This window comes from Macaca thibetana, chromosome 4 (genome assembly GCF_024542745.1).
Source record: "Macaca thibetana thibetana isolate TM-01 chromosome 4, ASM2454274v1, whole genome shotgun sequence".
NCBI lineage: Eukaryota > Metazoa > Chordata > Mammalia > Primates > Cercopithecidae > Macaca > Macaca thibetana.
In genome coordinates this window covers 132,498,046-132,602,540 of record NC_065581.1, presented here as the reverse complement: position 1 = coordinate 132,602,540, position 104,495 = coordinate 132,498,046, and the positions used below count along the sequence as shown (strand labels likewise).

The window sequence follows — 104,495 nt, the reverse complement described above, 5'->3', positions numbered from 1 at the left end:
TTACTGAGAAATCACATAAGCACCACAAAGTACATTATATATTTGAGATAAAGGACATATATCGACACCAAACCTGCGTTTTCACAGAGACGTATCCAAAGATCATGGCTTCAGTAACTTTCTTACAGTGAAGAAGATGCCAGGTCAAAGAAAGTCCATGTCAGTTCACATCACTACACGTCACCACTGCATGTTAGAGAAAGCCCAAAATAGGCATGCTACCTGCCTACTGATGGCTGGTTGAGGGGCCATGATCACATGCCTGGGTCCACCACTGCATCACGGCTGAATGCAACCACATTTTGTATGTTAGCACATCATCTGGTTTACCCACAATTTCCATGCAGCAGGCCTGGCCATACTCACCATATTCATCAACGGCAGAATGGACAAATGAATAATGCTTTATCTGTTGAACCAGGCAAGATGCAACCAGAAAACAGAAACCATCCCAATTATTTTAAGAAAATTTAATATAAAGATCTGACCCAACAGGTATTTGATGAATGAAGGGCAAAAAATGAACACTGGGGTAACTCTGAGATGGTAACTACGGGAAGCAGCTACCAGTCCTAGTGTGTGAACAGACGGAAGAAGAGAGTGTTAGAAGCTGGAAGGTGGCTGGAGGAGCCTGTGGAGCTGAGGCTCAGGAGTGGGAGAAGAGGTTGCTCTCCAGCTGGTGCTGATGAATCAGATCCTTAGAGGGCCCCCATGGAGCTGGACCTCAGTACTGGCTGGTGCTGGTATTTTTGAAGAATGGCAATAATGCTGGTTCTGAGAGTGTGGGGGAAAAAACCTAGAAACAACAGCTGCTAGAACAAACTGCTGCTGCCAGGTACAATACCGTGGTTGGGAAGACACCGATAGGGCAGCTAACAGGACAAGTCCCTTTCCTCTTCCAATGTAAGTGTCCCTCTGGTGTCTCCTACTAGCAAAACTTAGCAGGGAGCAGCCAACGAAAGAGAAGTATTTGCTTAGTCACAGAATCACAAAAAAAAAGAATATGGGAGGGTGGGTTTGGAGCTGAGAGATAATAACTTAGTAATCTGTATATCCGTATAACTGTGCACCATGAAGCAGTGAAAACAGTGCACCATAAAGCAGTGAAAGTGGATGAAATAGAGCAATGCTCTTTTACATGGACTAAGCTCAGGATGTTGAGTATAAAAATAAGAAACATGCAAAATGTGAATAATTTACCATATATAGAATACACATTTGAAAAAGATGCAGAATTGTACTAAGTAGGATTGTGTATGTATATAGAAATCATGGGAATAATCTGTCACTATCTTAGGAGAGGGAGTTCCTCAGGGGTAAGGGGATGGGAACAAGAAGAGACATGCTGGGGCTGGGACACAGAGGCTTCTGCTCTATCCATATTGTCTTATTGCATAAGCTGGGCTGTGGGTCCGTGGGTGATTGCTATGCAAAATGATCTGTGTGTCAGAAACATCTGCAGAAATAAAATGTTTAAATAACTTGGAATATGCATTTTTTCTTTTTTTGAGAAAGAGTGTCACTCTGTTGCCCAACCTGGAGTGTAGTGGCAGGATCTAAGCTCATTGCAACCTCTGCCTCCCGGGTTCAAGAGATCCACCCACCTCAGCCTCCCAAGCAGTTGGGACTACAGGTTCCCACCACCACACCCAGCTCATTTTTGTACTTTTAATAGAGATAGGGTTTCACCATGTTGGCCAGGCTGGTCTTGAACTCCTGACCTCAAGTAATCCACCCACCTCAGCCTTCCAAAGTGCTGGGATTACAGGTGTGAGCCACCACGCCCGGCTGAGTTTTATTTTATATGATTGTTAGTTGCATAAATATCTTCTTTCAAGAAGTGTCTGTTCATGCCCTTTGCCCACTTTTTAATGGGTTTGTTCATTTTTTTTTTCTTGTGGAATAAAATGTTCCTTGTAGATTCCAGATATTGGACATTTGTCAGACGGATAGATTGAAAAACAATTTTTTTTTTTTTTTTTTTTGAGATGGAGTCTAGCTTTGTTGCCAGGCTGGAGTACAGTGACACAATCTCAGCTCACTGCCACCTCCGCCTGCTGGGTTCAAGCTATTCTCCTGCTTCAGCCTCTCGAGTAACTGGGATTACAGGCGTGCGCCACCACACCCAGATAATTTTTTTTTTTTTTTTGTAGAAACAGGGTTTCACTATGTTACCCAGGATGGTCTCGATCTCCTGACCTCGTGATTCACCTGCCTCGGCCTCCCCAAGTGCTGGGATTACAGGCATGAGCCACTGCGCCCAGTCTGATTGCAAAATTTTTGTTTAAGTTCCTTGTAGATTCTGGATATTGAACCTTTGTCAGAAGGCTAGATTGCAAAAATTTTCTTCCATTCCACGGTTTGTCTGTTCACTCTGATGACAGCTTCTTTGCTGTGAAGAAGCTCTTCAGTTTAATTAGATTCCATTTGCCAATTTTTGCTTTTGTTGCAATTGCTTTTGGTGTTTTTGTCGTGAAATCTTTGTTCATGCCTATGTTCTGAATGGTATCGTCTAGATTTTCTTCTAGGGTTTTTATAGTTTTGGGTTTTACATCTAAGTTGTCAATCCATCTTCAGTTAATTTTTGTATAAGGTATAAGGAAAGGGTCCAGTTTCCATTGTCTGCATGTGGCTAGCCAGTTTTCCCAGAACCATTTATTAAATAAGGAATCCTTTCCCCATTGCTTCTTTTTGTCCAGTTTGTCGAAGATCAGATGGTTGTAGATGTGCAGTATTTTTTTAATTCACTTCTGAAATGCAAAATGCAAAGTAACAAGGAAGCAAAGGTTTATAACATAACTGATCAAAGCTTTTAGCAGGGTTGTTCAATCCATATTGAAACAAAATAAGATGTCACAGAATTCTTGAAGACAGGGAAATTGAAATTAGTCAGTTCACTCTCGTCATTTTTCTCCTTTGACTTAGCTTCACGTGGTCTAGAAATTCTCAAAGAAATTGTTTTTTTGTTTTGTTTTGTTTTTTTGATACAAGATTGCTTTTTTGTCCAGGCTGGAGTGCAGTGGTGCGATCACAGCTCACTGCAATTTTGACCTCAGAGGCTCAAGTGATCCTCCCACCTCAGCCTCCCAAGTAGCTGAGAACACAGCCACACACCACCACACCTGGCTGGCTTTTTGTATTTTTGGTACAGACAGGGTTTTACCATGTTGCTCAGGCTGGTCTTGAACTCCTGAGCTCAAGCAATCCTCCTGCCTCAGTTTCCCAAAGTATCAGGATTACAGGCATGCTTTCTTTCCCATTCCAAGTACTTTATTTGCATACTCAAGAAATCCTCTTCACAGTTGTCCCTGTTTCTTTATCCAAATGTCTTCTCAGGAATGCCTTCATTGGAAGTAACTGTGTGTGGCCCAGTGTAAGTGTGTGAGTGTGGGTGTGGGTGTAATAGCCATATTGACCTAAGCAGGCATCCAGTCTCAGATGTCTTTTAGAACATTATCACCTATGGACTCTCTTGGAATGATGGTCAGAATGGAGTTATAAATGTAAAAAGAATTTGGGAAAGAGGCTAAAACAGAAAGAATGCTGCCAGAAATCACCTGTACAGAGCAATGAGCTGACACTATGAAGATAGGTCAAAATGCAAAGAAAGTAGGAAGTAGGAGCAGTGCAATTGCAAAGCAGGTTGTGAGCATATCACAAAAATTATGGAAATAGATCATATCAAAGGGAGCAATGTCACAGAGTGGCAAAGGGAACAAAGAGAATGCATTGACCACTGTCTCAGTACTTAGTGCTTGGGATGTAGTAGGTGATCAATGCTTCCTGAATGAATGAAAGAAGGCTAAGTAGTGAGCCCTGAGAGAAGGCGGCTGCTGAGCCTGTGACTTTGTAATACAGGAGGCTGTAACCAGGAAGTTGTAAGAGAACATTTCAGGAAAAAAATCTAATGAAAGAAAATAGCAGAAAATAAGAGCTTTGTTTATTATTTGCAGAACCACAAGGGACTCAAGAACTAACATGAAATTTTAAAATGGGATGAAAGATAGTTATCAAAGAAGTATTAAGGCTAAATGAAACTATGCTTGGGTTGTCTGATAAAATAAAATGTATGTGAGAAACCACTGCGGAGATGGGCTAAAATGTGCAATTTTGCAGTAGAGCATTAAGTGCTCTTTAATTTCCTTGGCACTTGGTGCTTTTGTTTTTTGTTTTTGTTTTTGTTTTTAACAAACTGAGGTACAGCTGACAGCTCCAAGCTTGGATCAGAACTGCCCCTTTCTGTGAAAGGAGCTCCTTGCTTGTATCTTACTCAAACCAGTTGGTTTAAGGTCAACTGTTGATTTTCAATCAACATCTAAACTTCTACAAGTGAAACATCATTGCCCAAGAGCCAAAATACATGCTGCAAAACCACTGCACAACATCTATCTTCCTCAAGCAAAACTTGGCAAATCTTAAATGTCCCATACTTCATGAAAAGAAAAAAAAGCCAGGAGTGGTGGCTCATGCCTGTCATCCCAGCACATCGGGAGGCCAAGGTGGGTGGATCACCTGAGGTCAGAAGATCGAGAACAGCCTAGCCAACATGACAAAACCCCATCTCTACTAAAAATACAAAAATTAGCTAGGCATGGTGATGGGTGCCTGTAATTCCAGCTACTTGGGAGGCTGAGGCAGGAGAATCACCTGAACCCAGGAGGCGGAGGTTGCAGTGAGCTGAACCCCCGCCATTGCACTCCAGCCTGGGTGACAGAGTGAGATTCTGTCTCAAAAAAAAGGAAAAGAAAAAAAAGAAAAGAAAAAAGAACATAAAACTTTTATGATTATACGATTTGGGCTATATACACAAATGCACATTCATTACAGCTTTAAAACTACCATCTTTGATGTCCCAGTGCTGAACATAGGGAATATGTATGCTCTTCTCAAAATTAAATACAAAATGTGGCTTAACTTCCATATCCCTTCTCTTAATAGTAACCACTAGATTATAAAAGGAATCTTATTTTCTAGTGTATTTTAGTAGAATATTAAAATCAAATCCATATGTGGGTTTATGACAATATGTAAAAACAAAAAATAAATGCTTCAATTGTGATCTTTTAATGTAAAAGTATTGAACTTAAAAATACTTTGGGACATAAAAATCAGAAAATAAATCTGAAAATTCAAAATCATTTATTTAATCTTAAGAGTATCTGAATTAAATGACCAATAACAAATATACTATTATACTTCAAGTAGCATGGAATATATGTATTTTGTAAAAAGTCAACCGAATGCTGAAAATAGTGTAACTTTTAACTGTCATGGTCTTTGTGTTATGAGATTTCTGCCTGCTAAATTATGCCATAGCCTTAAGGGAAGACAGTTGGGGCTATGAGTGCCCTGGGTCAGGTCTCCTTTGATATGAACTTGGAATAGCCGTCAATTCTTCTAGCACTCAAAGCTACATTCACTGTAGAAATAAATGTCAACATTGCCTCTTGATTGGAAAGTAAATCTCCTGATAAACATTAGCACAGAAAACTAGGTGAATTCAAATTGTCTTTAATGTCAAACAGAATTCAGTCATAAACCTCTAAATTCCCATCATTACTATTCTCTTCAAGGGCACAGCTATGTTTGCCATGGCCCTGAAACTCCTCACTCTTCACCCTCCCATACATACAAACCCACACAAAGTCTCAAGCAAATGAGGCTGGAACTGCGGTCTGATCTTCATTTATCTAACCCAAACACCCAGGCTCTTTCCATTGTTCCACACTGCAACATTTCAGAGTAGCCAAAAAAATGGACAACATTATCATAAAACTTAAAAAACAATTATTGATGAGAAAAAATATTTAGAACTCACTGGTCTATACTACTGAAATAGCACTTCAAAATTTCTTAGTAAACTTGGGAAGCTGATAAGCACATTTAGCCAAGTATATGATGCGGAAACTGAATGATAGACATGCCCTATACCAATACAATATTTTGCAAAGCTATGATCATTAGTAATAAGAATATTAGCAGGTAAGTTATTGCTGAATTGCTGGTCCCACTTGAGCTGTAAAATGAGTCCTTTGTGTACCACCTCCCAAAGAGGGATACTGTTAGTATAGGCCCAGATGATCCATTCTTGTTTACCAAACGCCCATCTTTCAGCACCTAAGGAAAAGGTGGGAAAAGTACAGTCAGCTTTCTTAACATACAAGTTAAAAGCAAAGTAATCATTTTGAAACCATCCTAGATATAATATATAGTCAAGTCATTCCTGATTGAGGAGGATGCAGCAAGTAAACCAGGCAGGGGACAGCCACTTACTATATAATGAAGACTAGAGCAATTCGAGAGGGCCCAAGATTTTAGTTTCAACAATCAAATGTAACCATTAATGGAAAGTCAAAATCAGCAGCAGCAATTCATTGAGTTCAATTATGTGCAAGACAATCAGGAACCAGAGAGGTATACATCACATCCTTCCCTCAAGAAGTTTAAGAGCTAATGGTGAAATGGAGTGGATTCTAAACATAAAGAGAGAAATCAGTTTATCAGTTTATCAGAGAAGACAACAGGTAAGTGCTTAGGAGGTCTGAGAAGGAAAAACTGAACTGGTCTATTTCACAGAGTGGGACATAAGCTACCAGAAACCCAAGCAGTTAGGAATCTCTTTCTAGGGCTGTATGGTGAAGACATTGTGGGGAGTGGACATTGAATCAGCAAAGGCTCATTCTGAGACAGAAGTGTGTGTGACAGGTCAAGGCAATGTGAGTTCTCATTCTAGGTTGGTTAGAACCGGTGGTGTGCTAGAGCTAGTGGTGCACAGGCTCATGAGAACAGATTGTTAAAGTTTCAAGAAATTTGACAGCTGGCTTTTAAACACAGCTACTTTCCCCTCCTCCCCCGCTTTTTTGAGATGGAGTCTTGCTCTGTCACCCAGGCTGGAGTGCAGCGGCACGATCTTGGCTCACTGCAAGCTCCACCTCCTGAGTTCAAGTGATTCTCCTGCCTCAGCCTCCCCGGTAGCTGGGATTACAGGGGCGTGCCACCAAGTCCAGCTAATTTTTGTATTTTTAGTAGAGACAGGTCTTCACCATGTTAACCAGGTTGGTCTCCAACTCCTGGCCTCAAATGATCCTCCCAACTCGGCCTCCCAAAGTGCTGGGATTACAGGCATGAGTTATCAAGCTCTGCCAACAGATCCATTCTTGAAGCTGATCATGGTGGGAATATTAACACAATGAAAATTGGCAAATTCCATAAATCAGGGCTTTTTGTTTTCTACCTCAGGGAAGGAATTGTTAAAAGTTACATCACACCACTAGCTAGAGCTGAAGATTAGTGAAGAAGAGAAGAAGGAATATGGTCAGAGGAAGGTGGAGATCAGACTGTGAAAGGCATGAATGACTAGATCTAGCCTGAAGCCACAGTGGAGTCTTCGTAAGAGAAGAATGTGTACAAAGCAATTGAACAAGAGTAGAAGGAAACATGAATAGACAGTCAATAAACAGAAAAGAATAAAAGAAAATGAACCTGTTAGTTGCAGAAATGGAGTTGGAATGGAGAAGAAATTGAAAATTGGGAAATTGGTTGGAGTGGAGAAGAAATTGAAAATTGGGAAAATAGATGCTTTATAACTGGAAGAAGAAAATGACTAAATATCCTAGAAGATAACGATTGTGCTTTACTGTTCACAAAGTGCCGTCACATGCATTATCATATTTGATCCTCACCAAACCAGTCAGGAAAATATTCTCTTCTATGAGTAGGAAATTCAGGGGTTAAGTGACTTTCCCAAGGTTATCTAACTAGTTAGTTACAGAGAACAGACTCTGCCAGTGCTTCTGATAATACACCAGAGTTGCCTAAGGTGCTAAAGCAAGATGTTTCCACATTTGTGGGCATGGTCAGTAACACCACCCTTTTTACATAAAACTAAAGTGGTGGTGGGGGTTGAGGATATGCAATAAGTGTGTTGAAATCTCTGCCATAGTGATCCTCTAAGATAATGTGTAAATATTTACGGACAGAGTGTGCATCTATCAACAGAACTGAGAAACTACTCAAGAAGCCATAGTGAGCATAACTGATGTAAAACACTTGCCATCTTCAATATTATGACTGCTCTCTCTAGAAACAACATATTCACAGAAGGGCCATGCCCTTCAAGGTCTCTAGAGAAAAGAAGCACTAAAAAACCCAAGAATGGGTTATTGGACTTTCTGGCTCTTTTTGAGAAAAGTAGGCACCTTAATCCTACATGGTCTTTAGATCACCATCCCTAAAGAGGAGAAACACATTGCCTCAGGCTTCCGTGGCTTCTTGGAAATCTTTTCCAAAAATGCCCAACTCCTTTTGTTTTAATTCTGCGCTCACAAAACAAACGGATCTATCATTTGTACTTTCGAGGGTATTTGCCAATGAAGAGTCTCCTTGACATACAGTTCGTTGTTCCCAGCTAAGGGAACCTATTTTTTTAAATAACAAGTTGGTGTTCTAGCTTATCTATCTTGCAAGTTTGATTAGTATCTGTTCCTTAGAACCTGATGAACTTCAGTGAAAGTCATGCCACAGAGAATCTACACTTGTAAAATAAAGACTTGCCTCACCCTCACCATGATGCTCCCTCCAAGGGACTGCAATTCCAAAGACCCTCCCTGCCAGCTGTCACATGCCTCTTTCATCTCTTTTTTGGTGTAATACAATCTATATCTCATTTCTTTCTTCTGCAAATGGGCTGGAGCAGGTGAGACGAGATCCAAATGATGATCATAGGTGCCCAGTTTAAATGGTAGGTTCTATGCCCCCCTTCCCTCCTTTCTTCCATTCAAGAAAGAGCCAGAGATGGGATACAACATGACAAGTTCACAGAATCATTAAAAGTTGAGACCTACTGATACCACACTTACCCTGATGTAATAATTACACATTGCATGTCTGTATCAAAATATCTCCTGTAACACATAAATATATACACCTACTGTGTACCCAAAAAACTAAAAACAAGGCTGGGCATGCCTGTAATTCCAGAACTTTGGGAGGTTGAGGTGGCAGATCACTCGAGGTAAGGAGTTTGAGACCAGCCTGGCCAATGTGGTGAAATCCCATCTCCACTAAAAATACAAAAATTAGCTGGGCGTGGTGGCATGCACCTGTAGTCCCAGCTACTTATGAGACTGAGGCAGGAGAATCGCTTGAACCCGGGAGGCAGAGGCTGCAGTGAGCCGAGAATGCACCACTGCACTCCAGCCTGGGCGACACAGCGAGACTCCATCTCAAATAATAATAATAATAATTAAAAATAATAAAATTACATTTTTTTAAGAGTTGAGATGTACAAATACTATGGAGTTAAGCACTTAAATGTGTATTCTCTTGTATCATTCTCTAACTCTTCTTAACTTCCTGAAGCCATTTGGGATGAAATTTTTAAAAGAAAGGAAGTAGCTATGGAATACATTATTTACGTTCTCCAACTCCTCATGCACTATCACCATCCACCTTCAAACACTTATGTGGTTCAGAGTAAGAGTGAAATCATATTTCTGGCTTTGGATCTTTAAAACCTAGTTTGGAAAACTCTAGCATTTTTTGTCCTTCTCCCATGGATGAAGTAGTTTCATCAGGTGAATGTTCAGTCCTACTTTGGGACAGTTCCTCGAAGAGAAAGAGTTCTGTGAGTACAAGACATGGAAAAAGTGTCAAAGTAGTACCAGAAAATTAGATTGTGTGCTCAGTTTACATGTTCAGGCTTACAGGATATAATGCATCAATATTGCTAGACCCTATGTCCTCCTAAGTTTACCTTGGTGACCCTGATTTCCCTCTCTCATTCCCTTTAAGTGACCTCAGGTAGATGTTTATGTCAGTCCAGCCACCTTTTAGCTACTGGATTTTAGCCCAAGACTCCTTGCTGTAGATCTAATCATGATTTTCTGTAGTTGGTACTTTAGCTTTTATTCCAGCCTCAATTTCCTCATGAGATTCTACCTAAACAGGTTCTATGGCAGCAAAGGATTCCTGGTCTTTGGATTTTACAGCCTTAAGGCTATACCATATGTTAAATTGTTGGTTTCACAGAATTAAGTATTTTTGTAAGTATGATATATTCCACTCTGATAACACAGCAGATACAGATACATGACCATAAGCAATCTGCAATTTTAAAGACTTCGTTACTTGATGCCTTGATGGAATTAACTTGGACCCTATTTTATAGACCATGCAATGATTTCACCCTAGTTACTGAAACCCAGCCACTGTTTACCACAATTCAGAGAAAACATTAATATTCGAACCACTGGAGTTTGTGTATATATGCATGTATGTGAGTGTGTGCAAGTGTTGTACATTAACAGATATAAGTCTGCAGAGTCATAATTCTTATTTGAAGCCAGCTTAATTTGTGAATTAATTAGCTACAGTCACTATAATTTGTGAACAAATGCTGGATGCAGTGGTGCATGCCTTTAAGTCTTAGCTACTCAGGAGGCTGAGGCAGGAGGACTGCTTGAGCCCAGGAGTTTGAGGCTTCAGTGAGCTATGATCATGCCACTGCAGTCTAACCTGAGTGACAGAGGAAGACCCTGTTTCAAAATAAAAATGTGAAACAAATATTTGATTTTCTGTTTGTCTTCACATGTAACAAAAGGAAATTAAAAATCTATAAATGAACATTCTTCAGTGAATGGTATCTCAAACTCACAGTTCTAGGTATGTTCTTTATTATGTTCTTCCAATGAAGTGTCATCATTTTATAATTAGTTGTTATAAATTGAAAAAAATGATCACAGTATTTTCCCCTCCTTGACCCATGTCCTTTCGCCACGTGATTTTATAGCTCTTCCCATTGAGAGGTCTGAGTCCTTTATTTCCCTACCGCTTGAATCAACTTTGCTCATGTAACTTCCTGCATTGATGCAACATTTGCAAACACGGTGCAAGCAGAGACTTGCAAAGAACTTGCCCATTGTGGTTTTTTTCTCTTGATGCTTCTGGACTCATTAAGCTAACATGTGAACAAGCTCAGGTTTGCTGAAAGATGAGAGACCACAGGGAGAGATGGCCTTAATAATCCCAGCTGTCCAAGACAAGGTAATCACAAACTGATCAGTGCTAGTCAACCCACTAGCCCACTAGCCAATGGCAGACATAACGAGCCCAGCCAGCATCAACTGAGCCTATCTCAGACCAGAAAAACAGCCTAGCTACACCAAGTTCAAATTGCCAACTCACAGAATCAGGGCTAAAGAAATGGTTTTGAGGAAATTTGTTACACAGCAGAAGTTAACCAGCAGAGTGGCTATAGCTTGTTTTACTTGACTTCAGAGAACATATAAAATGAAAATACTCTTATAAAAGTCCTCTTACTTCAAATTTTCCAGGTGACAGATGAATTTCGGTAAGTAGCACTTCAGGAAAAACATACTTTGTTCCAAATGTGCCACTGAGGGAGAACATTTCAAATCTTGTAGAAGCAGTTTCTACTGGCTGTCCACAAGTTGTCAAATTAGTAGTTTTGCACTTCAGCATTGTGCAAACCTATGTGGAACAAACGCAGATAAAACACAATGCCTTACATTGAAGTTACTTGTACCAGAAATGTTACCTTAGTTTTTAACCACGCGAAGCAAACATTATCTTTCTCTGAAAAGGGATTTGGATCATGTTTCTTATAATTAACTACTTTATTAAAAATGGCAAGTGATTTGAGAATCAACCTACTTCCTAGATAAGAAGTGGATTAAGAGAAAGAAGTCAGTTTAGAATTAAACTATTAATTTGGTATGTCAGATGATGGCACTGAGCTCAATGAAGTGGAGGTCTTTGGGCAACAATAGTACTGAAGCTGAAAGGATATTAAATTTTTTCCACCCCTGAATCTCACCTCTCTTTTTAATCCTTTTCTTTAGAAGAAGGCAGTGGGCACGGAGTATAATAGGAAAATACAAATTCAGAGCCAACATTCTATAAAACGTTTTCATCTTTAAAATTTGTCATTTGAAAGCAATACAAGTCCAGATGTGGTGGTTCACACATGTTATCCCAGCACTTTGGGAGGCCAAGGCAGTCGGATCACCAGAGGTGAGGAGTTCGAGACCAGCCTGGCCAACATGGTGAAACCCCGTCTCTACTAAAAATAGATACAGGTATGGTGGCATATGCCTATAGTCCCAGCTACTCAGGAGGCTGAGGCAAGAGAATCGCTTGAACCTGGAAGGCAGAGGTTGCAGTAAGCCGAGATCATGCTACTACACTCCAGCGTGGTGACAGAGTGAGACTCTGTCTCAAAAAAAAAAAAAAAAGAAAGAAAGAAAGCTGTACAAAAACTAGGATATCTGATTAGAAGAGAAACTAAGATAAAAGTAATATCCCTATTTACTGTTAGTTGTGCAAGTGAAAATAAAACTGTTCATAATTTAGATATGTTGGCAAGCCCAGTTAAGGAAGTCTTCCTCATGTACACCACAATAGGCTGGTTTATTTGTCAAATAGAAAGTCATCAAGGTTTGGTTAATAATTTTTCAAATATGCTAAAAGCAAGCAATAAGATTATACTTAATTCCCATTGCAAATATTTTATCCTAGTGTATGTATGTGTATAAATGCACCTGTGTGTGTGTGTGTGTGTGTGTGTGTGTGTGGTCATCAATGCATGGAGTCAAGCCAAGGAAAAGCACCTGGTTTTCTGGAACAAATATAAAAAGTTGACCTGGAATTTACCTTTCACTTGAACTCCCTTTCATTTGAACTGAGATTACCTGCCAGTACTCTCTTCTCCTTCGGCCATGCAATCCTGTGAAAGCTCCTAGAACGTACACTTCATTCGCTTCTTTTTGTAACATTCTGTAGCTTAAATGACAGCAAAGCTCCTTTTGACAGACTGTAAGATTTCCTGCATTTTCAAAAAGTTCTGTGAAGTTGAACCCGTCCCGGGAAATAAATCCCCTAAAAGTGCTTTTCTGTACTGGAAATGGTTTGATGGTGGTGGCATAGGCACTCCAATTCACAGCTGTTGGGGGGGCAAGCGAGGATAGGGGGTGTGAATCCACGTCCGAAAGGAGGAGTTTTCCCGACTCTGTCTTCATGTCATAATGATACACTTTGGAACCGTTTGGTGTGTAAATACCACTTCCTGTGAATGAAAGACAGGTCTTCTAAAAACAACACACACAAAAAAACCAACACTGCCAATTTCCCCATCAGAACTGAGCATGTGGTCACGCCACCATATTAGTCACAATGAGAGAGCATGCGTACTTCTAATCACACTGAACACCTAACTACTTCTATTCTCTATTGGAAGAGATTAAAACAAACATTCCTTGGTCTCATCTCAATTAAACCTTAAATATAATCGCATTATTTATTAGCATTATGGAAAATTAAACCAACTACAAAAATCTTTGTAGTCAGGAGTTCCTGAAAGGTGGGGAAAGGGAATAAAAATTCTCCCCTGTTCCTCATTGTGGTGGTTTTCAAATATATCCAAAAATTCCTTAACACTCTTCTTTCCGGTGGGAGGATCTAATTCCTTTCCCCTTGAGTGTGGGCTGGACTTAGTGACTCACTTCCATTGAACAGAACATGGCAGAAGTGATGGTGGGTAACTAGTCATAAACAGCAATGTGGCTTCCTCCCTTTTCTCTCTTGTCCCCTCTCTTTAATTGCTCTAGGGGAAGACAGCAGCCATGTCATGAGGATATGCCATGCAGCCCCATGAGGAGGCAAAGGGAAAGATGCAGAGGCTTCCATGGCCACTGAGGAAAGTAGAAGCTGGGTAGCGTTTGGCAAATTACTTGCACTCTCTGTATCTCAATTTTCTCATCTGCAAAATTGGGATGACACTAACTATCTCATGTAATTATTATATAATTAAATGAATAATACACATAAAGGTCTTAGTATAACCGTAGGTTATAATCAACTGCTAGCTTTTTTTTTCTATTGTGAAACGATGACAAACACAGTAAGGAGTTCAGACAAAGAAGCAAAAAATTAATACAGGTCATATCTGAGGCATTCATTTCTCTGCACTTAAAAATAGAAGATGAAACCTAACCTGGTCATGAATTACCTGTCATATTTAGGCTGACACGATGTATATTGGCCGCAAGAAGATTAACTCCCATTCCCATTGCCCAAGCTGAATGGAATTCAATAGCTGTCAAAAGGGGCAAAACATTCATCCAGGCTGTGGGAAACAGTATGGTGTCCACATGGAAATCTTTCACCAGGGTAACAGCGGGATCATAGAAGAGTATATCAAAGCACGTGAAAATGCCAAACCTTCCAAATGTGGTGTTGAAAGTCACCAACTCCGGCTTTTCAGGGACATCAAACTGAGGCTCAGAGTACAGGTGGTACTACAACAAATGGATAGGAGAAAACTAGTAAAGCCTTGTTTGTTGAAGAGATGACTCATAAAAACCCTCCAAGTTGGTAATAAATTTGGCTATGGTCAACTGCAGGGAATCTCCTAGGAAGTGGATAAATCTGGCAATTGGAAGGAAATTTCTAAGGAAAACTGTGGAGGAATATGTAACATATGTCTATAGCATCTCTCTCATCTCCTCTCTCTCCTTTCTCTCTCTGTCCGTCTCTCTCAGTTAAGAGCAAAATACCGCCCCATAAACCCCAAAGTATATAAGCTTCTTTTTGTTTTATGTTATTTTGTTTTGTTTTTCTGAGATGGAGTTTCGCTCTATCACCCAGGATGGAGTACTGTGGCATGATTTCGGCTCACTGCAACCTCCATCTCCTGGGTTCAAACGATTCTCCTGCATCAGCCTCCCGAGTAGCTGGGGTTACAGGCATATGCCACCATGCCCAGTTAATTTTTTTGTATTTTTAATGGAGACGGGGTTTCACCGTGTCAGCCAGGATGATCTTGATCTCCTGACCTCATGATCTGCCCACCTGGGCCTCCTAAAGTGCTGGGATTACAGGCATGAGCCACCACGCCGGCCCTATAAGCTTCTTAAAGGTTAAAAAACATGCATTATGCTTCTTTGAATCCTTGGTACCTAGAAATGTAATATTAATAGATGCATAATAAATATCTATGAGTCAGGTTAAAGATGCCATCTCTCTCTTTAGTGTCCCATCCAAACTAATCTCAGTGACTCTTACCCACCTTTCAAAATTACCATAGAAAAGAAATGTACTTAATTCCCCTGATTCCTTCCAGGTAAACTAAAAAAAAATTTAGTCTAATATAATAATTGGGGTCAACAGTTAATAAAATGGTCTGCAATCTAGGAAATGCTGAGGGTTCAGAAAGAGACTATTAAAACCTCTCTAAATTTATTTTATATCTAAAAAATAGAAAAGAAATTGAACTTTACTATTATTTTAAGAATTGACAGGCCAGGCGAGGTGGCTCATGCCTGTAATCCCAGCACTTTGGGAGGCCAAGGCAGGCAGATCACTTGAGGCCAGGAGCTCAAGATCAGCCTGGCCAACATGGTGAAACCCCGTCTCTACTAAAAAATCCAAAACTTAGCCGGGTGTGGTGGTGTGCACCTGTAATCCCAGCTACTCAGGAGGCTGAGGCAGGAGAATTGGTTGAATCTGGGAGTCAGAGGCTGCAGTGAGCTGAGATTGTGCCCCGCACTCCAGCCCGAGTGACAGAGCCGGACTCTGCCTCAAAAAAAAAAAAAAAAGAATTGATTGAAAAAGATATTCTCATTAGATTCACATATGTCAGAGGTCATAGGTTACAAACGGTCCCTGAGGTATCCTCATGGAAGAGTGAGAGCCTCTCAACTTAGACAGGTGACTGCAGGTTCCTTGCTAGTTTGTCCACATTCAGTGCACTGTGCCATCCTGCACGTTACAGAATGGAAGAACAGCTTCAAATGATTACTGCAAAGAAACTGCATTGAAAGATAATACAAACAATGCAAACAATCTCCCAAGCAAGAAAATGGAAGTAGTGACATTTCTATTTTTACTATGAGACACATTTTAAGAAGAAAGTGAAGTGCAGTGATATATATGAAAAGAAATTGTCAAAATCCACAAAATGATGAAGAAAGCATTTTGAAATTGTTGTGCTTTATAAATACACACACAAGAATACATATATTGAGGACTTATGTTAACAATTTTTTCCAGTGGGGGTCCATGATCAAAATAATTTGAAAACCATTGGTTTAACATCGCTCCTCTTAATTAATATTTATATTTTAACTGAGACTGCCAGGAGATAATTTCTCCACTCCAAAGATTCTGAGGCTACAATTTAAGATGCTTAGAAAGCATCTGGGAGTGGAGAAGGGACATTCACACTGCCTGTACATCACACATATCCATTCAAAAGGCCAGCCTTCTCTCCCTACCTAGTTTAGTATCAAATTATGACTTAAAGGTTATTTGATTCTTTTTTTCAATTCAGAGTTTAAAGTAAACATTTATGGTTTGAGCTTAAATCTATTAAATGGTAATTAAATTAGCTGGTGTAGAAAATATGGTATTTTATGATTTGATAGCAAATTAACTTATATGAAGTTGAGTCATACAATTTTGAAACATCTTTATACCATTTCAATATTAAATAGTATTTAGATTATGGTTGTGCTCGGTGGTTTATGCCTCTAATCTCAGCATTTTGGGAGGCCAAGGTGGCAGGACTGCTTGAGGTGAGGAGTTCAAGGACAGCCTGGGCAATGTCTTTATCTCAGCACATGCCTTTAATCTCAGCTACTTGGGAGACTGAGGCAGGAGGATCGCTAGAGCCCAGGAGTTTGAGGTTAACAGTGAGCCGTGATGGCTCCACTGGACTCCAGCCTGGGCAACAGTGAGACCCTGTCTCTTAAAAAAAAAATAAAAGTATTGAAATAGTGCCCAGATTATAGTCACCTTAGTTTTTGTTTTATATTAAAATTATTTGTTTTATATGTGCAAAAAGTTTATCTCAATCCTGGACCATTATGACACTTTTTTTTTTTCTTTTTTTAAAAGGAGTCTCGCTCTGTCGCCCAGGCTGGAGTGCAGTGGCCAGATCTCAGCTCACTGCAAGCTCCGCCTCCTGGGTTCACGCCATTCTCCTGCCTCAGCCTCCCAAGTAGCTGGGACTACAGGCGCCCGCCACCTCGCCAGGCTAATTTTTCGTATTTTTTAGTAGAGACGGGGTTTCACCGTGTTAGCCAGGATGGTCTCGATCTCGTGACCTCGTGATCCACCCATCTCGGCCTCCCAAAGTGCTAGGATTACAGGCTTGAGCCACTGCGCCCGGCCGACACTTTTTTTTTTTTTTTTTTTTTTAACAGCTCTCTGTCTACATGATTTTCCAGAGTAGCTTTTTCCAAAGTGTCATTTTCTTTTTTCTTTTTTTTTTTGAAAATCTCCCTCTGTCACCCAGGCTGGAGTACAGTGATACAATCTCGGCTCACTGCAGCCTCTGCCTCCTGGGTTCAAGCAAGTTTCCTGCTTTAGCTTCCCACATAACTGGGACTATAGGCATGTGCCATCATGCTCAGCTAATTTTTGTATTTTTTAGTAGAAACGGGGTTTCACTATGTTGACCAGGCTGGTCTCAAATTCCTGGCCTCAAGAGATCCATCTACCTCAAGCCTCCCAAAGTGCTGGGCTTACAGGCATAAGCCACCACGCCTGGCCCAAAGTGTAATTTTCTTTATTGCCCACTTTCTAAAACAAAACAAACAAAACAAAAACCCTTTAGTAATATTGTATCATACAGGGAATGAAAGTCAAACTCCTAAACCCAGCATTGACCATTCATGACACACTCCGTTTCACACATCCGCCCCTCTCTCTTACCTTATGGTAACGTGCCACGAGTTTTCCTTCTGGATTATACACCACATTGGTATTGTATTGAAAGTAGCCATTGGGAGGACATGTGGAGTGACGGGAATTACATGGCTTTTTGTCCCCCAAATTTGCCAAGACATAGATAGAGTTGTTCTTGGCCAAGCAGCTGAGTCTTGCTTGCACTGGTGTGTGACCAAATCTAAATCAAATTATAATTAAGACATTTCAATTTCTAAAAAATATTTTAGTCACTTCATACAGAGACAATAGCAACTGTAACCACTTAAGTGGAACTTAAGTCAATACAAAAACTACGCATAAAAATATCCTACTTTAAAAGCCACAGATGATGACTTACACTTGATGAATACTTCCCACACCATATCTGTCGCTCCAGAAATTCATTACTCAGTCTCCTGCCTCATCAAGGGTCTCCTCGCTACTGAAACATCCCATCAGCATGAAATATCCTCTAGTACCTCCCATCTTTAAAAAATAAAATTAAAACCTCTTTTGACCATTCCAAACATGCCCTTCCAAATATTGCTTTAATCCTCAGCTCTCCCTTAAAGCAAAACTCCTCAAAAGATCAGTCCCTCTTGCCGTTGCCAGTTCCTCCTCTCCCATTCTCTTTTAGAGCACTCCAACTTTTATCTCTATCACCCAAACTGTTACTAATGCCAGCAGTGACCCCCACATTTTACCTGATCTCATCTTGACTTTTCAACAGCAGTTGGCACAGTTAATTACACCTCCTTGCGGAAACACCTCACTTTATTGGACCCACCCTCTCATTTTCTTATTTATTGGTTGCCCTTCTTCGACTCTTCTGCTGGTTCCTCCTTTTCTCCTGAATCTAAACACTGGAATTTCCTAAGGCTCAAGCCTCATACCTATACTCTTCGCTAACTCACTTCCACAGGGGAACTCATCACGGTGTTTGAAACCATCTATATGCTGACGTCTGATCTTCTATCTCCAGATATAATTTTGTCTTTTCATGCCAGACTTGTCTGTGCAACTGCCAGGTTGACATCTCCAGGATGACAGTAGGACTTAGATTTTTAATATATATTAGAAGGTTTCTAGATAACCGTTTCCCAGGAAAATTAGCTTTGTGAGCCTAGGAAAACACAGTTTCAAAGCATAAGATCTTATGATTCACTTGAAAATACATGGTGAAATCTTTCTGCCTAGGAAGCAACTCTGGGATGGAGAGACTCTATGACACTGAAAGGGTGTCCCCTCAGCAGAGGCCTTGGAATGTATTCCTAACACAATCCACTGTCTACTTCAGAAATTAAGTTGCTACTTGTATCTATGAGATCCTCTTCCCTTAGTTTTTCTTGCAGTAATACCCTATTTACATATTTTCTCAAAATTTAATAAAGATTTTTAATCACAAACGATTATTAAATAGTATCTAAGTTTTTAAAATCTGACAAATATTGAGATAAATTCAAGAGCAATCATTTTGCTTTGTGAACATCCACGTTTTAGAGAGTTACTTTTGCACAAAAGACTAAGATAGTTAAAATACCTGTGGGAGTCTTGACAAGGAATCCAGTTCACCTGAGGGTCTGGGATATCCTCCAGATAAGGGAAAATAGTTTCCCTGGTAAATTCCCATCCATAAAGTGCATCTTCTGGAGTCACAATGATTCGAGCACCCTGTTCACAACAAGTGAAATAAAAATGATTTTTCCATGTACAACACGGACAATTCAACCCTCTCATCTTCCACCAGTTTCCGTGCCCCTCGCATACATTATGATTAGCAGAAATAAGAGAATACCTGCTCGGCTGCCTGCTTGATCGCTCTCTCAAGAATGTCTATATTCTTGTTCATGAGATTCAAGGCATCCTCCTGAGAAACAGGTGTTTTTGTTCTATTTGGCAAAATGACAGCATGTTCATACACTGCAGCTATAAAACTGTCCTCAGTACCAACCTGCAGGGTTATTAGGGCAAAAACTGCCACAAAGGTTGGAAAAGAGGAAGTGACCATGGCTAAGGTTTAGTGATTTCTGAAAGTAAAAATAACATTCACATAGTATTTATAGAGGGAAGAATGTTTGCATAACATGTGGCTGCCAGTTACTGGCCTTTTACTCTATCATCTTTTTTTTTTTTTTTTTTTTTTTTTTTTTTTTTTTTTTTTTTTTTTTTTTTTGAGGCAGAGTTTGCTCTGTCGCCTAGGCTGGAGTGTAGTGGAGCAATCTCAGCTCACTGTAACCTCCGCCTCCCAGGTTCAAGTGATTGTCCTTCCTCAGTCTCCCAAGCAGCTAGGACTGTAGGCACACACCACCACACCCAGCTAATTTTTGTATTTTTAGTAGAGACGGGGCTTCACCATTTTGGCCAGGTTGGTCTCGAACTCCTGACCTCGTGGTCCATCCATCTCGGCCTCCCAAAGTGCTGGGATTATAGGCGTGAGCCACCGCACCTGGCCTAATTTATAATCTTAAAGAACACAATATGTCTGACCACTTTTAAAGAAGAAAAATTGCAGTTCATTTAAGACAATCAGAAAGTATTACAGGGATTGAACAGCACGTACTATTAAGATTTAATATTGAATTTCCAAAAGACACCCGAATTCAAATATAGAACAATTCCAGCTTTTATTAGTAGAAACTCATAACTAAATTAACTCTCATGTAAAAAAATCACATCACAACAAATATCTCGTTTATTAAATTTAAAAATTGACAACAATTTTTTTGGTTCTGTTGAGTCACTAACATCGTGTTTATTTTTAGATGAGGGGGAAAAAATTAAATACTTACTACTAAGAAAATGTATCACAGAACAATATTGAGAACAAAATTTACCCAAATCTATACTCTGACTTACTTATTGCTGTTAAGGACTGAAAACATGCGCTCCAGAAAAGCAGGATTTTGTGTCTGGTTTGTTCATTGCTGTATAGTTAGTGCCTATAGCACCAATACCCCCAGGCACCTAGGCCAGAGGAGGACTCTCTGCTCAGGGGCCCCAGACCTCAGGAGACTCTGCTTCTTTCCTTCTTTCTCTCTTTCACCCTTCCCTCCCCCTCCTCCCCCTACTCCTCCTCCTCCTCTTCCTCCTTCTTCTTCCTCCCTCCCCACCCACTGCTTTGAAGGAAGATACAACGGAAGGGGAAGTGTCCAGGACTGATGATAAAGATCATCTGAGTTGTAATAAAGAGAAGATGTAACTTTCATTTTTGTTAGCAGCAAATAATAACAATGAGTTTAAAAACAATGCTAACAGGTCAGATGCGGTGGCTCACGCCTGTAATCCCAGCACTTTGGGAGGCCGAGGCAGGCAGATCACCTGAGGTCAGGAGTTCAAGACCAGCCTGGCCAACATAGTGAAACCCTGTCTCTACTGAAAACACAGAAAGTAGCTGGACGTGGTGGTGGGTGCCTGTAATCCCAGCTACTTGGGAGGCTGAGGCAGGAGAATTGCTGGAACCCGGGAGGCAGAAGTTGCAGTGAGCTGAGATCACACTATTGCACTCCAGAAAAAAACCTTAACAACAAATACAGGATGTGATCTTGGATGCCTTCTTAGGACATCAGTATTCTCCCTTCCCCAGGCCCAATCCTACCAGATAAAGGGTTTGTTTTGTGTTTATCCAGTCCTTTGGTAAAAGTTACAGAAATGCTTTTAGACAGCATAGAAGAGTCGGTACAAATAAAGTTTATTCTGTGCTTTACTTCATACTGAGGTAAATTCTTTGTTAAGAATGGGGCCTAGGGGCTATAAATAAGATCTGCTCATATTTTCTGCTTTGAATAGAAGTTTCTATTAAAGGAATAACTTTTCTTATCTCTATAGAGCAGAAAACTAAAAATAATTTTAGGAAAAATGGTCAAGCCCTTTTGTGGAAAATGCAAAGGGATAGATATTTTTATGAATTTTTAGCAGATTGTATAACAGACTTAGTATACAACCATACTACATAGTGTATATATAATTAGTAAATTAGCATAGGTGATTGGTATATAATAGATTATGAGTGCCATTAGAGTTTAGAAATCATGTAACCCAAATGCCCACTTATTACAGGATAGCAATCTGAGGCATAGAGAGCTAGAGTGACAGAGCAGGATGTGCCGCTTCTCATTCCTGATTCCAGAGTCTTTCCTTTATACCCAAAACAGCACACGTGTCTATGCTCTGTTTTAATGTCTGCAACTGAGTGTCTGAACACTCGTGTCTTTGGGGTTATTTTTTTGGCGTTTTTTTTGTTTGTTTGTTTTGAGACAGAGTCTTGCTCTGTTGCTCAGGCTGGAGTGCAGTGGTATGATCATGATTCACTTCAGCCTCCACCTCCTGGACTCAAGTGAGTCCACCTCAGCCTTCTTAGCAGCTGGAACGCCAGGTATGCACCGACATGTCAGGTTAATTTTTGTTATTTTTTGTAGAGAGGGAGTTTTACCATGTTGCCCAGGCTTGTTTCAAACTCCTGGGCTCAAGCAATCCACCCACTTTGGCTTCCGTGGCTTCCGAAAGTGGTGAGATTATAGGTGTGAGCCACCGAAGCCAGCCACTCATGTCTTTTAAAGAACCCAATTCAAAATGATCACCTTAGGAAGACGATAGGCAAATGTGCTAAGTGCTAAAGAAATTTCTGATGCAGTGGATGCCTAATAAAAACAACAAAGCTCTTCCATCTCCATAAGTACAATTTTGGCCATGACCTACCTTCATTGATCTAGTATCACCAATTAGTAATAGTTCCTTATCTCTTTTGCTTGGAAGTAGTCAGGTAAGCTGATGAGGAGGAGTTAACAGTTTTAAAATTTTGGCAGTAGAAGTGGGGACAATCATATCTGTTATTGTGTTCCCAAATCTGGATGTTTTTCTCTATCCTTGGCTGTAAAAGATAGAAATGATGTTGATTAGAGTTTTGTTTTTTTGTTTATTTGTTTGTTTGGCTAACAGGGAAAGGGAAAATCACTTCTGATATAAAATCAAGATGACCAAATTTCCTCCTTTGTTTTTTTATTTGCAGCATCTAAAAATTGTCTCATAGAAACTGAGAATCTGAGTAACAAAGGTAATTGCAAAAAAGAATCAGAAGTTAGTAAATTAAGGAGCAATTTAAATATAGGAAAATCCCTGAAATGTAAAGAAAACATTTGCCATAGAGGTCATTGATGTTGTTTTAAATCTTCAGAAGTAAAAAACCAAATTCAGGACATACAATTTCAAGAGTTGACTTTTCATAAAGATGATTGATCAGATAAGGCTTAACATTTTTAGTTTAACTGAGTTATAAATTAAAGTAAGGTTATTTTTGCCACAGGGAACATTGATTAATTGTAATTTACTGCTAAAAGAGCCTGCTTCATAATTTGTCATTTTGTGATTAACGAACTTAGCTAAAAGGGTAAAAAGTTAAAATCAATTAAAAATTATTTGGTCAATGAGTCACTATAAAAAACAGTAACTGGGTGGGCGCAGTGGCTCATGGCTGTAATCCCAGCACTTTGGGAGGCCGAGGCGGGTGAATCATTTGAGGTCAGGAGTTTTGAGTCCAGCCTGTCTGACATGGTGAAACCCAGTCTCTACTAAAAATATAAAAACTAGCTGGGCATGGTGGCAGATACCTGTGATCCCAGCTACTCGGGAGGCTGAGGCGGGAGAATTGCTTGAACCCAGGAGGCGGAGGTGGCAGTGAGCTGAGATCACGCCATTGCACTCCAGCCTGGGTGACAGAGTGAGACTGTCTCAAAAATAAAGAACAAACAAACAAATGAAAAACAGTAATAGCTCAAATATTTGTTTCTAATTGTGAATCTGATCATCTGTTAGAATAATATTCAATTGGGCTAGGTTTTAAGTCTGTAATTTTAAAAACCTCATTTTTTCCCCACTTTCTCAAGAGTAAGTATAGAGGTGTAGTTTCCGCTTTGCACCACTTCTTTGGACCTCTATTTCTCATCTAAACATTTAGGTAATCATACCTGCTCTATCTCCTAAAGATGCATGAAAGTCCTCTGTAAGACTATGATGCAGATCACAATAATTAACAAAAGTGAGTGACTATTTAGTAATATAATATCCTGACTGCTTAATATTATTTCATTGTTAGACCCACAGAACTACTGTTGTTCAATTAAAATTCTAGTCTATTTGGATGACCCTGCTGAAGAACTGCTGGAATGAAATGGGGTTGACAGGGTACCTGCATCAACTCCTGATTCATGCTAAACCCAGTGTGGTAGAAGAACCGCAGTGGGGTAGCACAGGCGAAACAAGAAAACCAAGGAACTCAACCCCAGGAAGGAGAGGAGCTGCTCCAGGCTCTGACACTGGCTGCTGGACTTCCTGTTCTATCCCTTCTCCTGGATGCAAAATGACGAGTGAACTGAGAAACAAAGAGTGGGAAATAGCATGTATCATTATCAATGACATTCTCATAGGCAGCAAGGGTGATGTGTCAAAATAAGAATAAGAAGCAATAAGAGACAGAAAAGCCAGGCTCCAATGTTAAAACTGTTTTTCTTAATATCGTATACCAAAAAAGTACAATACTGTATCCAAAAAAAGTACTTAATGGCAAAGAAAAAAGTTTCCGTCCCTACACCATTAGAGTATTGCATATGGCTTTAGCGAGACTGAGTCAGCCCCTGTAAAAGGAAAGGTTGGCTTGAAGAGAACTAGCTTGCATTTCAGCCATCTTTGGGGGCCAGGTCTCATTCAGATGAGGTAATCCTCCAGCTTTAGAGTTGGGTGGGTGTTCAGTGCTTCAGATAGCTAACGAACACTGCTGAAATCAAGAGAAAATCTGAGAGGGTAATGATATATCACAGCCTTGGATTCTCTGAAAGCACTACTAGATGGAAATGCTTGTGCCACATGAAATTGCCAATCATCACTGCTTTCGACCTAGCAAAAGTAATTGCACATGGTTCAACCAACATGTCTGTTTTCCTCTCTCAGAAACTCAGGGCTGAAGTTGCAGAAGTCCCTTTGAGTTAGTAACATCCTCCCCTACCTTCCGACAGCTCCTGCTTCCTTAAAATAAAATATTAACAATATTAATATCATAGTTCTACCCACTATGCCAGTCTATTAACTCTGCCAAAAGTTTCTTGCATTCACTAGCAGGTCCTTTTAAAAAAATCAAAAATTCTCTTGATTGAATTAAAAGCTTTTGGTAAAGTCGGGATGACTGTCACCACGGAAATACATCCACAGGATTTATGTAGGCAGTTGGAGAGACATGCGTTTGAAAGGGTATGGTACGAAAATAACATGGAAATCTCAGACATGAAAAAAAAAAGATAGATTTAAAATAGAAAAGTTTATATTTTATTGAGCAATATGAGAATGTCACAGCAATTCACCAATAATGCCCCTTGTTTATTTTCAAGTGAACAAGGAAGCAAAGAAAAATAATGTTTGCAACCCAAGATAACTACTTACAGCTTTAGTCAAGGGAGAGCCTTCCACTCCTGTGGACCTCGGCTGCTTTCCTTTCCAAGGCCCCTGCTCCTCCAGTCACCCCTAGTGACTTCCTGTTTTGGTTTCACTTTCTGGGTGGGCTATACCCTCTGAGATGACAGAGAGGAGTCCCAGCAGTTGCTGGTTCAAGGATGCTGCATCTTCAGTCAGACGCCAGGAGAAGGAGTGTCTATTTTATTCTAGCCTGGCAATTCTGATTCCTGAGCTTTTCTTTCAAGGAGCTATATGGGCCAGATGACACAGGCCAAGAGCAATGACACAATTTCTACTGAACGAAGCTCAGCAGAAGAACCACAGCTATAGAATCAGGAGATTCTCTAGCCTATAAAGCCTAAGTTGACTCTTATATTCATGGCATAGTCTTTCTCTTTAGCACATTATTCTTGTACTGTAACGCAGATCCCACTCTAGACTGTCCTTCAAATTAGAGAGAACTAAATTGTGTATTATCCTGCATCTAGTTATGGTGAGTTTTTTTCTCACTGTAAGTTATAAGGGTCATGGTGGCATCTGATAATAATTAACATGGACATGGACTCTGGGGCCAGAATGGCTGGGATTGAGCCACTACCTAACTATGTGAGTATGAGCAAGTTTTGTGCCCTCTCTGTGCCTCAGTTTCCCCTATCTGCAAAATGGTGATATGTGCTGAATAATTTTTGCTGTTATTACTATTGCTTCATTCCTAGAAGATGGAGGCCCAATTACAAGGGCCATGCCCAAGGCAGCTTTGACCCAGATGTGGCTGACATACCTGCCTGCCCTTGGTTACTGTCTTGTTAAAAGAATGTCAATGCATCTACTACTTTATTTTTGCATTGTTCTGTCTGTCTCCACAAAGTCTTTCAAGTTTCCTCTCTTCCAGATCAACCTGATCTGAATGATTTTTCCTAAAATTATGAACTTAAATTCTGTTTCTACTTGCTAATCTTGATGGCATTCCCTCCAATCGTACCGTAGATTCTCTTTCCGATCAAAAGCTTTCACTCCACCTATTTCATGCACCATTGTATTTTTTAAAAAACACGCTCAACAACCTGCTATGTAACTGGATTACTCACACGTTGCTGTTGGGAATGTAGGGTGGTACAGCCACTCTAGAAAACAGCTTAGCAGCTCCCTGAAAAGTGAATCATGGCTCCACTCCTTTCCCGCGCTGGGTGGCAGCCAGGCAGGGAGGCAGGGCAAGATCATAGCACCTCCTTTACCCTCCTTATCCTTCCTCTGGGGATGCCTGACAGGACAGGAATTTAGAGGCCCCAGTAGGGGAAGAAATTCTTTACGAGTTATTTCTTCAGTTTCTTATAAGCTAAACCATTAACCACAGTGACTACCTGCAAAAACAGAATAATGGAAGTCTGGCATTTGTCTGCATTTTTTAAACACCCCAAAATGTGAGTCTTATGCCATTGTTCTACTGAATGGAGTTTGTTTATATGGAAAGATCAATTCATGAAAAATATCAAATTGGAAATTCTCACTCTTCTGAATCATCTCACCAAAGTTTTCAGTGCTGTGTTATAAGAAATTCCTACAGCTATATGAAAGAAGAAGCTGTGGGCAGATCTTAAGATAATTTAAGATATTAAAGATAAATTTAATAAATTTGTTATTAAGATAAATTCTTAATTCTCACAGTTATGTGAATGAAGAAGCTGTGGGCAGATCCTTCTTTCCCATGCAGTTCTTTCCAATTAATAGTGTTGCTTTACTACAATAATACTGTTTTTTCAGAAGATGCAGTAGCAAGCATACAATTCAATGCCGTAGTTCTCTTACTGCATATGATTGCCTACTTCCTAATTCACATCCCTGTCTCCCTCACTAAACCATGTTCCAGAACTACAGGCTGGACCTACCTCACTAACAACCAAGACACGAACAACCAAGCCATTCGCATTTTTATCAGATAAGTAAAATAAAGAGACAAAAGCCAACCAATAAATATGATGATAGAACAGAAAACAGTAGAAGAAAAAGCATAGCTAAAAGTTTTGAAAATATACGGAAAAGAAAAGGTATTAGTACTATTCTCAAACGAAAAATTTATCTACACTGGTTTTAATTATCTTAAAAGAAAAAAAAGAAACCTACCTGTATTTATGCAGCAACTGATTTCATGGCTGTCATTTTTTAAATTTACAATAAGGTTAATTGACTGGTTTGGTACTCAATTTTTGTCTTGACTGATAAACACTTACAAATGATATACTGCTTTTTGTGTCTGGCATGCTATTGTTGACCTTTTGTCAACATGAAATACACTCTGAATTGTTTTAATACTGATGATAAAATTGCACTGAACTACAAGTCAAAATTTGTTATGACATCATGTTTTCCTAGATGGTCCCTTGTAATACTCAACTATAAGTAAGCTGGGATTAGAAGTCCGGCTGTAGGTTTTCTAAAAGAAACTAGTGCAAATATTTAGGAGTTGCAAGCTGCTCTTAACAAAGACTGGCTGTGCGGACTTTAGTTTCCTTTGTTAATACTTTAAATAACATTTTAGCTTCTCCATGTAAATATGTTGTGTCTGAGCCTCCCCCTCCTGTGGGTTTGTTTCATAAAACAGGGTCATGTGACAGTGATACCAAAGAAAAGGTGAGTATCATGGGACTACCCTGTGGATAATTTCCTTCTGATATGAATGTGTAGAGATATTTCTCAATTATTAATTGCACTTAATGAAAATTAATTGGCTATGTAAGAATTTATCACCCACGTCTTTTCCAGCTAGGTTAGAGAGGGTATCTGTGACATATTTAAATCTTGATCATTAAAAAATAAGTAAATAGGTTGTTTTTTTTTTTCTTTTTTGAGACAGAGTCTTGCTCTGTCGCCCAGGCTGGAGTGTAGTGGCGTGATCTCCGGCTCACTGGAACCTCCTTCTCCCAGGTTCAAGTGATTCTCTAGCCTCAGCCTCCTGAGTAGCTGGGATTATAGGTGTGCGCCACCATGCCAGGCTAATTTTTGTATTTTTTGTAGAGACGGAGTTTCACCATGTTTGCCAGGCTGTTCCTGAACTCCTGACCTCGGGTGATCCGCCCACCTCGGCCTCCCAAAGTGCTGGGATTACAGGCATGAGCCACCATGCCTAGTCAGATATTTAACTAAGGTATGATATTTAATATTTATTGTCAAAATCAAGTTTCTTGTCTAAAATAAATTAGTTGAAAACAAACAAACTAATCATGCAGTTATCATGCAACCCAGTAGTTGTATTGCTGGGCATTTATTCCAGGGAAATGAAGTCTTTTTTTTTTGAGACAGAACCTCTTGCTATCACCCAGGCTGGAGTGCAGTGGCGTGATCTCGGCTCACTGCAACCTCCCCCTCCTGGCTTCACGCCATGCTCCTGCCTCAGCCTCCCAAGTAGCTGGGACTACAGGTACCCTCTACCACGCCTGGCTAATGTTTGCATTTTTAGTAGAGACAGGGCTTCGTCGTGGTAGCCAGGATGGTCTTGATCTCCTGACCTCATGATCTGCCCACCTCAGCCTCCCAAAGTGCTGGGATTACAGGCGTGAGCCACCACGCCCGGTGAGAAATGAAGTCTTATGCTTGGTACCCCACCCTCTACCCTAGCCCCTGGCAAAAAAACCAAAAAACCTGTTTCTAAATGTTCATAGCAGCTTTATTTGTAACAAATAAAGTAGTATTCCATTGTGTCATATAGCCACCCAATGGAATACCACTCAGCAACTTAAAGAACTGAACTATTGATACATGCAACAATGCCAATAGAATCAAGGGCATTATGCTGACTGAAAAAAGTCAATCCAAAAAGTTCCATACAATACGATTTAATTTATACGTTTCTTAAAAGGACCAGATGATAGAAATAGAGAATCGATTAGTGGCTGCCAGAAGTGAAGATGGGAGGGAAGTGGATGTGGCTACCAAAAGGCAACACGAAGAATATGGCGATGGGAATGTTCTGTATCCTGGTTGTGCTATTGTACTATAGTTCTGCAAGATGTTACCATTGGGGAAACTGGGGAAAGAATACTCATGATATTTTTCTATTATTTCTTACAACTGCACGTGAATTAACAATTATCTCAAAATTGTTAAAGTTTAATTTTTAAAAACGATCTGTAATTTGTATTTATCCTTTATAGTTTTCTTTTGGATTGATTTACGTATCATATTATAATGTATAGTTTGCAATATGATCTTAACATAAAAGATACCTTTTATTACTAACATATTCCACATTTGGTTATATAAAATATTCTCATTATTAAAAAGGTTCTTTTAAGCTACTCAGTCTCATTACATTTAGAAGACTATAAATATATAAAAATATAAACACATACACAGAGATTTCCCTTGATAGTTTTGACCTACCTTTTGGTTTCCTTGTTCAAAGTGTTCTTTCCTCTGTCTTTTCTCATATTTTAAAACTTTTCTGTCACTTATCTTTTTTTTTTTTCTTTTTTTAAGACGGAGTCTTGCTCTGTCACCAGGCTGGAGTGCAGTGGCCTGATCTCGGTTCACTGCAACCTCTGCCTCCTGGGTTCAAGCAATTCTCCTGCCTCAGCCTCCCAAGTAGCTGGGACAACAGGCGTGCACCACCATGCCCAGCTAACTTTTGTATTTTTAGTAGAGATGGGGTTTCACCAGGATGGTCTCGATATCTTGACCTCGTGATCCATCCACCTTGCTCTCCCAAATTGCTGGGATTACAGGCGTGAGCCACTGCTCCCAGCCCACTTATCTTAATACTTGCAAAATTTCAAAATGAGAAAGGGGTAAATTTGGTTTTGTATGTAGCATCTTTAAATACAATGCTATCCAAAGGAAGTATTGAGAGCAGTGTATTGGGAATGGGAATGAAGGAAGTTCTCTCCCCAGAGAGCCGGTGCAGGGGGCCAGGGTCACATTCTGTCCTGGCACTGCTCTGGGAAAGGAACTGCAGGCCATTTGTCCTCCTCACATTGGATCACACTCTGTAGGTTCAAGAGTGAAAGGCTTGAGGGGACAGGGAAATGAAGAGATCACAAGACAGATGTACATCCAGTCTTGACACTCAATGCCAGGCAGTCTTCCAAAGCCATCCTCTCCAACCCTTGGTATTGTCCTCCTTTTCCATATTTTTGGTTTTGGTGGTATGCAATGACAAACCATGGCGGCTTGAACTTTTGCCACTTCAGGATCCATTTTGCTCCTCTTCTTCCCCAATTCACTAGCAGTCACCACCATCCACCCACACCCTCAAGCCAAAACCTAGGAGTCCTCCTAGATTTTTCTCTCCTCCCTCCACATCAGCACATTCTGTTGGTTCCACTCCCAGATAGAGCCTTTTCTCTCCATCACCAACTCCCTGGTCCAAACCATTATTGTCTCTCTCAAATCTTCCGAGTTTCCCCCTCCATTCCCATTTACCATCCCTATCCCCACCCACTCACTGTCCACATGCAGACAGAATCAGATTCTGGCATCACCTCCAGTTTACTAGACTCCAGCCAGCAGACCAAGCCTCATCTTTGACCATGTCAAGCCCTTGTGCACATACTACGGACTGTCCTCTGTCAGAATGAATGAATGGTGGCTACATTCTACTCCTTCAGATCGCAATTCAAAGGTTGCACTTCCACGGACTTTTTCAAATTAGGCACCCACATCTAAACAACTCTAGCCAACTGCTCTATCACATCACCATGTTTTTTTTTTTCCTTCTTAGCATTTCTGTAAGATAACTGGAGAGTCTGATATTTACTTGTTGTTTGTCTCTTTCACCAGTATAAGGTACATAAAAGCAGAAATTGTGTTTATCTTGATCACAGCCAAATCCCTAGCATCTGGCACAGTGTCAGTCCAGAGAAGACATTGAAAAGATATTTTTGAATGAATACATAAAACCATTTCTTCTTTTAAAACATTACTGTAAATGTGGCTACTACACCATGAAAATAGGTCAAGAAGCATGAGAGTTACACAATAGACATTTATTCACTTTAACAACATCATGGATTTCACACGAAGTTGGAGGAAGCCCTTCCCTAACAAAACAAGCATTTGCATTAGGGGAAGGAGGCTGACCTGCTCTAGGGATGAAATACATCTACCAAGAATATGGATAAAAACAAAAACAAAACAGATGGCAGAACCAAAAAACAGAGACATTAAAGGAAATGAACAACGTTATACCAAGTAATGTTTATAAATCCAGATCATAAGTGAACATAAGTTACAAAAATGGAAGCTGTAAGTATTGTTATTCTTGTACTTTTCACACAAACAGACTTTTTAGAAACGTTTAAAGCCAGGGAGTGCTAGAGAGTTTCTGTATGGCAGGCAAGAATTCTTCCTTTTGAACAAGACCGAAAAACCTCAGGACAAAGAGAAAGTATATCTTTTAAAAACTGATTTCATAGTAATGTTTCTATATATTTTGAAGCACCTTTATATATTTAGAGCATATCAAATTAGTTCATTTATTTCCCTGTTCATAAAAAAGTACATTCACAGAATTAGTGTACTCAGAATAAAAAATAAACAGAGGAAATGAGAACTAACTCAAGTTAATAACAACATCTTCAAGGACAAGTTTGGTCACTTAACAACTAAGTTTTGTTTTGTTTTGTTTTGCTTGTTTTTAATTACCTCTTTCATACTTAATATTTCAAATATAGCTAGTTCAGCAGGACTGCTTTTCAGTATCACAGTAAGTACAACCCAATACAAGATCATCCAAAAACACGTTGACACTTCCAAGACACTGGCATGGGGTCCACGGAGTTTTGTGCGTAAAATTTTAGAAACCCTTCCTACAGTGATGTTTAAGGCCAGAAGCATTTATTTCTCAACTTTGTATCAATCCAGGATCCATCAGACTAGGTTTCATTAGGCAAGAGAGTAGTTCGTTCCTCCTCCGTGCCGAGGATGTTTTGAGATTTAGACCTACATTGAAGGAAAGAGATGAATATCAATATTTCTCATCTTAAACACAAATAAACAAACAAACATAAAACCAGTACCTGTATCTCCATCCAACTATCTTTTTAAAAAAGTATCTACTGCCTGGACGCAGTGGCTCACGCCTGTAATCCTAGCATTTTGGGAGGCCGAGGTGGGCAGATCACTTGAGGTCAGGAGTTTGAGACCAGCCTGGCCAACATGGTGAAATCCTGTCTCTACTAAAAATACAAAAATTAACAGGGCATAGTGGCCCACGCCTGTAATCTCAGCTACGTGGGAGGCTGAGGCAGGAGAATTGCTTGAACCCAGGAGGCAGAGGTTGCAGTGAGCTGAGATTGTGCCACTGCATACCAGTCTGGGTGACAGAGCAAGTCACCATCTCAAAAAATAAAAATTAAAAGAGTATCTACACAACTGATGAGCCTCAGAGTGCCTAGAAATCCACAGACTGGAAGAATAAATGTAAAATGTTATTTATTTTCCACTTGCACTGGCTAACTTTTAAAGAGAGAAAAAAGCCCCCAGATTGACCATACCTTCTTCTCCTTGAATACTCCAGTAGATAAAACAAGCCCATGGCTAATCCCTTAAACACAATTAAAAGTACTGATTAATGTGAATTTTCCAAGTCAAGTTTTTCCACAAATATAAGGAAAATGAAAATAAAAGACTCATTACTCACACTTATCAGAGCCCATAGACCTTGTATAGCTGCTGCCCATTCAAAACCAATTTTCTCATACAGAAATCCACCCAGCGTTGGTCCTAAAAAAGCACTAACAACAGAAAGAAGAAAAAGTATTCAATAGTGCAAAAAATAAATAATTACTTCATAAAAAGCTACATGATCCTTCAGTTGTGAGTATTCATAAAATTGGAAGATAAGTACCAAAGAAAAAACTAATTCCTGGACACAGCATTCAGTAAAAGAAAATAATTCTACCTGATAATGACATTCAAAATTTTTTAACAATTGTGAAATTATTACTGCTTCTGAAAAGTAGATGGCTTACATCAAAATAAAAAAGATGAAACAGGTTTAAAAAATTCTTTATATTATTCTATTCTCAGTATTTGCAACTAATATAACTCAATTCAAAACAATATATTACATTGGTTAGCATAGTTACCCTTCTGGTAGAAGGTAAAAATAAGCAAATGAATAATAAATGAATAAACTGTAAAAATCAGAGACATGTTTCTATTAAAGGAACTTATAAATATCACTTAAATAAGATAAAGTATATGAAACCATTTTGACTAAGTATTAAACTGTTGGTATAGGCATTGATTGTCAAGTGAGAGGGTATGGATTAGAACTCTGGCTTTCCCCTAGAGGAACTGTTTGTCTTTGAGAAACTCATCTGATCTCTCAGTGTTTCAATTTCTTCATCAACTAAAATAGGGATAGTATTAATATTTTCCATCTTGCAAGTATGAATGAAATTAAAGGATGCTGGGCACAGTGGCTCATGCCTATAATCCCAGCACTTTGGGAGGCCAAAGCAGGCAGATCACCTGAGGTCAGGAGTTCAAGACCAGCCTGGCCAACATGTTGAAACCCTGTCTCTACTAAAAATACAAAAATTAGCCAGATGTGGTGGCTGGCACCTGTAATCTGAGCTACTCAGGATGCTGAGTCAGAAGAATCTCTTGAACCCGGGAGGCGGAGGTTGCAGTGAGCCAAGATCGCACCATTGCACTCCAGCCTGGGTGACGAGAGTGAAACGCCATCTCAAAAAAAAAAAAAAAGAAAGAATTTAAATGACTACTCACCCGATTGACCACATTGCACTGAAAAGACCTGATACAAGTCCCAATGTACTTAATCCCTCTTCAAACCCATTTTCACTGCAAAAAGAGACATGAGTGTATCCATTATTAAAAGGAAAACCTGTGTGAAAGAAAAATTGTATGATAGATCAATTAAGATAAACCAAGGATAATCTGGAAAAAACCAACAGCAAGAACACTCCACTTCTGAGATAAAAAGCAAATCTAATTTAAAAGAATTTTCATAGTTACATTTACTCCATGGTTTTCTAGAAATAATTTTTCTACATATATATGATATTAAGAAGCATGGCTTGTTTGCATTAAATACTTATAAAAATATACAATTAAGAAATTCTTAAAATGAGATGAAGATGGAAAGAGAACAAAGACAACTTTAAAAAAACAGAGATAGCTCCTTATTCCCATGAGAACTATTGAACTGACCCAGCACAGCCATAGTACTTAGTGTTCATCATCACACCTATTAAACAAAAGAATGATGACCAGGTGACACATGCTGGTCACTCTAGGCTCTCTCATGGACCTCCTCCATGAAAGAGGAACAATGCTGAGACCTATCTCTTTTGCTTTAGCTTTTCAAAATTACATACATACTGAGGCATACATCAAGCCAGATATCTGTCCACAACCCATTTTAGCTACTAATGTACTATTATCATTTCTATTAGTGTATTATTACTATTTATATCATGATATCATATGCTACAGAATCATGAAGATTTGACATTGGGGCAAAAATATCCAACATGCTGCAAAATTGAGAAATTCAAGAAAGCCTGTGATACTCACTACTTATTCACAATACAGCTCTTCAAGCAATGGAAGTAACTTACTGTGCACAACTGAGAATTTCCGGGAAAGTTGGAATTATACTCATTCCGGCAGAGATGCCATTTACAACTAGTATCAGCACCAGCAGCCAAAGCTGACTGCAAAAGGGTTTTGGAGAAAAAAAATACAAAAAGAAAAACATTAGCATTTTAAGAAACACAAAGCTTAATGCTAAGGAAGTGAGGATCCCAGATACGTTATTTTCACTGATTATGTGCCTAGTCTCATTTCCATTCCCATCTAACCCATTTCATTCAGTTGGAGTGCCTTTTAGCTCCTTACAGTATTTGTTGGGGCTGGGGGAAATTCATCCTGATATCTCCATCTTTTTGGTCCTTTGGTTATATATATCACATGTCTGGAGCCAACCTGGCTTCTTCTCACCAAACAAAATCCCTTCAAAATTAGTGAAAATGTCAGTACTAATACTGTTCTTTCAATCACTTGGCTTTGAACTTCAATTAATTTAAAAATGGCATAGAAGGAAAGAGGTAAAAGAAGAGTCAGGAAACACATTTGTTCCATATGAGGAGACTATGCCAGTTACTTAATATATGTTACCAGATTTAATCCTTGTGATGTAAGTACTATTATCAGCTCCTTTTTGTAGATGAGAAAACTGAGGCTCTTGGAAGTTAAGTGGTTTGCTTACTAGTACATGGCAAAGCCAAAACCTAAACTCAAGTCTGAAGGACTCTGAAACCCCTTCCTTTCCATATTACTATGTTTTATCCCAGAAGTACCTGAAAAGGTCTAAGAAGTTCAGTTTATTTTAGTAACTAAATTACATTAAGCAATTTAGTTGTAATTACATTAAGCAAGGTTTAATAGGCAGCTACTACATGCTAAGGATGATACAGACACAAAAACAGATTTGGTCCCTGCCTCAAGGAAAAAGAATAGAAAAAAACAAAAAATATATTCTAAGAACTATCAAGTAAAGGTAAGTAGCAACAAATTCTATTTTAAAAATAAAGTATAAACAAGTAGGTACAATTGAAATACAGGAGAATATGCATTTTTGTCATTTGAGACAGATTTCATGCATTTTTTTTCTGCTTCTCCCACTGCTAGCTTCTAGTAGGGTAAAATATTGTCAGCCTAACAATTCAATAGAGTACTACAGTTAATTATTTAAATATTAATGTTCCAAATACTAACCTATACCAGTGTTAAAACAAAATTTTTTGAAATAATTCCTAATGTTATTTAGCCAAACATACAGAAGAAAAAAAACTACCTTTTAATATGCAAGACTGGGACAGGCCCTAAGAGTATGTAGCACCCAGCCGTGATTAAGTTGCCAAACACCAGAAGCCATTTCCTTAGAGGCTGGTAAGGAGAAAGAGAGTCAAAATGAGTCTTAGAGGCAAAGACCCTCCATAATCAAACAATATAAAACAATAGTAAAAAACACAAATCATGATATTCAAAAACCCAAATACAATGAAGAAAACAAAACTTTACATTTATTTATTATTTATTTTTTAATTTTTTAATTTTATTTTTTATGTTTTTGAGACGGAGTCTTGCTTTGTCGCCCAGGCTGGAGTGCAGTGGCAGCGCAATCTCGGCTCATTGCAAGCTCTGCCTCCCGGGTACACAACATTCTCCTGCCTCAGCCTCCCAGGTAGCTGGGACTACAGGTACCCGCTACCACACCGGGTTAATTTCTTTTGTATTTTTTTAGTAGAGACGGGGTTTTACCATGTTAGCCCGGATGGTCTCGATCTCCTGACCTTGTGATCTGCCTGCCTTGGCCTCCCAAAGTGCTGGGATTACAGGAGTGAGAAAATAAAGAGATGAGAAACTCGCAAGCAAGGACAATATATAACAAGACAGAAAGTGAACAAAGGACAAAGATTTCTTAGCAGGGGAGTGTATTGCAGATCAGATTTTGCACATGATGAACTATTACAAATATAACAACAAAAAAACTAACTATAAAATGCAATGACCAGCCAGGCGCGGTGGCTCACACCTATAATCCCAACAGTCTGGGAGGCCGATGTCGGAAGATTGCTTGAGCTCACAAGTTTGAGACCAGCCTAGCCAACATGGTAAAACCCAGTCTCTACTAAAAAGGCACAAAAATTAGCCAGGTGTGGTGGTAGACATCTGTAATCCCAGCTACTCAGGAGGCTGAGGCAGGAGAATTGCTTGAACCTGGGAGGCGGAGGTTGCAGTGAGCCAAGATCATACCACTGTACTCCATCCTGGGCAACAGAGCAAGATTCTGTCAAAAAAAAAAAAAAAAAAAAAAAAAAAAACCAGTGACTACAAAAAAACCCCTACCAGGTATTAATAGTTACAATACCTAGAAAAATCACATCATTAAAAAATTACCTGCTAGAGACTGAATGCTTATATCCCCCCCAAATTTATACATTAAATCTTAACATCCAATGTGCTGGTATCTGGAGGTGAGCCTTTGGGAGGTGATTAGGTAATGAAGGTGCAGCCTTCATGAAGAGGATTAGTATCCCTATACAAGAGGCCACAGAGAGCTCCCTTGCCTGTTCCATCGTGGTGAGGTTACAGTGAAAGAAGACAATCTGTGCGCCAGGCAACAGGCCCTCATCAGACATCAGATCTACCAGTGCCTTAATCTTGGACATTTTGGTCTCCACAATTGTGAGAAACAAATTTCTATTGTTTATAAATCCTCTCAGTTTGTGGTATTTTGTTACAGTATCCTGAATGGACTAAGATCGTATCCACTAAAATTATCCCTTATAAACTACTTGAATCAGGACAAAAATTACAGGGGTGCCATATCCGCTCAGTTAAGTAAGATTATGTCTGAAAACCAAGCTCCAAACACTGTTTAAGATACTTGCTTTTGGACATCTGGGTTACTAAGTATTCCACAAGTAAATCAGTTCTTGATAAATAAATATGCAAATGAAATGAAGGGAAATGCAAAATATAAGCCCTAAAACCACAGAAGTTTAAGATTTGACTAGCAGTACTAATTCTGTGCTCTCATCATCTGTACCGAATGGTTTAAACCTGGTTGAAAGAGAACAGAAGGGTATTTTTTTTTTTTTAAACAGAAAGGCTATGAGATAACCAGTCCATATTTATGTGGTCAATTTTTTCACTCACACAGAAAATCTAAATTATCTCCTCCTAAAGAAGAAATCTCTCAATTTGATCAAGTCTGTAATAGCCTCTAGGACTTTGCCCTATTTATTAAGATCAATCCTTTTTTTTTTTTTTTTTTTACATCAAGAGTTTTTTTCTTTAGAGAGTCTAATCCAGGAGCCGGATGTGGTGGCACATGCATATAATCCCAGCTACCTAGGAGGCTGATGCAGGAGGATCACTTGAGACCAAGAGTTCAAGGCTGCAGTAAGCTATGATCGCGCCACTGCCCTCCAGTCTGGATGACAATGTTGGGGGAAGAAATTAGAAAAAGAAAGTCTAATCCAATTTTTTTTTTTTTTAAGCGTAAGACTCTTCCTCCCAGGTGAAGCAATTTAAAGTGAATTGGTTTAGTGTGATAGCTGACCCTTAGGGTGATAGAAGATACTGCAACCTCTCCCTAGTCCAATTGAATATATCAAGTCTAACCAGTGGACTCCTAGAGTTCCAAAGGAACAATTGGAAAACCACTGCTCTAAACATGCAAAAGTGACTCAAATATAAATTAAGTGTACGTACTGGCATTTTATCACTTAGGAGACCAAACAGTGGTGAAGAGATGGCATAGGACAGTGCCAGACCCAGGAATACTAGTCCCACATATCCAGCTGGTAAATTAAACTGTAAAAGAAATCCTATATTAAAGTCACATAATTAAGTCATTTTTAAGTAAACATCCCTCTTTTCCTTCTACCATTTCTTTAGCTCTTATTATTACCATGAGTCTATTAATAATATTCTGCACTGTCCTAATTTTCATCTTACCTTTGAAAATGCACTACTTTTTCTCTATGGGAGGACAACCTAACCAGAAGTCAGAAGAGAAGATTTTTTGCTTTGTAGCCTTTGGCATTAAACATACTTTGCTTCCATAACTCAGAGTACTTTTATATGTAAATTAATGTTTTGCAAACTTCAATGTGCATAAAAATTACCTGGAGAATTTGCTAAAAGAGATTCTTGGATTCCAACCATAGGGTTTCTGATTCAGAAAAAGAGGAAAATAAATTTCTAAAGATTTCTTAGGTTGGAGTTGGGTAATGGGATGGGCCGCAGCACTTCAACCTGAAAAGGGGGCAGCAGTGGTGAGGCACCACCAATAGCCCTGAGGGAGTCAATGTCTGATGTAAAACTGGGTGTGGTGGCGCATGCCTGTAATCCCAGCGTTTAGGGAGATTGAGGCAGGTGGATCACTTCAGGTCAGGAGTTTGAGACAAGCCTGGCCAACATGATGAAACCCCATCTCTACTGAAAAATACAAAAATTAGCCTGCTGTGGTGGCGCATGCCTGTAATCCCAGCTACTCAGGAGGCTGAGGCAGGAGAATCGCTTGAACTTGGGAGGCAGAGGCTACCGTGAGCCGAGATCATGCCACTATACTCCAGCTTGGGTGACACAGCGAGACTGTCTCAAAAGCGAAAAAAAGTTCTGATATAGTCCATCATCAGCCAGAAACAAGAAGGGCCTATACTACCTCCCATACCACAAATGGGTCGATTATAGTTATCTTCGAGGAAACCTCCTGTCTTCCTCATCTTTTTAAAATAAATTACATTTTCTTGAGAAACAACAACAAAAAAGATTTCTTATAAGATATACACAAACAACTTGGATTTCCCAGAGATTAGTTATAGATTTTTTTTCATTGTTTAGACACAACTTCTTAAAAGCACAGAAAAACAGCTGAGAAATACAGGTTGTTGACGATCTAAATGGACTGTGTCAGTATAATCACAAAACATTTTTCTTATGGGCGTCACACGTATCCGTGTGAAGAGACCACCAAACAGGCTTTGTGTCAGCAATAAAGCTTTTTAATTACCTGGGTGCAGACAGACGAGTCTGAAAAAGGAGTCAGCAAAGTGAGATGGGGTGGGGCGGTTTGATAGGATTTGGGTAGCTAGTAGAAAATTACAGTTAAAAGTGGTTATCTCTTACGGGCAGGGGCGGAGGTCACAAGGTGCAGGGTGGGGAGATCATAAAACTCATTGCCCAGGGGAGGAATGTCACAAGGTCGATTGACCAGTTGGGGAGGGGCAGGAACAAATCACAATGGTAAAATGTCATCTTTTGTGGTTCTTCAGTTGCTCCAGGTCATCTGGATGTATACGTGCAGGTCACAGGGGTTATGATGGCTTAGCTTGGGCTCAGAGGCCTGACATTGGGTAACTTACGGTACTCACTGGCTAAAGGCAATATTATATTACTGTCTAAATCTTGGACCAGGCACTAAAATAACAGTCTCCAAGTTTACCTGTGAAGTTCCCCAAACTGTCTTCAGTGATTTCAAGGGGTAGTGTAAAATTATAAGAAAAATTAATTTTAATCTTTACATTCTATGATCAGTAAATGTTCAGAAAGCATTTGAAATGACCATATTAGCAACTTTATTGATATTAGAAAGTATATTGAAACTTAAGTTTCTGTGCTATTTTAAATCTAGTACCTCAAAGTCATTATGGGCCAAAGTTAGTCATTTTTGCCTTTTATCAACACATATTAATTGTTCAGTGTAATTAACTACCACACCTTGTAATGGACTTCACTGTGTCAGTAATAATATTTTTTCAAAAATATCTAAGAACAAATTTCGATGACTTCAAACTTTTAGAATTCAACATTTTATTTTTTAGTTCTAGGGATACTTGGTTCCTTTCTCAAATCCCAGAATAATACAGTCCATAGTCATCTGATTATATAAAGTAGCCTAAAAAGTCAGTAGACCCAGGGGGGATCTGTTACAGAAGAAGCACATCTTACATCAAATGAGCTACTGTGTACCGCTAATGTCTCACTGCAATTCAAACAAAAAGAGGAAAAGTATCCTTGTTAAGCAGCATGGATGATGCCCAAGCTAGACCTACAATGACATGAGCAAGGTCTTAGAAAGAAGGAAACCAATGTTTGGGCCACTTAGTGAAAGACTTCTTACTGAATCAGATCCCTAGTTCACAGGCACAGCAGAGATGGACAGGCTACCTCGGTGTGTAGTGCCCATTCTGCCTCCTTCTCCCAGCCACACAAGGGTCTTTCCACAGAGCAGGGCCCAAGAACAAGCAGTTACGTCCACCTGCTACAACGCAGCACTCTTCAGCAATCAGGCAACTTACCTTCTCCAAAACAAAGAGAGACAGAGTAGGATCAAGGAAGCCAAAACATGAGCTGAGTGAGTTGATGACGAAGGCTATAAGGCCAACTTTGGGTAAAGCAATCAGTTTCCAGAATGAGTGTTCACCTGGATCAGACTCTTTGGGGAAAAAAGAAAAAAGAAAAAAAAAATCAAAGCAATTAAAATCTCTTAATTTTAACTCATTTGGAAAACTGGTAAGACCATCTTTATCTGGTAATCAACACAACTCACCCTCTGAGTTTGCCTAAAATTGTATACAATCTACACTTGCATATAAATTATTCAAACCTAGAGGCCACATTCAATTTATCAAAAACAATTTCCCAAATTAGAAAGAATCAACTGGAATGAGAGTGTGAGGGAAAGAAGGAGTCTTAGATTACAGGTTGTAACTATTATACTCATCCTGGCCAGAGATAATATCAGGTTTAGACATTGTATTAATCTGTTCTCACACTGCTAATAAAGACATACCTGAGAGTGGGTAATTTATAAAGGAAAGTGGTTTAAGAAACTCAAAGTTCCACATGGCTGGGGAAGCCTCACAATCATGGTGGAAGACGAAGGAAGAGTAAAGGGACACCTTACATGGCTGCAGGCAAGGGAGCTTGTGCAGGGGAACTCCCATCTATAAAAATATCAGATCTTGTGAGACTTATTCACCACCATGAGAACAATATGGGGGAAACCACCCCCATGATTTAATTACCTCCACCTGGCCCCACCTTTGACATGTGGGGATTATTACAATTCAAGGCGAGATTCGGGTGGGGATATAGCAAACTCATATCAGACATGAAAGCTTTTTTTTTTTTAAGAGATGGAGTGTATTGCTCTGTCACCCAGGCTGGAGTGCAATGGTGTTATTATAGTTCACTGCAGCCTCCAACTCCTGCACTCAAGTGATCCTCCTGCCTCAGCTTCCCAAGTAGCTGGGACTACAGATGTGCACTACCTCACCCAGCTAATTTAAAAATTTTTTAGAGATGGGGTCTCCCTACATTGCCCAGACTGGTCGCAAATTTTTGGCCTAAAGCGATCCTCCCACCTCAGCCTCCCACTTATGGATGTGGAAACTCTTTGATGGCCATGACAGCCTTCATTTATCCCCATTTCTCCCACAATATCCTGCACAGTTCATTAGTCTATAAATACTTGTTGAATCACGATCAAATATGGAGCAAAGTGCAAAAACATCATGAAGTGTGGTTCAACTATTTTAAGTGTTATCCTTAGATTTTTTCAGGATATAAGAGATAAAGTGAAACCTTGGTGTTAGTTTTTGTTTTTGTTTTTTGTTTTTTTGTTTATGTGTGTGTGTGTGTGTGTGCTTTTTTTTTTTGAGACAGAGTCTCACTCTGTCACCCAGGCTGGAGCGCAGTGACGCGATCTCGGCTCACTGCAACCTCCGCCTCCTGAATTCAAGCAATTCTCCTGAGCCTCAGCCTCCTGAGTAGCTGAGATTACAGGTGCACGCAACATGCCTGGCTAATTTTTGTATTTTTAGTAGAGACGGGATTTCACCATGTTGGTCAGGCTGGTCTCGAACTCCTGACCTCCGGACCCATCCACCTTGGCCTTCCAAAGTGCTGAGATTACAGGCATGAGCCACCGTGCCTGGCTGGTGTTAGTTTCTTAATTATGAACCAAGTATTCAATGGTGAAATAAATCTGAGCACATCCTTGATGCTCCTACAGAAACTACAGGATGTAGTTGGACTTAGAAAGAGGAGAAACACCACTGTGTGGCTCAGTGAGGTATTGCAGGCAGGGAGACAAGTTGGTGTGATTTTTGAATTGTATATACTAAGGATATTTAGTCACTTTTAAACTAAAATGATAAAAGATTCCAATTTTAATTGGTTACATTTATTGTGAAAGTAAGAAGTATTATGTATTTATGGTAAAAAATAAATCATTATTGCATAATAGTCCCTGTTCCTAAAATCCAGGGTGAGAAAAGGAGTTGTCATAGTGAGAATATATTAAAACATCCATGAAAATGAAACATAATTAGTATAATTAAGTGTTGAAGACCAAGTAATGAAAACTTGGGGTACTTGCTTGAAGGGACATGACTCCCTGGCTGACAAAACCTGCCACAGGAAGTTACTGTTAGAGATGGGGAATAGGGTTGTCCTCAAGTGTGAGGGGGCAGGAAAAATGCTGAGCACTATGGCACTACCTACACCAGATCTAGTCCAGTGATCGAGAAGGTTTAGAAAAACTCCCCAGAAAAGGGCTGGGCACAGTGGTTCACGCCTGTAATCCCAGCACTTCGGGGGGCCAAAGTGGGTATATCATGAGGTCAAGAGTTCGAGACCAGCCTGGCCAACATGGTGAAACCCTGTCTCTACTAAAAATATAAAAATTAGCCAGGTGTGGTGGCACAGGCCTGTAATCCCAGCTACTCTGGAAGCTGAGGCAGGAGAATTGCTTGAACCTGGGAAGCAAAGGTTGCAATGAGCCAAGATTGCGCCACTGTATTCCAGCCTGAGCAACAGAGCAAGACTGTCTCACAAAAAAAAAAAAAAAAAAAAAAAGAAAGAAACCCCTCCGCCCCCCAAAAAGGTAATAAAATCAAGTTTTGCAGGATAAGTAAGAGTTAGGTAGAGTGGAAGAAAGATATTCCAGATCATATGGCTCTTCTACTTAAATCTAACAATAGGCCAGGCACAGTGGCTCACACCTATAATCCCAGCACTTTGAGAAACCAAGATGGGAGGATCACTTGAAGTCAGGAGATCGAGACTAGACTGGCCAACATGGTGAAACCCCGTCTCTACTAAAAATACAAAAATTACCCTGGTGTGGTGGCATGTACCTGTACTCCCAGCTACTTGAGAGGCTGAAGCATGAGATTTGCTTGATCACAGGAGGCAGAGCTTGAAGTGAGCCAAGATTACACCACTACACTCCAGCCAGGGTGACAGACTCCGTTTCAAAAAAAAAAAAAAAAAAATCTAACAATAGCTCCCAATGGCTTTCAGGATAAAGTTCACATTTCATGGATTTAAGTATTTTTTATTTTAAAAAATAAGTAAAAATTGTCTCTATTTATGGTATAAAACATTATATTTTGATATATGTATACATTGTGGAATAACTAAATGAAGCTAATTAACATGCTTTGCCTCACATACTTTTTTTTAATGGTAAGAACACTTAAAATCTACTATTGACAATTTTCAAGTGTACAATATGTTGTTATTAACTATAGTTGCCATGATGTACAATAGATCTCTTAAACTTACTAGACCTTAAAGATTTTAATAAGATAAATGACACATCCATGACTCTATTTTAGAAGTATTTTTTTTTTTAGAGCAGTATAGGAGAGGGGACCTGGTGAGCAGATATAATGAATGACTCTTAGCCACCCAATGCTAAAGCCACATCGTCTATGGGTCTAAAAGGTGGTAAAGAAATGGGCAGAACTTATAAAATAAAAAATTCTGCCGATATCAGTAATTTTTAAAATTTATTTGATTTTCTAGCATCATCTATCTATAAACTCTTCTAAAACAATAACTTTTTTTTTTTTTTTTTTTTTGAGACAGAGTCTCACTCTCCTGCCCAGGCTGGAGTGCAGTGCCGTGATCTTGGCTCACTGCAACTTCTGCCTCCTGGGTTCAAGCAATTCTCCTGTCTCAGCCTCCTGAGTAGCTGGGATTACAGGCATGTACCACCATGCCTGGCTAATTTTTGTATTTTTAGTAGAGACGGGGTTTCACCAGGTTGGCCAGGCTGGTCTCGAACTCCTGACCTCAGGTGATCTACCCGCCTCAGCCTCCCAACGTGCTGGGATTACAGGCATGAGCCACTGTACCTGAGCAAATAATAACAATCTTTAAAAGTAGTATTAATTGGGAATACTTAAATCTACATTTACAGCCTTAATATTATCAATCCTAGAGATTTTTTTTAAATACCAGTTTATAATTTTTTCGGGGGGGCGGACACAGTCTCGCTCTGTCACCCAGGCTGGAATGCAATGGCACAATCTTGGCTCACTGCAACCTCCACCTCCTGGGTTCAAGCGATTCTCATGCCTTAGCCTCCCAAGTAGCTTGGACTACAGGTGTGCACCACCACGCCCAGCTAATTTTTGTACTTGTAATAGACACAGGGTTTCACCATGTTGGCCAGGCTGGTCTCGAACTCCTCTCCTGGCCTCAAGTGATCTACCAGCCTTGGCATCCCAAAGCGCTGTGATTACAGGCATGAGCCACTGTGTCCGGCCCAGTTTATAATTTTTTAAAAACACTATTAAAAGAGAACACCTGAATCTACATCCCTGTATCTGAGCTACTCTGTGAAGACAGCTGCAAGGACCACTGGGAAAGAAGGATGGGCATTATTCTCTTAGTTTATAGCCTTCTAGGAACACTGGGCTATGTGTGGCCCACAGAAACTTCTGGCTTTGATATTTAGTTTAGTCCAAGAAAATCTCTCATAGACACAGCATATGGTAATGGTTTATGATCAGAAGTTAAATATTTGCTAGCTCTAAAGGTTGGAAAGAATTTTTAATTTACAGAAATTCATATAAACTAATTGCCTGCATTACTGAAAAAATAATCAGTTATTTTTAAAAGCTACTTTTGATTATATAAAATAAAACAATATCTGGTAAACTGGTCTCTTACAAAGGTATAAACATATATTTAAGGTTCTTAAAATGAGTCATAAGTGTGGACTTACCATAATTGGGTAAAATATACATATTCAGTGGTACCATCAGCAAAACGATGCATCCCAGAACAATAAAGGGCACTTCATAGCCAAAGGACTGATATAAAAAGCCACCTACAGGAGGACCTAGTATTAGCCCCAGTCCAGAAAACGTCTCAAGACTTCCCTTAAAATGAGAAAAAGAAAAAATCAGTTTAAATATTTCATTTGAAGAATTAACAAGGTACTATCTAAAAAAACGAAATTCTGTCTTCTTCATAATTTACATACACACACTCCCAAGATGGACTCAAAATTTAAATGCACATATTGAAATCATAAAACTATTAGAAAAATTAAATATGGGAGTATTTAAAAAATTGTTATCATAGGGAAGGTATTGTAATTGTGACATAAAACACCAGAATATAAAAAAGATTGACAAATCTGATTACGTGAAAATATGAAAACTATGCATCAAAAAAAATCAAAAGATAAATGAAGAACAGAGAAAAAAATGGCAAAGAACTAATTCCCCAAATACATCATGAGAGCTACAATGAGGAAAAGAAAAATGGGCAAATGCTATAAATAAACCGTTGACACATAGAGTGGAATACAAAGATATTTTGGAAGTTCACCCTCACTTTTTAAAAGAAATGAAATGAGCAAATTTAAACCACAAGATACCAATTTTCACCTATTTCCTATCGAATGCTCTATGCTAGCAAGTGAACACCAGTAGGCAATTTGGCAATTTGGCAAATTAAGGCACATATCTCATGACGCAGAATTCCACTTGTAAGAAACTAACTTATAAGTATAGACATGTAGATGTGACATGGTATGTATATAAGCTTATGCACTATAGCAGAGTTTTGCAATAGCAAAAGATGAAAATAATCTAAATATTGATCAACGATGTAAGTAAACCAGGTTATATCCACACAGTGAAATACTATACAGCCAGTAAGAAAAGTAAAGAGTAAGAAAGTTCCTTATATGTAGGTACAGGAAGATCTCCAAGATGATTTCATTGTTGGTGTAACCAGTGAGGTGCTGAATGGTACATATGGTATGCTACCATTTGTGTAAAGAAAAAAGAGGGATAATGCAATAGTCCTGTCCAAGTAAAAAAATAAAAAGAAAAAAGGGGGAGGGAAATCATGCTCTCTCGCTTGCGCTCTCTCTCTCTCTTTCTCAGTGTGTGTGTGTGTGTGTGTCAGTGTGTACATACATATATGTGGAATTTCTCTGGAAGAAACCTACAATATCTGTTGCCTTCCCTAAGGGGATGGAGGGCTGGGCACCTGCACAACTGGTGTGTATACAAAGGCTGAGTAACAGTTATATGTAGAATATATTTACTATATTCTATGTTCCCTTCTGTAACTTTTGAATTTTGTACAATATAAAATTATTTTGTTTAAAGTTAAACAAAACAATGCTATGGAAAAAAAGGGTTTACCACTATAGATATTGCAACATTTTAAATCAATCTAGTTTTTAGGGACCTTAAACAGAGATCTGTGGCTTGCAACCTTATATCTTCAGACCTTACAGAGTACACAAAAGTATTCTATTAATAACTTTCAACACTTCAAAAAGAAACTGAAATTCTTTCATCACAATAAGGCCATCCAGATCAATTACCATGTTAGTGTGTTAGCTGTTGGCTGCAATTTTATACAGAAACTTGGTATAGCAACACTGGTGTCTCTTGCTGATCAGAAGATCCAATGGACAATTATCATTATCGTAGGAATTTATTAGGTAGCGCTTTCCAGAGTGTTCCACAGAATACCAGCTCTTTTAAGAGATCAACAAGTCTTGTTTGTTTGAAAAAATAGTTCCAGCCAGGCGTGGTGGCTCACACTCATAATCCCAGCCACCTTGGAAGGCCAAAGTGGTAGGATTGCTTAAGCCCAGGAATTGAAGACCAGCCTGGGCAACTCAGCAAGAACCTGTCTCAGAAAAAGAAATAAAAAGATAGAAAGAAAGAAAGAAAGAGAGAGAGAAAGAAAGAGAGAAAGAAAGAAAGAAGAAAGAAAGAGAAAGAAAGAAAGAGAGAAAGAAAGAAAGAAAAAGAAAGAAAAGAAAGAAAGAAAGAAAGAAAAAAAGAAAGAAAGAAAGAAAGAAAGAAAGAAAGAAAGAAAGAAAGAAAGAAAGAAAGAAAGAAAGAAAGAAAGAAAGAAAGAAAGAAAGAAAGAAAGAAAGAGGGAGGGAGGGAGGGAGGCAGGGAGGGAGGGAGGGAAGGAAGGAAGGAAGGAAGGAAGGAAGGAAGGAAGGAAGGAAGGAAGGAAGGAAGGAAGGAAAGAAAGAAAAGATAGAAAAAAGTGGTTCCATAGTTAAAGTGCGTTGTAGAACATCTAATAAAGTAATCCTACTCCAGGATTTTCAAGGTCTGAAGACATTAATGTGAACTAGGCATCTCTAAGTTAGAGGCAGCAGACAGCACTCTCCAAACCTGCTTAGCCATAAACCCTTATCTTATAGGGCATATCAACAGACTAGTGTTCTTCTGAGCCCTTTCTCAGAAAAATATATTTTTTTTCCTCCCTTTCCAGAGAAATATATTTTCTGGAAATGTAAATTGTATACCTGCCAAATGGCAACAGAATCTAACATAAACCTATCCAGCTATATACATAAATGCTTAACAAAAAGTGGGAATAAGTATTTACACAGCAAAGCGTTTACCTGATAGTAAAACTTTTCAAACTACAGTATTAAATGAGTAAATAAGGGAGTCCTTGTTACTAAGCTGATTAGATTCTGAAGTCTAAGAGAACAATTAAACGCTATAAGGGCGCCATACAGACTCTGATATGAGTCTTTCAGAAGCGCATGGGCCCAGAGAGAGAGAGCTATAATAGAAAAGACTTCTTGGGGGTCAGAGAGGCAGCTGCCTATGGATGGGATGGGAATCTGATATGTCACTAATACCAGTTCTATAAGCATCTAAGCAGTATACAAAAACACATGTCAATATGATGCCACCAGGATTTGGATTTTTACGTCAAAATGCAAAAGCATCCTCAGATAGACAGTGCAGAAGCACTTAAGGACTTTGAGATGATTTCTAAGATCCCGTGCATAAATCTGGGGAAAGCGGAGGAAGGACTTTAGTATGAATTGATTATTTTGCCACTAGGGATAACTCTTTTTCTAAGGCAGAGGAATGCTTCAGGCAGCTCAATCACAATCTAGGCTACAGGTAGACAGCAAAAAAAACTACCAAGGAAATTTTTTTTTTAAGTGGTAAAAAGAATGACTGATTTGGACCACATTTACCTGTCAAACTGCCCATTCAGGGAATTCTAAAACCAGGAAGAGCACCCAAGTAACACCAGTGTTACATTTATTGACAGGCTTGCTGCTAGTCGAACTCGGGGTGAAAGGCAACAATAATACAGAGAGTACAGAAATGCAAGTATAGAAGAATGGATCCCAGCTTTAACTTGGAAGGGCAAAGATTTTGGCCTACGCTCAAAGGAAAGTGGGAAATACTTATAAAATACATACCAATACTGTAGCCACGTTATTTGGAAAAGCCTTTGCCAGGATAGAAGAAGATGCAGTCACTGCTGCAGCAAAGCTAACTGCATCCATTACTCTCACTAGAAAACACATAGCAATAAATACTGGTCCATCTGGAACTCGGTCCAATACACTAAAAAGGAATAAGACAATTCTCAAATGCCAAGCTAGTTTTCATTTCTTTCCTTTTTAACTGTACTCACTAAAAAGAGTAGTACCTCACCCATAGTTATTAGAATAAATCACTTTAGAATATAATTTTTTAAAAAAGAGTTGCTTTGCTGTCTTTTCAGTAGGAGAAAATTACCCTTTTTCTTTTTTTGGTAACAATTTGAGTCATAACAACAGCTTAGTTGCCCTGTTCTGCGATATAACTGGTCCCCCAGATGATAGTACCAAATAAACCTTTCTAGAATATGTAGAATCGGTGTGGTGACTTATGCTTGTAATTTCAGCACTTTGGGTGGTCGAGGCAGGCATATGCCCCGAGGTCAGGAGCTGGAGACCAGCCTGGACAACATGGCGAAATCCCGTCTCTACTAAAAAATACAAAAATTAACTGGGCATGGTGGCAAGCACCTGTAATCCCAGCTTCTTGGAAGGTTGAGGCAGGACAGTCGTTTGAACCTGGGAGGCGGAGGTTGCAGTGAGCCGAGATCGCACTACTGCACTCCAGCCTGGGAAACAGGGCAAGACACCGTCTCAAAAAAAAAAAAAGAAAGAAAGAAAGAAAAAGAAGAATAACATGTAGAATCACTCTGACAAGACCCATATAGAAGAAAGAACTCAGTTTCAGATCTCTCCCATGGTAGGACTCAAACCAAAAAAAAAAAAAAAAAAAAAGGAATAAAGAAAGAAAAAAAAAGACCCTTCCAAAAATTTTTTAACCCCATTTCATTTAACAGTTTTCTTGGCCGGGCGCGGTGGCTCAAGCCTGTAATCCCAGCACTTTGGGAGGCCGAGACGGGCGGATCACGAGTTCAGGAGATCCAGACCATGCTGGCTAACACGGTGAAACCCTGTCTCTACTAAAATACAAAAAAAATTAGCCGGGCGAGGCGGCGGGCGCCTGTACTCCCAGCTACTCGGGAGGCTGAGGCAGGAGAATGGCGTGAACCTGGGAGGCGGGGCTTGCAGTGAGCTGAGATCCGGCCACTGCACTCCAGCCTGGGCAACACAGCCAGACTCCGTCTCAAAAAAAAAAAAAAAAAAAAAGTTTTCTTGAGTTTACTTCATTATAATCTTACTATACTGTTATTCCTCTGTGTTCCCATGTACTTATATAAGCTCTTCCATATTATTTGGCATTACGCTGCTGGTTTAAGAACTCTAAGCTTAAGAACTTTCACATCTGTTTTGTCACTGGCACTCATTTTTCCTTTTTCGGGAAGTAGCAATGGGGGAAACCATTCTATTCCATGCTCTGAACTGAGCATGTGACCTGGCCTGGTCAAGCAGAACATTCTTTCCCCCTGGCTACAGCCATCAGCAAAGGTCAGGTCAGTGGGGCTTCATTCTGTGACTCTAATAGGAACTACTAGGCAACTGGCACTTTCTACTGAAACTGCTAGGGGTCACCTTGCCACCTAAAGGGGAGAGCTTGTTCAAATCACAAGAGGAAAAAGGTCTCATGACATCGTTTCAAATCTGTATTCTGATATTTTTTGAGTTGACACTTTATTAAAGAAATTCACTTTTTTACTAAAGCTAGCACGTTTCCGTAACTCAGAAAAGTGAGTTAAGTTTCTGTCACTCACAATCACACTAAAGGAGTCCTAATGAATAAGTTCAGTAGCAAGCATCAAGGAGATCCCCCAGAGGCCTGTTTCCTTAAAATCAATGCCATTTATCCCTGTTCTCTACTTACTCAACTTCTGCCATTAGTCACATGCTATGCATTTGACAGACAATAATGGAACCATTGACTTAAAGAACCTTTAACAATAGATTACGAAATCTGTTCAAGCTCCCAAATATAATCAGAAAATGACTTACCCAAAGAGAATTGTAACTCCTCCTGAGACAAACATTCCTGCTACAAACATAAATTTTGCTCCAATATGTACAAGCTATAATAAATGTCAAAGAAGAGTGGTAAATTTATGACTTCTGAAAGTCTATACTGATAGAAACAAATCCACTGTATTGGAAAATATAGGATGGGGGAAGACATGTACAGTTAATATATTATAATTCTTTAATATAGTGACAGTACTCATTGCTTAAAAACATGGAAAGAGTTAAAAATCAATCAAATCTGAGGAGGGAACTGTCAACAGTGGCACAATTTATAAAATTATAACCATGGTTATTTCAGTATCGATGCAAATTCTAGACTAGTAAACTAAAATAATTCATCATATAATTTTTAAAAATTAAGATGTGCATATGAACTTTATACTTACATAGTTTCCAAATACCAAGCATGCCAGCAACTCGAACAAAGCAAAACATCCAAAGATCATACCGATAATCGTATTGCTGGTTCCCTTCTTTTCAGCCTTTAAGTAATAGAAATGGAAACAAAGTTTCAAAGAAAAATTAGCATCAATATGGAAAAATGGGAATAATAGATCAGAGCATCATCATCTTGTGAACTTTATCTGCATATCAGTTTCAAAAAGATTATTCTTTTAAAATAAATGGGGTGGGGAAGGAAGGGAAACTAGTAATAGTTTAGATAGTAAACCATAGTCTCTTACATGAAAATAATTCACTCACCATGCCTATAAAGAATTGTTAGCTTTAGCTGGCAAAAGTCAGAATTAGAGTGTATAAACAAACACAAAAAATGCCTTGGTTAAGGAAATTTGGGCTCTATTGCATAGTCACAGGACCGAGGAAACAGCTGATTTAGACACACTTCCTTTTGGGTATCACATTTAATTATAGGAAACAAACAAAAAACGCTGGCCAGTCTTCAAACTCAAGAATAGGAAGTTCCATGAGTTGGCACATGGGTCAGACCAAGGCCCAATCAGTCTAGGTCTCTGTTTCTGACAGTAATACCAATTACCTGACAGTTTGGAGAAGACAGTTTTCCTTCCTGTCATCAACAACACAGGTGAGAGATGCTCCCCTGACATTCTACGTTCTCCTGAAACAGCCAAGGTAGTTTATCATCCATCAATTACAGTTACTAATGTTTATAGCCTATTCTATCAGTGAGCTCCTAAGATTTGCTACAGGTAATATTTATCCTAAATCTACTTCTTTCGAACTTCAAATGCTACCACTGTGATACACAACTACATTCACATATAAAAATAGAAAGTTTAAAAAACTTTGTCAAGTCCTGGAACTACGGCAGATCCTTAAATCAGATTCTAGCTATAGAAATTTAAGGAATCAAAATACGAGTTTAATTTCTTTAAGATAGGACTGGCCACTTAGCATACTACAAAGGGAAAGCCTGAACTGTCATATATTGACCATCTTGTATATATAAGGCATTGTACCAGCAGTGAATATTTATGGTCGGAAGAGTCCAGTTTAGATCCATCCTTTAGGCAGAGCTTTGGATTTTCGCAAATAACTTCATAATTAATACAGAAATGCACACGTGCACACACACTTTTGCACTCTTCAACATCCATTCTCTACAACCATGATTGCCTTTCTTTACCTTTTCTCTCTAAGTACAATTTACGATAAAAATTTTCTCCATCCCTTCCCATGTAAAGATACTATCAACATTCAATCTTTGTCTTTTTCAAGGATGTTTTTTTCCATGTCAGACTGTGCCTCTTTAAATAAACCATACATTTCTCATAGCGTCATACCACAGGAAGCCAGAGAAGTGAACTCTGTTGTTCTAAGCTAAATTTTAGGAAGGGCCTCTCTCTTACTCTAGGAAAAGTCCTCAGAAATGTCCCTAAGCACTTGGTGGTGCGTGAAGGCAGAGAGGATGGGCCCACAGCTCCACAGTAATGGCTTGGGAAAGATTTAAGCCCCTAATTCTTGGGCTTCATAACTAGCCATTCCCTTTCCATGTACTAATAACCACAGTAAATAACGGTGTGGATACGAGAGAGTTCATTAAAATACCTTTAATGGCACTGTAACAAATGGTTATGCTGTACATCGACTGGAACATGAGGTCTACATTTCTACTACACATGGGTCAGGTTCCTCAAAAAGAAAATGTTGTGAAAGGAGTCAATTAAGGCATAAGAAAAATATTCATGCCGGGCACAGTGGCTCACACCTGTAATCCCAGCACTTTGGGAGGCCGAGGTGGGAGGATCACTTGAGGTCAGGAGTTCGAGACCCGCCTGGCCAGCATGGTGAAACCCCGTCTCTACTAAAAATACAAAAATTAGCCAGGTGTGGTGGCACATGTCTGTAATCCCAGCTACTCAGGAGACTGAGGAAGAAGAATTGCTTGAACCCAGGAGTCAGAGGTTGCAGTGAGCCGAGATTGTGCCACTGCACTCCAGCCTGGGTGACAGAGCAAGACTCTGTCTCAAAAAAAAAAAAGAAAAAAGAAAAAGAAAAGAAAAGAAAGCAAAAGAAAGAAAGAAAGAAAGAAAGAAAGGAAGGAAGGAAGGAAGGAAGACAGACAGACAGAAAGAAAGAAAGAAAGAAAGAAAGAAAGAAAGAAAGAAAGAAAGAAAGAAAGAAAGAAAGAAAGAAAAGAAAGACAAACATTCATTAGTCAAGTTACATTATCAATGCATAATAGTTCCAATAAGTACTTAATTTAGAATCTAGCAGAAAACATATAAATACATATAGCAATTAATACTTACTAGACCCCCATTATGAGCCAGGATCTCTATTAAGTGCCATTTTGCATGGTATCTAACAACAATTAAATAAGGGATGTATTTTTAGCTGGCCTCATTTATAGATGAGGAGAGGGATTTGCAAAGGTTACAAGGTCGTAAGCCATTACAGTTTCCATCGTGTGCATGTTCCCATATTCACTGTGGAAATGGAATGCTGACACAGGATGTGCTAGAACCACATGCTACGGCAGCAGCCAAATGCCATTTTTGGAACACGGATCCTGCTTCACATTAGGAAAGCAAAAACAGCTGTTAAAAGCAATTTCTAGGCCGGGCACAGGGGCTCATGCCTGTAATTCCAGCACTTTAGGAGGCCAAGGCAGGCCGATCACCTGAGGTCAGGAGTTCAAGACCAGCCTGGCCAATATGATGAAACCCCATCTCTACTAAAAATTACAAAACAACTAGCTGGGTGTGGTGACATGCACCTGTAATCCCAGCTACTTGGGAGACTGAGGTGGGAGAATCACTTGAACCCAGGAGGCGGAGGTTGCAGTGAGCCGAGATCATGCCACTGCACTCCAGCCTGGGCATGACGGAGCGAGGCTGTCTCAATAAATAAATAATTAATAAATAAGCAATTTCTGGTTCTCTGACCGAGGATGAGGGTGGCAAGAAAAATGATGAACAGAAGTAGGAATCCCACACCAGAATTTAAGAAAGGCACTGTTTTTCCTTTGCCCAGTTAGTTTAGCTAATAAGAAAGATGGCAGAACATGCAGGAGGAAGGGTGAGGCTTCACCAATGCATTTGTTGACCATAAGATTTTAATCAGAAATGAAAAGTCAAAGCCTGCTCTTGATATTTACAGCTTTTAAAATTAGAATGTTCTCTCTCCTGCCTCTGTCTCCTTTCTTTCTGCCTTCCCTCTGCGAGGCGAGACAAAGTAGCAAATATAAGAAGTCACATTTTGCTCACTTCTGCTTGCCAGCACAATGTCACAAAACCCCTGACTCTGTGACAACATGCAGCTCTTGGGAGGGATGAGTTGAAGACAGAGCAGGATAGAGCACATGGCCCCCCACATCTCTTGCCTGAGCTTTTACATTCCTTAAATGATAAATGCCCCAGCCTTGCCTTTTCATACACATAAGATAACATCTAACAGGGTTGTGATTATGCTTTTATAAACTATTACCAAAGGTACATTCGTAATCTATAACCAGATATACTCTTACACCTAAACTTTGATGTGACCTTGCGCGTACTGAATCTCCACCACCTGTATATGAAGTGGGAACTGAAATACTCAGCCTGTAGTCCTCAGTAAGACTCCTGAATAAAATGAACTTTAATTCTTTAAAAGCTTGACTTTTTTCTTTAGTCAACATTTTCTATAAGCAAAACACTCAGTCAAAAGCTTAAAAAGCACACACCCATAGCCTGGTTTTCCTTTGTCCCTATTCACTTAGAGGAAACTAACGTTAGTTGCACTCACTGAGTTCCAACTGAGCTAGGAAATGCCCTTCCCACTGGTTGATTCACTTACTCCAATTCTTCTCCATCTCAATTCCACAGGCTCTTATTATTTAAAAAAAAATTTTTTTTGAGACAGAGCCACACTCTGTCACCAGGCTGGAGTGCAGTGGCGCGATCTTGGCTCACTGCAACCTCGGCCTCTTGGGTTCAAGCGATTCTCCTGCCTCAGTCTCCTGAGTAGCTGGAACTACAGGCACGTGCCACCACGCCTGGCTAATTTTTGTATTTTTAGTACAGACAGGGTTTCATCATGTTGGCCAGGCTGGTCTCGAACTCCTGACCTCAGGTGATCCTCCCGTCGGCCTCCCAAAGTGCTGGGATTACAGGTGGGAGCCACTGTGCCTAGCATTATTATTATTATTTACAAATCCCAAGTCTGGCCAGACTGCTTTGTCTTGCTCAAACACCTCTGATGACTGCCCACTGACTAAGTCCTTGACAAGTGCCCTTCTTTCTATCTCCGGCCTGCCTCCTCAGAACCACTGTCTCCTATTAGACCTCACTTCACCCCAGGCTCAAGCCACATCAAGATGCTGTCTGCTGTTCCCCAGAAACATGCCATTCACTCTGCAATTCCTGTGACTATACCTAGAACACCTCCATCTCTGTTCACTATAAGAATTAACATTTCTTAGGACCCACCTTAGACCAGGTGCAGTGGCTCACACCTGTAATCCCAGCATTTTGAGAGGCCGTGGTGGGCAGATCGCTTGAGCTCAGGAGTTCAAGGTCAGCCTGGGCAACATGGTGAAACCCCAACTCTACTAAAAATAGAAAAAAAATAGCTAGGCGTGGTGGCACTGCCTGTGCCCCAGCTCCTCAGGGGGCTGAGGCAAAAGGATCTCTTGAGCCTGGAAGGTTGAGGCAGCAGTGAACCCTGATCATGCCACTGCACTTCCAGCCTCAGTGACAGAGTGAAACCCTGCCTCAAAAAAAAAAAAAAAAAAAAAAAAAGGCCCATCTTAAATTTATCCTGAGAGTTCCTTTCAGTACCGCCCTTTCTTCTCCTATCCCCACTCCATGTATGACACAATTAACCATTCTTCTTTCGAGGATCTTATAACATTAGTATGGATAGAGGGAAGCCAGAAGAAAATGATAATGTAAAAACAGAAAAAAAAAAAAACAAAAAAACAGTCTTATAACATTCTGGAAATCCTTTTCTTAAGGGATATCCAAATCATTGGAACCTTTTCTTTCCCCCATATTTTTTCACTCCCAATGGGTGGACAAGAGAGAACCATTTCCCTGATTTTTTTATTCTACCCTAACACATCCCATGCTTTGCCTGCTCTAGAGAAGGAACTCATTAAACCTCTACTTAATAGAATTGAATTGGGCAAGTCACAGCTTCTGAGACTGTTTCTTCATTTGCAACATGCTGAGATTCTCAAGATTCTGTATGCAGTTGTTGCAGGGATCAAATGGATAAATAAGGGGTAATGTGTACTAAAAGCCAGAGAGCACTGTATGAGTACATGGCAATATTGTTCCTTTAGCAGAGAAGCCACTTTATCTTCTTTTGTATCACACAGAACGAAGGACTACATGTTTTAAAGGCAGCTGGAGGACTATGAAGCCACCACTGCACTGTGAACCAAGGATCTGGCAAAAAGAACAAAATAAAACACATGGATATGTTGTCTACACTCCAAGCCAGTCATATTCATTTCATACTATATCCTATTGACATCTAGAATCCAGTTGGACTTTCTAGGGATTATAATCTTTGAATCTGTGTCAATAAATCCTAACGCCATATAAAAGGCTATGCCTAGAAGGAACAAGCCCTATTAATCAGAATTCCTCCCTTACATAAACATTGCTGCTAGAGTCCACAAGAAATTCAAGTTAAAAGAGGGAATATGGAGTGGGGCAGGGGCTGGGCATGGTGGCTCACACCTGTTACCCCAGCACTTTGGGAGGCCAAGGTGAGCAGATCACCTGAGGTCAGGAGATCGAGGCCAGCCTGCCCAACATGGCAAAACCCCACCTCTACTAAAACTACAAAAATTACCCAGACGTGGTGGTAGGCGCCGGTAATTCCAACCACTCGGGAGGCTGAGGCAGAAGAATCACTTGAACCAGGGAGGCAGAGGTTGCAGTGAGCTGAGATCGCAACATTGCACTCCAGCCTGGGCAACAAGAGCGAAACTGTCTCAAAAGAAAAAAAAAAAAGGAAGCGGGGACAGGAATCAAAACGTCCTAATTCTAAAATGTGGATAAAACCTCAAGAAAATAGTTACTGTCTTAACACAGACCTATTGCAGTGATATTTGAATCTCAGTTATTCAGTGCACTCCTTTTTTTTCAGTTGCAGAAACCAAATAAAGATTAATCAGACTACAGGGTAAGCAAAGTAATTCTCAGAAGATCAACTACTTTTAGGTGAATTACCTCCCAAGAAGATGTTCTTTCTGACTGGATTTTTTTTCCTGGTATCAAGCATTCTATAAGAAGTATTCTGTTGGCTGGAGTTCTATACACCATCTGTCCTATATGTAGATTTTTACATTTTATATACTATAAAATAAAATAATTCAAACGGCTTAAAAAAAAAAAAAAAAGAAAAACAGCTCCTAAGTGAAGGGGTAGCCTGCCCCTCCACACCTGAGGGCGTTTCTCATTAGGTGGAAGGAGAGACTTGAGAAAAGAAATGAGACACAGAGACAAAGTATAGAGAAAGAAGAAGAGGGCCCAGGGGACCGGCGCTCAGCATACAGAGGACCCGCGCCGGCACCGGTCGCTGAGTTCCCTCAGTATTTATAGATAATTATCTTTACCATCTTAGAAAAAGGGAAGTGGCAGGATAATAGGATCATCATAGGGAGAAGGTCAGCAGTATGACATATGAATAAAGATCTCTGTGACATGAATAAGTTTAAGGAAAAGTGCTGTGCTTTGATATGCATATGCAAACATGTCCATAAACCTTTTTAGTGCATAAAGAGCAGCATTGCCGCTAGCACATCCCACCTTCAGCCCTAAGGCGGTTTTCTCCTATCTCAGTAAACAGAACAATCGGTTTTACACCGATGTTCCATTGCCCAGGGACAGGCAGGAGACAGATGCTTTTCTCTATCTCAACTGCCAAGAGACCTTCTTTCCCCTTATACTAGTCCTCCTCAGCACAGACCCTTCACGGGTGTCAGGCTGGGGGACAATCAGGTCTTTTCCTTCCCATGAGGCCATATTTCAGACTATCACATGGGGAGAAACCTTGGACAATACCTAGCTTTCCTAGGCAGAGGTCCCTGCGACTTTTGGCAGTGTACGTGTCCCTGGGTAGTTGAGATTAAGAGAATGGTGATGACTTTTCACAAGTATACTGCCTTCAGGCGCTTGTTTAACAAAGCACACCCTGCACAGCCCAAAATCCAGTAAACCTTGAGTCACCACAGCACATGTCTCTTGCAAGGACAAGGTTGGGGGTAGGGTCACAGATTAACAGCATCTCAAATACAGAACAAAATGGAGTCTCTTATGTCTACTTCTTTCTATATAGATACAGTAACAGTCTGATCTCTCTTTCTTTTCCCCACACTAAGGATTTAAAAATGTCTTACCTCCTTGGGGAAAAAGGGTCCAAGTATAGAATAGCACATCATGGAACCTAAGTTCATCGAAGCTGCCGATATCAGTACAAAAACCTGTTCTCTCGAAAGCCACCTGGGAGTCTCTCCTGCACTTCCTGCAGGATCATCACCTTGAATGCAAACATGCAGCAATTAGGTATATAATTGAGACTACTCATCAAAGTACACAAATGTGATTTCTGTGCACATGTGTTGCACTCTGAAGATATTATTTGCTGAGCTTAGGGCTATTTTGAATATAGCACATTTGATCAAACGGAACACGATCCTTGTACATTACTGCAGTTTTGAAAACATACTGCTTTTATTTACATACTATTCTTTACTAGAATTTAAATGCAGAAATCATCAAGCTATCTGATCTGTTTCGCCTTCACTTTAAAGTCTGTTTCTCTGGTCTTTAATAACCCTTCAAGAAAGATGAGGTGGCAGGGTGATCTCCAAAGGGTGATGCTCTCTGAAGCATAATGTCCTTATTTTCTCAAGTTACTTGAATCATATGCTACATGAACTCAATGTTTCAAGCATGTAATGTTAACTTATTAAGATTTCTGGCCCGGCGCAGTGGCTCACGCCTGTAATCCCAGCACTTTGGGAGGCCGAGGCAGGCGGATCATGAGGTCAGGAGATAGAGACCATCCTGGCTAACACGGTGAAACCGCGTCTGTACTAAAAATACAAAAAAATTAGCTGGGCACGTGGTGGCGGGCGCCTGTACTCCCAGCTACTCGGGAAGCTGAGACAGGAGTATGGCGGGAACCGGGAGGCCGAGCTTGCAGTGGGCGGAGATCGCGCTACTGCACTCCAGCCTGGGCGACAGAGGGAGACTCTGTATCAACAAACAAACAAACAAACAAAAAACCCACAAAGATTTCTAAGGCAATATTGAAGTCAAATGAAGTGTAAGTAGGAGAAAACAAGCGAAATCATTCAGCTGGTGAATTAATATTTACAATGGTATGCTTCTGGATAGACAAGTCCCAAAATTCACAAATCAATACTTTTCTTACCCTAATTACTAGTCTTTTGCATCAGCTAATTTAACACTTATTTCCAGGGCTAAATTGTCATTTAAAAACACTAAATCAATTACTCAGAGTTCCAAATATCCAAGCAAATCCATCAGCCATTTATAAATTAAACTGTTTTTAGGAAAAACTTAAGAAAAATATATTTGCTTTGCTCTATTTGTCAGAGGTTGCCATTGCAGTCCAGAAGGAAAAAAAAAAAAAATCTGTGCAATATGAGGAAGTCTTATGAATCTTTGTACATTGTTTGTAGTAGATGAGAAAGGGAAATGAAAGTTAAAAACAAAGGCAACAACACTGGGTACTTGAAAGGTAACGTTTTACATTTGCCTAATGGCATACTTATTTGAATGCATTAAACACACAGTACTTAAAAGCAGAGGCATAGGTTAGAAAGTCATTAGATACCGTGACACACATCCAGTCCTGGAACTTTGCCACGTCCAGAGAGAAAAGAAACGCTGGCCCGAACCCCACGATCAGGCCCCCGCCTTTTCCAATCTCTCGGAAAAGAATCAAGCTAAAAGCAATTCAGTCGTTGCTAAAGAGACAGGCCCGAAGCCGCCGCTGGGCTCCGGGCTCCCGGCCACGCAATTCATGGTCACCTCCTGGTGCGCGTGGGCCCTCCAGGTCACCCGGCGCGTCCATCCCCGGTGCGTGGACTCCTGCGCCCCACCTCCCAGGTTCAAGCCACGTCCTTGGACTCGACCTCCAAGGAGCCACTGGCACTCCGGCGGGCGACTGCTGCTCAGCTGGAACCTGGCATTCCCGACTCCCTGTGGGCAGCGATCCGCCCAGCCCGGAGCTCCGCAAAGCCTTCCAGGACTCTGAGTCCCCGGGAGGCGGCCGGGGGCGGGGCAGGGGTGGAGCAAGGCTCCTTCTTTTTTTTTTTTTTTTTTTTTTTTTTTTTGCCCCCCCCATTATCTTAATACACCACCTCAGCTGCTATATCATGGTGTCCTTTTTCATTCTGTGAGAGAGAGAGAGTGAAAAAAGATGAGTCTATATTCCATACAGTTGTACCCCCCTCTATCTTAAAATAAGTTCAATTTATTCCTACTAAAGGAAAGAAAGGAAGCTTATGTAGAAATAGAAAATGTAGGGAGTACGTCAACTGAAAGACACAAAAGTGAATTAGAAAATTAGGTTTATACAGGCCCTTTGAAAGAGTGAATTATTTTTCACAGTGGGTAAATGCGGTAGTGTTCGTAATTATTGAAGCCAGACACTATTGAACTGGAAATGAATTAACCAATATGAAGCACCTGTAGTCGAAAAATATTTGCAAGAATACTAACGAAGCATGGTGAAGTGGCTAGGAGTGCGACCTCTGGAGGCAGGTGCCAGGGTTTCAAGTCAGAGCACTTACTGGTTGTGTGTAACTTTGGATGACAAGGTCAGTTTCTCTATCTGTACAACTGAGATTCTAATGTTTACCTTGTAGGGTGGCTGTGAGCATTGGCGATAAAGTGTGTTAGTAGCTAGCACATGAACATGATGGCTACTACCTTACTCTCACACTCACAGTTTTCTTGCACAAAAAATAGGTTTCACTTATTTTCACCTTTTTTACTATTTGGGAAGTGTTAAATCTTGAGGACTAGGACTAGCTGGGCGCAGTGGCTCATGCCTGTAATCCCAGCACTTTGGGAGGCCTAGGTGGGCAGATCACCTGAGGTCAGTAGTTCTAGACCAGCCTGGTCAACATGGTGAAACTCCGTCTGTACTAAAACTACAAAAAAACCAGTAGCTGGGTGTGGTGGCGGGCACCTGTAATCCCAGCTACTCAGGAGGATGAGGCAGGAGAATCGTTTGAGGCAGAGGTTACAGTGAGGCAAGATCCCAAAGAATTGTGTGAGGGCGGCTTTATCAAGTGAGAATCTGCCTCAGATCCACTGTACAAGGTTGATTCCAATACATGGGATGGTGGATAGTAAATTTGTAATTACTGGGCCACTTCACTCCAGCCTGGGTGAAAAAGTGAAACTCCTTCTTAAATAAATAAATAAATAAAAGTTTAAGGACTGGGAAATTCTTGATATGAAGCCAAACCAAAAGACTGAATTAGCACTTTGTGCCAGGCATTATCAATTTAAAGATGAATGAGCCCCATCCAGACTCTGCCCTCAAGTAGCACACCTTCTAGCAGATGAAATTCACACTAATAATCTACTATAATGCAATCAGTTGTATACAGACATATTGCAAGAACCATTTACTTTGGCAAATGGGTCCTGGATGACTTTCTGAGGAAGTGATGTTACCTTGGTTCTTGAAGGTTATGTAAAAATTCCCCAGTGGGCGAGTTGTGAAGGAGAACCTGGAGAACCACTCTGAACAGAAAGTTCCACTCTAGGCCGGGCGCGGTGACTCACACCTGTAATCCCAGCATTTTGGGAGGCCCAGGTGGGCGGATCACGAGGTCAGGAGATCGAGACCATCCTGGCCAACATGGTGAAACCCCATCTCCACTAAAATACAAAAAATTAGCCAGCGTGGTGGTCCACGCCTGTAGTCCCAGGTACTCAGGAGGCTGAGGCAGTGGAATCGCTTGAACCCAGGAGGTGGAGGTTGCAGTGAGCCGAGATCACACCACTGCACTCCAGCCTGGCAACAGAGCAAGACCCTGTCTAAAAGAAAAGAAAAGAAAAAAGAAAAGAAAAGAAAAAAGAAAAGAAAAGAGAAAAGAAAAGTTTCACTCTAGCAAAGGTTCCCTAAAGTAGCCTTATGTAATCTTTATGATCTAACCCCTGACAGCTTCTCCAATCTCATTTAACTCTATGCTTTCTCTTCAATCTAACATCTGTAGAGGAAAATTTTCTTGAACGATTTATTTGATGATTACATTTCCTCTTTTATTTTCTTTCTGGACTGTGCTTTATGTGGATGTTGGGTCACCCAAACTGGTCCTCTTACTTATTTCTCTTTTTCTTCTCTCTTTTTTTTTTTTTTTTTTTTTTTTTTTTTAGACAGGGTCTCACTCTGTTGCCCAAGCTACCACTACCATGACACTATCATGGCTCACTGCAGCCTCAACCTCCTGGGCTCAACTGATCCTCCCACTTCAGCCTCCTGAGTAGGTGGGACTATAGGCATGTGCCGCCACGCCTGTCTAGTTATTATTTTTTCTTTTTTTCCCCTCCATCTTATAGGAAGTATCCCTAATTATATCTTGCCATCTGAATTTTTGCCAACCGAATCTTGCCAACTGTATCTTGCCAACTGAATGTTTCATTTCTGTTGCCATCTATTTCCTTGTATCTCCATTCTCATTCCTCTCCCCATTTGCAATCATTCTTGCACGTTTAATGCAAATCTTGTTCTTCATGTTCTCAAAAAGAATCTGTGTTCTTATGTGTCCATCTATTTTTAATTTACATCAAGGCTATTCATATCCCTATCCTACTCTCTTCCTCTAATCTCTACCTGTCATTCTCCCTTCAGATCATCAATTTTATAATCAAATATTATTACTGTGTTCGTTTTCTGGGGCTGCTGTACAAATCATCACAAATTTGGTAGCTTAGAACAAGGTCCTGGAAGCCAGAAGTTCAACATCAGTTTCACTGAGCCAAAATCAGGTGTCAGCAGGATCATGTTCCCTCTAGAGGCTCTAGGGAAGAGTCTGTTTCTTACCCCTTGAAGCTTCTAGTGACTATTGGCATTTTGTGCCGCATCACCCTAATCTCTGTCTCTGGGATCACTGGGCCTCTTTTCTTCCGTGTGTAATCTTCGTTTGCCAGTCTCTTGTAAGGATATTTTGAATGAATTTAGGGCCCACCTGGATAATCCAGGATGATCTCTTCATCTCAAGTTCTCCAATTTAATCACATCTGCACAGACCCTTTTTTTCATATAAGGTAACATTTACAGGCTCCAGGGATTAGGATGTGGATGTATCTTTGGAATCCATTATCAGCCTACCACAATTATCTATTCATAGACATATATACACATATAGAGTATTTTTTTCTTTGCAAACTAAAATGGAGTAATAGAGTCTTTGTTTAAATGCTACCGCCTCAGAGAAATTCACTCTTTATTATTTATTTATTTAATAATAGAGACGAGGTTTCACCATGTTGCCCAGGTTGGTGTCAAACTCCTGGACTCAGGCAATCCATCTGCCCTGGTTCCCCAAAGTGCTGTGATTACTGATTACTGCCGTGAGCCACCACACCTGACCAAGACATTCATTATTTTTTTTTTTTTCTTTGAGATGGAGTTTCACTCTTGTTGCCCAGGCTGGAGTGCAATGGTGCCATCTTGGCTCACGGCAACCTCCACCTCCTGGGTTCAAGCGGTTCTCCTGCCTCAGCTTCCCGAGTAGCTGGGACTACAGGCATGTGCCACCATGTCCGGCTAATTTTGTATTTTTAACAGAGATGGGGTTTCTCCATGTTGGTCAGCCTGGTCTTGAACTCTCGACCTCGGGTAATCCACCTGCCTCAGCCTCCCAAAGTGCTGGGATTATAGGCGTGAGCCACGGTGCCCAGCTAAGAAATTCATTCTTATCCCCTTATCCAAATACAGCCCCAGTCATCCTTTGTCCTTTCACCTTTCTATTTTTCTTCCTAGCACTTCTATCAGTCAGGGTTCCCTGTTGCTAATTTAAAAAAGCAACGTTGGCTAATTTAAGCAGAAAATGAATTTATCATTGATTATTAGGTAACACATAGTATCATCAGGAGGATCACGCATACCACTTAGAGGCTAAGTGCCTAAAGTCACACCACCTAAGTAGTCCAGTATGCATAGCACTGCAACCCTGCTGGACGTACATCTCCAGCACATGCTGCCAATACCACTGGAGCCAGGTATAAGACATTGTAGTTAGAATATCATCCCCACTCCTCAAGAATGCTGCCACTCTCACCAGAAGAGGTTTTAGGTGGTGCTGGCTTCTTCCACTCACTTGCTTCCATTGCATATCAAGACCCGACGTGTTTGAAGTCAGGCAGTAAAAAGTGTCCAACTACGTTCTTCTTTTCAAGAGTGGTTTGAATATTTTGGTACTTTGAATTTCTAGAGAAATGTCACAATTAGCTCTCATATTCTCCAAACAACCTGGTGGAATTCTTACTGGTATTTGTTTGACTCCATGTATCAATTTGGGGAGAACTGATATTGAATCACTATTAAGCTTTTAATCCATGAACACGGTATATCTCTCCAATTATAAAGATATTTCTTTCATAACATTTTCACATTTTTCACGGTGTAGGTATTATATGCCTCATGTTAAATTTATTCCAAAATACCTTAGTTTTAGAAGCTAGTAAAAATGGTATTTTTACATTTAAATTTCCAACAATTTGCTGATTATATATAAAAGTAAATGAACTTTTGTATGAATATGGTATCCTGCAATCTTGCTAAATTCCCTCATTAGTTCTAGTCATTGTTGTATAGATTCTATTAGATTTTCTACATAAACAATTATGCCATCTGTGAATAGAGTTTTACTTCTTCCTTTTTGAAATGTACGCTTTTGTTTCTTTCACTTATTCTATTGCACTGACTAGGATGCCCAGTAAAATGGTGAATAAATGTGGTGGGAATGAGTGCCTCACTTTGTTCCCAATCTCACAGGAAAAACACTTGGTCTTCCACTATAAAGTACGAAGTTAGCTGTAGATTTTTCACATGTGCCTTTCAGAAGGTTAAGGATGCTACCTTCTATTCCTAATGTGTTGAGAAATTTTAAAATGAATTTGTGTTAAATTTTATCCAATAGTACTTCTGCGTCTATTGTACATGGTTTTTCTTCTTTATTCTGTTAATATAATAAATTATACTGATCAATTGTCTAATGTTAAGGGTCTAATGTTAACCTTGCATTCTTGAGATAAATCTTGCTTGGTCAAGATGTATTCTCTTTTTTATATATTGCTGGATAAATTTGCTAATATTTTGTTAAAGATTTTTTTGTATATGCTTATGAGTAATGTTGATCTGTAATTTCTTTTTATTTTCTTTTGTCAGGCTTTGGTAGTAAGTAATTCTGCACTCATAAAACAAGTCAAAAACTTCCCCTCCTCCAGTATTAACATGTATTAATTTGAGAAGATAGTCTACTTACATATAAGGTAAGTATTGATGGGATTGGGTTTACGTCTACCATTTTACTATTTGTCTTATATCTTCCCATCTGTTTTTTATTCATTTGTTTCTTTTTTTTTTAACCTTATTTTGGCTTATTTGGGAAAAAAATATTTTGAAATTCCATTGCAATTTATATGTTATCATTTTAGCTATATTTCAACTATTTTTAGTCGTTGCTTAGGGATTACAATACACACATTCTTAACTCTCCTGGTCCACTTAGGGCTAATATTGTAGCACTTCATGTAAAATGTAAGAACCTTGCAGGTTGTTAGACTCATAGAGACGGCCTTACCCAGCAGCCACCTCTTCTCCCTTCATCCTTCATTCTTAGTTGTCATACGGATTATATCTATGAAGACACAAAGTTCATCACGCAATATTATAATTTTTACTTTAGCCATATGTACTGTTTAATCAAAAAGAAAAATATTCTGAAATTTACTCACATATTGACCATTTTCAGTGATCTTCATTCCTTCTGGAACATCTAAATTTTCCATCTGGTATCATTTTTCTTCAACATGAGCAACTTTCTGTAACATTTCTTCAAGTATGAATCTTCTGGTGATTAGTTCTGTTAGTTTTTGTTTAGCTCTGAATGTCATCATTTTGTCTTCGTTCTGGAAGGGCCTTTCATTGAATATAGAAATATGGGTAAAAAGTTGTCTTTCAGCCCTTTCAAGATGTGATTCTGTTATCATTTGGTTCCTACCTTTTGAGAGAAATTAGTGGAATTTTGTATTATTGGTTTCCTGTATGTAATACGTCTTTTTTTCCTCCTAAATGCTACTGTAATTTCATCTTTGAGTTTTAATATCTCACTTATGATATGCCTAGGTGTGTATACGTGTGTGTATTTATTCTTCTTGGGGTTCACTGAACTTCTTGAACCTGAATTTATGTGTTTCACCAAATTTGGGAAGGTTTTGAATATTGTTTTCTTTCTCTCTCTCTCTCTTTTTTTTTTCTTTGAGATGGAGTTTCGCTCTTGTTGCCCAGGCTGGAGTGCAGTGGCGGGACCTCAGTTCACTGCAACCTCTGCCTTCCAGGTTTTAAGCACTTCTCCTGTCTCAGCCTCCTGAGTAGCTGAGATTACAAGAATGCTCCACCATGCCCAACTAATGTTGTATTTTTAGTAGAGACGGAGTTTAACCAAGTTAGTCAGGAGTTCAACTTGGTTAACCAAGTTTAATCAAGTTGAACTCCTGACCTTATGATCCACCTGCCTCAGCTTCCCAAAGTGCTGGGATTACAGGCATAAGCCACCGTGCTACCCTATGTATGTGTAATTCAGGGTTCAGCCAGAGATTGAGGCAGAGTATACATGGAAAATTTTGGTTTTCCCCTCTCTGGCTCTCTCCTTTCTAGGATTTCCCTACTTTCTTCAATTTCCAGTGCCATGGTTATTCTAAACTCTTGTGATGGTTAATACTGGGTGTCAACTTGATTGGACTGAAGGATACAAAGTATTGATCCTGGGTGTGTCTGTGAGGGTGTTGCCAAAGGAGATCAACATTTGAGTCAGTCGGCCGGGAAAGGCAGACCCACCATTAATCTGGGTGGGCACAATCTAATCAGCTGCCAGTCTGGCTAGAATATAAGCAGGTAGAAAATGTGAAAAGAGAAACTGGCCTAGCCTCCCAGCCTGTATCTTTCTTCCATGCTGGATGCTTCCTGCCCTTGAACATTGGACTCCAAGTTCTTCAGTTTTGGAACTCAGATTGGTTCTCCTTGCTCCTCAACCTGCAGATGGCCTATTGTGGGACATTGTGACTGTGTGAGTTAATACTTAATAAACTCCCCTTATATATATGGTTCCCGTGCGGTGGCTCACACCTGTAATCCCAGCACTTTGGGAGGCTGAGGCGGGTGGATCACCTGAGGTCAGAAGTTTGAGAGCAGCCTGGCCAACATGGTGAAACCCCATCTCTACTAAAAATATAAAAATTAGCCAGGCATGGTGGTGCATGCCTGTAATCCCAGCTACTCAGGACGCTGAAGCAGGAGAATCACTTGAACCCAGGAGGCAGAAGTTGCAGTGAGCTGAGATCATGCCATTGCACTCCAATCTGGGCAACAGAGCAAAACTCTGTCTCAAAAAAATACATATATATACTATCTATATATAAATATTTTATATGTTATATATGTATATGACATATATACATACATATTTTATATGTTATATATGTATATGACATATATACATATATTATATATAACATATAAAATATAATATATAACATATATAATATATAACATATATAATATATAACATACATAACATATAAAATATAATATATATTATAATATGTTGTTTTTTTATATATGTATAAACATATATATTCCATTAGTTCTGTCCTTCTAGAGAACCCTGACTAATACAACTCTGTTCTCTGGTTTTTAAGGCATTACAACTGAGGAACTCTATTAGTTGTTCCATGTAGCACTGACTAAGGGTGTCCTCATGCTAACACTCACAAAAATGGAAAATAAGCCAGTGTCATTCTTTCCTCTCGGTGTTGGTCCCCACAACTATTCCCAAATTCTGTCACTCTCCAGTGTCTTCAGGTAGTTATTTTTTGTTTTGATACATTTTCAGAGTTACATTAGTTATCTGTAAGAAGGATAGTCTTGCAGAACCTCCCACTAATTAATATTTGTTGTATTTTATTAAACTAATAATCTGTGATGAATTGAGTGAAAAATCCTCAGATAGATAGTCATTTTGTAAAGCACTGCCTTAAGAGACTTTTGATGAGGTCCTATAACCAAGACCCCTGGAACTATTACATTCCTACCATTCCCTAGACCTGACTGCTCAAACAAACCGTTCTATTCTTACTATTCCCTAGACCTGGCTGCTCAAACAAACTGTTCTATTCTCTGAGCCATCCAGTACATTTCCAACAAATTCATTTTAAAATGTTGGCCACAGCTCATTCTGCTGCTTGGAAAGAATTATCACTGATACAGTATTATTCAAATCTCCTACAATGAACATGCTTACTGATTCTAATATTTAAAAAGCCATAGCTGTTATTTACAAATGAAGACATCATCTGTAAGTTGGAGACATAGGAGGGAAGCGGGCATTAACTACAGCTCATAGTCATGTGGATAAAGTCAAGTAAAATCAGAAAACTAATATAGCAGACAGCATAGATGTTCAACATTTACTAACAGTGAAAATTGTTTGAAAATAATGATGTAGAATACTGAAACCGAAAAAGTGCTTAAAGGTATCTCGTATAATTGCCTACTTCATTTTGCAGATGAAGTACCTGAGATCCAGAGATTGGAAGTCTCTTGACCAAGGCTACAGAGTCAGAAAATGGTAGAGAGGAGAATCTACATCGAGTCCTAGAATCACCAGTCTGCCCTTCACATTCATTTGTAGTGTTAGAACCAGTTATAAAAATAGGACTTTTTTTTTAAAAATGTAGTTTCAGTTATAAGGATAGGAGTGGTACTGACTTCATTCTAATGATTCCCTAATAAGAAGTGCAGGCATCAAATACATTTTAGAGCATCAGGACCCATTTTCAAAAGAAACGTTGCACAGATAACAGCAGAGGAAGCAGCAGAGAGGGCTGGAGTCTCACCCACACAAGCCCTCTTTGTATCCTAAGGGAATCAATTTAATGTTAATTTAAGCTTTGCTCTACCCGCCACTACTCTTTATTTCATTTATAAATTACTGTGTAGCGGCCAGGTGCAGTGGCTCATGCCTGTAATCCCAGCACTTTGGGAGGCTGATTTGGGTGGATCACCTGAGGTCAGGAGTTTGAGACCAGTCTGGCCAATGTGGTGAAACCCTATCTCTACTAAAAATACAAAAATTAGCCAGGCGTGGTGGCAGGTGCCTGTAATCCCAGCTACCCGAGAGTCTGAGGCGGGAGAATTGCTTGAACCCGGGAGGCGGAAGTTGCAGTGAGCCAAGATCGTGCCACTACACTCCAGCCTGGGTGACAAAGTGAGGCTCTATCTCAAAAACAAAAAACAAAAACAAAAAAAAATAAAACTGTGTAGTTGGTTTATAATTAGTTTATTTATAAAAATCAGCCAGGTTTGGTGGCAGGCGCCTGTAATCCCAGCTACACAGGATAATACTTATGAAGTATTATCTCTAATTATATTCCATAGTATGTTTGTTTAGTTTCCATGAACTCTAAGTCAGCCCTGTAGTGTGCTGTTACAGTACCCAAGAGTTCTGGGTAACATCTGGTAGCAAAAAAAAAAAAAAAAAAAAAGTGGACGGTTGGGCACAGTGGAGTTCAAGATCGGCCTGTGCAACATAGCAAGATCCTGTTTCTAAAGAAAGAAAGAAAAAAAAACACCAGATAAAAACTACAAAACAAGCAGGTGAAGATATATTCTTACTAAGACTTGTGCAAACTTAGATGATAATTACACAAAACCCTCCAAAAATATAAGCTATTGGCACAGGCTTCATACTTAGCTATATAATCATCTAACCGCATTCTCCCCTACAACCTTGTTTTCACTTAATAAACATGTTAACTTTACAAGCTACTACCGACAGCCTTTATTAGTCTATTCCACTCTTGCTAATCCATCTGCTTTCTTATTTTCTGTTTTTTTCTCTCTTTGCTACTTCTCTTTTTCCTTTAATTCTTCCTTCGATGTAATGGGATTCTATTCAAATCTTTCTTCAGCTATGACTAATTTTTCTTCATTATGTTTAAAACTACATGGTATAATAAATGAGAGTTAAGCCTATATGTTTCTGAGTTGCAGCAGTAGAGTATGTTTTAATTTTTTCTCCTATTTCTTATCACTCATCCATCGTATTTATTTTCTACTCCCTACCCCAAAGGTAGGGACACTTGAAGTTTTCAAATTAAAAGTGATTTCCTGGGATGCTCAAAGCTTCCAACTAACTCACAACAGATGCTAATTTATTACGGTAGTCCTCAACATGGCTTTCCTTTAAGTATGACATCTACTCAAGAGGCTTTTTTTTAATTTTGTTTATTTTTTTTGAGACGGAGTTTTGCTCTGTGGCCCAGGCTGGATGGAGTGCAATGGTGTGATCTCGGCTCACTGCAACCTCCGCCTCCTGGGTTCAAGCGATTCTCCTGCCTCAGCCTCCTGAGTAGCCAGGATTACAGGCGCCTGCCACCACACCTGGCTAATTTTTGTATTTTTAGTAGAGACAGGGTTTCACCACGTTGGCCAGACTGGTCTCAAACTCCTGACCCCGTGACCCACCCGCCTCAGCCTCCCAAAGTGCTGGGATTACAGGCTGAGCCACAGCACCTGGCCCCAGGAGGTTTCTTTAATCTTATTTCACTCAGTGAATTCATTCATTACACGTGTTTAGCCTCCAATATGCAATTCACTGTACTAAGTGCTGGACGGTTTAGGACAGGAGCAAGGTAATATTTAAGAACCTTTCCATGTATTTTCATGTGAAGTTCTTTATAAGGTAAATTACTTTACAGGCATAGTGGTAAACACTTTAAATGCCTATCTCATTTAATCCTCACAGAAATATTATAGCATTACCACCATTTTACTAGCTCAGAAAGAAAATAACTTGCCAAAGGTCACAAAGTAAGCTGGAATTTTAACCCTGCACAGTTGGGTCCTCCTGACCACTCCATGATATAAAATCATGATTATGTCTCAGCCCGGTTTTTCTCTCCAGCTCTGGTCTTCCAAGTAAGTTTTTTTGCAGTTCATCTCAAAAAAGCTTTCTTTCATTTGATCATTCTATATCTCCTCCTTCTTTGTCATCTGTTATGAGTTGAACTGTGTTCCCTCAAAATTCACATGTTGAAATCCTAACATCTTCTACTTCAGAATAAGACCTGATTCGGAATAGGTTTGTTGGAGATGTAATCAGTTAAGACGAGGTCATACTGGAGCAGGTGGGCCCCTAATCCAATATGGCTGATATTCTTATAAAAAGGAAACATTCAGAAGCAAACTCAGACATGCACACAGAAAGAACATCATGCAAAGACTGGAGTTATGCTAACACAAGTCAAGGAACACCAAGATTGCCAACAAACCTCCAGAAGCTAGGAAAGAGGCGTGAAATGGATTCTTCCTCACACCCTCAGAAGGAACCAACTCACCCAACACCTTGACTTCAGACTTCCAGCCTTCAGGACTATGAGATAATAGATTTCTGTTGGTTAAGCCACCCAGTTTGTGGTACTTTGTTATGGCAGCCCTAGTAAACTACACATCTACACTTAGATAATTCAGAAATCCAAATGCAAATTTTTCTGCCTAACAGCAATATTCCCTTCCTCCATCTATATAGTTTTTAGCACAGCGGGTAGAACCAGTTGTACTGTTGCCAAACCAGAGATGTAAAGAGTAATTCTTGAATTCTCAGCAATCTCCTTTCCACATTCTGGCAATCAATCAAATGACTGAAGGGTTAGGAGCACAGGCTTTGAAGTCCACTGAGCTTAAATACCAGCTTCCACATTTCTTAGCTGTGTGATCTTGGGCAACTACCTAAACCTTGGCTTCCTGACCTGTTAAAGTGGGCTAATACCATCACTACCAGATACAGTCTCTATAACAATAAAGGGCAAAAATGCCTGAAAAGACTTTAGCACCTTACCTGGCATATAGAAAAAGTGAAACAAGTTACCTCTTACTATCGGTATTTTTCCTAAAACAAACTTTAGAATACATTTGGTTTTCATATGTGTGTCAGATTCATATTTGTGCACATGATGTGTTATACTCTGCTGGTATAAGAGTGACCAGTCACTAACCTCTGTGTAGTCTCCCACCTTTACCAGTCTCAGAAATTGAGAGGAGGTAACCTTAAAAATGTGAACTAGGAGGCTGGGCGCAGTGACTAGCACCTGTAATCCAAGCACTTTGGGAGGCCAAGGTGGGCGGATCAACCAAGGTCAGGAGTTCGAGACTAGCCCGGCCAACATGATGAAACCCCCGTTTCTACTAAAAGTACAAAACTTAGCCAGGCGTAGCGGTGGGTGCCTGTAATTCCAGCTACTCGGGAGGCTGAGGCAGGAGAATTGCTTGAACCCGGGAGTCAGAGGTTGCAGTGAACCAAGATCCCGCCACTGCACTCCAGCCTGGTGACAAGAACAAAACTCCACCTCAAAAAAAAGAAAAGAAAAAAAGTGAACTAGGAAAATCTATATTAAAGAACCCCTGTATCACCAGTGTGCCCTTTGACTTCATTTTGGGGGTTAGAGCTGGTTTTATAAGTAGGACTTAAAAAAAATGTAGCTCCAGGTCTAAGGAGGGAGGTTTGTGTGAAAGGACATTTAGTGCAGTGAGATATTAAAGCAGAGATCCACGATGTCTGAGTCAACAGAACAGATTAGCAGCTGCTAAAAGATAGAGACCAAGTCTGAGTTGGCTGGTACTGGGAACAACTGCCTTAGCTAACAAGACACTTGATCATTTCCCCCCACATAAATATGCTGTTTGCCAGTGATTGTTTTCACACTTAGGTTTCCCAAATTCCCTGCTTCTTCCTTAAAAACTCTTTTGGGGAAGGAATCTAATATACTTAGCATATTAACTTTACTATCTTTAAATAATAAGAAATATGCTGAAAGATTATTTGCCACATTCTCCTTAAAAAATACAAACGTGTTAACTATAACCTCCAAAATAGGCAAGAAGGCCTTCACACCTTTGCCCCTACACTTTCATCCATTTAGAATACCCTGTCCTCTCCTTCCACGCTCGCCGATTTGGAATCCCTTAGTTTTTGTTTTGCTGCCAGAAGCCTGAGGTCCTCTTCTTACCTTTCCACACGATCCCCCACTCCCTAACCCCCTGTCACTTTTATCTCCTCTGTGGCCCTGAGGTATTCTGATTTTTGTCTCAAATCTTATTCCCACCACAAACAAACCAGGGCAGCAGGAATGAATCCTTATCTTTATAAATTCCGCGTTTTCTTTTTCTTTAATCAAAAGCTCAATGAACATTTGCATGAGTTACTGACAGAGAAGCAGCTTGAACGCTTTAAAAATGAAACTGAAACCAGCGGAAAATCTAAAACTGAACTCTATCAGTTTATTAACATTACAGCAGGTCTCTGTTCTGATGAACTCCCTGGCGCTCTTACCGCGTTATCCAGTTTTGTTTTTTTCGCTGCACTCACCAGTCTAACAGTATCTGTTCACTGGATTCACAGCGCTGGCACGTGCCAAGCGCCTAATAATTGCTCACTGGATTGGCGGCTGACTACTCAGGAGAGGAAATTAAACACAAAGGCAGTATTGATCATATTCAGTAGTGTTTCGTGCGTTTGCTTTGGAAGTGGGGATTGGGGAATGGTCAATCACTTCCAAATTTAAAATGTTGCTTCCCGTAAGAAAATGGATTCCTCAAAGACTGGATATTTCATGTCTGTAGTCCTGGCCCTGCGTCAGGCACATTGTAGGTGTTGAAAATGCACCTGAGGAATTCTGATTTGTGCGGGACTGTGTATTCCGAGCACAATCCATCCTTAAAAACCAAACAAAGCAGAACAAACTTCGTTCAGAAGCGACTCCCCCTATATTTAGAAACTAGAATTGACCCCCTGGCTGCAGGGTCCCCCTTTACCAACACACCGCAGGGAAAGTGCTTAGAAATAGTGAAAGCAGCCGGGAGCAGTGGCTCACGCCTGTAATCCCAGCACTTTGGGAGGCCGAGGCGGGAGGATCACCTGAGGTCAGGAGTTCGAGACCAGCCTGGCCGACATGGTGAAATCCCGTCTTTACTAAAAATACAAGAAATTAGCCAGGCGTGGTGGCAGGCGCCTGTAATCCCGGCTACTCGGGAGGCTGAGGCAGGAGAATCGCTTGAAACCGGGAGCCGGAGCTTGCAGTGAGCCGAGATTGCGCCGTTGCACTCCAGCCTGGAATAGTGAAAGCGTGTTGGTTCTCGTTTCATGAAGACAAAGATGAGGATCACACCCACAACGACACAATCATGGGGGTCTCTCAGGGTGACTTAGGAGCGAAGGAACAAAATGCGCTGCCTGGGAAGACTGGGTCTTGTGGAAGCGAGGGGAAAGTAGAACGTGGTGTGGAAAGGGTTAAAACTGGCGCTCGGCGGGATACAAGGCTCCAGGTGCCTTAAAGACCACGCGGAACAACTTGTTTGTCTCCTGTCGCGCTCCGTAGAATGAGTTCCCTGGGCCTCTGTGAGCCACGCCCCCTTAAAGAAGGACAACTCGAAGCTGCCCACGTAGTGCCTGTTGCACTCGCCAAGGACTGGCCTGGCAGACACAGAAAACTCGCAGTACTCTTGCCTCAGGACCGCCTGAATCCGGAAACAGAAAGTCCCCAGGCCCGGCACCGCGGGAGCCACCTCTTTCGAGGGTGGGAGTGCACATGCGCACAGGGGCCTGAAAAAACCCTTAAATACCGTCATGCGGGCTGATGAGGCCTCTTTCCCTGCCGCCGCGGAGTCGCGCGGAGGCGGAGGCTTGGGGTAAGTTTTGCGAAGCGGCCCGGGTGTATTGGTTGTGATTCGTGGCTCGTTGTGTTTTTACAGGGATTAGTTACAAGTATTTGGTTCTCTAGCAGGTTAATGCTTTTGTTTTTCAGTGCGTTCAAGATTCCGCTTCACCCGTAACCCACCGCCATGGCCGAGGAAGGGTGAGCCCAGGGGCCGGGTTTGGAGTTGGGGTCGGGGTTCGGCTGAGGCGTGGGCCTGGAGCTGGCGGAGCAGGACTGGGTCGAACGGGTTGCCGTAAGCGCTTCTGTTGTACACTAGGTCTTTTCTGAGGTCAAGGCGTTATGCGGTGTGAGGATTTTAACTGATGGTTCTGATGTGTCGTGTTTTAGCATTGCTGCTGGAGGTGTAATGGACGTTAATACTGCTTTACAAGAGGTGCTGAAGACCGCCCTCATCCACGATGGCCTAGCACGTGGAATTCGCGAAGCTGCCAAAGCCTTAGACAAGTACGTGTATCAGTCTCAATACTGTGGGTTCTTGCAACCGGAACAAAACTGCCACCCAAGGGAAGAAGGCGTGGAGTTCATGGTGTTAGCGCAAAAGTTCTGAATGGCATCCGTCCTACAGGAAACCTAGGAAAAGGTATCAGAACTTAGATCTATAAAGCCCACTTAAAATATGTGGGTGGCTGTTGGAACGGGGATAAGCACTCAAAACTACAGTGTTTGAATGATGACTTAAATTGTCGGATACCCCTTCACTCCTTTTATGAGTGAAATGTAAGAGTCTGACAAACCTGTAGGTTGTGGGGCTAGTCAGTTTTATACTTAGGCGGAGAGATGAGATGGAGAGCCACATTACGTTTGGCAGTTTGCAAAACAAGCATTACGTTAATGGAATTTCAAACTCAGGTTTCAGAAGCATTTGGTCCTAGATGTAGGAATATCTGTGATTTATTTTAATTTGGGATATTTATTAATGTATTTTGAATGGATCGAGTTAATGTGTTTTTTATGGTGGTTGCATTGACAATCTACTCTTGAGCTGAATTTAAATGCAGTTTTAAGGTTTTACAGGACAAGTTCAGTTCGTTTTGGTGTAATCTAGCCAGTTGAATCCGATGGAAATGGCATTATTGTTAAATGTATTTAGTAGATTCTAGTATGAATCTTATGTATTATTTCTACTTCGGCAGTATTGCAAGGCATTTCATAACTGTTCCATTAATGCCACAGCTTTTTTTTTTTTTTCCTTTGAGACAGAGTCTCGCTCTGTTGCCCAGGCTGGAGTGCAGTGGCGCGATCTCATTGCAACCTCTACCTACCAGGTTGAAGCAATTATTGGAATTACAGGCACATGCCACCATGCCCAGCTAGTTTTTGTACTTTCAGTAGAAATGGGGTTTCGCCATGTTGGTCTCTGGCTGGTCTGGAACTCCTGACCTCAGATGATCTGCCCCCCTTGTCCTCCCAAAGTGCTGAGATTATGGGAGTGAGCCTCGGCGCCCGGCCTTTCACATGTTTCTTACGATGTATGAAGCTGGCTTACAGGAAAGCCATTATGGTTGGGATTTGGCCACAAGTTTTAAAAATGCCTTTATACCAATTCAGTGTGTCAGGGAAAGAGGTTTTACTGAAAACCAGTTGTAGGTTAATTGAAGATGTATATGCTACCTAGCAGGTTCTTCAGACTCAGGCAATTTTGTACACATTTATGTGTTAAATAGATTTGCTGCTTATGTTTTACAAGTGTTAGTGCAAAGATAACTCCTAAAATGCAAGAATGATGGATTTGGATCTGAGTTTTAGCTTCATTTTCGTTGTAATTTGAATTTCAGGCGCCAGGCCCATCTTTGTGTGCTTGCATCCAACTGTGATGAGCCTATGTATGTCAAGTTGGTGGAGGCCCTTTGTGCTGAACATCAGATCAACCTAATTAAGGTAAGGCTGCTAAGGATTGTGTTGGGACTAATGTTCAGTGATGCTTGTATACCAGGGTCAATTTTGTGAAGTCTCAAGCTCTTCGTTTTGTGCAGGTGTAAACATTACGTGCACCTGATATTGTTGGCCATTTTAAAGATGATTGTAGGTAGAAGCATTTTATACCTGCAGAATTGAATGCTAATTTTGACGTTGGTATACAACGAAGATTAGTAGGCTTGTAGGTGATCTTTGTGCTGTACATGATGACATCTGGCTCCCTCTACTGAACTGCCATGAGGAAACTGCCATGTCACCCTTCTGACTACAGCCACCTTTTGGGTTGAATTTATTTTTGGTAGTGTTAATGTCTATTAATATTTTTTTTTTTTTTTTAATTTTCTCCCAATAGGTTGATGACAACAAGAAACTAGGAGAATGGGTAGGCCTCTGTAAAATTGACAGAGAGGGGAAACCCCGTAAAGTGGTTGGTTGCAGTTGTGTAGTAGTAAAGGTAAGTCACCATTTATTTTAGGGATGAAGGTTGTCCTAGGTAATCATATAACACCTTGTATTGAAATTAAGTTGAGGATCTTAAAAAAGGAAAAAACTGATTCAACAGGTTTAAAGCATTTTCTGCATTTCAGAAAAAAATAAAAGCTGTAATTTATAAGCCAGCCAATGAATCTGCTTACCTGATTGTGTTTGTGCAGACATACTTTAAAAACTGGCAATAGTAAAGCCATGTTACGAGCCTTAAGGACATTGAAGTCGTTAAGGTCCCTGAAAGTGGCTATAACAAATCTTAGTGATGAGAAACATATTTATAAGACATAGCTAATTGTTGAAGCTCCACTGTAGTTGATAATAATAACTTGGTGAAATTCCTAAATGTTAACAAGAAATGGCATGTGTTTTTTTTTTAAGGACTATGGAAAGGAGTCTCAGGCCAAGGATGTTATCGAAGAGTACTTCAAATGCAAGAAATGAATAAATAAATCTTTGGCTTACATTCTTCATGTCTGGCTTTTTATTTGGGGCAGTAAAATAAGGTCCCTGTTAGCAAAGTAAAATAAAATCTTCACAAAGTGATTACTACAGATGAACTGGAAATGTGCTCTCAAAGTCTTCTCCCCAGCCAATGACTGCATCGTGGGGCGATTCAAACCTGAACAGCCCTAGCAAAGAGAGGTCTGCCATGCACTATTGGTGATGGCCAGGGTTACTTAGCTATGGGCATTTATCCCTGGCTAGACTCGTCTAGAATCTGGAGAGAGAGGCTGTGTGTTTTTAATAGGTTAAAGTCTATGAAAGGACAATGAGTAGACATACTGGGCAGGTTAGTAGAAAGTACACAGTTGGACCAGGATCAAATCTTGCCTGTAGGACATGTCTAGGAATGCTTGTGGACATTCCTTTGACTTTTTGAGATGGAGTTTCATTCGTGGTGCCCAGGTTGGAGTGCAGTGGTGCAATCTTGGCTAACTGCAAACTCTTCTGGGTTCAAGTGATTCTCGTGCCTCAGTCTCCCAAGCAGCTGGGATTGTAGATGCCTGGCAATTTTTTGTATTTTTTAGTAGAGATGGGGTTTCACCATGCTGGCCAGGATGGTCTCGAACCGCAGGTGATCCACCAGTTTTGGCCTCCCAAAGTGCCGGGATGACAAGTATGAGCCGCCATGCCTGGCCTCTGTTTTGTGCAGTAGCGAGAGGGGCTTGAATGCATCCCAGTCCCTAGGAAGCTCCGCAGTGGAAGAAGCCGTGGCTGGTGTTCGGTGTATTTCAAACTTGGATAAATGTACTGTTAAAAGAATGTGAGGCCGTGTACTTTCTCAATCCTGGTTTTGAAAACTATACCAACGTTTTTCTTTGCATCTTATATGTTAACAGGCTGAAGGCCTTAATTGGGAATCAGTAGGGTCTCCCATACTGGTTGGTTTGGTAGTTACAGCTAAAGCTGGTTGACCTTAGCATGGTGGTGACATTGAGTGGCCTCATGGAAAGCAAGGAGCTTCGAGATACTTTCTCTGAAGTGTGTGTAACCTGGAAATGTGTTAACATTGAAATTGTCAACTTTATGTACTCTGGCTTTTCTGAGAAAAGTTCACTTTGAATTCTAGTTTCCATGTATCACCAATCTGTTGATATTGAGTGCCTGTTGCATATATGGCACTGTTAGGGCTGTTACATATGTTCAATTAGAATGGAAAGCAGGTGAAGTGTCTTACATGTGTGGTTTTTTTCGTAGAGATGGGATTTCACCACATTGTCCGGGCTCAGATTTTTTTTGTTATTGTATTTCAGATTTTTTTTGTTATTGTATTTCCATGTCCACTGTCACCTCAGCTGCAAAACACCAAAGTCAGAAGGAATGTTAATCCCAAGGTTTGGTTTGGTTTTGTTTTTCTTGAAACGGAGTCTCCCTATGTCACCCAGGCTGGAGTGCAGTGGCACAATCTTGGCTCATTGCGACCTCTGCCTCCAGAGTAGCTGGGATTACAGGTGCATGCCACCATGCCCAGCTAATTTTTGTATTTTTAGTAGAGACAGGGTTTCACTATGTTGGCCAGGCTAGTCTGTAACTCCTGACCTCAGGTGTTGGATTGGCCTCTCAAAGCTGGGATTACAGGTATGAGCCACCGTACCCGGCCTAAACTCTAACCTTAACTCTGCATTTTCCCTTGTTGCTCTGTGTTTGCTCCTCCAAGTCATTGAAACGTCTCCATCCTCAGACTTTTGTCTGTTTTCTGGCTGTTGTCCTCACTGGAGACTGCTCGTGTGCTTGCCAGCAGCCTCTGGTCAAATGCAGTGGCTCAATCCCAGCCTTTTCCTGACCTCCAGGATTTTAAGTGCTGTTGGCATTTTGACCGTTACATTTCAGTTCTTTCCCTTCTGCCTGTGCTTTCAATTGTAATAGTTTCCAGAGTTCAGGTGAGCATCAGTTTGCTTCTCTGCAGCCTTCCTGGGATATTCTCCCACTCCCACAGCTTCCCCTGTTTCCCAAGTCTATTTTGTTTTTTTTGATCCACTCTCAGCTGTACCAGACAATTTCCCCAGGAACACCCACTTGCTCTTCAAATTTTGCATGCCTTCAAGTGAACTTTATCATCACTAACATGTTTTTGTTAGAGGAAAAGAAAGCTGACCATGTGGTATGTACCAGACTGCGTTCATTATCACTTGTTACTACCTACCACCTTCCCATGCCAAAGGCCTTGGCATCCTCAACTCCTACCTGCGCTGTAAAGGTCTTACTACTGTCAGTCTCATCCAGATGATTTTCAAGACATGAGTCACTCCATTCCAGTTACTCATCCAGGCTTCTGAGTTGTAGTTACTGAAAAGTGATCATGCCCATCTCTTCATAACTTTGGTTTGTTTGAAGTACCTCTACTTTTCTCCATCTGGATATCTCCTACTCATTCTTCAAAACTCAGTGCAAATGTAGTGTCAGCTTCAGAGTGTGATTTGCCTGTGTAGCTTATATGGGATCACTGGGGAGCCCGTTAAAGCAAAAGTGCCAGTACAGAAGCAGATGTGTTCATTGTTTTATGTAGGAAAATAGTTTTATGAAACCAGTTGCTGTGTGTGCTCAGAATCTTGTTGAGGACATCCCTCATGAACCCAAAAGGAGAGCTGTTTGAGCCAAGCACTTGATGTTTTCTTGCACCCATGGACAATGAGACTTGTGACTCCCTGTGTACTTTGGCTGTGAGAGCCTCCAAATGAAAAACTCCATTTTCTTTCTATATTTTTATTTTTGCTTCATTCTGATTTTATTAAAGTGTATTCTAATGTATTTCTGATAAACCACTTTAAATGCTTTAAAAAATGAATGAGAGGTGAGGTGCGGTGGCTCATGCCTTAATCCCAGCACTTTAGGAAGCTGAGACGGGCGGATCACAAGGTCAGGAGTTTGAGACCAGCCTGGCCAACAGGCTGAAACCACGTCTCTACTAAAAATACGAAAAATAGCTGGGCGCGGTGGCAGGTACCTGTAATCCCAGCTACTCGGGAGTCTGATGCAGGAGAATCATTTGAACCTTGGCAGGTGGAGGTTGCAGTGAGCCAAGATTGTGTCATTGCACTCCAGCCTGGGCAACAGGACGAGACTCCATCTCAAAAAAAAAAAAAAAAAAAAAAAAATTGAGAACAAAGATTGTAAAAAGCCTGTATTAGACTGCTATTATAAACAAGTATTGTCAGTCTTTAACTGGATTGTTGAGGCAACAGAAGCATTACATAGACAGGACTTATAAACCCTAGGAAAGTGTGGAAACATCTACTAGTCTTAACTAAGAACTAGTGTTGCCCTTAATGGAGTTTGAATTTTTTTTTTTTTTTTTTTTTTTTGAGACGGAATCTCACTCTGTCGCCCAGGCTGGAGTGCAGTGGCTGGATCTCAGCTCACTGCAAGCTCTGCCTCCCGTGTTTTTGCCATTATCTTGCCTCAGCCTCCCCAGTAGCTAGGACTACAGGCGCCCGCCACCATGCCCGGCTAGTTTTTTTGTATTTTTTAGTAGAGACGGGGTTTCACCGTGTTAGCGAGGATGGTCGCGATCTCCTGACCTCGTGATCCACCCGTCTCGGCCTCCCAAAGTTGGATTTCTTTTTTTAAATGAGTTCGTTATTTAAAGAGTTGTGCTCAAGGACTATGTTAAGCACAAGTACTCCTGAGAGCCACTGAGAAGGAAGAGACTAGTCAGGGAATAAGGTCACAGCCATCACCACTCCAGGACAAGGATGGGACAGGCCGATGGCAGAGAAGGGTACAGCGTTGTCTTCCCAGCCAGGCATGTTCAAAAAGGTCAATCCACGTGCTAGAACAACTTCAGCAGTAAGTCCCAGCAAGAGTAAAAGAGATGGCGTGGTTAAGGAGGTGATCTGGGGAGAGGCCACAAGACTCACTCAGGGCACCAGTCTGACTCACTGCTGGTGGCTTGGGATATAGAAGTACTGACACAGCAGAATGTTTAGAAGAATTGGGACCAAGCCGATCCCAGGCAAAAATAAATCATGAGTTCTTTTTTGAAAACATGGTTTGACACTTCAAATATAACAGTACATCTCAATTCAAATTGCTTTATCATAAGTGAGATGTTTCATCCCAGAGTTTACAGATCGTAATCTTAGTCTGTTGATAAATCGTATTCAAATCTGGCTTTTGCTTGATAAGGCTTACAAATCAGGGTGGAGGATGAATCTTCTAAGGATTCTTCCTCTATGTCGATGGGCAGTTTTCTAAGCTCTTCCCTACTTTGTGAAATATTCCTACAGAGTATTTTTGATCCCCTTTTCCACCCCGTCCTCTTTCTTCTTCCTTTCTTCTTCTTTTTCCACCGCCCCCCCCCCCCCCCCCCCCCCCCCCCCCCCCCCCCCCCCCCGCCCCCCCCCCCGCTAAATGTTCAGTGACGGTTTTCATCACCACACTGTTAATTTGGCTTCCACAGTACCTTAGTTTTTGGAAGGAAATGTGCCAGAGAAGAGACAGAAGTGTCTTTCTGTTGTGTTTTTCTATCTCGTTTGAGTTTGTTTTTTAAAATATGAATTAAGCAAACTGAACGACAAAGATTGTGAAGATAGAGACCCTGGTGATCCTCCTGAGGCCCTACCAATCAGTGAGGTTCTATTTGCCTTTCACTTTTTGATGATAACGGGAGAGAAAAAAAATTTGTTTTTGTTTATTTTGTTTTTTGTTTTTTTAAGATGGAGTCTTGCTCTGTTGCCCAGGTTGGAGTGCCGTGGCACAATCTTAGCTCACTATAGCCTCTGCCTCCCGGGTTCAAGTGATTCTTCTGCTTCAGCTTCCCGAGTAACTGGGACCAGAGGCGCGTGCCACTCTGCCTGGCTAATTTTTGCATTTTTAGTAGAGACGGGGGTTTCACCATATTGGCCAGGCTGGTCTCAAACTCCTGACCTCATGATCTGCCTGCCTCGGCCTCCCAAAGTGCTGGGATTACAGGTGTGAGCCACTGTGCCCAGCCAGGGAGAGAAAAAATTGTAAAGCATCAATTCAGAATGCTTTAGTTTAGAAAACATTTATTAGGCCAATTTCAAATAAAAGAATAGGCATAGCTATAAGTATATTCATCACAGAGCTACAATACTTTGTGTTGATGATGGAGGAGAATTGAATAAAATGTATGTTTACATAGTGGGATATTAGGATGCCACCAAAATGGACAGTATGGAAGGGCATTTGTTAATATACATTTTTTGAAAAGTAGTTGAACGTACAATAGGATAGCATTTTCTTTTTTTTTTTTTTTTTTTTTTTTTTTTTGAGACGGAGTCTCGCTCTGCCGCCCAGGCTGCAGTGCAGTGGCCGGATCTCAGCTCACTGCAAGCTCCGCCTCCCGGGTTCACGCCATTCTCCTGCCTCAGCCTCCCGAGTAGCTGGGACTACAGGGGCCGCCACCTCGCCCGGCTAGTTTTTTGTATTTTTTAAAGTAGAGACGGGGTTTCACCGTGTCAGCCAGGATGGTCTCGATCTCCTGACCTCGTGATCCGCCCGTCTCGGCCTCCCAAAGTGCTGGGATTACAGGCTTGAGCCACCGCGCCCGGCCTTAGGATAGCATTTTCTTAAAAAAAAAAAAAAAAAAAGGAAATACTAAAAGAATATAGAATATAAAGGGGCCGAGTGCGGTGGCTCACGCCTGCAATCCTAACACTTTGGGAGGCCAAGGTGGGCGCAGATCACCTGAGGTCAGGAGTTTGAGACCAGCCTGGCCAACATGGTGACATCCTGTCTCTACCAAAAATACAAAAATTAGCCAGGCACAGTGGCAGGAGCCTGTAATCCCAGCTACTCCGGAGGCTGAGGTGGGAGAATCTCTTGAACCCGGGAGGCAGAGGTTGCAGGGAACCAAGATCGTATCACTGCACTCCAGCCTGGGGCAACAGAGTGAGACTCAGTCTCAAAAAAATAAAAAAAAATAAAGATAAAAGAATATGAAGGTACATGCTGGCAGAGAAGACAGGTTGGAAGGATATACATCAAGGTGTTAATGTTTCTAGGAAGGTTTTCCATTTGCTTGTTTTCTTTTTCGTCTAATCAACATGTATTGCTTTTGAAGTAAAATATTTATTTTTATTTATTTTTATTTTTTAAATGAAAGCCCAAGTGGGCTCTGAGAAAGAAGGTCAAGTGCCAAGAAAACATTTTAAATTAAAGAAATGAAATAATGGTACAGTACATTCTTGGGGTTAATTTGAGTGCCATTAATATAATAATCTTTTTTTTTTTCTTTTTTTTTTTTTTGAGATTTTGAGATTTTGAGTCTTGCTCTGTCGCCCAGGCTGGAGTGCAGTGGCACCATCTCGGCTCACTGCAAGCTCCGCCTCCCGGGTTCACACCATTCTCCTGCCTCAGCCTCTGGAGTATCTGGGACTACAGGCGCCTGCCACCACGCCCGGCTAATTTTTTTGTATTTTTTTGTTTTTTTAGTAGAGACGGGGTTTCACCGTGTTATCCAGGATGGTCTCGATCGCCTGACCTCGTGATCCGCCCACCTCTGCCTCCCAAAGTGCTGGGATTACAGGCGTGAGCCACCACACCCGGCTTTAGTATAATAATCTTTTTAAAAATTTGTGTTTTGTGAATCAAGTGAATTTATACTTGTCTATACTTTCAGTTGTAAAAAGAAAACTGCTTAAAATGAATGAATTCGTGCCTAGCCAACAGAGGGCAGTAAGAAACTGATGCCAGCTGAGGGACAGGTCAGTGAGAAACAGGAAGACAAGGTAAGAAGCAGGGACTATAGCAGGTTCACCCTAGGAAAAGATTCTTATCCCATTCTCTGAAGATTTTGAGAATTCTATTTGTAGGAATAGAGATTATAGGATATTGTTGAGCTTAGTTTACTATTTCTGGTTGCATTTATTTGCTTTTTACAAATTGTTACCCATCATTTGGATTCAGTTTAATAAAAGCTTCCAATAACAATAATAATACCAAATTAGCCTTGCTCTTAGACCATTTACATCTAAACTTTTTAAATACTAAAGGACATTGGCATTTTCTAACTCACATAACATTATTTCAATTAGTTGTAATTTTAAGTAGTTTAATGAAGTTTTATAAATGATATCAATTAGAATTCTGTAACCACCAGTGGACACTGGCTGTTTTTTATCTTTCTTCCAAGGTTACTAATATTGCTCAATTGCAATATATATGTATGAAATAAAAATCAGAAATTATAAAAATTTAAACCGTTGATTTTCAATGTTTTCTCCGCCATATTGAGAATATGCCTAGAACTACCTGAAGAACAAGTTTCCAGAGAAAGCCTATTCTGGAAAATGGGCATAATTTGGAGATGATCAAGGCAAGGGGTATGCTTTGGAGATTAAATTCTCCACACCGTAGTTCCATGGGAGCATTAACTATGTTCTGAGCCTTTATCTCCCATGCCTAGGACAGTGCATGGTATGGCAGGCACTCAGATGTTTCACTTGTCTGTTTGTGGGCTTTCTTTTCAGGCTTAAACTCCTCAGCCTTTATTCACCCTCTATTTTTTAAGGTTCCTTTTCCTCTGGAAACAAAAGTAAGTCTCTCAGGTTGGGCTGCTTTGAGTCGAGTGTGGAGCCAAGCTGTCTCAACTTCCTTTCTCTCCAGCTCCACTCTAGGGAGCAGGGCACAGAAACATATCCTATCACAATATGGAGTATATGGCTCTAAGAAGCTGAAAAAATAAGTTTAAAAGCCACTGTGAGACCTGGGAACAGTAAAAAGCATGTGAATTCAGGGAAACTATTTTTACATTGCAATAATTTCTTTTTGAAGCTTATTTATTGAGACATATGCCAACAGCACAGAATTATACGAGTGATGTGAATTAAACCTTATACAAATGTAGTATTTGTCTTTTTATTTTTCCATCTCTCAACTACCCCCAACTAAAATTTACAAATGGATATAAAAATCCTGTTTGTACTTCGTTGGCTCGTTAGAGAAATACTGAGTCAAAGGTCTGTGATATTTCACAGTGCTGCCCCCAGGTGAAAAGAAGCAAAATGCACATAAAAAAATAAATAAATATGAGATGCATAAGGGGAAAATAAAATATTAGCATACAAAATGCTACAAATTAAAAAGCCCGCCTTCTCTTATAGATTTGATGCTGGATAAACTTGATGGATTCTAGGAGTCAGCAGATGTTTTGCTAAATGGGTACATGTTGTGTCTTGCAGGAGGTACTTAGCCCCACGAGGGTCATAACGTGATGCAGTTATGCCACTCTTTCAGGAGGAAATGCACATATAATTTAAGAATAAATTAAAACCTTTTCTACATTTCCTCACAAGCTGCATTTTGAAATAAAATTATCCATTTCAAAATATTATATTCCAAATTTCTATCATGTGAAGACTCTAGAAAAGTTTACTCCAAAATAATGAAAATGATAACATAATGTGGACGATGCTAAAGTGCAAAAGCAGAATTCAGAGTTGTATGTGAAGAGGAAATGATACGCAATAAATCTGTTAGATATTTTTAGTAACATATCAGGGCATAAAAGGCGGAGTTGTCATATTACCTTTGTTGTTGTGTTGTCTTGTGAAGTGAGTCTCATTCAAAGTATTTTGGGTTGCACTGCTGCCTTCTAGAAGTGCTCAGCATAGAATACAGGACAGATGAAGTTTAACAGTCACTTTGGTTTGACACTATTGTGTTGGGTTGCAGTAAAAATAAAACAGATAAGAAGTGAACTGGTCTTCAGATAAACTTCTATATTGCAGTGAAACTGCTAAGGTGTTTCTCCTGTCGTAGCAATGGGCAACAACACGACCTTTTATGATCCAGAAACCTGCCTGGCCAATGAATCCAATACATCCCAGTACGAGACAATTTTAAAGTCCGTGTTCAAAGTTTATTTGCAGCAAATAGAGTTAATACTTTAAAAGCAGAAGTATTAGGCTGGGTGCAGTGGCTCATGCCTGTAATCCCAGCACTTTGGGAGGCTGAGGCGGCGGGCAGATCACCTGAGGTTAGGAGTTCAAGACCAGCCTGGCCAGCATGATTAAACCCTGTCTCTACTAAAAATACAAAAATTAGCCAGGCACGGGACGCATGCCTGTAATCCCAGTTACTCAGGAGGCTGAGGCAGGAGGATCACTTGAACCTGAGAGGCAGAGGTTGCACTGCAGCCTGGGAGACAGATTGAGACTCCATCTCCACAAAAAGAAAGAAAGAAAAAAAAAAGCAGTATTTCTTGGTGGTGGTGGAGAGGAGGCAATGGGAAAAGGAGACAGAGAAAGTGAGGGAGGGATGGAGAGAGAGGGAGACAGAGGGAGAGAAAAATGTTCAGGTCACTATAAATTAGTACAGAGGATTCCCATTTTTTTTTGCCCCATGCTGGTGATTTTCTCAAGTTAAAAAATGAAAACGAAATGCCAGCATTCACTTTTTATTTTGGAAATTCAGCTTGATGCAATTGTTAGTTGAAAATAAATGTAAATAGGCCGGGCACAATGGTTCACGCCTGTAATCCCAGCACTTTGGGAGGCCGAGGTGGGTGAATCACGAGGTCAAGAGATTGAGACCATCTTGGCCAACATGGTGAAACCCTGTCTTTACTAAAAATATAAAAATTAGCTGGGTCTGGTGGCAGGCGCCTGTAGTCTCAGCTACTTGGGAGGCTGAGTCAGGAGAATCACTTGAACTCGGGAGGCAGAGGTTGCAGTGAGCCGAGACTGCACTACTGCACTCCAGCCTGGTGACAGAACGAGATTCTGTCTCGAAAAACAAAACAAAACAAACAAACAAACAAACAAACAGGAAAAAAAAAAAGAAAATAAATGTAAATAAACTGAATATTATCTGACTGATTCTGCTTTCATTGCATTGGATAGAACTCAGTAGTTGTTTTCTCTGGAGATAACAGAAAGTCTCAATTGAAATAGCATTTTATTGAAGTGAAAAGAACTTATAATTGTCAGTTCACGGATTTTTACTTGTGCTGAAAGTCTTTAAGGCAGCAAATAAAATGTTCCTCTACCTGTGCACTTTATTCTCCTACTAAGATATTCAAATTTGAAAATTAACAGCTAGTTTGGATGAGATATGCAAACTTCTATTTAAGAAAAGCAATATATTTAATAATATTTATATTGCCTTATCTGAATTGGAAGACAACCAAAAAATAATATATGTGTATTATTTTATTTATTTGTTTTTTTTCTTTTGAGATAGAGTCTTGCTCTGTCACCTAGGCTGGAATGCAATGGTGTGATCTCAGCCCACTGCAGCCTCTGCCTCCCAGGTTCAAGCGATTCTCCTGCCTCAGCCTTCTGAGTAGCTGGGATTACAGGCACAAGCCACCATGCCCAGCTAATTTTTGTATTTTTAGTAGAGATGGAGTTTCATCATGTTAGCCAGGCTGGTCTCAAACTCCTGACCTCAGGTGACGCACCCACATTGGCCTCTCAAAGTGCTGAAATTACAGGTGTGATCCACTGCGCCTGGCCCCAACATATAAATAATATGTAAATAATAATAAAACTCTGTAGAGTTGAGTGGATGATCATGTAAACCAACTCCTTTTAACCTTGTTCTGTGATTCCAGAAATCTATAGATTCTTTGATTTCTATTTCAATGACTTGATAATGAGAGTTAAATAATTGCGCAAATAAATATTGGGGATTTATTTTATAATAACATCTTGTTATATTAGGTGATTCCCAAATTACTTCATTTTTTATTTTAGTCTTTTGAAGAGGGTCTACCATGGTGGAGGGACTCTTACATAATACAAGGGTCTATTTAAGATTAACCATTTAGTATAAAACAAAAAGGTATATTTATATATTTTTGATGATCATTTCCCAAAGTTAGCTTATTGTTAAATGATGCAAAATTTAGGGAATTAAAGCAAACAACCCAAACTATTAAAGTATTCTTCCTAATGACATAAGTGATCTTCTTTAATACTGTCACCGAAGGTAAATAAATATTAATGACAATTATGGTAAAAGTTATTTTCCTGAGTGTCAGCAGCCACCTTGCCTCTATTATAATGATTGGTTTTGATATTTTCTAGAAGTAATTATACGGCCAGACCAAAATATGACCTTCCTACTTTCTTTCCTGTGTTTCTGGAGAAGATGCTTTCTCTTGCCTCTAGAGAATTTAGGCCTGATGTAACAATATTTTTCCACTGCAGATTCTACTGGAATTGGAGTCTGAGGTTTTTTTGGTTTTTGTTTTCTTCTTGAGACGGAGTTTCACTCTGTCACCCAGGTTGAAGTTCAGTGTCGCAATCTCGGCTCACTGCAACCTCTGTCTCCTAAGTTCAAACAATTCTGCCTCAGCCTCCCAAGCAGCTGGGACTGCAGGCCTGCGCCACTATGCCCAGTTATTTTATTTTATTTTATTTTATTTTTATTTTTTGTATTTTTAATAAAGACGGGGTTTCACCATGTTGATCAGGCTGGTTTTGAACTCCTGACCTCAGGTGATCCACCTGCCTCAGTCTCCCAAAGTGTTGGGATTACAGGCGTGAGCCACTGTGCCTGGCCAAGTCTGAGTTTTTAAGATGGAAGAGACTTGAGAAATGGTCTAGTTTGATTCCTTCATTTTCCAAATGAGAAGATAGAACCCCAAGTTCCAGGACATGACCCAAGAAACCTTTGAACATTGTGTAAACTGACTGATTATAGGATTTGCCATTTTGTTGAATATTAGAATAGTTTGTATTTAATATATGTAGAAGGATTATTATTATTATTATTAGACAGAGTCTTGCTCTGTCATCAGGCTGGAGTGCAGTGGCATGATCTTGGCTCACTGCAACTTCCGCCTTCCGGGTTCAAGAGACTCGCCTGCCTCAGCTTCCCAAGTAGCTGGGACTACAGGTGCGCACCACCATGCCCAGCCAGTTTTTTGTATTTTAGTAGAGATGGGGTTTCACCATGTTAGCCAGGATGGTCTTGATCTCCTGACCTTGTGATCCACCTGCCTCAGCCTCCCAAAGTGCTGGGATTACAGGTTTGAGCCACCACGCCTGGCCCTGAAGAAATATATTTTATAAATTGGTAGGTAGCTTCCACAAGAGGCATGTAGAGATTTGGAAAAAAAACTGTTTATACAAAGCTAACTTTCTTTTTTTTTTTTTTTTTTTTTTTGAGACGGAGTCTTTGTCGTCCCCAGGCTAGTGCAGTGGCAAAGCTAAAGCTTTCAAATGTACAAACATAGTCTTCCATAACCGCGCCCGGCACAAAGTCTTTCATTTCATTCATTTGCAATGCTCTGCACTTTGAGTTTTGCTGTGCAAAAACTGTGCAATATTTTCCTGATCTCTACTTACTCCATATTATCCAGACCAACAACAGTGGTTCAGCATGGTGAATTCTCCAGAAAGAGGGATTTACAACACTGAGTCTTATCAAGCCTTCAGTAGGGGAGCAACACAGGTGAATTAATAGGGCCAAGGAGACACCTTTAAAGAAAAGGGAAGGGAAGGGGAGCTATTTGTCCAGAAAATAGTGATTTGAAGAAAACCAATCTGGAAGTGTATGATGAGGGTATATTTTATAAAAGATTACAGCTAGCTGCTTTGCCTTGCCATGAAATAAACAAATGAGAATTAATTTTTAGAAGAGGTTATAATAACTTTAAATGAGGAGTGTTGCTACCTATAGTTGATTGTAAAGGGAATTGGGCTTTTAAATATAATACTGGGTTAAGTACACTTCTTCTGAGATCCTGTCAGCAGAATGCTGATGTTTGTAATTGGAAAAGAGAATATCTCTTAAGGATCTCTTTAACAAGTCAGCCCAAGACACAGATTCTCATCCTCAACTAGAATACTACTCCCATTCACAAAAACCTGGGGAATATGATCACATTAATGCCCAATAGATTTATAGCAAGAATAAGAGCAAAATAAAATCTATGTATTTTGAAGACATGGACTTTCCTAGTGGATATATTTTCAGATTCTAAGAGTTGGAGGTAAAAATGTTTTTTTAAAGTTTATTTTTTTTAGTTAGTGTATTATTTGTATCTGCTTCGGTAAAATTTCAAAATAAGACAGTGATTTCTATTGTTTTGGTTAACTTTTGCCTTCCTCATACTCTCTGTGAGTATTCTAAATTTGAGATTGTTGGTGATAAATCCATTTCCTGAGAACATTTTAGTAGGTATTAAAACTTAATATATGCGGTTATTATTTTTAAAGTTTAAATTTTTTTATGTTTACATTTTAAAAATGAACGACTGAAATGTAGGTAACATGAGGAGAGCAATATTCTGAAAAATGAGGTGAAGTACCAATTTAATGTTTAGATAAAGACCAACATTTCTTTAGAATAACTTTTATTTAAAGACATATCAAATTTAAAACATTATTATGACACTGTCAATTTGAATAAGATTGGTTTTTAATCTATGGCTAGAGAAAGTTTACAAAAGAACCAACAGTCTCTGGTTTGTAGTTTTATCCAATTTTACCTTTCAGTCCTTTTGAGGGTAATTTCATTACATTCTGTGCAGTAAACAGGAGATGGCAGCATTACTTCAGCCATTCAAAAAGACACTCAAATTAATCCCTTCTGAAAAGAGAAGGCTGGGAGCTGACGGAGAGTAGAGATTTAGCAGCAGGTGCTACAATGTACATAGAACAGAGGAATGTATGTTTCCTATGTAGGATACATAGGAAACAAATGTGAAATAAAACTGTTTAATGCCTCTGAATGCTGCACATTTTAACGCATATTTTCCAGTATAACAACCCCTTCCCTTGTAAAAGTGAAATGGGTCAGATGTTGAGATTTTTATGGGATTTAGAAAGCTGTGTATACATAGCAAAGAGCTTGGCTCTACAGCTGCAGGATTTTTAATCTCTATTTTTTATGGAGTAGTAATTTTCTAAGAACACTAGACACTCATCTTCTTTATTTCTTCTCGAATTTCTAAGCATACATTAATAATAATATGGAACTTGGGTCTCAGGTCAAAAAAATACATACCTGATCCAAACTGTTAGTATCTCTTACAACTGTTAATGCAGGAGATAAAATATTAGAGTGGTAAATCCATGGGCCTCCAGGCCTCAGCTCCTTTTTCACGTCTAATTTGATACCTCTTCTTGAGGACGCAGCTTCTAAGGAGCACAGATCTGTAATATACACACTGGGTATATTTTGTTGAATTTTTTTATATATCTGTAAATAAATTTACTTATGTTTTGTTTGTGAAAAATTTGTAAAGGTTTTTCTTAGCTTCCTTCAGGAAATCTAACCAGCTATTGGAAGAATACTTGGAAAATCAAAAATTTTATTAACTTGAAGTAAAAGAAGAGAAAATGAAGGCCTAAATAGAAGTTTCCTTGATGCTGATGTTTGACCTTTACCCTGGTTAAGGAAGAAAAGATTCAAAGAATTGTTCAAAGATTCAAAGAAAAGATTCAAAAATTGTCTCCATTCAAAGAATGGAGACTTGAATTCCAGACTTTATCTTCATTTTGAAGTCTATATTCTTAGGAGCCTTGTTTAGGAGATATTTTGCCAAACCCTATTTTTAAAATATGGATTTTTGTTGCTCATTTTAACTAACGTCTGAGCTTTAATTTCCTCATATCTGCACATAATCTGCTTTAGGCTATGATTGCTTTTTTTTCTCTTTTGAGAAAGCAACCTTTCCATGTTGGTATAAGTTTAGCTTGTATTTACTAAGCAGAACATTTTATTAATATGTTAACCATTTCTCCATTAAAATCCAAGTCTATCACATACATAAATATAGCTTTTATGGGTTCACCAGAGATCCAAACGTGAACCTGAAATTTAGTCTACCACTTGGCAGCTTATGTCAACTGGCAGGGCTTCTATATCAGAAATAATGACTTGAGTGTGAGTTTGAATAAATGAAAACCATAGATATTTAATCATAATGCAGTCAAGAGGTTTATCCTGGGCTCCATAAATAGTGGGGAGGGCATAACTGGTCTTGAAACACTTTTCACTTTTCTTTTTCAGTATGTTCTGTTTTCTCATTAAGTAATTGTGAACAAAGACACTGATACTAATTTTTATCCTTTTTGACATGCTAATGGCTTTAAAATGTGATATTTGACAGAGTCTTGGTCTATTTGGAGGGCCAACCACTGAGCATCAGATTGCAGATTCTTATGGTGTCCATACTAAGGCCTTTGAAAAGTGGTAACTCAGAGAGGTGAATGCAAGGGCTTTTAAGATGTCTGTGTCTGTACCCGTATCTGTATCTCTCTCTTTCTCTCTCTCTCTCTCTCATTTTGTGGTTGGTCAACGTACACTGGCTTTATAGTCAGGGGAGCTTGAATGTGAATCCTGCTTTGCCAGTTACTGATTGTGAGACAACAGAGAAGTCATTTCACTTATATAAACCTCATGTTTTTTCTCTAAAATAGGTATAATAATACCTGTCCTATAATGTTTTTGTGAGGATGAGATGATATGTATAAAGTACTTTTGTCCAATGTCTCAAACATAAATAATGGTGGTTGTTATTATGATACAGAATTATCAGAGCAAATTTCAATGTATATAATATTTTTAAAGAATAAAATTTGATGACTTTTTCTTTGCAAAACTCTACCCTATATAAAGATAGTTTTAAGATCTGTTAAAACTCGAATATTCCCTATGGAATAGGTTAAAACTTTAGTTACACAGTGCTTGGGACAATATATTTGTATAACCTTCTCTGAAAAGTTTTATAAATAGTTTTCATAGGCCCTGGACTTTATTAGGGTCCCAGTCCTAAGGGGTCTATAGAAGCCTGTCTAAAGATTATTTAGAAAGATTATAGAAAACTGTTCAGTCCGGCCGGGCGCAGTGGCTCAAGCCTGTAATCCCAGCACTTTGGGAGGCCGAGGCGGGCGGATCACGAGGTCAGGCGATCGAGACCATCCCTGGCTAACATGGTGAAACCCCGTCTCTACTAAAAATACAAAAAACTAGCCGGGCGTAGTGGCGGGCGCCTGTAGTCCCAGCTACTCGGAGGCTGAGGCAGGAGAATGGCGTGAACCCAGGAGGCAGAGCTTGCAGTGAGCCGAGATCGCACCACTGTACCCCAGCCTGGGCGACACAGCGAGACTCCATCTCAAAAAAAAAAAAAAAAAAAAAAAAAAAAGAAAACTGTTCAGTCCAATGGGTGTTTATGTCTGTTCAGACCCTTGCTCTTGGCTTCAGCTCTCAGCTGTGGCTTTGTGCCCCTGGAGATAGCATGCTTGTCAAGCGCATTGGTTTTAGCCACTTCGAGCAGTTGCTGCTCTGAACAGAATTGCCCAAACAGAACACTCATTTTTGCACACTATTTACTGAGTGTTTAACACAATGTTTTATTTTTTATTTATGTAGAATTTTTTTTTGTCGCCTAAGAAACAAAACGAGTTTAAATATTTCATTTAAATATTTCCAAAGTCTAGGCCTTCAGCCTTGGAAGTTCTTTGATATTGAATCCTTTGTATTTTCTTTCAGTTACAATTCAGGTCTTTGAGCAGCGAGGTCAGATAATCTTGTTCCTTGCTCTTCGTTCTTCTCTGCCTGCCCTTTCTTATCTCTTCCAGCCCCTCGTTTGTCCAGCCCAAATTAGCCTATAGATTGCATCTTTGGTTAAGAGTTTCTTGAAGGTAGGGAACACACTTCTTATGTGCTTTCCTCAATGGCTAATAAGATATTTTGTTCAAAAGTACTTAAAATGAGGACATTAAAATGATCTATGATCATATTTTCTGTGTTGGGGATGCCAAATACTATTTGCACTGCCAAATATGATTAAGCTAAAATGGGGCTCTTCATTCTGGAAACAAGATAATTGAATACCGTGACAGAGATGATGAATAGTACAGAATGAAAAAACAGTCTCCCATTACCATTTAGGTTAATCCATCGAGTAATTAAATAAAACAAAAAGCTCCTTTACATACGGAATAGACAACACATTACTCTAAGAGATGATATGTGCTGAAAAGGGAAAGATTTGAATAAGTATAGAGGAAAGTTGTAGAATGAATAATCAAAGGAAGCTGCATATTTTGAGTGTATCTCTATACTTTAAGGCTAATATCAGTAACTGCCATCTTGGGATCTCTGCCAAGATTGAGCCATCCTACTGGACTGGTAGGACGCTGGATTTGATAGTAGGGCTTTTGTTATGCTTGCGGGAGTAATAGAGAATAGAATTGCAGTTTTAATTTTAAAATTATTTTGTCTTTGTCTCTAGCACCCTTCATCATCCTTACCTAATAAAACCCCTATCCTGGTTCATACCACACTTCTCCTCATCCATTCCTGCACCGCACAGCTGAGCATTACTGCAGAAAAGCATACAACCAAACCAACTTGTTTCCTCTCAGTGTATAAGGATGTAGGTAGGAGGTTAGATATGGAGGTAGCAACTTGGGAATGTTATTTTCTGATGGTTTTTATTTTCTCTCAGTGGAATAAGGAAGTAAGTTCATTACACAAAGAGGATGAGGGAGGAGGAGGTGGTGGAGATTTGAGATGAAAGGAGGGTGACAGAGTAAATAAACAAAGCATGTGATCCTATATTCGCTTAAGCTGTGGTCCCCATTTCTTGATTCCTATTTATAGCAAAACCCCTCAAAAGAGTTGTCTGTTCTCCCCGTTGTTAGCTCCTCTTCCAGTTGATCTTGAACTCACTTCAATAAGGTATTTGCTGTCAACATTTCTCTGAAACTTGGCTTCTCAGTGTCACTGGTTATTTCCAGTTTCCTAAATTTAATGGTTCATTCTCAGCCTTTTAACTTTCTTGACATCTCGGCGGCATTTGGCAGTTGATCACTCCTTCCTCTGTGAAAGACTTTCTTTACTTGCCTTCTAGAATCCTCTACCCTTCTGTTTTATTCCTGCTTCATTTGCTTCTCCTCAGTCACATTACCAATTCCTCCCCCTTGTCTCTGTCCTAAATATTGCAAACTCAGGTTTCCTTCCTGGATCTCCTCTTTTTTCTATCCACACTCACTCTCTTGGTGATTTTGTCCTTATGTATGTGGAAGGCTTCCCAATTTACATCTCCATTCCAGACCTCTCCCCTGATCTCCAGGTGCATGGACTTAACTGCCCACTTGACATTTCTACTTGCATGTCTAACAGGCTTCTCTAATCAAACTTCTGACCTTTCCTCAAAAAACTTACTCTATTCTTAATTCTTCCTTATTACACTAAGGACAACTCTATCTTCTTTTTCTTTTCTTTCTTTCTTTTTCTTTCTTTCTTTTTTTTTTTTTTTTTTTTTGAGACAGAGTCCTGCTCTGTCGCTCAGGCTGGAGTGCAGTGGCGTCATCTCAGCTCACTGCAACCTCCGCCTCCCGGGTTCAAGAGATTCTCTTGCCTTAGCCTCCTGAGTAGCTGGGAATACAGGTACACACCACCATGCTCAGTTAATTTTTTTTTGTATTTTTAGTAGAGACGGGGTTTTGCCATGTTGGCCAGGCTGGTCTCTAACTCCTGACCTCAGGTGATCCACCTGCCTCGGCCTCCCAAAGTGCTGAGGTTACAGGTGTGAGCCACCACGCCCGACCAACTCTACCTTCTTAATTGCTCAGGCCAAAAAATTTGGAGTCATTCTTACATCCTTTCTTTCTCTTATGCTCCATAGTCATCTCTGTCAGCAAATCTCGTTGGTTTTGCTTCAACATTCAGTCAACATGTGATGATTTCTTACCACCGTTACTGCTTCCATTCTGGTCGAAATCACTATCATCTCTTTCCCTTGGGTAACTGCAATAGTTTTCTAACCCCTTTTCACCTTTGACCCTGACAGTCTGTTCTCCCAAACAGCAGCCACAGGAATCTTTTGAAAACCTAAATTTATCATTTTACTCCTCTGTTCAAATCCTCTAGTAGCTCTCCATCTCATGCCGAGTAAAAGGCAGTCCTTAGAGTGGCCTACCAGGCCCTATATAATCCGACTGTCTGCTGCCTCTATAATCTTTTCCCCCACCTTCCTCCCTCCCTCACTTTACTTAGCAACGCTGGCCTCCTTGGTATTCTTTGATAGTACCAACCATACTCCTGCCTCAGAACCTCAGGACTTGCTGTCTCCTTTGCACAGAATGATCTTCCCCGGTGTTTCTGCATGCCTCACTCCATCCCCCTCTGATTTCTGCTCAGATGACACTTTATGAAGGCATTCTCTTGATCATCCTGTTCTATTGAAAATAGCAGCCCCTCTTTGCACTGACTCCTTTCTGTTCTAATAACGAACCGTAGAAATGATCCCTGAAAGACTAGTCTTAAGGCTCCTTTCTTTCTCCTCCACTTTTTTTCTTTTCTTTTTTTTTTTTTTTTTTTTTTGAGACAGAGTCTTGCTCTGTTGCCCAGGCTGGAGCGCAGTTTCGCAATCACGGCTCACTGCAACCTCCACCTCCCGGGTTCAAGTGATTCTCCTGCCTTAGCATTCTGAGGAGCATGGATGGCATGTGCCACAATGGCCGGCTAATTTTTGTATTTTTAGTAGAGACAGGGTTTCTCCATGTTGGCCGGACTGGTCTCCAACTCCTAGCTTCGGGTGTTCCACCCGTCTTGGCCTCCCAAAGTGTTGGGATTACAGGCGTGAGACACCGCGCCCGGCCTCTACTTTCTTAAGTTGTCTCTGTACCATTCATCACAATTTGACACTCTGTATTTAAATTACTTACTTGTGTGTTATATGTTTTCCTCAGTTAAAACATAATTTTCATTTTTATAGATAGAGAGTTAAGGAAGGGCTTCCTGAAGAAGTAACTCTTTAATTGAAACATGAAAGAGGAGGAGAAATTAAATAGGCCCAGAGAGGATTCTTCCAGGCAAAGGGAAATACACATGCGTAGGCTTCCTTTTGTGGGGGGAAGCAGGGTGAAGACAAAAGAATAAATAAGGCCTCCCTCCCGCACATTGGACTCCTTCATGATGACTGAAATTATGGCCACCAGGAACTCTCAGACTCAGCTTGTCACACTCATGACCAGAAAGTAACTCAGTGCTAGTCTCTCTGCTCCTATGTTCATAAACTCTAGAGAAGGACTTGGATGAGCCCTCTTGTGTTAAGAGATGAATTGGAGGAGTGGAGCAGTATGTCTGGTTGAGCTTGGGTCACTTCTTCACCTCTTAGATAGATCTCTGTGACCAGGAAGGTGGCCACATCTATAAAAAGATAGCAGCTACCCCTCAAGCTTCATGTTAAATGGTGGAAAGGTACATTTCCCCCCACAAAAACAGGGATTAAGAATCAAGAGGGAGGCCGAGGCGGGCGGATCATGAGGTCAGAGATCGAGACCATCCTGGCTAACACAGTGAAACCCTGTCTCTACTAAAAATACAAAAAATTAGCAGGGTGTGGTGGTGGGTGCTTGTAGTCCTAGCTACTTAGGAGGCTGAGGCAGTAGAATGGTGTGAACCCGGGAGGCAGAGCTTGCAGTGAACCGAGATCGCACCACTGCACTCCAGCCTGGGTGACAGAGCAAGACTCTGTCTCAAAAAAAAAAAAAAAAACCAAAAACCAAAAACCAAAAACAAACAAACAAACAAAAACTCAACATCAGCCCAGATGCAGCGGTTCATTCCTGTAATCCCAGTGCTTTGGGAGAGTGAGGCCAGCAGATCTCTTGAGCTGAAGAGTTGGAGACCTGGTGAAACCCTGTCTCTACAAAAAATACAAAACTTAGCTGGACATGGTGATGTGGACTTGTAGTCCCAACTACTCAGGAAGCTGAGGTGGAAGCAACTTGAGCAGTTGATTAAGGTCGAGGCTGCAGTGAGCCGTGATAGCACCACTGCATTGTAACCTGGGAGACAGAGTGAGACTCTGTCTCAAAAAAACAAAACGAGAACAAAACCAAAACAAAAAACAAACCTCAACATCATCTCAGAGGTATCTTTTTTTTCCTTGCTTCTCTAAATCCATTCTCCAACTTTGTGGGGAGTGTGACCGGAATGAACTGCACTCATGAGCATCTCTTGTGTTCTACCAGTTAGAGGCACTATCGGGGTGGGAAGTGGGTGAGGCCAGGGTATTTAGTCTCCAGGCTTCCTGCTGGTTCAACTTAGTCTTGTAGGGCTGTAGGGCAGCCCCTATACTCTCCAAGGGTAGGAATAGCTTTTTTGCTGTTGCTAGTCCTGGAATCCTGTGCCATCCTGCTGTTTCTTCAAATCCTGCTTACTCTTTTTGTAAACAATTCTTTTATTAAAATTTGTTCAATTATCCGGTTTAGATATGCCATTCATTTCCTGTTTGGACATAGATTGATATAAAAATACGGGATATTCTAAAGGAACAATTTGGGAAAGCTAAAGAAGATAAAAGAGAATGTGCCTTTGTACAAATTCTATAAAACAAACTGCAGAGACAAATCAGAGGAGACTGAGGTTCTAATGCAAAATTCCCAGGAGAGAATGAAACTAGACATCTGCAGGTAGAGAATAAAGCAGGCTGGATTTCAAATGGTCCAAATCCATGCTGATCTATGCTGATGGTAAAGATGGAAAGATGAATTAGGATACATTTTGGGGAAGTTTATACACTGATGATGCCCTTTCTGGAAAATTCAGTTCCAGTCAATCAAAGGTTCATAGAAAGGTCATGATAATAACTCACTTTTTCTATTTCCTTGGCATGTACACCCTCCAGACCCAAAATCTCTTTCATTGTTACATTCATTTAGCAAGTGCTGTGATTATTGCATGATATTTATTTGTAAAATAGGATTAACAAATGGACCACCACTGGTTCACCCATATCAAGAAATAGCTCTAAAGAGGAAGACATCTGTGGAAGATAAATGAGAGGACACTTAGATGGCCAAAGCAACCCAAAATAAACAGAAGGAAAAAAAAATAAACCCGAGATATCGCAACATATGAGAACCAACTTGTATACCAACTCTGCAATGGTAGAGGAACTTTTGGGAGAAAAGTTGGCATTCATCTATGATGAAGAGAGCAGGCTGGTTACCTTCTGTAGCCAATACAACTGAAATCAATACAGTCTTTAAACCATGGCATAGTTTTTTAAATAAGTGTGCATTAATCTTGCAAGTGTGCACAATGCTCATGGAAAGAAGAAATTATTGTAATGTTTTATCTTAGTGCTGTACCTAGCAAAGTGCTTTGCATATTGAAAATGCAAGCATTAGTTGAATGAATAAATGAAAAAAATTAATCCACTGGAAAATGAGCACTGACCATTAGCATATCAGTAATTTAGCACTTTTGTTCTCAGTGTAATGTTTTGCTTATTTAACTTACTGCTGTTTTGATTGGGTTCTATTAATTGATAGTAGTATTTATTGGGCCTATTAAAGATATATGTTTAGCATCTATTTACATTGCTGAAGTTAATTGGTGGGAATTCAAACACCTTTTGGATCTATCCCTCTAGAAATTACAGACAAATCTATTAATTTTTTAGTCATTAGTATGCAGCCATTGGACATGTATATTTACATGTAAATATACAAACCATATGTGTTGCCAAGTTATTGCTTGTTTCTAATTTGGATCCTGAGTTTTCTTGGCCACCCTAACCTGAACAACAGTGTAGACAACAGAACAGTGAAAATCCAGTGCCTCTATAGAGTGGACAAGTACCAGAAGTAGCCCCAGAGGGGGCATCACTGCCATCATCGTTATGTATTTGTAAATCTGCATATCAGAGGATTCCATTTTAAGTGGAATTATTAGAATTTTATCAATGTCTCTATAGTTGCCTTAAAAGCCAATTTTGTGACATTTGTGAGCATTGAGTAAGAGGAAAAGAATGGAAAAATGTATCCAAGAAATGTGATAGATATGTAAATTTGGGTGCAAATAGGCTTGAGATTTAAAAATAAAACTGGGCTCCTATAGAATTTTTACATACTATAAAATAAAAGTCTGCAATCTGATCCTCACACATCTCCATTAACATCTAACATTGAATTTGTTCTATTCTCATTGTTTTTCATTGATACAAGTGTTGGGTGAGGAATTCAGGAACTTTCCTTCACAAATGTTTTATTTGATTTACAGCATTAGGGACTGTGATATTCCTGGTTAGAATATTTTACTGTTGAAGTCTTTGAGTAAAAAACATTAGTTGAATTCCCACAGGAGAATGTGCATCAGCCCTGTGTTAAGCTCTTTGTTCAGACTTATTATTTCAGCTTCCAAAATGTGTTTTGACTAACCTAATAGTGTGATAAATGCAAGAAGTGTGTGCACAGCTTAAAACATTTGGAAATGCTTCTACTATGTGCTGCTTTTACACTGGGCAGTTTACCTTCTCTGCAAAAGTATTTCTATTCCACACTCTACTGTCCCATGGGTTTCTGAAAGGTGAGCATGAACTTTGTGGGAATTCTATTTTTGGATTTTAAAACTGGAGTTGCATGGTAAACAGTTTTTTACTTTTACTTTGTTAGTTTTCAAACTTTCTCCCTTTTTGAGTGCATGGACATCAGTTTCACTTGTTGCCCTTTATATTTATGCACATTTCCTAAACTCACAACACATAAGCCTTCCAGTTAGGTGGCATATTCCTCCTGGATTCTCCATGCTTTTTCATTTCCCTTTTTCACCTTTCTAATAATCTCCTTTCCTTAACCACTTAGTGGTGTGAACCTTCAAGCTATAGTTCCATTATCAAGACAGCCTACATCACCAAGACAGTCTACTCCTTTACACTGTATATATGCCCTTCCCAATAAAGTAGTCAGTAGCCACATGCAATTGTTGAATACCTGCAGTGGGGCTAGTCCAAACTGAGGTGTGCTCTAAGTGTAGAATACACGCTGGATTTCCAAGACTTAGTATAAGTGAAAAGGATATAAAATGGCTGATTCATCATTTTATATTGGCTATTGTGTTGAAATAATAATATTTGGGACTTATTGGTTTAAATAACATATATTATTAAGAAATTAAAATGTGGCCAGTCATGGTGGCCCACACCTGTAATCCCAGTGCTTTGGGAGGCTGAGGCAGGCAGATTACCTGAGATCAGGAGTTCAAGACCAGCCTGGCCAACATGGTGAAACCCTGTCTCTACTAAAAAGACAAAATTAGCCAGGCATGGTAGCTCATGCCTGTAATCCTAGCTACTTGGGAGGCTGAGCCAGGAGAATCACTTCAACCCAGGAAGCCGAGGTTGCAGTGAGTGGAGATCACGCCATTGCATTCCAGCTGTGGTGACAAAAAGAAATTAAAATGTATTACTAAAAAGTTTTCTTTCCTTTATCTTTTAAAAATTAGGCTACTAGAAAATGTGGCTCACATTATGTTTCAATTAGAGAGCATGGCTCAATATCAATCTTTCTCAAATCTAGTTATCCATCAGAAGCATCTAATAAAGAAAACAATACATGGCTGAGTGCGGTTGCTCACACCTGTAGTCCCAGCACTTCGGGAGGCTGAGGCGGTGGGCAGATAACCTGAGGTCAGGAGTTCGAGACCAGCCTGGCCAACATGGTGAAACCCTGACTTTACCAAAAATACAAGAATTAGTGTGTGTGGTGCACACCTGTATTCCTAAGTACTCAGGAGGCTAGGCAGGAGAATCGCTTGAATCCTGGAGATGGAGGTTGCAGTGAGCTGGAATCATGCCACTGCACTTCAGCCTGGGTGACAGAATGAGACTCCATCTCAAAAAAAAAAAAAAAAAAAAAAAAAAAAAAAGCAAAACAAAGCAAAAACCCCACAGTTTCCTGGTCCCTACCACAGACCTAGTGAATCAGGATGCTGGAATGAGTCCTAGGAAATCTGTATGTTTGGAAGGCTCTCCAGGTGGTTTTGAGGCACTGAGTTAGGAGAACAACATTTGAGAACTTCTACCCTATCTGCCCTCTTTTCCCACCTCACGACAACACTTTTTGGTTTGGGATCCCATATGCCGCAGGAAGTACTCTTTTATGTGACTGAATATGGTTGTGGGTAAATCACAAAACACAAGGGATTACCTGCTTCCTAAAGTAGTTTTCTTCCCTTAACCTATTTAAATTTATTTTTATACATTTTATTTTTTAATTGACAGGTAAACATTGTATATATTTATTCTATTCAATCTGGTGTTTCGATATATGTGTACATTGTAGAATGGCTAGATCAAGCTAATTCAGCTATGTATTACCTTGCATACTTTTTTTAATGGAAAGAATACTTAAAATCTACTCTGTCAGCATCAAATGTACAATAAATCCACTGTCATCACCGTAATGTACAATAGGTCTTTTGAACTCTTCCCTCCCATCTCTCAGAAATTTTGTGTCCTTTGACCAACATCTTCCCTATTTAAATGTAGAACTCTTTAAGAAGGAGCTTAATAAATAAAGGTATTTGCATAGTGCTGTGGAAACTCTTCTGATTCAGTTTGGAGAAGCAATGGTCACTTACCTTTTAAAACTCCATTTAAAGGAGTGGGGATGATATATTTGTATAGCAAACCTTTTATTTTAATTTAAAAGATATATACAGACATTTTATTATCAATCTTACGATGTAGGGCTAATGGTTTCTTGACATGTTGGTCTGCTGACTGCAGCCCTGCATTACCTTTCTTCCATAAGCAACATCTAAAATGCGCCCTTTACAAATTCCACTTCTAGTTTCTTTAAAATGTAGAAAGATATTTTTAATTAATTAAATAACTTATTTATTTACTGGAGAGATGGGGTCTTGCTACGTTGGCTAGGTTGGTCTTGAACCCCTGGCCTCAGCTTCACAAAGTGCTAGGATTACTGGTGTGAGCCACCATACCCAGCCCAGAAAGATCTTAAAGTACTTATGGGGCAATCTGAGTATAGTGTTTTCTAGATTATTGTGACTGTTTTTCTAACTTTGTATAATTTCATCATTTAATTTGACAGAAATTCACTTTTTTTCTTATTTTTCCAAAGGATTTAACTTAGTTTTCACAGAGATACTTTTTGATTTTGCTTTTCTGTTTCATAAGTTTGCATCTT

At 40.0% G+C, this 104,495-nt stretch overlaps 3 protein-coding genes, 1 long non-coding RNA gene and 3 other non-coding genes across 15 annotated transcripts; 4 read left to right on the top strand and 3 right to left on the bottom strand.

The window, feature by feature from the left end:
* Positions 1 to 5,495: 5,495 nt before the first annotated feature.
* VNN2 (vanin 2) lies at positions 5,496 to 25,235 on the bottom strand. 3 transcript variants are annotated; one of them, XM_050788003.1, is made up of 9 exons: positions 25,153 to 25,235; positions 23,909 to 24,091; positions 22,423 to 22,594; positions 19,268 to 19,398; positions 17,734 to 17,926; positions 14,027 to 14,315; positions 12,711 to 13,084; positions 11,320 to 11,490; positions 5,496 to 6,117 (listed from the first exon to the last, which is right to left on the bottom strand). In XM_050788003.1, exons 3-9 carry the CDS (start codon positions 22,426 to 22,428, stop codon positions 5,926 to 5,928), a joined length of 1,356 nt encoding a protein of 451 aa, XP_050643960.1. In that variant the 5' UTR covers positions 22,429 to 22,594; positions 23,909 to 24,091; positions 25,153 to 25,235; the 3' UTR covers positions 5,496 to 5,925. The 3 variants fall into 3 exon arrangements, with proteins under 3 accessions (XP_050643960.1, XP_050643959.1, XP_050643958.1); XM_050788002.1 differs by lacking the exon at positions 23,909 to 24,091 and having other exon boundaries at positions 25,153 to 25,230; XM_050788001.1 differs by lacking the exons at positions 22,423 to 22,594; positions 23,909 to 24,091; positions 25,153 to 25,235 and adding an exon at positions 19,523 to 19,885.
* A 5,886-nt stretch (positions 25,236 to 31,121) lies between these two features.
* On the bottom strand, positions 31,122 to 60,969 carry SLC18B1 (solute carrier family 18 member B1). 6 transcript variants are annotated; one of them, XM_050788000.1, is made up of 15 exons: positions 60,536 to 60,716; positions 59,070 to 59,209; positions 52,251 to 52,331; positions 51,640 to 51,735; positions 51,230 to 51,303; positions 49,220 to 49,367; positions 45,725 to 45,881; positions 41,001 to 41,137; positions 38,410 to 38,511; positions 35,984 to 36,075; positions 34,746 to 34,841; positions 33,892 to 33,966; positions 32,798 to 32,891; positions 32,652 to 32,701; positions 31,122 to 32,097 (listed from the first exon to the last, which is right to left on the bottom strand). In XM_050788000.1, exons 4-15 carry the CDS (start codon positions 51,697 to 51,699, stop codon positions 32,031 to 32,033), a joined length of 1,152 nt encoding a protein of 383 aa, XP_050643957.1. In that variant the 5' UTR covers positions 51,700 to 51,735; positions 52,251 to 52,331; positions 59,070 to 59,209; positions 60,536 to 60,716; the 3' UTR covers positions 31,122 to 32,030. The 6 variants fall into 6 exon arrangements, 5 of the variants coding, with proteins under 5 accessions (XP_050643957.1, XP_050643952.1, XP_050643955.1 ...); XM_050787995.1 differs by lacking the exons at positions 52,251 to 52,331; positions 60,536 to 60,716 and adding an exon at positions 60,733 to 60,969; XM_050787998.1 differs by lacking the exon at positions 52,251 to 52,331 and having other exon boundaries at positions 60,536 to 60,717.
* Positions 60,970 to 66,023: 5,054 nt separating this feature from the next.
* LOC126952901 (uncharacterized) lies at positions 66,024 to 75,335 on the bottom strand. Its single transcript, XR_007725066.1, has 3 exons — positions 74,334 to 75,335; positions 66,682 to 66,865; positions 66,024 to 66,584 (listed from the first exon to the last, which is right to left on the bottom strand). It is a non-coding gene; the product is annotated as an uncharacterized LOC126952901 (long non-coding RNA).
* A 185-nt stretch (positions 75,336 to 75,520) lies between these two features.
* On the top strand, positions 75,521 to 78,586 carry RPS12 (ribosomal protein S12). 2 transcript variants are annotated; one of them, XM_050788018.1, is made up of 6 exons: positions 75,521 to 75,688; positions 75,805 to 75,855; positions 76,045 to 76,161; positions 77,493 to 77,595; positions 77,987 to 78,088; positions 78,502 to 78,586. In XM_050788018.1, exons 2-6 carry the CDS (start codon positions 75,842 to 75,844, stop codon positions 78,562 to 78,564), a joined length of 399 nt encoding a protein of 132 aa, XP_050643975.1. In that variant the 5' UTR covers positions 75,521 to 75,688; positions 75,805 to 75,841; the 3' UTR covers positions 78,565 to 78,586. The 2 variants fall into 2 exon arrangements, with proteins under 2 accessions (XP_050643975.1, XP_050643976.1); XM_050788019.1 differs by lacking the exons at positions 75,521 to 75,688; positions 75,805 to 75,855 and adding an exon at positions 75,868 to 75,949.
* LOC126954053 (small nucleolar RNA SNORD101) lies at positions 76,379 to 76,451 on the top strand. Its single transcript, XR_007725504.1, has one exon. It is a non-coding gene; the product is annotated as a small nucleolar RNA SNORD101 (small nucleolar RNA).
* Positions 77,831 to 77,906, top strand: LOC126954082 (small nucleolar RNA SNORD100). The gene has a single exon (XR_007725528.1). It is a non-coding gene; the product is annotated as a small nucleolar RNA SNORD100 (small nucleolar RNA).
* Positions 78,246 to 78,375, top strand: LOC126954073 (small nucleolar RNA SNORA33). The gene has a single exon (XR_007725522.1). It is a non-coding gene; the product is annotated as a small nucleolar RNA SNORA33 (small nucleolar RNA).
* Positions 78,587 to 104,495: the final 25,909 nt, after the last annotated feature.

Bases quoted from the DNA above. Each gene is read 5' to 3' on its own strand.
- VNN2 (XM_050788001.1), bottom strand. From the start codon at position 19,735: ATGGTCACTTCCTCTTTTCCAACCTTTGTGGCAGTTTTTGCCCTAATA. The intron at 19,399-19,522 runs GTATTCTCTTAT...TGTTGTGAACAG, and splicing joins TCAAGCAGGCAGCCGAGCAG to GGTGCTCGAATCATTGTGAC. The intron at 14,316-17,733 runs GTAAGAGAGAGG...CATTTGTTGTAG, and splicing joins TCGTGGCACGTTACCATAAG to TACCACCTGTACTCTGAGCC.
- SLC18B1 (XM_050787995.1), bottom strand. From the start codon at position 60,775: ATGGACGCGCCGGGTGACCTGGAGGGCCCACGCGCACCAGGAG. The intron at 38,512-41,000 runs GTAAGTTGCCTG...TTTCTTTTACAG, and splicing joins CTCTCTTTGTTTTGGAGAAG to TTTAATTTACCAGCTGGATA. The intron at 32,098-32,651 runs GTATGGTCAATC...CCTTCAATGTAG, and splicing joins GAGTATTCAAGGAGAAGAAG to GTCTAAATCTCAAAACATCC.
- RPS12 (XM_050788018.1), top strand. The intron at 77,596-77,986 runs GTAAGGCTGCTA...TTCTCCCAATAG, and splicing joins ATCAGATCAACCTAATTAAG to GTTGATGACAACAAGAAACT. The intron at 78,089-78,501 runs GTAAGTCACCAT...TTTTTTTTTAAG, and splicing joins GCAGTTGTGTAGTAGTAAAG to GACTATGGAAAGGAGTCTCA.